Here is a 144,179-nt window from a genome sequence, read left to right as displayed (position 1 = left end):
TCACCTGACCACCTGGGGGATCAACTGAGAGGATGGGTGGGAGGAGAGGGGGGAGGAGGAGGAGGAGCTCTAGGAGAAGCTACACCTAGACAGAGAGAGGGAGAGGGAGAGAGAGAGATGTATGCTGCAGTAGTTTATGTGTTGGGGGGCTAGGGTCAGTCTGTTTTATCTGGAGTATTTCCCCTCTTATCCGGCGTCCTGTGTGAATTTAAGTTTTCTCTCTCTCTCCCTCTCCCTCTCTCTCTCTCTCTCTCTCTCTCTCTCTCTCTCTCTCTCTCTCTCTCTCTCTCTCTCTCTCTCTCTCTCACTCTCTCACTCTCACCCTCTCTCTCTCTCTCTCTCTCTCTCTCTCTCTCTCTCTCTCTCTCTCTCTCTCTCTCTCTCTCTCTCTCTCTCTCTCTCTCTCTCTCTCTCTCTCTCTCTCTCTCTCTCTCTCTCTCTCTCTCTCTCTCTCTCTCTCTCTCTCTCTCTCTCACCCTCTCCTCTCTCTCTCACTCTCTCCTCTCTCTCTCTCTCTCTCTCTCTCTCTCTCTCTCTCTCTCTCTCTCTCTCTCTCTCTCTCTCTCTCTCTCTCTCTCTCTCTCTCTCTCTCTCTCCCTCTCTCCTCTCTCTCTCTCACCCTCTCTCTCTCTCTCTCTCTCTCTCTCTCTCTCTCTCACCCTCTCCATCTCTCTCTCTCTCTCTCTCTCTCTCTCTCTCTCTCTCTCTCTCTCTCTCTCTCTCTCTCTCTCTCTCTCTCTCCCTCTCTCCTCTCTCTCTCTCTCTCTCTCTCTCTCTCTCTCTCTCTCTCTCTCTCTCTCTCTCTCTCTCTCTCTCTCTCTCTCTCTCTCTCTCTCTCTCTCTCTCTCTCTCTCTCTCTCTCTCTCTCTCTCTCTCTCTCTCTCTCTCTCTCTCTCTCCCCCTCTCTCTGTTGACCTGTTGCACCCTCTCACACACTGTGATTATTATTATTTGACACTTCTGGTCATCTATGATCATTTGAACATCTTGGCCATGTTCTGTTAAATTCTCCACCCGGCACAGCCAGAAGAGGACTGGCCACCCCTCATAGCCTGGTTCCTCTCTAGGTTTCTTCCTAGATTCCGACCTTTCTGGGGAGTTTTCCTAGCCACCGTGCTTCTACATCTGCATTGCTTGCTGTTTGGGTTTTAGGCTGGGTTTATGTACAGTACTTTGTGACATCCATGCAGGAAGGGATGCATTTGATTTGATTTGATATAAAGGGGTTGTAAAGAAGGGAGCTTTCTTTCAACTCCAAGGAGATGAATTCAGGAGCTTGTTACTTTCGTAATAAACTTTATCAAGCCAAATGCACAGTTGTCTATAGGCACTATGTACTGAAACTATACATTTAGACATTGGATATTTAGCAGAAATTGTATATCCGGTCTCAGAGGTAATGTGAGAACTGCCATTTAAGTTGACCCTCTGTTGTCATTCACACTTCCTGCCTTAACTGTCAGGCTTGATGTTTGTGGTTTCTATATAACCTACAGGGTGTAACAGTACGATACACACATTCATGCACACACACACATAACCACTGAGAACACCTATGGCAGTTTTGCCAGTGGTGGTGGTGGAGAAGCGGATGGGAGTGTTTATTGACTTCCATCACCAGTGGCTTTAAACCTAGCATAAACCTCAGAACCATTTCTCACTTTGAAATAGCATTTCCATGTACCGTTACAATAAATTGCAGAAAAAGATTTCTGTGACTTTGATTTTCATCATTATTTGTAGTGATCGTGGCACTTGCAGTAGTTTCTGTCCCAGATCCACAGGTCCAACTTTCTCAACTGCCTGATCCAAAATCATCAATCATGAAAGTATAAAACTCTAAATCTCACCTTGTTGTTTCAGAGTCAGATAGTGGCTGTATGGGCTGTACATCCCCTGGCTGTTCTGATACAGGCAGCAGTATAGAACCTCCCGGGCTGAATCCTCCCTCACTCTCACTGTGAACTGGGCCTCCTGTCTCTCACTGGGGAAAGTCATGGTGTCCACCAGCTTTTTAACCCGGTGGAGTCTGAACAGGGTCCCTCCAGGGCCCTCAGGGGCCCGACAGACCAGGACCACAGCCCCCAGGCTGGTGTTTTCTACAGAGGAGGCCTGGGTGAGGGAGGGTGTTGGGGGGGAGACTGGGAGGAGGTCTGAGGATACTGTAACTGGGGAGGAGCAGTCAAGTGTGAGGCCCAGTAATAGTAAACACTGCATTCCACTCAACAGATAGAGGACACAGGAGGCTGCTGAGGGAGAACGGATCATAATAATGTCCAGAACGGAGGAAATGGAATGGAACCAAACACCTGGAAACCATGTATTTGATACCATTCGACTAATTCCTCTGCGGTCACTACCACGAGCCCGTCCTCCCCAATTAAGGTGCCACCAACCTCCTGTGATCTAGGATCACATTACCCCATTTAAATAGACTACTTAAATGGTCAGGAAATAAAGATGACAGAACTGATGCCAAACATCAGTGAAATATCTCTGTAACTGAAATGGCTTAACTTCTTTACCTGACATCTACAACATAAGTGTCAGTTGATTCATATTCAAAGTACTTACCCCAAAGTTGTAGATAACAGATGAGCAGAAGAAATGTCCAAAGTGAGAGATGGTATCGACAGACAAGCATCTTTGAAGGAGCAAGCAGACTCTCTTCTGTGTGGATGTGGAAGCATCTGCTCTAGGTGGAGGCAAACAGGATCTGCTTTGTGTGTGTGTGTGTGTGTGTGTGTGTGTGTGTGTGTGTGTGTGTGTGTGCGTGCGTGCGTGCGTGCGTGCGTGCGTGCGTGCGTGCGTGCGTGCGTGCGTGCGTGCGTGCGTGCGTGCGTGCGTGCGTGCGTGCGTGCGTGCGTGTGTGTGTGTGAAAAGTATGACAATGTCTTAAAATAGGACTGAGGGGAAGTACAACATACAGGCACACTTCCTTTTAAGGGGTTTGTTAGTGGGATGTGAGATCATATAATAATAAACCAAGACCACAGAATGTCCCTGGTGTGGATCCATGCATATTGTACACAGAGCCTGAGACATACACTGAGTGTACAAAACATTAAGAACACTTGCTCTTTCCATGACATAAACTGACCAGGTGAATCAAGGTGAAAGCTATGATCCCTTATTGATGTCACTTGTTAAATACACTTCAATCAGTGTAGATAAAGGGGAGGAGACAGGTTAAAGGAAGATTTTTAAGCCTTGAGACAATTGAGACTTTGATTATGTATGTGTGTCATTCAGATTGTGAATGGACAAGACAAAAGATTTCTGCGCCTTTGAACAGCGTATGGTAGTAAATGCCAGGTGCACCAGTTTGTGTCAAGAACTGAAACGCTGCTGGGTTTTTCACACTCAATAGTTGTGTGTGTGTATCAAGAATGGTCCACCACCCAAAGGACATCCAGTCAACTTGACAAAACTGTGGGAAGCATTGGAGTCAACATGGGCCAGCATCCCTTTGGAACGCTTTCAACACCTTGTGGAGTCCATGCCCATGCTCTTTATGTAGTCGTCACAAGTTCATTAATCATATGGGTAAGTAGGCAACATGCACAGAGCAGACACAATGCAGTAGTGTAATGCATCTGGAGACGCCTTGCAGTACAACACTGACACCTAGTGGATGGGAAGCTGCACTGCCGTCCTGCCATAGATCATATGGAACTTTTATAGACAAGAACTGGGACAGTTCTGAAGCATAATAAAACCAAACTTGAACGCTATTTAAAGTCAAATCAATTGTGCTTTTAACATCATATTTCAATGGAAATCATTTATTTAGTCATATTTAATGTATTGCTTTGACATTTATTAAACAAAGGGATATATCTATTAGCTCTGGTCCATGGCAAGAGTGTGGGTTCCTCTACTAACCTCTACTAGTGAAGGACTGCGCCCTGGACCAGAGCTAGATATTGACTTCAAAGTGGTGATAGTGCATTTGCTGCATAAACACGCACAATAATAGAGGTGTCCATACAACCTAGCGGTCAAACAGGGAAATGATTCCAATCATTTTTCCACCCTTCATTTTGGCGAATCGCATCTCTGCATGTCTGGCAGACATTCAGTGTGGATGACGGATCACCACCTCAAGCTGAACCTCGGCAAGACGGAGCTGCTCTTCCTCCCGGGGAAGGACTGCCCGTTCCATGATCTCGCCATCACGGTTGACAACTCCACTGTGTCCTCCTCCCAGAGCGCTAAGAACCTTGGCGTGATCCTGGACAACACCCTGTGTTCTCAACTAACATCAAGGCGGTGGCCTGTTCCTGTAGGTTCATGCTCTACAAAAAGTACCCTGCCTCACACAGGATGTCCTAATCCAGGCACTTGTCATCTCCCGTCTGGATTACTGCAACTCGCTGTTGGCTGGGCTCCCTGCCTGTGCCATTAAACCCCTACAACTCATCCAGAACGCCGCAGCCCGTCTGGTGTTCAACCTTCCCAAATTCTCTCACGTCACCCCGCTCCTCCGCTCTCTCCACTGGCTTCCAGTTGAAGCTCGCATCCGCTACAAGACCATGGTGCTTGCCTACGGAGCTGTGAGGGGAACGGCACCTCAGTACCTCCAGGCTCTGATCAGGCCCTACACCCAAACAAGGGCACTGCGTTCATCCACCTCTGGCCTGCTCGCCTCCCTACCACTGAGGAAGTACAGTTCCCGCTCAGCCCAGTCAAAACCACCTTCCGGAGACACCTGAAACCCCACCTCTTTAAGGAATACCTAGGATAGGATAAAGTAATCCTTCTCACCCCCCTTAAAAGATTTAGATGCACTATTGTAAAGTGGCTGTTCCACTGGATGTCATAAGGTGAATGCACCAATTTGTAAGTCGCTCTGGATAAGAGCGTCTGCTAAATGACTTAAATGTAAATGTAAATGTAATCTCGATAGGGGATTTTAGAAACACTTAAAATAAGTGGAGAACTTAAAATATGCAGAAAACATTGAGGACTCCAAATATGATGAACACGTATTGATGCACTGCTCACTAATGTCCAGTCCCACGTTCACAAAGTCGACGAAATCAGGGCAAGAGTTGCTTTCCAAAGACATACCCGGGATTGTAACATACTCTGTTTCACGGAAACATGGCCAGCTGGGGACATGCTGTCGGAGTCAGTACAGCCAACGGGATTTTCAGCATCGCGGCGACAGGAATAAACATCTCTATGGTAAGAAGAAGGGATGGGTGCAAGTTTCATAACAACTCATGGTGTAATTGTAACAACATACAGGAACTCAAGTCCTTTTGTTCACCTGACCTAGAATTCCCCACAATCAAATGCCGACCGTATTATCTTCCAAGAGAACTCCCCTCGGTTATAGTCACAGCCGTGTATATCCCATCGCAATCAGATACCAAGACGGCCATTAAGGAACTTCATGGACTTTATGCAAACTGGAAACCATATATCCTGAGGCTGCATTTATTGTAGCTGGGGATTTTAACAAAGCTGATTTGAGAACAAGGCTACCTATATCAGCATATCGATTGCAGTACACGAGCGAGGAACATGCTCGACTATTGCTACTCTAACTTCTGCGATGCATACAAGGCCCTCCACCGCCCTCCTTTTGGTAAATCTGACCATGACTCCATGTTGTTGCTCCCCTCCTATAGGCAGAAACTAAAACAGGAAGCGTCGTGCGTAGGTCTATCCAATGCTGGTCTGACCAATCGGATTCCAAGCTTCAAGATTGCTTCAATCACGTGGACTGGGACATGTTCTGGGTAGCCCAGAGAACAACATTGACGTATACGCTGACTCGGTGAGCGAGACTGTATAGGAGATGTTGTACCCACTGGGACTATTAAAACCTTCCCTAACCAGAAACTGTGGATTGATGGCAGCATTCAAGCAAAACTGAAAGCATGTACCACCACATTTAACCATAGCAAGGTGGCTGGGAATATGGTTGTATATTCCCTCCATAAGTCAATCAGGCAAAACGTCTGTACAGAGACAAAGTGGAGTTGCAATTCAACGTCTCAGACATGTAGCGGGGTCTACTGACATTTACGGATTACAAAAAAAAAAACAGCCCCGTCGCGGACATTGACGTCTTGCTTCCAGACAAATGAAACCATTTCTTTGCACGCTTTGAGGACAATACAGTGCCACTGACGCGGCCCGCTACCAAAGACTGTGGCCTTTCCTTCTCCATGGCCGAAATGAGTAAACCATTTAAACATGTTAACACTCGCAAGGCTGCCGGACCAGACGGCATCCCTAACCACGTCCTCAGAGCATGCGCAGACCAGCTGGCTGGTGTGTTTACGGACATATTCAATCAATCCCTATCCCAGTCTGCTGTCCCCACATGCTTCAAGATGGCCACCGTAGTTCCTGTTCCCAAGAAAACCAAGGTAACTGAACTAAATGACTATCGCCCCGTAGCACTCACTTCTGTCGTCATGAAGTGCTTTGAGAGACTAGTCAAGGATCATATCACCTCCGCCCTACATGTCACCCTAGACCCACTTCAATTTGCTTACAGCCTCAATAGGTCCACAGACGATGCAATCGCCATCACACTGCACACTGCCCTATCCCATCTGGACAAGAGGAATGACTATGTAAGAATGCTGTTCATTGACTACAGCTCATCACTCAACACCATAGTACCCTCCAAACTCATCATTAAGCTTTAGTCCCTGGGTCTTGACCCCGCCCTGTGCAACTGGGTCCTGGACTTCCTGACGGGCCGCCCCCAGGTGGTGAAGGTAGGAAACAACATCTCCACTCCACTGATCCTCAACATTTGGGCCCCACAAGGGTGCGTTCTCAACCCCCTCCTGTACTCCCTGTTCACTCATGACTGCGTGGCCATGCACACCTTCAACTCAATCATCAAGTTTTCAGATGACACAACAGTGGTAGGCTTGATTAACAACATCGACGAGACAGCCTACAGGGAGGAGTTGAGGGCCCTTGGAGTGTGGTGTCAGGAAAATAACCTCTCACTCAATGTCAGCAAAACAAAATAGATGATCGTGGACTTCAGGAAGCAGCAGAGGGAGAACCCCCATCCACATCGACAGGACAGCAATGGAGAAGGTGGAAAGTTTTAAGTTCCTCGGTGTACATATTACCGACAAACTGAAATGATGTGGTGAAGAAGGTGCAACAACATCTCTTCAACCTCAGGAGGCTGGAACTTTTTTGCTTGTCACCGAAAACCCTTACTAACTTTTACAGGTGCACAATCGAGAGCATCCTGTTGGGCTGTATCACCGCCAACTGTAACTGCACCACCCACAACCACAAGGCTCTCCAGAGGGTGGTGCGGTCTGCACAACACATCAAGGGGCTAAACTACCTGACTTCCAGGACACCTACAACCCTCGATGTCACAGGAAGGCAAAAAAGATCATCAAGGACAATAACCACCTGAGCCACTGCCTGTTCACCCCACTTCCATCCAGAAGGTGAGGTCAGTATAGGTGCATCAAAGCTGGGTCAAAGAGATTGAAAAACAGCTTCCATCTCAAGGACATCGTATTGTTAAACAGCCATCACTAGCACAGAGAGGCGGCTGCCTACCTACAGACTTGAAATCATTGGCCATTTTAATAAAGGAACACTCACTTTACTCCTACCCCTACAGAACATTCTGTTAAAATTCGCGCAACATTTCAGCGCCCTGCTGCTCATGCCAGGAATATAGTATATGCATAGAGTATGTGGATAGAAAACACTCAGACATTTATAAAACTGGTTAAATCACGGCTGTGACTATAACAGAACGTGCGTTTCATCAAAAGCACAGAAAAATCTGATCACTGAAAATGGAATATATATCCATCCGACACTTCAACCCATTGATAAAGGCGAACCACAATAAATGGCAACACCTACAGCTTCCATACGATGTCAACAGTCTTTTCATTTGCCTAGGCTTTGTTTCTTGGTCAAACAAAGAAGAGACAAGCCATTTGTTCAAGTCTCCGACCGGATATTTTGGTTGAGATTTACCGGACATTATTTCCAGACGGACAGCTAAAGAATATACTTCGCCTCGTGATCAATTTGATCGCTTATGGTTTACATACCTAAAGTTGCATTACAAAAGTATTTCGAAGTGTTTTGTGAAAGTTTATGTCAACTTTTTAATTTAAAAAAATTACTACGTTATAAGAGCTATTTTTTCCGTTTATCACACAGTCTTCATAGATCGATATCTAGGCTAATATGGACCGATTTAATCGAAAAAAAAGACCCAATAGTGATTATGTGCCAACAAAGAAGATGGTCAAAGGTAATGAATCTTTATATTTTATTTGTGCGGTTTGTGTAGTGACTATGCTAATTATTTTGTTTACGTCCCCTGCAGGTCTTTTGGGGTGTTACATGCTATGCTTCTCATGCTTTCGCCAAAAAGCTTTTTAAAAATCTGACTCGTTTGGATTCCTAACAGTGTAGCTTTAATTCAAACCCTGCATGTGTATTTTAATGAGCGTTTGAGTTTTAACTAGTACTATTAGCAGCGAGCACATTTGCATTTCCAGATGTCTAGATGGGACGCCTGCGTGTCAGGTAGGAGCAAGAGGTTAAAGAATGTTTACATATCTCGCATTACTTATCTCATATGTCCGCTCTACAGTGAGCTCTGTCTCGTCGAGGGGGAGAGCGGGAAGTCGGCTGTTTTATGGCGGTCGTCAAATACGCTGCCTCTATGCTCTGTAGTGTTCGAGTTTGGAATGTAAACTATGGAACACAGAGAGACACTGGACATCAAAAGTTTGAATAATTAAACAATATTTGTATTTTGAGAATGTGGGAATGGTCCGTGGGTAATTAAAGAACAATCATGTCGAAGTTGTTTTATTTTGTGACATCAGAAAGCAGTAGGACAAGATAACAGTATCTCTGGAAGTGTACATTTCTCAGTTATTCGTTTTCTATCTGAATGTTGTATAAAATGAATGAGTAAATATGAAACTATTTGTGAAAAGATGTAATGTGATGCTAGTGTCATGTACTTCTAGAAGTAGTGGGTGGAGGGGTCAGGCGCAGAGAGCAGGGTAGTTGATATGTGGAATGTTTATTCCCAAAACCACAGTGTCGGTCAACGCCACACACACAGGCGCAATAAGGTTCAAGAACAAAATACTTCCACAGAAATCACACACATCAAATAACAGAAAACAAGCCCGCACAAAAGCCGGCGGGCCTACCTTGTTTAAATAGCCCAAAACCAAAACCTAAACAAGAAACAGGTGCAACTAATCAGACAAAACTAAATGAAACAGAAAAGGGGATCAGTGGCAGCTAGTAGGCCGGCGACGACAACCACCGAGCGCCGCCCGAACAGGAAGAGGCACCATCTTCGGCGGGATTCGTGACAGTTAGCCTTCTAAATGAGAAAATTGTTCTTCATATAAAGGTTTTAACCAAGTCAGTGGCCACTCCCACGTGACCAGACATCACATTAGGCATCCTGGAACCGCCCCTTCTTCCACAGAGTATAAAACCCACCTCCGAAAAAAGTTACATTAGATCAGTAAACATGAAGCGGTGGCTACATGTTGAAATGGTTGGCAACTGTGCCAAAGGACAAGACCAGAGAATGTGGAGATCATTCCCACGTTGAAATGGTGAAGAAATATACAAACGAAAGAACAATTATTCAGACAACCGCTGTTTTAACACTTCAGTCTGGTAAACGCATCTGATCTAAGAACATTTCCGAATGGTAGTCTGAATTATCCATTCTAACAACATACGTCTTTGATCTCCATGACTATCCAGCAGACGGACCGGCAACCGCAGAGAGGGACAACAAAGGCAGACACTTGTAAATATGTAAATTGCAATTTATTTTTGAATAAATTCATGTTTATAGTATTAGCAATTTCTATGAGTGTAGTAATCCTCCATAAGTTTCCCGCTCTTGAGCGGTCCCCACCCCTTTCCTTTGTCTACCAAGCTGTCATATCGGTTTCCTCAGCTAGGGACTTTTTCTTTGTATCATGTTGTAACCAATGTGTGTGTGTTTATGTAATTCTGTGATTTATTTTAAGTTAGTTAGTAAATAAATAATTAAGCCAATTTGTATGTCGTCGATTCGTGATTCTATGCTATGGTTCGTGCAGATATCCAAGGGTTTGCGACGTTCAGTAATGAGACTGATGAGGTAATATTCATTAATAAGCGACTGTTTTGATAAGATATGAAAATATCGGAAGAGTTATATTCAGGAAATTGAAACTCTATAAACAACATGTTCCCGTAGTGCCCCGACTTCCTAGTTAATTAAAGATACATGATTAGTTAAATCGTGTAATTAAATTACACATAGAGAATTGATTTGATATTATATAGTCTTCACATTTAATGATAGTCAACAACACGACACTGCTGATGCACAACCAAATTTTCTAAATTGCACCTTATGCACTATTATTCTAACTCTCAACAGTAAGTTGAGACCCCGAATGTATATAAATATACAGTACCAATCAAAGGTTTGGACACACCTACTCATTCAAGGGTTTTTCTTTACTTTTACTATTTTCTACATTGTAGAATTTGAGTGAAGACATCAAAACTATGAAATAACACATATGGAATCATGTAGTAACCAAAAAAGTGATTCTTCAAAGTAGCCAGCTGCCTTGATGACAGCTTTGCACACTCTTGGCATTCTCTCAACCAGCTTCATGAGGTAGTCACCTGGAATGCTGAAACTGGCTCTCATGAGGACCACCACAGCAAAGGAAGACCCAGAGTTACCTCTGCTGCAAAGGATAAATTCATTAGAGTTAACTGCACCTCTGATTGTAGCCCAAATAAATGCTTCACTGAGTTCCAGTAACATACACATCTCAACATCAACTGTTCATAGGAGACTGCGTGAATCAGGCCTTCATGGTCGATTTGCTGCAAAGAAACCACTACTAGAGGACACCCATAATTAGAAGAGACTTGCTTGGGCCAAGAAATACGAGCAATGGACATTAGACCGGTGGAAATCTGTCCTTTGGTCTGATGAGTTCAAATTTGAGATTTTTGGTTCCAACCGCCATGTATTCGTGAGATGCTGAGTAGGTGAATGGATGATCTACACATCTGTGGTTCCCACCGTGAAGCATGGAGGATGAGGTGTGATGGTGTGGGGGTGCTTTGCTGTTGACACTGTCAGTGATTTATTTAGAATTCAAGGCACACAACCAGCATGGATACCACAGCATTCTGCAGCAATACGCCATCCCATTGGGTTTACGCTTAGTGAGACTATCATTTGTTTTTCAACAGGACAATGACCCAACACACACCTCACAGGCTGTGTAAGGGCTATTTGACCAAGAAGGAGGAGAGCGATGAAGTGCTGCATCAGATGACCTGGCCTATATAAATATATAAAATAATAATGGTATTATGATTTGTTTAACACTTCTTTGGTTACTACATGATTCCCTACGTGTTATTTCATAGTTTTGATGTCTTCACTACTATTCTACAATGTAGAAAATAGTAAAAATAAAGAATAACTTTTGAATGTGTACTGTAGGTTTGTCCAAACTTTTGACGTGTACTGTAGATGTTTTTATTTTCTAACCCGTAAAACCTGATCAGAACCCAGACAAAGAGCTGTTCTCTGAGCCCCTGCCAGAGTCATTGACCACAGCCTATTGTCTGCAGTTCGGCCCCAGTGTAAAATTCATGAGGATCTACAAGAGGGCGTTTGGCCAAGACCACCGAGTGGCCAAGCACAAGCTCCATTGGAGGTCAACAAAGCTCTTTGTGGACTTTGATGCCACCTATAACATTGAAAACATGAATGCCCTCAACAGCTACATGGAGGTATATTTGAACCTCTACCCGGAGGTGAAGCCTTGGGAGGAGGAAGATCTTCAAGAGGTGGAGCCTCTGGGGAAGGAGTCTCTGTAGGTGAAGGCTCTGGAGTTGGAGAAGGAGGTGGTGGAGAAGGTAGTGGATAAGGACATGGAGGTGGAGAAGGAGGTGAAGAAGGATGTGAAGGAGGTTGAGAAGTAGGTGAAGGTGGAGAAGGATGTGCAGGAGTTTGAGAAGTAGGTGGAGAAGGAGGTGGAGATGGAAAAGGATGTGGAGGAGGTTGAGAAGTAGGTGGAGAAGTAGGTGGAGGTTGAGAAAGAGGTTGAGAAAGAGGTGGAGGGGAAAAGCACGTGGAGAAGGATGTGGAGGAGGTTGAGAAGCAGGTGGAGAAGGATGTGGAGGAGGTTGAGAAGCAGGTGGAGAAGGAGGTGGAGGTTGAGAAAGAGATAGAGGTGGAGAAGCAGGTGGAGAAGGATGTGGGGGAGGTTGAGAAGCAGGTGGAGAAGGATGTGGAGGTTGAGAAGCAGGTGGAGAAGGATGTGGAGGAGGTTGAGAAGCAGGTGGAGAAGGAGGTGGAGACTGAGAAAGAGATAGAGGTGGAGAAGCAGGTAGAGAAGGATGTGGAGGAGGTTGGGAAGTAGGTGGAGAAGGACGCAGAGGTTGAGAAGCAGGTGGAGAAAGAGATGGAGATTGAGAAAGAGAGAGAGGTGGAGAAGCAGGTAGAGAAGGATGTGGAGGAGGTTGGGAAGTAGGTGGAGAAGGATGTGGAGGAGGTTGAGAAGCAGGTGGAGAAGGAGGTGGAGGTTGAGAAAGAGATAGAGGTGGAGAAGCAGGTAGAGAAGGATGTGGAGGAGGTTGGGAAGTAGGTGGAGAAGGACGTGGAGGTTGAGAAGCAGGTGGAGAAGGAGGTGGAGGTTGAGAAAGAGATAGAGGTGGAGAAGCAGGTAGAGAAGGATGTGGAGGAGGTTGGGAAGTAGGTGAAGAAGGATGTGGAGGAGGTTGGGAAGCAGGTGGAGAAGGACGTGGAGGTTGAGAAGCAGGTGGTGAAGAAATAAGAATCACCGAGCTACAATTCTTAAAATATTAAATCCAAAAGTATCATTATCATCATTTACTATGGATGTCTGGTGTGTTCATGATAGATGTGTGTTGTTTAGTTATTTTTAACACAGATCTTTTCTTTCTGTCTGTCTGTCTGTCCACCCGAAGACAAAAAGAAAACAAAGTGCATCAGGTTTTTCAGGTCCAGGACCAGCTCTTCCAACCTCCCCAAGGATGACAGAGCCCCACCTGAGCTGCCTGCATCTCTCACACACACAGAGCAAAACATTAGATATATTTGCATGAAGCAATACTTGCAATGAAAAAAAATTGAATTGCTTGGAAAATATGAACATTGTGTCCTTGAGCTTTTTTACATGAATATAATCTGACTATTATTACAATTCATGTGTACCAATACAGTACATTGAACTTTATTGCACCGATGAATTCATTATAATGACGGTGCCATAATATAAACAGTATTTGTAAAAAGTGTCTATAGGGCATTCATAACAAGCTTACATAGGTCCTTTCTAACACAAGGTGTTTCCCAAGTAATACTCCTCTGTAGACAGAAAGTGAAAGATTGTTCAAAAAAGAGTGAGAGAGTCTTTATCTGTGTTATGGAGCAGTCAGCAGGGCCAGGCAGTAGTCAGCAGCACCATTATCTGTTGTCAAACAGGGGCCTCTCTGGGCCCCCATGCACACTGATAAACACAGCCTAGCACATAATCACCTACTAGACACACAGGTCTTCTCAGAACCACATGTCCCAGAGGTGTGTGTGTGCTGCTCAATGTGTGTGTAGCAGTTTTAGTAGTGGGGGAGGGGAGTTTGAGTTGTTTCATGAAGCTGAATGAAGAGGCCAATGTCAGTATGATATTCTGCTTGCACTGTACGCCATAACATGTCAGTATGATATTCTGCTTGCACTGTACGCCATAACATGTCAGTATGATATTCTGCTTGCACTGTACGCCATAACATGTCAGTATGATATTCTGCTTGCACTGTACGCCATAACATGTCAGTATGATATTCTGCTTGCACTGTACGCCATAACATGTCAGTATGATATTCTGCTTGCACTGTACGCCATAACATGTCAGTATGATATTCTGCTTGCACTGTACGCCATAACATGTCAGTATGATATTCTGCTTGCACTGTACGCCATAACATGTCAGTATGATATTCTGCTTGCACTGTACGCCATAACATGTCAGTATGATAACTGCAACTGTACGCCATAACATGTCAGTATGATATTCTGCCTGCACTGTACACCATAACATGTCAGTATGATATTCTGCTTGCACTGTACGCCATAACATGTCAGTATGATATTCTGCTTGCACTGTACGCCATAACATGTCAGTATGATATTCTGCTTGCACTGTACGCCATAACATGTCAGTATGATATTCTGCTTGCACTGTACGCCATAACATGTCAGTATGATATTCTGCTTGCACTGTACGCCATAACATGTCAGAGAAACAACAACTCCAATACACTTGAAATGACATTTTCAGTGGTTTTGTGCAAAACGAAGTCCATAACATTCATTAGCTAGAATTACATCTGTTTGTTGTTCTTTTTCAATTCTCTTTCTCTTTGGAGTTGTTTTGCTGGCCATAGATTTCTGCTCAGGATCAAAAAAACAGGGAGGTGGCAGGGGGAGATACAACTGTTCATTCACTCTTTCTCCTGATTAAGAAGAGAGGACTGGAGCAGGAAATGGAGTTGGCATAGAACACACACACACACGCACACGCACGCACACGAACACACGAACACACACACACACACACACACACACACACACACACACACACACACACACACACACACACACACACACACACACACACACACACACACACACACACACACACACACACACACACACACACACACACACACACACACACACACACACACACACACACACACACACACACACTTATGTCCCACCCCCCAACGGTCATCGGAAGATACATGAACGGAGAAGATTTGAAGTCACGTTCACAACCGAGAGAGAAAGAGGGGGGGATACGGTAGACGGGTAGAATGGAGAGACGACAACTGTAAAAGAAAGTAGGCTACTTGGCAGATCAAACTGGACAACAGACAGGTGTAACTGTTTTCAGGATGACTGGTTACTTACAGTTTGCAAGAGTCTAACCATTGTGAGATGGTCATGTAAAAGAAAAGACAAACCTCACATTACTGTCACCACTGTAACCTGTGTGAAGTTTAACTCGAACTGGTCAGATGGCTGGGACACAAGCTGCTGTGCTTCCATCCTTCAGCTCCTTCTCAAACTTTGTTCACTCTGAGGACAATATGAAGGTACGTATTCCACTTGTTACTTTTATTTGGTTTCTACATTTTGCTGAAACAATTAAAAGTGTTGTCACTTGTATATCTTTGTTTTAAGAGGGTGAGTCTTGGGGCTAACAGCAGAGTGTCTAAACGCCACCAACATTTCTTTGAACAAAATGTTTTGACTCGCAATGAAGAGGCCCTTTGAGCACAGCCTCATATCCCCAACACATTTAATACAATATGTGTATTTTGATTTAAGATCTGTCCAAATATCAAATGTATTTTATTTGGAAAGGTATTACAAAACTAGGATTTAATTATAAAATAGTTATTTTAATTTGTTAGTGGGTGTTGTTGCGTTATCTCCATATTTATGTGAAGTTAGTAAGTGAGGCTCGATATGAACTGATGTTTTTGTACTGTCGCACAAGGAGTGGAAATTTGAGGATGGCGCTCTCAGTCTGGACTCTCAAACCAAGAGGACGTCACCTGGCAACACCAGTGACCAGCAGCCAGTTCTTCCTCACCTGGACGATGAAAGTGAAACCTCATGGGACATGGAGTTCTTGTTGTCTGACTGGAGCAGCCCGTCACCTGACCTGAACCCCTCTCTGGACTACAACACTCAGCATCTTCTTCAACCGGACCAAACTGGACTCGACCATGATGGAGGAGGGGTGTTGACGGACCAAATAAGTCCAGACAGGCTTCATACAGGCAGCAGTAGCCTGATGGTTGAGCTGCTCACCCCCTTAGAGACCATTGGTTCAGGCATACCAGAACTTTACAACCAACAGGTTCGGTCATCATCATCATTATCATCATTCCCCATTCAACCAAACGTGGACCAGTATGGTTTCAACCCCGGAAGCAACCAGGAGGGACATGGCAGAGATAGAGCCACTGCTGTCCTCACTAAGTCCAAATCATGGGACTTTGGAATGGGACACTACTACCCCCAACAACACACTTCCATGGTGACGTTTCAAGATGGCAGATTCCTCCAAGCCCCTGTCTCCATGACAACCTCTATGACCTCTGAATTTCGAACCCACCACTACAGCTTCCTCCAAAACTACCCCCACCACCTGGGTCTATACCGCAGCCAGAGGGACTACAACCTCCATGGCCACCACCACCAACAAGCCTCCTCCAACCACTTCCCCTACTCCCAGCACCAGCAGCCCCACCTAGCTATCACCTCCTCAGGGGTTCCCCATGGTGGCTTGGAGGGGAAGAACGGCCGCAGGACTGTGGCGAAGAAGAGAGCTGCTCTACACAGCTGTGAATACTCAGGTTGTAGTAAGACCTATACCAAGAGCTCCCACCTCAAGGCTCACCTCCGCACACACACAGGTAAGAAAACATCAATTAAAATACATTACATGGGTAAGAATGCATCAATTATAATACATTACACAGATAAGAATACAGAGATTAGAATACATTACACAGATAAGAATACAGAGATTAGAATACATTACACAGATAAGAATACAGAGATTAGAATACATTACACAGATAAGAATACAGAGATTAGAATACATTACACAGATAAGAATACAGAGATTAGAATACATTACACAGATAAGAATACAGAGATTAGAATACATTACACAGATAAGAATACAGAGATTAGAATACATTACACAGATAAGAATACAGAGATTAGAATACATTACACAGATAAGAATACAGAGATTAGAATACATTACACAGATAAGAATACAGAGATTAGAATACATTACACAGATGAGATTAGAATACATTACACAGGTAAGAATAAAGAGATTAGAATACATTACACAGGTAAGAATAAAGAGATTAGAATACATTACACAGGTAAGAATACAGAAATTAGAATACATTACACAGGTAAGAATAAAGAGATTAGAATACATTACACAGGTAAGAATAAAGAGATTAGAATACATTACACAGGTGAGATTAGAATACATTACACAGGTAAGAATACAGAAATTAGAATACATTACACAGGTAAGAATAAAGAGATTAGAATACATTACACAGGTAAGAATACAGAGATTAGAATACATTACACAGATAAGAATACAGAGATTAGAATACATTACGCAGATAAGAATACAGAGATTAGAATACATTACACAGATAAAAATACAGAGATTAGAATACATTACACAGATAATACAGAGATTAGAATACATTACACAGATAAGAATACAGAGATTAGAATACATTACACAGATAAGAATACAGAGATTAGAATACATTACACAGGTGAGATTAGAATACATTACACAGGTAAGAATACAGAGATTAGAATACATTACACAGATAAGAATACAGAGATTAGAATACATTACACAGATAAGAATACAGAGATTAGAATACATTACGCAGATAAGAATACAGAGATTAGAATACATTACACAGATAAAAATACAGAGATTAGAATACATTACACAGGTGAGATTAGAATATATTACACAGATAAGAATACAGAGATTAGAATACATTACACAGGTGAGATTAGAATACATTACACAGATAAAAATACAGAGATTAGAATACATTACACAGGTGAGATTAGAATACATTACACAGATAAGAATACAGAGATTAGAATACATTACACAGGTGAGATTAGAATACATTACACAGGTAAGAATACAGAGATTAGAATACATTACACAGATAAGAATACAGAGATTAGAATACATTACGCAGATAAGAATACAGAGATTAGAATACATTACACAGATAAGAATACAGAGATTAGAATACATTACACAGGTAAAAAATAAAGAGATTAGAATACATTACACAGGTGAGATTAGAATACATTACACAGGTAAAAAATAAAGAGATTAGAATACATTACACAGGTGAGATTAGAACACATTACACAGGTAAGAATACAGAAATTAGAATACATTACACAGGTAAAAAATAAAGAGATTAGAATACATTACACAGGTGAGATTAGAATACATTACACAGGTAAGAATACAGAAATTAGAATACATTACACAGGTAAAAAATAAAGAGATTAGAATACATTACACAGGTGAGATTAGAATACATTACACAGGTGAGATTAGAATACATTACACAGGTGAGATTAGAATACATTACACAGGTAAGAATACAGAGATTAGAATACATTACACAGGTAAGAATAAAGAGATTAGAATACATTACACAGGTGAGATTAGAATACATTACACAGATAAAAAATAAAGAGATTAGAATACATTACACAGGTGAGATTAGAATACATTACACAGAAAAGAATAAAGAGATTAGAATACATTACACAGGTAATAATAAAGAGATTAGAATACATTACACAGGTAAAAAATAAAGAGATTAGAATACATTACACAGGTGAGATTAGAATACATTACACAGGTAAGAATACAGAGATTAGAATACATTACACAGGTGAGATTAGAATACATTACACAGAAAAGAATAAAGAGATTAGAATACATTACACAGGTAATAATAAAGAGATTAGAATACATTACACAGGTAAAAAATAAAGAGATTAGAATACATTACACAGGTGAGATTAGAATACATTACACAGAAAAGAATAAAGAGATTACATTACACAGGTAATAATAAAGAGATTACATTACACAGATAAGAATAAAGAGATTACATTACACAGGTGAGATTAGAATATATTACACAGGTAATAATAAAGAGATTACATTACACAGGTGAGATTAGAATATATTACACAGGTAATAATAAAGAGATTACATTACACAGGTAATAATAAAGAGATTACATTACACAGATAAGAATAAAGAGATTACATTACACAGGTGAGATTAGAATATATTACACAGGTAATAATAAAGAGATTACATTACACAGGTGAGATTAGAATATATTACACAGGTAATAATAAAGAGATTACATTACACAGGTAATAATAAAGAGATTACATTACACAGATAAGAATAAAGAGATTACATTACACAGGTGAGATTAGAATATATTACACAGGTAATAATAAAGAGATTACATTACACAGGTGAGATTAGAATATATTACACAGGTAATAATAAAGAGATTACATTACACAGGTAAGAATACAGAGATTAGAACACATTACACAGGTAAGAATACAGATATAAGAATACATTACTCAGATATTGAGGCATTAATGCATATTCTAGGGATTAGAATACATTATGGATAATAGGCAGAACTGCATGATGGACAATTTCATATGGATGAATAATGATTCATGGTTTTCAGTAGTAATGGCTATTGAATAGAAAAAGTTTAAACGATCCTTGGGAAGTCCCAACTCTGATGTCAACCCATTGAAGTTGAAATGTAAAACAGTTAAGGAAAGGGTTTAGGTAAGGGTTAAGGTTGGGTTAAGGTTGGGTTAGGGTTAGGTAATGGTTAAGGTTGGGTTAGGGTTAGGGTTAGGTAAGGGTTAAGGTTGGGTTAGGGTTAGGTAAGGGTTAAGGTTGGGTTAGGGTTAAGTAAGGGTTAAGGTTGGGTTAGGGTTAGGTAAGGGTTAAGGGTTAAGGTTGGGTTAGGGTTAGGTAAGGGTTAAGGTTGGGTTAGGGTTAGGTAAGGGTTAAGGTTGGGTTAGGGTTAGGTAAGGGTTAAGGTTGGGTTAGGGTTAGGTAATGGTTAGGTAAGGGTTAAGGTTGGGTTAGGGTTAGGTAATGGTTAGGTAAGGGTTAAGGTTGGGTTAGGGTTAGGTAATGGTTAGGTAAGGGTTAAGGTTGGGTTAGGGTTAGGTAAGGGTTAAGGTTGGGTTAGGGTTAGGTAAGGGTTAAGGTTGGGTTAGGGTTAGGTAAGGGTTAAGGTTGGGTTAGGGTTAGGTAATGGTTAAGGTTGGGTTAGGGTTAAGGTTGGGTTAGGGTTAGGTAAGGGTTAGGTAAGGGTTAAGGTTGGGTTAGGGTTAGGTAAGGGTTAAAGTTGGGTTAGGGTTAGGTAAGGGTTAAGGTTGGGTTAGGTAATGGTTAGGTAATGGTTAGGTAAGGGTTAAGGTTGGGTTAGGGTTAGGTAATGGTTAGGTAAGGGTTAAGGTTGGGTTAGGGTTAGGTAATGGTTAGGTAAGGGTTAAGGTTGGGTTAGGGTTAGGTAATGGTTAGGTAAGGGTTAAGGTTGGGTTAGGGTTAGGTAATGGTTAGGTAAGGGTTAAGGTTGGGTTAGGGTTAGGTAATGGTTAGGTAAGGGTTAAGGTTGGGTTAGGGTTAGGTAATGGTTAGGTAAGGGTTAAGGTTGGGTTAGGGTTAGGTTAAGGATAGGGGTTAGGTATGGACGTCCCAAGGATCTTTGATTGCATTAACCCTATTGAACAGAATACAATTTACACTATGAATGATCAACACATTGGATCAACAATGTGCTTTTGTGTGCTATTGATTCCATAGGGGAGAAACCATACCACTGTACGTGGGAGGGCTGTGGGTGGAAGTTTGCCCGTTCGGACGAGTTGACCCGTCACTACCGTAAACACACGGGTCAGAAACCCTACGTGTGTCTGCAGTGTCAGAGAGCCTTCTCCCGCTCAGACCACCTGGCCCTGCACATGAAGAGACACACATGATGAGAGGAGTGGAGGATGGGTATGACTGGGGCCGTGTGAGATCATACACACTAATATGTGTGTACCTGTCTACACACACTCTCATTCTGGTTCTCATTTTCTCTCTCTCTCTCTCTCTCTCTCTCTCTCTCTCTCTCTCTCTCTCTCTCTCTCTCTCTCTCTCTCTCTCTCTCTCTCTCTCGTCTCCTATCTCCATCTCTCTTTCTCTCACTCGCACACTAATCTAATCAACACACACGCGGTGCACACGCAACTACTAGGTAGAGTAGGGTTATCATGGATGAAGAGGAGGCGTCACTACTCAAAGATATACAGTGGACACACACACGTTGTCCACACACTATAAACAGCTAAAGTAACGAAGAGTCTTACAGTTACAGACTGACTTAACACTAAAAATAAACATTTACATTTCAGTCATTTAGGAGACGTTCTTATCCAGAGCAACTTACAATAAGAGTTAGGTGGAACAATCACATATCACAGTCATAGTAAGTTCTCTTTTTCTCAATAAAGTAGTTATCAGCAATGTCAGAGATAGAAAGGCGGGGGTGGAGTCAAGAGCAAGTGTTGGTTCAGGATTTTGGGATTTCTTTAATGTTTCTTTGAGGGGGGGGGACTCGAGGTGAGGAGGGGGATTATTTAAAATAGTCTTTGAAGTTTGAAGAGGTAGGGTTTCAGATGTTTTCTGAAGATGGTTCCACCATTGGGGTGTTAGGACAGAGAAGAGCTTTGACTGGGCTGAGAAGGAGCTGCCCTCCTGTAGGGGTGGGAGGGCCAAGAGACCAGAGGTGGCAGAACAGAGTACTCGGGTTGGGGTGTAGGGTTTGAGCATAGCCTGAAGGTAGGGAGGGGCAGTTCCTCTTGCTGGTCTTGTAGTGGAGACATCCAGTGGAATGCAGTCTGAAAACTAGGTTAGAACATTAGCATCCAAAATGTACACAAAGTTCAAAGGTCAATACAGGCTGTGTCACAGGGGACTGTCATTCTGGCTGAAACATTGTATAAGGAACTTCATACAAATATGGGTTGTTTGCAAAATCCAACACTATATTTATGGATCTTAATATTTCCTGTAAATTATCTAAAGATTTTTTTTTTTTATTAAGGCTAAGATGTTTCTTGAATTAAGGTTAAGATTTGGTTAAGAGATCAACTTTTCATGTGGTAAAAGTTACTAGTTTCTTAATTTCATGGAGACAGATCACGTCAACTGAACCACATTGAAAATACACCAAGCAGATCAATTTTGTATAATTTCCAATTGAATAAATGTATTTATTTGCAAGGCTTTTCATATTAATATAATTCATAACTTCATACTTTTTATATCACTTTGGTCATTGAGTGCTTTAAACTTTTCTCAGAAGTTTTATTTGTATCATTTGCTTATTTTAATCTCACTGGATGATTGAATTGTTTCTAATTTCTAAGTAAAATGTAAGTTAATTCAATAAATGTGTACACTTACGACTGAAGCGCCAATGTATAATTTAACCACTAGATGTCTCTGTTCTATAGGGATATTATGAAGTGATACATTTTTTGGCTTTTTAGTCATTTAACAGACACTTATCCAGAGCAACTTAGTTCATGCGTTCATCTTAAGGTAGGTAAGCCAACCACATATCACAGTCATAGTAAGTCAAACTGTTCCACAATATCAACAAAGTCAGTGATAGTAACAAAAGATAAATGCAAGTGTAAGCGCAAGAACGTATACACCGAGTGGACAAAACATTAGGAACACCTACCTAACGTTGAGTTGCACCCGCGTTTGCCCTCAGAACAGCCTCAATTCGTCGGGGCATGAATTCTACAAGGTGTTGAAAACGTTTCTCAGTGACGCTGGCCCAAGTTGACTCCGATGCTTCACACAGTTGTGTCCAGTTGGCTGGATGTCCTTTGTGTGTTGGACCATTCTTAACACACACACATCAAATCATTTTTAAATGTTTTATTATTTTGTATTTTTTTTAACGAAATAGAGTTAAGAAAATATTTACTAAATTAACTAAAGTAAAAAATGTGATAAAAGTAACACAATAAAATAACAGGTTAGTCATGGTAATTTGTACATGTAGGTAGGGGTAAGTGAGTATGTGAGGTAAGTGAGTATGCATAGATCAAATCAAATCAAATCAAATTGTATTTGTCACATACACATGGTTAGCAGATGTTAATGCGAGTGTAGCGAAATGCTTGTGCTTCTAGTTCCGACAATGCAGTGATAACCAACAAGTAATCTAACTAACAATTCCAAAACTACTGTCTTATACACAGTGTAAGGGGATAAAGAATATGTACATAAGGATATATGAATGAGTGATGGTACAGAGCAGCATACAATAGATGGTATCGAGTACAGTATATACATATGAGATGAGTATGTAGACAAAGTAAACAAAGTGGCATAGTTAAAGTGGCTAGTGATACATGTATTACATAAGGATGCAGTCGATGATGTAGAGTACAGTATATACGTATGCATATGAGATGAATAATGTAGGATAAGTAACATTATATAAGGTAGCATTGTTTAAAGTGGCTAGTGATATATTTACATCAGTCATTTCCCATCAATTCCCATTATTAAAGTGGCTGGAGTTGGGTCAGTGTCAATGACAGTGTGTTGGCAGCAGCCACTCAATGTTAGTGGTGGCTGTTTAACAGTCTGATGGCCTTGAGATAGAAGCTGTTTTTCAGTCTCTCGGTCCCAGATAATAAACAGCCAGTAGCATCAGTGTAAAAACAAAAGGGGGGTTGGGGGGTAATGTAAATAGTCCAGGTGGCCATTTGATCAAATGTTCAGCAAGTCTTATGACTTGGGGGTAAAGGATGTTGAGGAGCCTTTTGGACCTAGACTTGGCTCTCCGGTACCGCAGCGTGGACAGCAGAGAGAACAGTTCATGACTTTAGTGACTGGAGTCTTTGACAATTTTATGGACCTTCCCCTGACACCGCCTGGTATAGAGGTCCTGGATGGCAGAAAGCTTGGCCCCGGTGATGTACTGGGCCGTACGCACTACCCTCTGTAGCGCCTTACGGTCAGATGCCGAGCAGTTGCCATACCAGGCGGTGATGAAACCGGTCAAGATGCTCTCGATGTTGCAGCTGTAGAACTTTTTGAGGATCTGGGGACCATGCCAAATCTTTTCAGTCTCCTGCGGGGGAAAAGGTGTTGTTGTGCCTCTTCACGACTGTCTTGGTGTGTTTGGACTGTTGGTTTCTAAATATCAGAGTAAGAACTCGACGGACACTATGAAAGCTTAAACCAGGTTTATTCCCAGAGGATCAAACAGCTGGACAGACAGAAGACATATTCACACAAGCTCTGATATTTAACCCTTTCTCCTCTGCTGAGTCTCCTCCTACACATCTGAACAGCCAGTGCATCTCTGTTGCTAGTCAAAACCTTAGTGATATCTGTTCTTCCTCACTTCATCTGACCTGACCTCTGCCCCAAAGTGCTCACTCCTCCCCAACTCACAGCTGTCATATTGACTCGCACCATGACTGTGTCTCTTTTCCTCCCATAGGTGCCCTGGCTAACACTAACATATCCTGACATAATGTAAACGTTACACATTACCCCTCTCTCCCTCAGTGACATGAATAAGTATATTTCATATTCTCAGAACCCAACAGGACCATGATAGTTTGTTGGTGATGTGGACACCAAGGAACGTGAAACTCCAGACTCGCTCCACTACAGCCCCATCGATGTGAATGGGGGCGTGTTCGGCCCTCCTTTTCTTGTAGTCCACGATCAGCTCCTTTGTCTTTCTCACATTGAGGGAGAGGTTGTTGTCCTGGCACCACACTACAGGTCTCTGACCTCCTCCCTATAGGCTGTCTCATCGTTGTGGGTGATCAGGCCTACCACTGTTGTGTGGTCAGCAAACGTAATGATGGTGTTGGAATCGTGCTTGGCCACTCAGTCGTGAGTGAACTGGGAGTACAGGAGGGAACTAAGCACACACCCTGAGGCCCCCCGCGTTGAGGATCAGCGCGGAAGATATGCTGTTCCCTACCCTTACCACCTGGGGGCGGCCCGTCAGGAAGGCCAGGATCCAGTTGCAGAGGGAGGTGTTTAGTCCCAGGGTCCTTAGCTTAGTGATGAGCTTTGTGGGCACTATGGTGTTGAACACTGAGCTGTAGTCAATGAACAGCATTCTCAAATACAGTTGAAGTCAGAAGTTTACATACACCTTAGCCAAATACATTTAAATTCAGTTTCACAATTCCTGACATTTAATCCTAGTAAAAATTCCCTGTCTTGGTCAGTTAGGATCACCACTATATTTTAAGAATGTGAAATGTCAGAATAATAGTATAGAGGATGATTTATTTAAGCTTTTATTTCTTTCATCACATTCCCAGTGGGTCAGACACTCAATTTGTATTTGGTAGCATTGCCTTTTAATTGTTTAACTTGGGTCAAACATTTTGGGTAGCCTTCCACAAGCTTCCCACAATAAGTTGGGAGGAATTTTGGCCCATTCCCCCTGACAGAACTAGTGTAACTGAGTCAGGTTTGTAGGCCTCCTTGCTCACACACACTTTTTCAGTTCTATAGGCTAAGTCACCTCAGAATTCTCAGTGTTGAGTCAAGGAGACACGTTCCCTCAACATGGACGAGTTTGTGAAACATTTTGCCAGGTCTCACCAGAACCGCAGAATTATGCTGTTTTAAATCTACCTAGGATAGTTTGGCACATAGGTGGACCCTCTGGTCATGATTAAAACCTGCACTGTGTACTAGCTAGTACACTGACATTATAAAATGATCCATCCAAAGGGTATCATGTCACACAGATTTCATTTGGTCTTGATTAGGCGAATTGTCTTTGATATTAGTTAACATAATATATATGAGCATAAATATGATACTGTACGTTTGTAATATTGATGGACACCAAAATTATTTTTATTTTTCAACTCGTTTCTGCTTGATACCTGGTATGCCAAATTGCAGTGTGTTTTTTGTAAATGTACTATTTTAAATAAATAAACTATGTAATTTATGTAACACACAAATGCATCTTATCTCCTTGGTGCTTGAGCTTTGTTTTCTGAAACCATTTTGGATGTTCAACACTTATAGACTCAGATTATATATTAATGACAACAGAGTGACCTTAAGTCTCTCCAAAATATGAATACTGTGTGTGTGTGTGTGTGCGTGTGTGTGTGTGTGTGTGTGTGTGTGTGTGTGTGTGTGTGTGTGTGTGTGTGTGTGTGTGAGTGTGTGTGAGTGTGAGAGAGAGAGAGAGAGAGAGAGAGAGAGAGAGAGAGAGAGAGAGAGAGAGAGAGAGAGAGAGAGAGAGAGAGAGAGAGAGGGAGAGAGAGAGAGAGAGAGAGAGGAGAGAGATAGAGAGCGAGAGCGAGAGAGAGAGAGAGAGAGAGAGAGAGAGAAAGAAAGAAAGAAAGAAAGAAAGAAAGTAAGAAAGAAAAAAGAAATTGAGCTGCAGTTCCAAGGTAGAGGCACTGACTATTCATGTTAAAGAATTCTAGTGAAGTAACCCTTTAGGACCACTATCTGTCACATTGAAGAACTCCAGGTTAAGTCAATTATCACTTCTACCTCTAATCAGCAATCATAGGATTCATTCATGCTCCTTAGATGCCAGGTTAGGGTTACACACTCATTTTCTGTCATGGTCTATGGACCCCTGACGTAGCCTTGGCCACCCACTTGCCACCCAAACTCTAGTTCCACCACTGCATATCAAGTACATCACTTCTTAGTTGGTTCGATTGGTTGTAGTTCAAGTATCTAAGTGGTAAACCAGAGGTGTAATGGTATGAAGCACAAAGATATGGCAGTAACGAACGTGGTGTAGCCTCCACTTCCTCTAGTGGAGAAGTTGATGTTCTTGGCCGAGCCGCGCCAGCCCACCACGACGGTCACCAGCACTGCCAGGTTCCTCTCTAGCCGGCCCACCATCTCCTTGCCGTATACTCGGTGGTCATCACAGCCACCGTATCAGCCGTACCTTCATGGGCCATTAGGACGGTGGCCTCCTGGGAGCTGTTGTTGTGGACAAGCACAATGGGGGCATTGAATATCTTGTTCTTGAAGGTGCAGTTGCCACGCTGCAGCAGGGCCACCCAGTGTCCTGTCCGGGGGGAACCAGTAAGTGTGTGTAGGGGTCACAGCCCTGGCGTTCCACCACTCCATGATTCGGTGCAGGTGCCATCGCGATTCCTTTCCGCTCCAATTGTGGTGAATTGTAGCCATACAAGCCATTGTCCTTGGTTACAGTTTGAGTTAGATTGCCTTTGGAGTCAAGTACGGTGGCATTGACCACAGCCCTAACATAGTCTCCCTTGCTGATGGGCAGAACTAGCACCAACAAGAGAATGGGGAGATGGCTGCATTGCATTGCTGTGGTCCACATCTGGGCATCTGCTGAATGTGATGGTGCCCATGGACTTGACTGTGTTTGCTGTTGGTCAGATGGTGTTATTCACAGAGCGGTTGTGTTCTGTTCTACTGGCAGGCAGGCAGGCAGGAGGGATGAGAGAGAGAGAGAGAGAGAGACAGACAGAGAGAGAGAGAGAGAGAGAGAGAGAGAGAGAGAGAGAGAGAGAGAGAGAGAGAGAGAGAGAGAGAGAGAGAGAGAGAGAGAGGGATCTCTTTACATAACCCAGCCGCACTGTGGTGATTCACCCACATTATGTCAGATGGAGCTCATCTCTATGTTTGTTTATCTCTCTCTCACACTCAATCTCTTTTCTCTCTTTCCCTCCGTCCATCTTTCTTTCTCTCACACGCCCACTCTCATTCGTACAGACTGTGTTGTCTCTCACCATCATAACAGACCACATTGGATTCCAAATCCACATGATAATGTGATCTAAAACTCACATCGGTCTGTTTGTTCACATCTCATCATATTCGGATCACAGTTTGAACACAAACTTTTGAACACATATTTTTTTATAAATAGTGTTTTTATTTATTTAAAAGGGTCAGTGAACTGACATCTAAGCTTCATGATATTGATGATTACTGCTCATAATGGGTCAGTGTGATATTGACAGAACATCAAGGGATAAGAAGTCCGATGTCTGTATTTGTACCTGTTTGTTACTGTAGGAGAGATGCGGACCGGAGCATGTAGGCCTTAGTTAGAAGCAGGGTCAGGGGTGAAGCAGGGTCAAAGTTGATGCAGGGTCAGGTTATCTATTTCCATAGATTTATAGGTAGGCCTAAGTGGACTAATGTCAAAGCCAGATATCTACTCTTGTGCTACATTGGAAAAGCACACATACAGTAGGCAGTAGGCCTACATACAGTAGGCAGTAGGCCTACATACAGTAGGCAGTAGGCCTACATACAGTAGGCCTAATACAAACATTTGCCCACTCAAAAAAGTCCCCCACTCATGATCAATGATTACACTGGACGCACTGTCTCAAAGACATAAACTATTGGTATTTGCCAAATGGTGCAATGTTGACATAGCACCCAGGGATGAGAAGGCTGACCTCAGTATGTGTACCTGTTGGTTACTGTTGGTTACTGTAAGAGCCAGGGTTGGAGACAATTCAAATTGAAGTCATTTAATTCAGGAAATTGTTTGAATTTAAACTTCATAAATTAAACCATTTTTTTAAATAAATAGCTTATCCTTTTCAGTTGTTTGACAAATCATTCAAAATAAATGTACTTTTTCCATTATTGAATTTGAATTTCAGTTTACTTCCTGAATGTGCTCAATCCTGGTAGGGCCGATGCTAACCTAAAGAGAGTGAAGCTGGGCCAGGGGGTGAGGCAAGATAAGAGTTGAGTTAGGGTGAGGCACAGACACAGACACAGACACCCTGGCATGAGAGCTGATGAAAGAGTTCCAAGTGTTCTGTTGGAACCCAAACCTTCCAAATGTTCTGAGGGATCTGTTGGAACCCAACCCACTACAGATGTGTTGAGCTGGGCAGAGAATAAATAATTCATCATCGTATTATCTCATGTTACGGCCCTGTCATTGATAGTCATGTAGTGTAAGACTCTCTGAGGATAAAACCGAGGGAAGGAGGGATGGAAGGAGAGAGGAGGAATGGAGGGAGGCAGAGAGGGATATAGGAGGAAGTTTGAGAACAGAGACTGTGTCATGGCCCATAATGCCACCTTTTCCCTACACCCTCCCTTCTCTCTTTTTCTCTCGTTATCTCTTAAACAAACATAAAAATTAACCGAAAAAAGAGAAGAAAATCACAAATGCACACACACACACGTGCACACACACACACACACACACACACAGAAACCAACACGAGTCACGAGGGGTGATGTAAGGGAAGACTTGGAACTCAGTGTCCCAACAGACTCTATGCATACTGCCCCTCAAATGAATGAATACATGTATTCAACTCTCTTTAGCTGTCTTTCTCTCTCACTCTGCACAAAGAATCTGCAGAAAGGGGAAAACAAGTGACAATTCTCCCTGGTGTTCTTGGAGAATCATCCTACCCCTAACCCCAGCCATTTCCCTAACCCTAACCCTAACCCTAGCCTCAGCGCTAACCCTAACCCTAGTCTCAGCGCTAACCCTAACCCTAACCCCAGCCATTTCCCTAACCCTAACCCGAGCCTCAGCCCTAACCCTAACCCTCAACCCTTACCCTTCCTGTCAAACGTATTCCTTTTCCTGTTTTCCTTCCTCAAACAGAACACAGTACATTAACACGAGTTAGGTAACTAAATGAATGAAACATGTTTTCAAATCAAATGTTATTGGTCACATATACATATTAGGAGATGTTATTGGTCACATATACATATTAGGAGATGTTATTGGTCACATATACATATTAGGAGATGTTATTGGTCACATATACATATTAGGAGATGTTATTGGTCACATATACATATTAGGAGATGTTATTGGTCACATATACATATTAGGAGATGTTATTGGTCACATATACATATTAGGAGATGTTATTGGTCACATATACATATTAGGAGATGTTATTGGTCACATATACATAGGAGATATTATTGGAGAGATGTTATTGGTTATTAGGAGATGTTATTGGTCACATATACATATTAGGAGATGTTATTGGACACATATACATATTAGGAGATGTTATTGGTCACATATACATATTAGGAGATGTTATTGGACACATATACATATTAGGAGATGTTATTGGTCACATATACATATTAGGAGATGTTATTGGACACATATACATATTAGGAGATGTTATTGGTCACATATACATATTAGGAGATGTTATTGGTCACATATACATATTAGGAGATGTTATTGGTCACATATACATATTAGGAGATGACACATATACATATTAGGAGATGTTATTGGTCACATATACATATTAGGAGATGTTATTGGTCACATATACATATTAGGAGATGTTATTGGTCACATATACATATAGGAGATGTTATTGGTCACATATACATATTAGGAGATGTTATTGGTCACATATACATATTAGGAGATGTTATTGGTCACATATACATATTAGAGATGTTATTGGTCACATATACATATTAGGAGATGTTATTGGTCACATATACATATTAGGAGATGTTATTGGTATACATATTAGGAGATGTTATTGGTCACATATACATATTAGGAGATGTTATTGGTCACATATACATATTAGGAGATGTTATTGGTCACATATACATATTAGGAGATGTTACATATACATATTAGAGATGTTATTGGTCACATATACATATTAGGAGATGTTATTGGTCACATATACATATTAGGAGATGTTATTGGTCACATATACATATTAGGAGATGTTATTGGTCACATATACATATTAGGAGAGATGTTATTAGGAGGTCACATATACATATTAGGATGTTATGTTATTGGTCACATATACATATTAGGAGATGTTATTGGTCACATATACATATTAGGAGAGATGTTATTGGTCACATATACATATTAGGAGATGTTATTGGTCACATATACATATTAGGAGATGTTATTGGTCACATATACATATTAGGAGATGTTATTGGTCACATATACATATTAGGAGATGTTATTGGTCACATATACATATTAGGAGATGTTATTGGAGATATTAGGAGATGTTATTGGTCACATATACATATTAGAGATGTTATTGGTCACATATACATATTAGGAGATGTTATTGGTCACATATACATATTAGGAGATGTTATTGGTCACATATACATATTAGGAGATGTTATTGGTCACATATACATATTAGGAGATGTTATTGGTCACATATACATATTAGATGTTAGATTAGGAGATGTTATTGGTCACATATACATATTAGGAGATGTTATTGGTCACATATACATATTAGGAGATGTTATTTCACATATACATATTAGGAGATGGTCACATATACATATTCACATATTGGTCACATATTATTAGGAGATGTTATTGGTCACATATACATATTAGGTCACATATACATATTAGGAGATGTTATTGGTCATATACATATTAGAGATGTTATTGGTACATATTAGGAGATGTTATTGGTCACATATACATATTAGGAGATGTTATTGGTCACATATACATATTAGGAGATGTTATTGCAGGTGAAGTGAAATGTGCCACAGCAAAATGGTTACCCATTGGAACATGATGTACCTCATGTCACATACAGTACATCGTTGCTACACTTCCTGGTCTACACTTCCTCGCTGAGCACGTAGTTAGAGACACACTAAAACCTTCTTTTTTTTTAACGCAATATCAAATCATTTCTGGGTGACAATGAAGTCTTACTGTGAATGTTTTTAATAAAACATCAAAAAGAAAAACAAAATAGCTTCTTAGCAAAAGCAATTTCTCAAGCAAGAATTTAGCTTGGACTGTCTGAGAGTGGTCTGAGTGAGGGGCCTAATTGGAGGAGCCTGGTGGTAGAGGATATGCAACCTGACACCAGCTGTTATTGGCAGAGAGGAGGGCAAACTTTCTTTTAACTTACACCGCCTGGTGATGTAACCAAAACCCCATCCAGGCAAAACAAGCTGACTTTTCAAACGGCTAAATGGGCAATATCATTCATTTCACAATTTCACAGTATTATACCAACCTCATAGTGGGGAAATATTTATAAAACACAGGCAAATCAACATTTTCACTGAACTGGCCCTGTAATTGCATCCAAACAGCACCAACAATGGGAGACTGAGTTGACTAAAAGCTCACTTATCAAATATGTATCCTTTATATATTTTTACTCTGGGTTCTAAGTACTTCCATAGCCTGTAAGTATCAAGGGGCATTATAAGAGCATCTATGGTACTACTTTCTCGCAAGTGTTCCACTGTCCTGCCCTACAGAGGCTAGTTGCCAGGCAACCCCAGTCTGTAAGAGGATCAGTACTAGGAAGTGACGGGAAGTTGTTTACTAGTTGTCCTAGTGTGACCTGACCCAGATCATTGGAGAGTTGCTGGTCGGGTATGGCAGAGCTTAGAAACAATAACAACAACTGTTTGAATGCAGGATAAGGGACAGGCATAGCTTTCTCTTTGGGGTTTTAGGCTGAGTATCTGTATACTGCTGACGTAAAAACTGCTGACTTAAAAAGGGCTTTACAAAATACATTTCATTGATTTACTGAAAGGAAAATAGATTTTTGGGTAAAACATTTTTACACTAGATCCTATCATCAAATAGAGATATACTGTGTGTGCATCAAATCATATTTTGTTTTGTGAAATATCACTCTTTCAATACTAGTAGTTCCTGTACTGCACCAGTCAGTCTACTGTAGCAATGCAAAGTTACCATGTTATGTTACCCCTCCATATGTTATGTCACATCATGGTCATGTTATGAAGACAACAGACCTCTGATGTCATGTTATGAAGACAACAGACCTCTGATGTCATGTTATGAAGACAACAAGCCTCTGATGTCATGTTATGAAGACAACAGACCTCTGATGTCATGTTATGAAGACAACAGACCTCTGATGTCATGTTATGAGACAACGGACCTCTGATGTCATGTTATGAAGACAACAAGCCTCTGATGTCATGTTATGATGACGTCACAGACACTACAGAACCAGCAGCACAGCCCGAGGAAGGTTCTATGGACTCCTGAGAATGTGCTGAGTATGCACGCACGCACACACACACGCACGCACGCACGCACGCACGCACGCACACACACACACACACACACACACACACACACACACACACACACACACACACACACACACACACACACACACACACACACACACACACTCTCTCCATCCAGAGGAATGTTCTAGACTTCTGACAATGCCATAAGTATGCATAGTACCCTGCATTCACTCTCTGTGCCGCTCTCCCGTCCCTCCTAAAAGTAGGCCATCTATATCCATTGGACCGTTGACTTCTCTCTTCACAGACGTACACGCTTACATAAGTACTCAGACACGGTGGATTACGCAACATATACCCCCCACCCCTTCTACCCCCTTCCTCACACACAGACACATGTCATCCTTGCACATATATACACAAACCCTCCTTAATATTTCAACAACCCTTCGTCACTGAACATCTATAAAAAGATGTGTACACTGCATTATTAAATGGAGCCAATTCAGAAATGCAAACATGTTGTGTATTCAAGTTTTAAAAAGGCTTATAAAGTTTGAAACCCCACTTTAACATTTCAAACTAGATTTGCCCGAACAAAAAATGTATCAACCACGTAATAATTCACATTTCCTGTTGAGCATGACTACACTGAGTGTACAAAACATTAGGGACACCTTCTCTTTCCATGACACAGACTGACCAGGTGAAAGCTGTGATCCCTTATTGATGTCCCTTGTTAAATCCCCTTCAGTCAGTGTAGATGAAGGGGAGGAGACAAGTTAAAGAAGGATGTTTAAGCCATGAGACATTTTAATAAGACATGGATTGGTGCCATTCAGATGGTGAATGGGAGAAACAAAAGATTGAAGTGCCTTTGAACGGGGTTTGGTAGTAGGTGTCAGGTGCACTGGTGTGTGTCAAGAACTGCAACGCTGCTGTTTTTTTAATACTCAACCGTTTCCTGTGTATCAAGAATGGTCCACCACCCAAAGGACATCCAGCCAACTTGACACAACTGTGGGAAGCATTGGAGCCAACATGGGCCAGCATCCCTGTGGAACGCTTTCATCACCTTGTAGAGTCCATGCCCTGATGAATTGAGGCTGTTCTGAGGGCAAAAGGGGGTGTAATTCAATATTAGGAAGGTGTTCCTAATGTTTTGTATGCTCAGTGCAGGGGTGTCCAACTCATTCCATGGAGGGCCTAGTGTCTGCTGGTTTTTGTTTTTTCCTTTCAATTAAGACCTAGACAACCAGGTGAGGGGAGTTCCTTGCTAACCAGTGACCTTAAGTGATCAATTAAGTCTAAGGGAGGAGCGAAAAAACCTGCAGACACCCAGCCCTCCGTGGAATGAGTTTGACTCAGTGCATTTTCCTGCTGTAAGAAACTGGTCAAACTAAGATAGCAGATCTGTATAGCATGGATGGTTTCCTTGGCAATGCTAAAATAGCCATGGACTTGGATTCGGTCATTTTTTAAAAGATTATGTTGTTTGACAGATTGTTGTTTTTGCAGAAGGGAGACAATAGCGTGTATGTCAGGGATATTTGAGGATATAGAGGGTGTTCGTAGGAAACTATGAATGAGAGAGAGGGGGGGGGGGGGGGGTCGGAGAAGAGACGTTTTGTTGACCCCTATTGTTCAGGGCGTGTGCCACACAACTCATTTAGACAGAGTACAGCCTCAGTGTGATCCTGGCACAATGCTGATTACATCCATTGTAATCCAATCTGGCTACCGTCCAGAGAACATTAGATAAACATTCCAGAACAGTGCAGAGAACGTTTGATGAAAATTCCAGAATGGATGGGGGCGAGGAAGATAAGGGGGTACATAATCCACAATGAAAAGGCTTTACATTTTGATACTGTAGGACTATGGTATTTTACAATCACTTTTCTATGGTACACAACCCATAGATGGTGAATGGCGGTCAATAATAAGCCCATACTTCAGGCTCTTTAGACCAAGTTCTGCTCTAATCTGCATACGTCTTGTTGAATCCTCCTATTGTCTGTGTTCAATGGCCTTTTATAAACTGGCTGGTTCCAGCCCTGAATGCTGATTGGCCGATAGCCATGGTATATGAGACAGTATAATCTACTTCTATGGTGGGTATGATCTTTCTCAGAAGAGCTTTGGACAAAAGAGGTTCTAGACAGTTTGGGTTAGTTTGGACAATGTTAACTCTATACTTGGAGGACATCTCATGACAATTTTCCATCCCAGTTCCTGGTATAATTAGAATAGGATCTCTCTCTCTCTCTCTGTACTCAATATGTGGACAGTCACCTTAGTGTGAGGACAAAGGCAATATTGTTTCCTGAGCTTGTTATTCAGCAGAAAATCTGTTTATCCTGCAGTGATTTTTTTCACACAAACATAATTTCAATCAGACGTTGTTCCAGTTGTTACATGGTTCTTTGCTGGTAAGACCATCTGGCTGGTGGTTGTGACTCTGCTACAGGCCTGTTGGTGGGTGTGAAAGACAAGTTTATATGTTACCCTGCCTTTGCGGTTTCGTATCCTATCCTCCCATACAGAAAGTCAGTGTATCCACTTGATCAATAAACAAGTTATGCTTTTTCTCTCTCTCTCACACACACACACACAAACGCCCACTCACTCTCTCTCTCTCTCCTCCCCACAGTGGTTAGCCAGAGTAAATGTTAGTGTTGTTTTTTTTGGGTTGTTACTCAAACTCTCATAATGTGAACTTTGGCTCCCTGTCCAACTCCAGGATAAGGATTAGTATAAAGAGCTCTAGTGCAGGCGAGTAGAGTGTTGTAGAGAGGGAGAGCCAGGGTCAGGTTAGGAGAAACAGACAGAGGGAGAGAGAGAGAGATGCAGGGAGAGAAAGAGGGAGAGGGGGTGAGGGATGAGGGGGAAAACAGAGAGAGATAGTGGGATGCAGGGAGAGGGGAAGGGAGAGGGGTGATGAAAGAGGTGAGGGAAAGAGAGGGATGGAGGGAGAGTCAAGTTATATTTGTCACATGTGCCGAATACAACAGATGTAGACTTTAGCATGAAATGCTTACTTACAAGCCCTTTCCCAGTGAGCATTTTTACAGTGAGTATTAGGGTCAGGAGAAAGAGAGAGAGAGATGGAAGGAGAGAAATAGGGGTGAGGGGATGAAGGGAAATAGATGGTGTGATAGTTCAGGTTAGGAGAAACAGAGAGAGAGAGAGAGAGAGATGGAAGGAGAGAAATAGGGGGTGAGGGGATGAAGGGAAATAGATGGTGTGATAGTTCAGGTTAGGAGAAACAGAGAGAGAGAGAGAGGGATGGATCCGGAGAGAACGAGATAGGGATGAAGAGAGAGAGGGACGGATCCGGAGAGAACGAGAGAGGGATGAAGAGAGAGATAGGGATGGATCCGGAGAGAATGAGAGAGGGATGAAGAGAGAGAGAGGAATGGATCCGGAGAGAACGAGAGGATGCTAACCACGTACTGAGTCATACAAGATTTCCAACTTCCACCCCAAAGCTAATGTACACTTTGATTTGCTGTATGACTGTGTGTGTGTGTGTGTGTGTGTGTGTGTGTGTGTGTGTGTGTGTGTGTGTGTGTGTGTGTGTGTGTGTGTGTGTGTGTGTGTGTGTGTGTGTGTGTGTGTGTGTGTGTGTGTGTGTGTGTGTGTGTGTGTGTGTGTGTGTGTGTGTGTCTGAACCCATCTCCTTGGTTTGAGGTTAGTCAACGGGTGACCTTACTGTGCAAACATGCTTCAGTACACATCCCCCGACCCCAACACACACTCTGTAGTTGTATTGACCTGTGATTACACACCACTATCGCAACATTACCTAACTTAACCTAAGTGTTAATGTACACACGTGCTGTACTTTGAACGGATAGCTTTTTATGTAGGGTACCATAGTGAAACACATAGTACACACTGTGGACTATCCTTCATCTCAGTTCTTTCTATCATAGCATTAAGAATGTATCCACAATGAACGCTTATGTGTGTTTTAAATGGCACCCTATTCCTCTATAGTGTACAGGACTCTAGTCAAAAGCTGTGCACTATATAGGAATAGGGTGCAATTTCAGATGCAACCTTGGTCTATACACTTTAAATAGCATTGTGTGCTCTATTACTCCCAATCAGACCATTGAGACACAATTTTCTAATTGTATTAGGATCCCCATTAGCTGTTGCAAAAGCAGCAGCTACTCTTCCTGGTGTCTACACAAAACATGACATAATACAGGACATTAATGGACAAGAACATCACAAGGACAGAGCTACATACATTTTAAATACATGAATAGAGGATGCAGGATATACTGATTTCCTGTCCAGTGGGATCAACCGTGTGCTATTTTCACACCAAGCCGGTAATACCAGGAAGACCCTTATCAACACCCCATGTGGTTAGGAAACCACTGACAGGTAAGATGACAGGAAGACCCTTATCAACACATCAACACCCCATGTGGTTAGGAAACCACTGACAGGTAAAGATGACAGGAAGACCCTTATCAACACACCAACACTCCATGTGGTTAGGAAACCACTGACAGGTAAGATGACAGGAAGACCCTTATCAACACATCAACACTCCATGTGGTTAGGAAACCACTGACAGGTAAAGATGACAGGAAGACCCTTATCAACACATCAACACTCCATGTGGTTAGGAAACCACTGACAGGTAAGATGACAGGAAGACCCTTATCAACACATCAACACTCCATGTGGTTAGGAAACCACTGACAGGTAAGATGACAGGAAGACCCTTATCAACACATCAACACTCCATGTGGTTAGGAAACCACTGACAGGTAAAGATGACAGGAAGACCCTTATCAACACATCAACACTCCATGTGGTTAGGAAACCACTGACAGGTAAGATACCAGGAAGACCCTTATCAACACATCAGCACTCCATGTGGTTAGGAAACCACTGACAGGTAAAGATGACAGGAAGACCCTTATCAACACATCAACACTCCATGTGGTTAGGAAACCACTGACAGGTAAGATGACAGGAAGACCCTTATCAACACATCAACACTCCATGTGGTTAGGAAACCACTGACAGGTAAGATGACAGGAAGACCCTTATCAACACATCAGCACTCCATGTGGTTAGGAAACCACTGACAGGTAAGATGACAGGAATTACTCATTGAATTTGCTGTGTGTAGTATATCAGTTGTGGTTTGTTGTTGTTGTTGTTGCTGCTGCTGCTGCTGCTGTTGTTGTTGTTGTTGTTGCTGCTGCTGACTCACGTGGCCAAAGTAGTTGACCCTGAGGGATAAATAAGGTTTTTAAAATTCTCATTGGACTAAACAACAAAACGGAAGTTTTATTTCATTTTTTAGGGAGTAGATCAGCTTTAATATTGCAGATAGATTGTGGCTTCCATCAATGTAATTGTCTGCATCATTTGTGTGTGTGTGTCATGAAGCAGGTTGAGAGAATGCCAAGAGTGAGCAAAGCTGTCATCAAGGCAAAGGGTGGCTACTTTGAAGAATCTAAAATCTAAAATATATTTAGATTTGTTTTAAAAAAAACTAAAAAAAAAAAATGGCCTAAAAATGAACAACTCTCACAAATGAAGTACAAAGACAACTTTAGTCTTTAAGACATCCAACCCAAGCCGCCTGCACGCCAGACCCCCACCAGTCTAGTCAATAACTCAACTCTTTGCCCAACACAACTTCCTTCCCATCTTTTCTTTGTCTCAAGGGAAAGGTTTGGAAAACAAGAGTTGAATGAAAACACACATACACCTCCACATTAACACACAGAAACAGTACACCCTCCATATAATTCATATCACAGGCCTAATAGTACTGTAGAGCTCTTTTACTTGCACACAATATAGCTGGGTCACCCTGTCCCTAGGTGTCCTCGGCCCTGTAACGCCCCCAAACCAACACCCCCACTCAGCTTTCATGTGTTAGGCGAATGCCAGAGTGACAACAGTACAGCAGACCCCAGGGCCAGAACTGAGCAGCCCAGCAGCTAAGGATTGCCTAAATTGGTATCTCCCCTGACATGGGCATGTTTTCAATACAGACTCCTTTTGTCGTACAGTATTCCATATAAGGCATTCAGACCTTATGAAAGTTGCACAGTATACCCTTAGTCTTAAAACAATTCTAGTGATACTGTACATAACTTTACATTTCTTCCATACATTGTGGGAGGATAACCAACCTTCCAATTAATGGCAATGCATGTATTAGCCAGTATAAATGCTGGGTTACAAAGTTTCTTCTGATAACAGTATCAACATTTCGAATCAAACAAAAACAGGGGAAATGGAAAATCTGTAGACATACTGAGATAAAAGATAAAAGATCATTTATAAAAATCCAAATAACTTCACAGATCTTCATTGTAAAGGGTTTAAACACTGTTTCCCATGCTTGTTCAATGAACCATAAACAATTAATGAACATGCACCTGTGGAACGGTCATTAAGACACTAAAAGCTTACAGACAGTAGGCAATTACGGTCACAGTTATATAAACTTAGGACACTAAAGAGGCCTTTCTACTGACTCTGAAAACACAAAAAGAAAGATGCCCAGGGTCCCTGCTCATCTGCGTGAACGTGCCTTAGGCATGCTGCAAGGAGGCATGAGGACTGCAGATGTGGCCAGGGCAATAAATTGCAATGTCCGTACTGTGAGAAGCCTAAGACAGCGCTACAGGGAGACCTGTCCTCACAGTGGCAGACCACGTGTAACAACACCTGCACATGATCGGTACGTCCGAACATTACACCTGCGGGACAGGTAAAGGATGGCAACAACAACTGCCCGAGTTACACCAGGAACGCACAATCCCTCCATCAGTGCTCAGACTGTCCACAATAGGCTGAGAGGCTGGACTGAGGGCTTGTAGGCCGTTGTAAGGCAGGTCCTCACCAGACATCACCGGCAACAACGTCGCCTATGGGCACAAACCCACCGCCGCAGGACCAGACAGGACTGGCAAAAAGTGCTCTTCACTGACGAGTCACGGTTTTGGCTCACCAGGGGTGATGGTCAGATTCGCATTTATCATCGAAGGAATGAGCGTAACACTGAGGCCTGTACTCTGGAGCGGGATCGATTTGGTGGTGGAGGGTCCGTCATGGTCTGGGCGGTGTGTCACAGCATCATCGGACTGACCTTGATGTCATTGCTGCGCGTTACAGGGAAGACATCCTCCTCCCTCATGTGGTACCCTTCCTGCAGGCTCATCCTGACATGACCCTCCAGCATGACAATGCCACCAGCTATACTGCTCGTTTTGTGCGTGATTTCTTGCAAGAGAGGAATGTCAGTGTTCTGCCATGGCTAGCGAAGAGCCCGGATCTCAATCCCATTGAGCACATCTGGGACCTGTTGGATCGGGAGGGTGAGGGCTAGGGCCATTCCCTGCAGAAATGTCCGGGAACTTGCAGGTGCCGTGGTGGAAGAGTGGGGTAACAACTCACAGCAAGAACTGGCACATCTGGTGCAGTCCATGAGAAGGAGATGCACCACAGTACTTAATGCAGCTGGTGGCCACACCAGATACTGAATGTTCCTTTTGATTTTGACCCCCCTTTGTTCAGGGACACAGTATTCCATTTCTGTTAGTCACATGTGTGTGGAACTTGTTCAGTTTATGTCTCAGTTGTTGAATACAAATATTTACACGTTAAGCTTGCTGAAAATAAACGCAGTTGACAGTGAGAGGATGTTTTTTTTTAGCTGAGTTTAGAATGTTCTATGGATGGTCTTAAACTGCAATAATTTACGTCTGAGATTATATGAACATGACTAACATATCTGTGTCCATTCACCATCAATAGCATTTCCCAGGTCTTCCTCACATTTTTGCTTTACATGTTTTGTGTCATCGGGAAAAGCCTCTATTAGCCATTGATACAATTTGGAAATCAACTTTGGAGGTTTTTCAGACTGTCTTAAAATACCATCTGGCTTGTCCCGTGTTTGCTGGACAGAGACAATAAAGTGTTGTATCTGCAAAAATTCACCTCAGGTCTGTCACAGACTGGTCTTCCCTGGCTGCCTGACTCTGCTGAGACCCCTGTCACCATCTGATCCTCCTAAAATGAGGCATGACAAAGAATGACCTTGGTGTACATTTATACAGTTGAAGTCGGATGTTTACATACACCGTAGCCAAATCCATTTAAACTCAGTTTTTCACAATTCCTGACATTTAAGCCTAGTAAGAATGCCCTGTCTTAGGTCAGTTAGGATCACCACTTTATTTTAAGAATGTGAAATGTCAGAATAATAGTAGAGAGAATGATTTATTTCAGCTTTTATTTATTTCCTCACATTCCCAGTGGGTCAGAAGTTGACATACACTCAATTAGTATTTGGTGGCATTGCCTTAAAATTATTTAACTTGGGTCAAACGTTTTGGGTAGCCTGTCACATTCCTCCTGACAGAGCTGGTGTAACTGAGTCAGGTTTGTAGGCCTCCTTGTTCGAACCCGCTTTTTCAGTTCTGCCCACAAATGTTCTATAGGATTGAGGTCAGGGCTTTGTGATGGCCACTCCAATACCTGGACTTTGTTGTCCTTAAGCCATTTTGCCACAACTTTGGAAGTATGCTTGGGGTCATTGTCCATTTGCAAGACCCATTTGCGACTAAGCTGTAACTTCCTGACTGATGTCTTGAGATGTTGCTTGAATATATCCACAGAATTTTCGTTCCTCATGCTGCCATCTATTTTGTGAAGTGCACCAGTACCTCCTGCAGCAAAGCACCCCCACAACATGATGCTGCCACCCCCCATGCTTCACGGTTGGGATGGTGTTCTTTGGCTTGCAAGCCTCCCCTTTGTCCTCCAAACATAACGATGGTCATTATGGAAAAACAGTTCTATTTTTGTTTCATCAGACCAGAGGACATTTGTGGAGTGGTTGAAAAACGAGTTTTAATGACACCAACCTAAGTGAATGTAAACTTCCAACTTCAACTGTACATTATATTATCCAAGAATATAATCAATGGTTCAATATTTGAAATGACCATTGTTCCCAGATCCCAGACTGTAGCTTTAATTTTTAGCTGCTGTCCTATAGCTACTGTAGGTCTACCCAGCGATACAAAATGGAACTTTGTATCATTCACTGAATATACTGCAAAATACACCTGAGCTCCATAGACTGGTCTTCCCTGGCTGTTTGACCCTGCTGGGACCCCTGTCACCATCTAATCCTGCTAAGACATGATGAGCATAGTGTTGTGTACTGACTGCACTAGAGGGCTGCATTCCCGCTGGATGCCTGCAGATCCCGACAGAGATCATTGCGTTTGCGGTCTGCATTTTTCATGCTGCGGGCGGCATCGGAGGCAGACAACTTTGGGACTCAAATATTTTGTTGTCCCATAGATTATTTTGAAACGGTCCTCTTTCTGCTTTGTATGCATTAGCCTACCTATTGTATTAAAGCATGTGTTCTTCTCATTATTCACACACTCAGAATTCACTGCTTCAACTTCAGTGGCCTACCTCCTAGTTGGGCTTGTCGTCTCATTGAAATAAAGTAGGCTGCCTACTTAGCAGAGAATCACATTTCAGTTAACTTGAATATGAAATTAACTTAAATATGATTAGACTGTGGTTTACTGCAGTGTCTGTAAATAAATATTGATAATGAAAAGAAGTGAAGGGAGCTCTACCAAAGTGAGTCGAAGTGCAATTAAAAATGTAATCATCATTGAAAAGGTCAGGCTACTGTGGTGAGCAGGTATTGAGCCTTTTCATTTTCAGTAGATATGGATTACACATTTATTTGTCTCTGCCTGCAAATCATCCTCCTAAAAGGTAGGTTGTGTCCTATAGGACTATGCAAAACGTCACTGTCATCATTATTGCTGCTTCCTGTTTGGATTTTTCTATTTTTTATTTCACCTTTATTTAACCAGGTAGGCCAGCTGAGAACAAGTTCTCATTTACAACTGCGAACTGGCCAAGATAAAGTTGTTCAGGAGCCATACCTGCAAGATCATGTGCACGTGGGTGCAGGCGGGTGCGGGTGCAGGCGGGAGCGGGTGCAGGCGGGAGCGGGTGCAGGCAGGAGTGGGTGCAGGCAGGAGTGGGTGCAGCCGGGAGTGGGTGCAGGCAGGAGTGGGTGCAGGCGGGAGCGGGAGTGGGTGCAGGCAGTGCAGGCAGGAGTGGGTGCGAGGCAGGCGGTGCAGGCGGAGTGGGTGCAGGCAGGAGCGGGTGCAGGCAGGAGCGGGTGCAGGCAGGAGGTGCAGGCAGAGCAGCCGGGAGTGGGTGCAGGCAGGAGCGGGTGCAGGAGCAGGCAGGAGCGGTGCAGGCGGGAGTGGGTGCAGGCAGGAGCGGGTGCAGCCGGGAGGGTGCAGGCAGGAGCGGGTGCAGGCGGGAGTGGGTGCAGGCAGGAGCGGGTGCAGGGGAGTGGGGCAGGCAGGAGCGGGTGCAGGCGGGGTGGGTGCAGGCAGGAGCGGGTGCAGCGGGTGGGTGCAGGGGAGTGGGTGCAGGCGGGAGCGGGTGCAGGCGGGCGTGGGTGCAGGCAGGAGTGGGTGCAGGCGGGAGTGGGTGCAGGCAGGAGCGGGTGCAGGCGGTGGGTGCAGGCGGGAGTCGGTGCAGGCGGGAGTGGGTGCAGGCAGGAGCGGGTGCAGGCTGGAGTGGGTGCAGGCGGGAGTGGGTGCAGGAGGCAGGCGGGAGTGGGTGCAGGCAGGAGCGGGGCAGTGGGTGCAGGCAGGGAGTGGGTGCGGGGGGCGGGGTGGGGCAGGCAGGAGTGGGGCAGGCAGGGAGTGGGGGAGTGGGTGCAGTGCAGGCAGAGTGGGTGCAGGCAGGAGTGGGTGCAGAGGCGGGAGGGGCAGGCGGGAGCGGGTGCAGGCAGGAGCGCAGGCAGGCGAGTGCAGGGAGTGGGTGCAGGCAGGAGCGGGTGCAGGCGGGAGCGGGAAAAATTGTTCTGCGCAGACCTCTACTGTGCACCATGACAGTGAAAACTGTAATGTTAGAGCTGTTTAGTACTGTGTCAGTGTGAAAAGTAAGGAATTAGCAGGGAAACTTAATAACGTTACATTGACATACTGACTAATAAAACTCACATTGCACTGAAAACGTCATAATATCAATCTTCAATCATTTGGCCGGATGGTTTCATTGTTTGATTCAAGTCTAGTTTGATTGAGGCAAAAAATAATAGCTAACGTATATCAACTGGTAGAAAGCTTGCCAAGTTCATTTACTTCTGAGATGTGGTTAGACAAAGGCTACAAAACATTCCCAAACAAACAACTGCTGTTAGATAGCAATAATAGCCACCTCATATCACTATCTGACAGATGTGTGTGGTAGTTAATCACTATGTAGCTTATTCATTCACCTCAGTCTAGAGGGGATGAAACATTAGCTAACGTTACATGTCAGTTACAATACTAGCTCAGCACTGGGTGTCTCCCACGCTGGTCCAGCCAGCCTTCCAGAAGCTTTGCCTTCACACAGCCTGCCAGTGGTGTCCCGTGGTCCTAAATCCAGTTGGACAAACTCTGCAAACAGCCTGCCCGACCGCTCAGAGGCGTCCACATGGTCCTAAAGTACACCGTTGCCATGTTTTGTATCACATTCCAATGATCAAACTGGGACAAAAATGTTCTTTTAGAATGTGGCAGGGACATATCCCCCCTGTCCCCATTGAAAGTTGCACCCCTGCTGTAGAGTAGCATTCATCATGTTATGTTTGCTGTTCTTACCTTGGCAAAACCTCAGAAACATGTCTGACATGACTGATTGCCCATAAAGTTAATCTATTTGCTTATGAGGGATTCCTAACATGCTCTGAAAGGTACTAGGGAAGATCGGGAAATAGACCTTGACTGTGTTGGTGAAAAGATGCTATTCCTTCCATCCGATAAACACACACACGCGCACAGACACACACATACACAGACTGAAGGAATGACTAACAGTATAGGACCAGCCATACACACTGAGGATAGCTAGGTATAATCTCCTTATTCTGAGTAACTAACCTCAATCTCCATTTCTCTCTCCCTTCCCTTTCTCTCGCCCTCTCCCTTCCCTCTCTTCCCTCACTCTCCTACTCTCTCTCTCTCTCTCCCTTCCCCCTCTTTCTCTTCTCTCTCTCCCTTCCCCTCCCTCGCTCTCTCTCTCACTCCCCATTCCTCCTTATTTCCTGAGTAGCTAACCTCAGCCGACCAGAACCTCTCTCTTTCCCTGCCTCTCTCCCCTCGCTCCCCATTTCTCCTTATTCTAATTAGCTAACCTGAGTTGACCTGAACCTTCAGTTTACACACTCGTCCTCATATGGTCTGTAGAGGCCTTACATATAGCACCAGCCCCCTCCCATTGCTTTCCCAATTTTCCCTTTTTTTCTCCTTCGCTCCTTAATCTGACTGCCTCTTTTCTCTCTGCACGTTGCTTCATGTATATATTGACATGGCCCAGCATGAACCTTTGAGTGAATTAGTCACTGCGTGCGTGCGTGCGTGCGTGCGTGCGTGCGTGCACGTGTGTGTGTTTACCTCATATTGCCTCTTGTTTGATGCCTTATCCACGTAATGATACATTTTTTCATGCCGTTTCTCAGACGTGTACATAGAAGTCCATTGTTTTGTTCCCAGTCTGGTATAACCTCTAGTTAGGTGTGGTTGCTGAATGGAAAGCTTTTAGCTTTAGAACCTGATCATAAATCAATTCAAATCAAGTTTATTTGTCACGTGCGCCAAATACAACAGTGAAATGCTTACTTACAGGCTCTAACCAATAGTGCAAAAAGGTATTAGGTGAACAGTAGGTAAGTAAAGAAGTAAAAACAACAGTAAAAGACAAGCTATATACAGTATGCAAGGGCTATAAAAGTATGTTTTCGCCCACAGGACTGCCACTGATTGGATGGTTTTTTGTTTTGTCACGCCATTCTCAGTAAACCCTAGACGTGTGTGAAAAGCCCAGGAGGCCGGTCGACTCTGAGATACTGGAACCGTTGTGCCTGGCACAGACGGTGGCTACCACGCTCAAAGTCGCTTAGGTCACTAGTTTTGCCCATTGTGAGCGTTCAGTTGAACTTTAACTTAATGCCTGCTTTATATGTCCAAGTCGGCCCACGTGACTCACTGTCTAAGAACCAGGTGTGGTGTGTACCTATAGCCTACTATACTACTATACAAACTACACCCCAAAATAGGTCCTTATAACTAACACATAACCTCCTGAAGCCTATTACTACCATTTTACTACTACTACTACTACTACTACTACTACTACTGCCACTATCACCACTACCACTACTACTACTACCATTTAGCTGACGCACCTTACAGTCACTACTACGTATGGGTGGTCGGGAACTACCACTGCCACCATACTGTTACCACCACTACTACTACCATTACTATTTCACAAACCATAAATACTTCAAGACTAGCAAGCACACCACATTTACTTCAGTAAATGTCATTTTCTAGTTGGAATAACATGATACTGATGTGGTTATAGGAATTATAGTATAAAAATAACAGCTACATAACGTGTTGACTGATACAGTAACAATGTTAAGGCCATCATGTGCACAATCAAGGAGAATTCAAAGGTAGGTCTGTCTAGCAGGCACATGTTTTTCAAGGTAACCGGGACCCCTCTCTCGCCCTTTGCCTGTGTTTGGATACCTGTAGTTTGAGGTCATCTCCAAACAGTGTGTATAAGGACAGAGACCCAGGATCACTATCACTGCAGTCCGACACAGGTAGGCTAAACATAGTTAACCAGGGGACATATTCACGCCCATTCTGTTGTGAAACGTTTCTTAAGAACTGCAGACCCCATGGTGAACCACAGTGGGGAATGAGAAAGCAGGATACAGGATTATGCATTATATCTAATCTAGTTATCCTTAGATGCCTGCATTCAATTATGGTTATGAAATCACTTTCTGAGAAGACTCTGTTGAGTTCCATGGAAGACTAAAATAAGCACATAATACTCAAACATCACATTATTATGTTGTCTGTCTACATCAAGATTAGGGACAAATCATTTTCTTGGAAATTCAATTACTGACTATGAACAGATTGGAAAAGTAACCTATTCTTGAGTGGTGATTCAATGCAATGCATTATTGAATTGAATGAGATGAGGTGTATAGATCCCTGACTCTGTTCTCCACCATAGTTTAGCAACTGGGATTGTATCAATATTATTCCTATCCACATCTGAGTGTAATCGTATGCTTCCACCAGACGTTTATCTTGGCTACGAGAAATCATCTCATCTGAGAACAGTGCAGGAAGGAAATGTAAAAAAGACAACACACATGTACTGTACTCTAAATGGTCTAGAAGAGTGTAGCCTACACTGGATAAACAAGATAGGATCAGAGCAAATGTAATGTCCCCAAGGATGGAAATTGTCAAGGACACATCATTTAATTATTCTGTATGTAAATATGCTGTCCATAGACATAACACCATATACAGATCATACAATATATAGTGTACATTTGCCCATTGATAATTCATCTACTGACACACACTATACAATACACATAGATAGCCGTGATGATAATAACATAATGTTGGCTTTCTTTTTTGTGCCCTTCCAGCTCCAATATATCCTGTCACTAAACATTCAGGAGCATTAGTGTATTTCCTCGAGGAGGGCAGACATGGGACAGAGAGAGAGAGAGTGAGGGGGGGGTGAGAGAAGGGTGTGTGAGAGAGAGAGAACGAGAGGCACAGAGAGAGAGAGAGTGAGGGGGGTGAGAGAGAAGGGTGTGTGAGAGAGAACGGAGAGGCACAGAGGGGTGACTGGCTGTATGGTGTGTTTTTCGTGCTTCTGACCACGTAGGACTACCAAAACCTTGTTTGTTCCCATTTTCTCCATCTGTGCATTCCTTCATACCATTACATGTTTTCTGTAACATACATAACATATATGTAATAAAGTGTATTCCTTCATACCATTACATGTTTTCATGTAACATACATAAAATATATGTAATAAAGTGTATTCCTTCATACCATTACATGTTTTCATGTAACATACATAAAATATATGTAATAAAGTGTATTCCTTCATACCATTACATGTTTTCATGTAACATACATAACATATATGTAATAAAGTGTATTCCTTCATACCATTACATGTTTTCATGTAACATACATAACATATATGTAATAAAGTGTATTCCTTCATACCATTACATGTTTCATGTAACATTAACATATATGTAATAAAGTGTATTCCTTCATACCATTACATGTTTTCATGTAACATACATAACATATATATGTAATAAAGTGCATTCCTTCATACCATTACATGTTTTCATGTAACATACATAACATATATGTAATAAAGTGCATTCCTTCATACCATTACATGTTTTCATGTAACATACATAACATATATGTAATAAAGTGCATTCCTTCATAACATTACATGTTTTACATGTAAATATACTGTACATAAAGTATAGTAAATTAATAACAAATAGCAGTTCTGCTTTCTGTAAATGTATTATATATATGTAACTATTATACATGCTTGTGTACTTTTTATGAAAGTGAATTCCATGAAAGTGAATTCATGGAAGGAAGGATTATAGGCTGCTTAACAACACAAAGTAGCTTAGTTGTGAAAGTTCAGCTAAGTTCAGTAATTTCTTTGGGAAATATTTTCAGATTTTATTGTACAGATAGAGGATGACAGTGAGGAAAGATGGAAAGAGGTTGTGTCAAAGAGCTGTAAGCTGGATTCAAACCTATAGCGACACCATAGACATAGTAAATGTTCCCCTCCAATTAATATGTACTACACATGTACTAAATTCTTATGTACTATACATGTCAGCCTGGCCTATCAGAAAAGACGTGACATAGTGAATGTACATTTGTGTCACGCTGGTGTAAAGGATCTGGAGACAGACGCAGGAATACATAATCTGGGTTTTTAATACACCCAAAATAAACACGTATACAAAACACTGGGATGTACCCAAACAAAGAGCAGGGTCAACCTTTAAGAACGACACGGGGCCAGGACCCATAATACACAAAACAGGCTGAGACAATGCATAGGTACTCACACCACCAACGGACATGGAAACAATAATCGACAGACCAATGGGAAACAAAAGGCACATTTATGCAAACACAATCAGTGAGGAAATTGGAACCAGGTGTGCGTAATGTCACAGTTCTGTGCAGCCTAGAAGGCCGGTGGGGTCGACCTCTGTAACTGGTGAACAGAATGAGCAGCAGTACTGGGAGGATTCTTGACTATTTGTTCCCTTCCAATTAGTATGATATGTTATGTTGGGCATGGTTACATAACAAAAGAAGTTTATTTAAAGGGATAGTTTACCCAAATTACAAAATGACATGTTGGTTTCCTTATCCTGTAAGGAGTCTAGACAGGGAATGACAGAAATACATGCTTTGGTTTTATTTCCCTGCCACCATTTTCCAAATGCTAATGTTTTAGCATTGGTGGCACTTTTCATTCTGCATTTTTCGTGCATCATGTCTAAGTCATCTGAATCTATTTCAAATGTATTCGCTCAACAAAGTCACTTATTTGAACATGATGGGGAAAAAAGTGCTAATATCGGTACCATGACTTGTATGGGATTAGGTGCCACAAATGCTAATCAAATGTATGCTTACTATGGTACGTCAACCCCTGAGTCCGTTGTGTAAATGTAGCCTATACATACTATGAAAGTGATTTCCCTGGAGGTTTGATAAACTGGATAACAACCTGAGTAGGCTGTATTGAATATTAATCTGAGGACCATTCAATGGCTCCATCTGTGCAATCCTTCAGTATACATACTGTACACATTTTAATTGAATGACAATCGCAAAGTGTACATGCCATAATTACATGTTTACATGGAACATATAAGACCACAATACAGTATAGTAAATTAATAACAAATAGCAATTGCACTTTTGTTTTCTGTAAATGTATTATATATATACAGTACCAGTCAAAGGTTTGGACACCTACTCATTCAATGGTTTTTCTTTATTTTTACTATTTTCTACGTTGAAGAATAATAGTGAAGACATCAAAACTATGAAGTAACACATATGGAATCATGTACTAACCCAAAAAGTGTATTTTAGATTTTAGATTCTTCAAAGTCTCATGGTTCCACCTGTCACAAGAGGGCGGCAGAGACCGTCCTAGAGACATTAACGACACTCAGGTGTGTCCTATTTACTCATTATGATTTCCCTGTTAAAGATGTGTGTTTTAGGTTGTCCTGTGCTGAAGTTTGAATTGTGTGCCGTGTGCGTTTGTCTCCTGAGTGAGTTTTTGAGAGTGCTTGTGGTTTTCCAAGTGTTACTGTAATCCTTCCGTTACCATTTCTCAGTAAAGTATTATGTTTATCATGAACCACTGATTCCTTGTCTGGTCTATTCTCTGCACTTGAGTCCAACCTTACCATGTCACAGCAAGCTTCAGCCTACAACATGGACCCAGCAGAGAGCACCCAAATCAAGAATGTTGTAACCCACCAAAGAGCACTGCTGGGGTTGCAGCAAGAACAACTCTTCCAGATATATAAACTCCCCGGGCACTTTGTAACGACTCCCTCCAACCACAGTCCAACCCCAACCCAGGAGGAGCCAATGCTCAAATCTCATCACCCAGTGCTACAGGCGTCGCCGTGTTTCCTCAGGAACTTGCACTGAGAACCAAGATCCCAGCCCCGAGCGGTATGGCGGCCACCTGCGAGGATGCAAGGGGTTCTTCACCCAGTGCTCTCTGGTGTTCGAGCAACAGCCCTCTTCGTTCCACACTGATCAGGCCATGATCGCCAACATAATCTCTCTACTATTGGGCAAGACCCTGACGTGGGCAACGGTGGTGTGGGAACAGCAGCCACCATCCTGCAGCTCCATATTAGCCTTCACTGTCGAGCTGCGATGAGTCTTCGACCCCCAGTTGGCGGATGAGCGTCCAGCCGACTGTTTAACATCCGTCAAGTGGCCAGACCAGTGACTGACTTCGCCATTGAGTTACGCACTCTCGCCACCGAGAGTGGGTGGAGCTCAGAGAAATAGTCATCGCTTTCCACCAGGGGTTGTCTAACTCGATCAAGGATTAATTGGCCTCTCGGGAACTGGGACCTTGAGTCCTGAAGTAGCATGGCAATCAGAATCAACAACCAACTCCGAGAACGAGTGAGACACCCCAGTATCCCGGTTTCCTGAGCACCCCAAGCCCCCAAACCCAGCATTGAGGAGCCTATGCAGCTGGGACGCACACGTCTCAGCCCACAGGAGCGTGACAGGATCATGCGCAAAGACTGTAGAGGTCTCGGCCATCTCCATGCTACCTGCCCAGAGCTGACGGGAAATGCCAATGCTCGCCAGGACAGGGGAGACCGTGACAGCTTTCAGTTACCTCCCGGTTACCAAGTCACCGTCTGTTACTACCCGCAACCCTCCACTAGGACAACCATCAGCACCAGATTCAAGCCTTTGTGGACACCGAGGCTGCCAAAACGTTTATTGTTCAAGACTTCACCAGAGAGTTACAGATCCCCTGCGTGAAATGTCCCATTCCTCTGCAGATTCAAGCCCTCGATGGACTTCCTTGGTTCCAGTCAGGTGGAATATCAGACCAAGCCCATTCTACTGCAGGTTGGGGTGACCCACTCTGAGACTCTTAGTTTTCTGTTGATCGCTGCTTCCGAGAACCCCTTATCCTATGGTAGCCCTGGCTAGCACTACATAACACACTAGTTTCTGGTCCACGGGACACCTGCTAGACTGGGGTAAAGACTGCAAGACGAAATGTTTAAGACCCCCATCAAGAGCCTCGCTGTGTCCTCCTGCATCCCTTGAAGACCAAGACTTTTCCGCTCTCCCTCCAGAATACTTCCACCTCTGTCCGCCACCCTTTCCCCTCATTGTCCTTACGGCTGTGCCATAAAAACTCCTACCCATCGTCACACCTCCCCGGGGTTGTTTGTACTCCCCCTCGACCGCTGAAGATGCAGTAATGACATCCCCTGCTGGTGCAGGTTTCTTCTTCTTTGCTGGGAAAGAAGAATGGAGGCCTGCATCCCTGCATCGATTACAGAGGGCTGAACCAGATTACGATCAAGAATTGTTACCCACAGCCCCTGATGTCCTCTGCATTGGGGTTGGTCTAAGGGGCCCAATTCTTCACCAAACTGGACCCCTGCCATTCTTACAATATGGTGAGAATCAGGGATATGATTGGAATACTTCCTTAAACACCCTAGTGGCCACTGAGTATTTAGTCACGCCCTTTGGATTATCGAACTCACTGGCAGTCTTTCAAGCATTGGTCAATGACACCCTGAGGATATGTTGAATTGATTTGTCTTTGTTTACCTCAATGGCATCTTGATCTCCTCCAAGACCCTTCCGGAACACACATACTGCAGTCCCTGAGATGCTTCCTGCAGAATCAACTTTATGTCAAGATAGAGAAGTGTGAGTTCCACGTATCCCCGGTTTCCTTCCTGAGTCAGATTATGTTTATCGCAGGCATCCAAAATGACCCCGTAAATATTGAGGTGGTTGCCAACTGACCCTGTTTTTGCTGGACCCCAGAGGCTGACAAGGCATTCATGGAGCTCAAGGGATGTTTCACCTCTAGATCCATCCTCGTTCATCCTGATCTGACTCCTCCCTTTGTGGTGGAGGTGGACACCTCGTACCCCGGAGCAGGGGCGGTCCTTTCACAGGGGCACGAGGAGGACAAGAAACTGCACGCATGCGCCTTTCTCTTCAAGCGGTTCTCGCAGGCAGAATGCAACTACAATGTAGGCAACAGGAGCTCTTGGCAGTTAAGTGGGCTTTTGAGGGGTGGAGAAACCAGTTGGAGGGGGCACCTCATCCTTGTGTGATCTAGATGGACCACAAGATCTTCGTCTCCATTCAAGAAGCCAAGAGGTTGAACGCTCGCAAGGCTAGATGGGCTCTGTTTTTAACAGGTTCAATTTCAAACTAGCCTATCGCCCGGTATCCAAGAATCAGAAGGCAGATGTCCTGTCCCGCCAACACAATGTCTCTAATGAGGAGAGGGTCCTCAAGCCCATCATACCCAACTCACGCATTCTGGCCCCTGTGATATGGAGTATTGAGACCACTGTCCGACAAGCCCAGACCCGAGAACCTGACCCGGCAGGGGGACCCACTAACAGACTTTATATTCCACGATCAGCCCAGGTCCCGATTACTACAATGGTGATACTCAAAATTAACTGGACATCCAGGGGTTAATTGGACACTGGAGATACTGAGGTGGAAATTCTGGTGGCCCAACATGATGGAGGATGTGAGATCCTTTGTTGAGGCCTGTTCCATCTGGGCCCAAAGCACGTCTTCACCTCAGCGACCGGCTGGGTTTCTTCAACCTCTGCCCGTCCCCAGCCGGCCCTGGTCTATGTGTGTGGAGACTTTATCACGGGTTACCTCCATCTCAGGGCTTACCACTATCCTGGTGGTCGTTCATCGGTTCTCCAAAGCAGCCCATTTCATCGCCTTACCCAAGTTGCACTCAGCAAAAAGACTGCTGATATCATGGTTATCCATACACTGACTTCCCCAGGACATTGTCTCAGATCGTGGGCCCTAGTTTGTCATACGTGAATCAGGCCTTCATGGTCAAATTTCTGCAAATAAACCAATACTAAAGGACACCAATAATAATAAGAGACTTGCTTAGGCCAAGAAACACGAGCAATGGACATTAGACTGGTGGAAATCTGTCCTTTCGTCTGATGAGTCCAAATTTGAGATTTTTAGTTCCAACCGCCATGTCTTTGTGAGAGACGCAGAGTAGGTAAACAGATGATATCTGCAGGTGTGATGGTGTGGGAGTGCTTTGCTGGCGACACTGTGATTCATTTAGAATTCAAGGCACAATTAACCATGTATGTGTTAATATGTGTTATTTATGTGTTAATATGTGTTATTTCATAGTAGTTTGTAGAAACAATATAGAAAGTAGTAAAAATAAATAAAAACCCTTGAGTGAGTAGTTGTGTCCAAACTTTTGATGTGTACTGTATGTATTATACATGCTTGTGTACTTTTATGAAAGTGAATTCCATGAAAGTGAATTCATGGAAGGAAGGATTATAGGCTGCTTAACAACACAAAGTAGCTTAGTTGTGAAAGTTCAGCTAAGTTCAGTAATTTCTTTGGGAAATATTTTCAGATGTTATTGTACAGATAGAGGATGACAGTGAGGAAAGATGGAAAGAGGTTGTGTCAAAAGGGCTGTAAGCTGGATTCAAACCTATAGCGACACCATAGACATAGTAAATGTATATTTGTACCCCTCCAATTAATATGTACTACACATGTACTAAATTCTTATGGACTATACATGTCAGCCTGGCCTATCAGAAAAGACGTGACATAGTAAATGTATATTTGTGTCACGCTGGTGTAAAGGATTTGGAGACAGACGCAGGAATACATAATCTGGGTTTTTAATACACCCAAAATAAACACGTATACAAAACACTGGGATGTACCCAAACAAAAGAGCAAGGGTCAACCTTTAAGAATGACACGGGGACGAGACCCATAATACACAACGCACAAAACACGCAGCACAGAGACAATGCATAGGTACTCACACGACCAACGGACATGGGTACAATAATCGACAGACCAATGGGGAAACAAAGGGCACATTTATTCAAACACAATCAGTGAGGAATTGGAACCAGGTGTGCGTAATGACAGTTCTGTGCAGCCTAGAAGGCCGGTGGGTCGACCTCTGTAACTGGTGAACATAATGAGCAGCAGTACCGGGAGGATTCTTGACTATTTGTTCCCTTCCAATTAGTATGATATGTTATGTTGGGCATGGTTACATAACAAAGAAGGTTATTTAAAGGGATAGTTTACCCAAATTACAAAATGGCATGTTGGTTTCCTTATCCTGTAAAGAGTCTAGACAGGGAATGACAGAAATCCATGCTTTGGTTTTATTTCCCTGGCACCATTTTCCAAATGCTAATGTTTTAGCATTAGTGGCACAAATTCCATTCATGTCATGGTACCGATATGATTTTTGTGCATCATGTCTAAATCATCTGAATGTATTTCAAAGTCACTTTTAGATTATTTGAACATGATGGGCAAAAAATGATAATATCGGTACTATATACTAAATGCTTATGTACTATACATGTCAGCCTGACCTCCAGAATAGAGGTAATTAGTATGATATGTTGTGTTTGGTATGGCTGCCTATGTCAGTTGGCTTCCTAAGTGGGTAGGCTTGCTTCTTTGGGATCGGTGTTCCTTCCACAGGACGGTTGAGGTAATGTAGGCTAATACGATTAGCATGAGGTTGTAAGTAACAAGAACATTTCCCAGGACATAGACATATCTCATATTGGCAGAAAGTTCTTGTTAATATAACTGCGCTGAACAGTAGCTATTACAGTGAAAGAATACCATGCTATTGTTTGAGGAGAGTGCACAATTTTGAACATGAATAGTTATTAATAAACAAATTAGGCACATTTGGGCAGTCTTGATACAAAATTCTGAACTGAAATGCAATGGTTCATTTGATCAGTCTAAAACGTTGTCCATGCACTGCAAAATATAAATTGCACCTGGGCTAGAATAATACATTATGGCCCAGGTGCAATTTTTTCTCTTGCATTTCAAAAATGATGGTACAAAAAAATACTAAACGGTTGTCTTTTTTCTTTGTATTATCTTTTACCAGATCAATATTGTGTTATATTCTCCTACATTCCTTTCATATTTCCACAACATTCAAAATGTTCCCTTTCAAATGGTACCTAGAATATGCATGTCCTTGCTTCAGGGCCTGAGCTACAGGCAGTTAGATTTGGGTATGTCATTTTAGGCGAAAATTTAGAAAAAGGGGCCTATGTTGCCTTTGGTCCAATTCAATAATCACCTTTCAGACTAGCCAGCCTAATGGGATTGGTGATCCCAAGACATGAAGATTATAGACAGCATTGGAAATCTGTTATAACCCGAATTGAACCCATTTTACATACTCTGTTATTATTATTATTATTATTATTAATATTATGTGTTGTTCGGTGTTTACTGTTTACTGTATCTGTATTGTGTGTGTACTGTATATAGACTATGTGTATATTCCTCTGTCTACATTCTGTCTGTATATTCTGTCTGTATATTCTGTCTGTATATATTCTATTCTGTCTGTATATTCTGTCTGTATATTTGTCTCCCTAATATTTAAATGTCTGTATATTCTGTATGTAATATTTAAATGCCTTCTTAATTCCATTCCTTTACTTTTAGATTTGTGCGTATTGTTGTGAATTGTTAGATATTACTGCACTGTTGGAACTAGGAACACAAACATTTCGCTACACCCGCAATAACAGCTGCTAAATATGTATGTGACCAATAACATTTGAACAGGTCAAATTCCTGGTATGTGTAAAAGTAAACTCCATTCATAATTTAAACTGTACAAATAAATAACAAATAGTAATTGAACTTTTGCTTTAAACATATCTGTACATATTTTGTATATTTTGGTCATTTATCCAGATAGACTCACAGTCAGTGCATTAACTAAGGTAGGCAAGACAACTACATTCACAGTCAGGGAATTCAACTAAAGTAGCCAAGACAACTACATTCACAGTCAGTGAATTCAACTAAGGTAGCCAGGACAACTACATTCACAGTCAGTGAATTCAACTAAGGTAGCCAAGACAACTACATTCACAGTCAGGGAATTCAACTAAAGTAGCCAAGACAACTACATTCACAGTCAGTGAATTCAACTAAGGTAGCCAGGACAACTACATTCACAGTCAGTGAATTCAACTAAGGTAGCCAAGACAACTACATTCACAGTCAGTGCATTCAACTAATGTAGCCAATACAACTACATTCACAGTCATTGCATTCAACTAAGGTAGCCAAGACAACTACATTCACAGTCAGTGAATTCAACTAAGGTAGCCAAGACAACTACATTCACAGTCAGTGCATTCAACTAAGGTAGCCAAGACAACTACATTCACAGTCAGTGAATTCAACTAAGGTAGCCAAGACAACTACATTCACAGTCAGTGCATTCAACTAAGGTAGCCAAGACAACTACATTCACAGTCAGTGAATTCAACGAAGGTAGCCAAGACAATCACATTTACAGTCAGTGCATTCAACTAAAGTAGCCAGGACAACTACATTCACAGTCAGTGAATTCAACTAAGGTAGCCAAGACAACTACATTCACAGTCAGTGAATTCAACTAAGGTAGCCAAGACAACTACATTCACAGTCAGTGAATTCAACTAAGGTAGCCAAGACAACTACATTCACAGTCAGTGCATTCAAGTGAGGTAGCCAAGACAACTACATTCACAGTCAGTGAATTCAACTAAGGTAGCCAAGACAACTACATTCAAAGTCAGTGCATTTAACTAAAGTAGAATTCAACCAGCAAAGACAACTACATTCACAGTCAGTGCATTCAACTAAGGTAGCCAAGACAACTACATTCACAGTCAGTGAATTCAACTAAGGTAGCCAAGACAACTACATTCACAGTCAGTGAATTCAACTAAGGTAGCCAAGACAACTACATTCACAGTCAGTGAGTTCAACTAAGGTAGCCAAGACAACTACATTCACAGTCAGTGCATTCAACTAAGGTAGCCAAGACAACTACATTCACAGTCAGTGAATTCAACTAAGGTAGCAAAGACAACTACATTACATTGCATTCAAAGTACATTTCATTTACATTTAAGTCATTTAGCATTTGGGTGCATACACCTTATGACATCCAGTGGAATTCTAAATCCAGGGGGGTGAGACAACTACATTCACAGTATTCAGTGGTTTCAGGTGTCTCGGAAGGTGGTGATTGACGTAGGGGAGTTTGTTCCACCATTGGGGGGCCAAGACAACTACATTCACACTTCCTCAGTGGTAGGGAGGCGAGCAGGCCAGAGGTGGATGAACGCAGTGCCCTTGTTTGGGTGTAGGGCCTGATCAGAGCCTGGAGGTACTGAACTCACAAGGATGCGAGCTTCAACTGGAAGCCAGTGGAAGACAACTACATTCACAGTCAGTGAATTCAAGTTGTAAGGTAAGCCAGGACAATCACATTCACAGTCAGTAATTCAACTGAGACAAGGTAGCCAAGACAACTACATTCACAGTCAGTGAATTCAACTAAGGTAGCCAAAGACAACTACATTCACAGTCAGTGAGTTCAACTAAGGTAGCCAAGACAACTACATTCACAGTCAGTGAATTCAACTAAGGTAGCCAAGACAACTACATTCACAGTCAGTGAATTCAACTAAGGTGCCAAGACAACTACATTCACAGTCAGTGAATTCAACTAAGGTAGCCAAGACAACTACATTCACAGTCAGTGCATTTAACTAAGGTAGCCAAGACAACTACATTCACAGTCAGTGAATTCAACTAAGGTTGCCAAGACAACTACATTCACAGTCAGTGCATTCAACTAAGGTAGCCAAGAAACTACATTCACAGTCAGTGAATTCAACTAAGGTTGCCAAGACAACTACATTCACAGTCAGTGCATTCAACTAAGGTAGCCAAGACAACTACATTCACAGTCAGTGAGTTCAACTAAGGTTGCCAAGACAACTACATTCACAGTCAGTGCATTCAACTAAGGTAGCCAAGACAACTACATTCACACTCAGTGAGTTCAACTAAGGTGCCAAGACAACTACATTCACAGTCAGTGAGTTCAACTAAAGCCAAGACAACTACATTCACACTCAGTGAGTTCAACTAAGGTAGCAAAGACAACTACATTCACAGTCAGTGAATTCAACTAAGGTAGCCAAGACAACTACATTCACACTCAGTGAGTTCAACTAAGGTAGCAAAGACAACTACATTCACAGTCAGTGAATTCAACTAAGGTAGCAAAGACAACTACATTCACAGTCAGTGAGTTCAACTAAGGTAGCAAAGACAACTACATTCACAGTCAGTGAATTCAACTAAGGTAGCCAAGACAACTACATTCACAGTCAGTGAGTCCAACTAAGGTAGCAAAGACAACTACATTCACAGTCAGTGAATTCAACTAAGGTAGCCAAGACAACTACATTCACAGTCAGTGAATTCAACTAAGGTAGCAAAGACAACTACATTCACAGTCAGTGAATTCAACTAAGGTAGCCAAGACAACTGAGAGAGCTCTCAGGTCAATCAACATGGGGGATTGGAGGTGTATGAACAGACAGCATGAGACATCTGTATCTGTAAAACCAGAATCCAACCCATTCTGTCATACATGTAGGTATTTAATCAAATTATTTCGCATATTATCAGTCAAAGTCTTGCAAATTGATATTTGGAGAGATGGTGGACTGGATTTGCAACTTATTTGGAGACATTAACATACAGTAATTTGATCAAAGATGTTGAAAACATGGTCGAAAATCAGGGAGAGAGAGAGAGAGAGCAAGGGAGAGGTGGATTGGGGTGAGAAAAATAGTATGTGACGCGTAGCAGCTGAAAGCGGATAGGCTCGCCCTGCTGTGACTAAATGGGCCATTGGCTCGAGGCCGAATGGGAGGCTGCTTTGCGTTCCATTGGTGGTGGTTCTATTCTATAGGCCGAGGACGCGGGTTCAGGCGAGGTGAGGAGACAAACCAAGTTGAACCTATGAGTAGCGGCAGTGTTCGCTGAGCAGAAACAAGCGCGAAGCGAACTGGGAGAGACGCGCCCTATCATCCAATCTATTGAGCATATACCGTCTTTCTAATAACACTTTGGAGGAGATTCACATGAAGAAGAGGAACTTAATCGGGCTATTTCACTGAGAGGTAACCTCATCTCAAATGGAAAAGAAAATGTTGATTTATTATGTTATATAGAAATGTGACTAAAATGTGTTTTTTAAGAACATTGTATTGTGTGTGGTGCTGAACTAGTTATTTAAGATGGATACGGAAAATATACAAAGTGGTTGATAAAGAAGTGTTGTCTAAAGTTAGGAGTAGGCACTATGCAGCATATCAAAACCAGATCACGTTTATCGACTCCCTTGTTCGATTCTGAGTTATCCTGCGCATGCTACCGCGGTTCTCATCCGCCAGTGCTGTTTCTCGGGGACGTCGGGTAAAATCGTGCATAAATAAGTGCATGTACTGTAATGTTCCTCTCTGTAACGTTGCGTAACGCGAGGAAATGATGACACGCCTTGGGGCTTCCTTCTCAGTGGGTGCACTTAATTCAACATGTTCAGACTGTGTGTGGGAGCAAATAGTTGTTAAACGACTGTTGCTGTGAAAACTACAGTATTCAGGTACTGTTGAATTGACAGAAAGTTCACTGGATTCCATTACACAACCTCTGTTATAGCCTATAGAAGCTTTATTATAGGCTTCAATTATAGACGAGTGAAAATGTGAAAATTCTCTCATCCCAATAAAACATTCAGGAATGTATTGCATATAACTGTATAGTCAACATAGAAATAATATAATATTATAGGATAGAATATTCTGCACAAATTAGCAACTTACTTTCATCCTCAATTTGCTGATATCCTTCTACCATGTCGCAAAATGGAATTGTCCCGGGATGTTTTTCATAATGAGAAATATGTGCGTGTTAATCATCTATGTGCATCTGTTCAGGACACTGTACACTACAGGAATGTTTGGAGCTGTGACAGAATGATATAACATTGTGTTGAACTTACATAAGGTTTACTCAAATCTCACTAACCTCCTCGTTGCCTTTTCTCTCTCTGTCCACTAGATGGTGGCATTGCAACGTGAATCACAGTCACTCGGAGCCAGCAGTCATTATCAAAACAACCAGAGAGTGTATTTCTTAAGTGAGCTATTAAACGAAACTCAAGCACACAATCTATGAGTTTGGCAATTACCCGATCACACCAGGGCTATCCAAGCATGAAATACCATACTAGACCCACCAGTAGCGTCCTCCAGGATTTGTCTAGTGGTCCCTCCCATCTGTTGGGACTGGAAGGCCTGGACCCGAGGCCTCTGAGCGAGGCAATGTCCTTCACTGACGAGGCGGTCTCCATCCTGACCTCCAGCAGCCAGCTAGCCCGTTCCCTCCTGGGCTGCACCAATGCCCTGAAGCGGAAAGAAAGCCTAGCCGCCACCGCTAACCATACCAACGCTAATGCTATCTCTAACAATGACGGTGAGGATGACTTTGACGATAGCAACAGTGCTCTGCGCCGCAAACGCGAGTTCACTCCCGATGAGAAGAAGGACGACGGCTACTGGGATAAGAGGAAGAAGAACAACGAGGCGGCGAAACGGTCGCGTGAGAAACGACGTGCCAATGACATGGTCCTGGAGACGAGGGTTCTGGGGTTGTTGGAGGAGAACGCCCGACTAAGGGCCGAACTCCTGGCCTTCAAGTTCCGCTTTGGCCTAGTCAAGGACAACTCCGACATAGCCATAATGCCGCTGTCCGTGCCTCCACCCAAACATCTTGAACCGAGGTACTACCTACCCCACGATGATGGTTCCTACCCCCATAACACCCCCGCCACCACCTCCCACCACCATCCCCACCACTCATCCTCATACGAGGTGAGGGGAACTGGGCTGCCAGCAGGGCGTGACGTGGGCAGTAGTATATCCGAGGACTCTGGTTTCTCTCCTGGAAGCTCCAACGTGGGCAGCCCTGTGTTCTTTGACGACGGACTAGGGGACCACAGCCGAACATCCCCCAGAACGGTAGAGGAACAGGGGCGTTATGAGCCTCGCGCCTCCCTGGAGGCAGAAGGACAGTACCACGGCAGGCAGGACTCTAGCCTACCACACAAACTCCGCTTCAAAACCCCGGTGGAGGTAGCGAAGGTGTGGAGATACCAGCAAGGTCCCCTAATAGTAAACGCCCTTTCCCGTAGCTACAGTCGGACCAAACACCCAGAGGAGCCAGGCTGGATGGTACAGTCATAGGGGGAGAGGGCCAGGCTGCATGGCCCAGTGAGGAGGCCCGTGCTGGGCATGATCAGCAGCACCACTACTCCCCCTCTGGAGGGTCTGCACACAGCCCCACCACTACCACAGACTCCCAGTATGTGGCGGAGAATGGCACCCTCAAATCCCAGCTCAGCTCTCTATCGCAGGAGGTGGCCCAGCTCAAGAAGCTGTTCTCTCAGCAGCTGCTCTCCAAACTGGTCTGAGGTCAGGTTGAACACACTCACAACCTCACCTTAACACACATTTTTACATTTACATACAGAGAAGAGCAACAGAGAGATAAAGGGGTATAGACTCAAAGAAAGTTACTTCACTTCAACCTGAACAATGACTTTCACAGTGTCTAAGCTGGACTTGTCTACTTTCACAGTGTCTAAGCTGAACTTGACTTTCACAGTGTCTAAGCTGAACTTGACTTTCACAGTGTCTAAACTGAACTTGACTTTCACAGTGTCTAAGCTGAACATTGACCTTCACACAGCTGAACATTGACTTTCACAGTGTCTTTTGATTTGAACTCACAGGCAGCACTGCCCATTTGTTGAAAAAGTCAGTTAAAAACTCATTCTTATTTACAATGACGGCCTAGGAACGGTGGGTTAACTGCCTTATTCAGGGGCAGAACAACATTTTTTTTTACCTTGTCAGCTCAGGGATTTGATCTAGCAACCTTTTGGTGACTGGCCCAACGCTCAAACCACTAAGCTACCTGCCGCTCCATTGATCTCCAGCAAACAGCTACATCAAGTGTGAAGAAGCTGAGCGAACCACATGACAACCTGAAAACTACTTCAATAACACATTCTCCAGATACGACGATACAGTGGCCTTCACCACTATAAAAGCACACCAGCACAGGAAGTACCAGTTACAATAGCAATCAGCAGTCAAAAGCAATACTTCAGGATACTCTGTTTGATTCACAGTACTATAAAACAGCATTTATGGGTAACTTATATGATACACATTTTTTGTATTTATATTTTGAGTCATTTAGAAGACACTCTTATCCAGGGCGACTTACAGTATGCGAGTGCATACATTTTCATACTTGTTCGTATGATATCTGAAATACATTTTTGTTGTTGTACACTGATCTGGCCTGTGTCTTTGATACAGTTTCACATTCTTTCTTTAGAGACTTTAATTGAACAGGTCTTAACACACTGGAGTACACTGGTAAACCTGAGTACATGCAGCGGTGCACACACTGGAGTACACTGGTAAACCTGAGTACATGCAGCGGTTCACACACTGGAGTACACTGGTAAACCTGAGTACATGCAGCGGTGCACACACTGGAGTACACTGGTAAACCTGAGTACATGCAGCGGTGCACACACTGGAGTACACTGGTAAACCTGAGTACATGCAGCGGTACACACGCTGGAGTACACTGGTAAACCTGAGTACATGCAGCGGTACACACACTGGAGTACACTGGTAAACCTGAGTACATGCAGCGGTGCACACGCTGGAGTACACTGGTAAACCTGAGTACATGCAGCGGTACACACGCTGGAGTACACTGGTAAACCTGAGTACATGCAGCGGTACACACGCTGGAGTACACTGGTAAACCTGAGTACATGCAGCGGTGACACACACTGGAGTACACTGGTAAACCTGAGTACATGCAGCGGTTCACACACTGGAGTACACTGGTAAACCTGAGTACATGCAGCGGTTCACACACTGGAGTACACTGGTAAACCTGAGTACATGCAGCGGATTACACTGGTACACCACTGGTTCACACACTGGAGTACACTGGTAAACCTGAGTACATGCAGCGGTTCACACACTGGAGTACACTGGTAAACCTGAGTACATGCAGCGGTTCACACACTGGAGTACACTGGTAAACCTGAGTACATGCAGCGGTCACACACTGGAGTACACTGGTAAACCTGAGTACATGCAGCGGTGCACACACTGGAGTACACTGGTAAACCTGAGTACATGCAGCGGTTCACACACTGGAGTACACTGGTAAACCTGAGTACATGCAGCTTCACACACTGTACACTGGTAAACCTGAGTACATGCAGCGGTACACATGCTGGATTACACTGGTAAACCTGAGTACATGCAGCGGTTCACACACTGGAGTACACTGGTAAACCTGAGTACATGCAGCGGTTCACACACTGGAGTACACTGGTAAACCTGAGTACATGCAGCGGTTCACACACTGGAGTACACTGGTAAACCTGAGTACATGCAGCGGTTCACACACTGGAGTACACTGGTAAACCTGAGTACATGCAGCGGTTCACACACTGATGTCAGAGATGGATCATTTGTGAACCCATTCTGTTTGTATTATTGCGTTACATGTCTGATGACCCTGCTGCTGTAGGACATGGTATCCCTCGCCTCTGTTTGTTTCTACACAGTTTGTCTTAAACGGTTTGGCTAAAAAAATATCATAATAACAGATTCTATGTACATATTTTTTCATTTCAACTGTAAGTAATGTGATATACTGTACATGTACGTCAATAAATAAACAGTTTTTCCTAATCAGTGTTTTGTGTCTATGAGTTTCTATTACGTGACTAATACACATTTATGATACTTTATTACGTGTGTCTTCCACCGGTCGTCTCACATCCACTATTCTCTTATTAATGCAACGGGTCTGAAGTTACTAGTAGCCTCGTACACGTGGTTACGACCCCACACACTCCTATGAAGGGTTCTCGCAGCACATGACGAGTCGTCTCCAGTGAGTCATATGAGGGATGGAGATAGAGAGTAAAAAAGAAAACAGGATGTGTTCCCGAACAAACCACTGTGTTTCTACTGTGCTAAAATCATAAATTATAAAGGTTCACCAACACAAAATACATCACTAAACAGCTGATCTAAATGGATTCACAGTATACACAGACCACCTTTCCAACTGAAGTGTTTAAGTGCTTTACATTGTAATGGAGGGAAATATCCTCATCCACTATAAATATATGTAGTAGTATACCCACCCAGCTCGTGTTTTCTGCATCAGTGATAGACTTTAATGGTGCTCTTTTCCAACCCTCTATATATACACTACTGTTTGCGTGCTTGAACCTAATGAGACAGGCAGGGTCCCCAGTGGTCTACAGAGGCCTTGCATCTCTCTCTGTCTCTCTCTCTCTCTCTCTCTCTCTCTCTCTCTCTCTCTCTCTCTCTCTCTCTGTCTCTCTCTCTCTCTCTCTCTCTCTCTCTCTCTCTCTCTCTCTCTCTCTCTCTCTCTCTCTCTCTCTCTCTCTCTCTCTCTCTCTCTCTCCTCTCTCTCTCTCTCTCGCTCTCTCTCACCAATGATGAACGGGTGATTTCTTTCTCCCTCTACCTCTCTTTACCTCCCTCCTCTCTATCTCCCCCTCTCTCTCTTCTTACTCCCTCTCCTCCCTCCATTCCCATCCCTCTCTCTCCCCTCCCTCACTCTCTGCAGCTCTGTGATGCACTAAGGGTCACTAGCACGACACGGCAGTGCACACAGCTGAACAGAGCAAGGCGTTAAAGGGGGAAAAGGAGGGGTTCTGTAGATACAATGCATCTCTACAATATTTACATGAAGGTAAATTACGGGCAGTGCAAATGTGTTACAATAAAATGGATAAAAATTGAGATTGGGGCATAATCTAGGCCTCCCTCTCTGTTCAGTGATGGGGATGGGATGGGGGGAGAGAGTGGGTCTCTGAGTGACTCATATGTACCACGTCAGCAGTAGCCACACACACACACACACACACACACACACACACACACACACACACACACACACACACACACACACACACACACACACACACACACACACACACACACACACACACACACACACACACACACACACACACAGGAGACAGACGTCAGCAGCATTTTAAGCTTCAAGGAGAGGACAGGATATTGATTGGCCCATGTCAGGAAGCACTTCTGGACCTGAATATGAATGGGACAGAGAGAAAGAAAGACTTAGAGAAGAAAGAAGGAGAGGAAAGGAGGGGTATAGAGAGAAGAAGAGTAGATAGAAATAGGGAAGTCAAAGGAGGGAGGGGAGAGACGCTAATACAGGAGATATGATGATAGTGTAGAAGACTAGATCAAGAGATGCTAACTGTTCACTACTGGCTCGGTGATATTCAGAGATACATACAGAACAGGTCTGGAAGCTGTTGTTCTTCAATGATCAAAACCCAACACCAGGTGGCATCCGGCACTCTCTGTAGCTGAACGCTTCACCCACAGCAGAAATATCCGTTTCCACACCAGTCCTTATCGTTCCAGTAGTAGACTCTCTACAGCCTCATGCCACACCAGTCCTTATCGTTCCAGTAGTAGACTCTCTACAGCCTCATGCCACACCAGTCCTTATCGTTCCAGTAGTAGACTCTCTACAGCCTCATGCCACACCAGTCCTTATCGTTCCAGTAGTAGACTCTCTACAGCCTCATGCCACACCAGTCCTTATCGTTCCAGTAGTAGACTCACTACAGCCTCATGCCACACCAGTCCTTATCGTTCCAGTAGTAGACTCTCTACAGCCTCATGCCACACCAGTCCTTATCGTTCCAGTAGTAGACTCTCTACAGCCTCATGCCACACCAGTCCTTATCGTTCCAGTAGTAGACTCACTACAGCCTCATGCCACACCAGTCCTTATCGTTCCAGTAGTAGACTCTCTACAGCCTCATGCCACACCAGTCCTTATCGTTCCAGTAGTAGACTCACTACAGCCTCATGCCACACCAGTCCTTATCGTTCCAGTAGTAGACTCACTACAGCCTCATGCCACACCAGTCCTTATCGTTCCAGTAGTAGACTCTCTACAGCCTCATGCCACACCAGTCCTTATAGTTCCAGTAGTAGACTCACTACAGCCTTATGCCACACCAGTCCTTATCGTTCCAGTAGTAGACTCTCTACAGCCTCATGCCACACCAGTCCTTATAGTTCCAGTAGTAGACTCTCTACAGCCTCATGCCACACCAGTCCTTATAGTTCCAGTAGTAGACTCTCTACAGCCTCATGCCACACCAGTCCTTATCGTTCCAGTAGTAGACTCTCTACAGCCTCATGCCACACCAGTCCTTATCGTTCCAGTAGTAGACTCTCTACAGCCTCATGCCACACCAGTCCTTATCGTTCCAGTAGTAGACTCTCTACAGCCTCATGCCACACCAGTCCTTATCGTTCCAGTAGTAGACTCTCTACAGCCTCATGCCACACCAGCCCTTATCGTTCCAGTAGTAGACTCTCTACAGCCTCATGCCACACCAGTCCTTATCGTTCCAGTAGTAGACTCTCTACAGCCTCATGCCACACCAGTCCTTATCGTTCCAGTAGTAGACTCTCTACAGCCTCATGCCACACCAGTCCTTATCGTTCCAGTAGTAGACTCTCTACAGCCTCATGCCACACCAGTCCTTATCGTTCCAGTAGTAGACTCTCTACAGCCTCATGCCACACCAGTCCTTATCGTTCCAGTAGTGAGCCTGGTTACTTAGACGTATTTAAAGTATTTCCTACATATTTAACATATTTCCTGGCGTAGGTTTATTATGTTAATATTCTGGTTCCTTTTCTCTCATCTTTCCTTTTTCACTCTTTAAAAAAATGTGTGAGATAACTGCCGATAACATGGAGAGTGTGAGTGAGACACCTCAGATATTGTTTTTGACAGGTATGGACTCCATACATGGTAACCCCCAGTTCACTGAGTCTACCTCGGTCTGTTTCCTCCCCGCCTGCCTAACAATAACACTGAATAGCCCAATAGATACACATCAGTTGTTTTGTCTACTCTACCCCAGTCCCCAACACCCCTCCCTCTAGTCTAGTCTACAACCAACCCCCATTCCGATAATCCATAGACCATACAGACAGTCTGGTTGCTGGTTGCTAGGCAGACGCTGGCTATGACGGTTGCCAAGGGAACACTGTGCAGCAGACGCAGCTCTGGGGGAGTGCGTTGGGGTTGGGTGGTTGTTGTCGGAGTAGAGGGGGTAGGAGCTACAAGTTTAAGGTCAACGTCTCCCCAAGATTGTCTGACTGACGGTGGTGTGGTAACAAAGAGAGGGGAGGGAAGGAGAGGAGAGAGAAGGAGAGGGGATGAGAAGAAGGAGAGGGGGATGGAAGAAAAGGGGGTGGAAGAAGGGATGTATATGAATCTGTTCCTTCTTAATCCTTTCCAATTGATTCCTTTATTCCATGTTTCCAAAGGGGCTTCTCCGTGGCATATGTAAAAGAAATTATGTAACACTGTGAAAACATTTGACTCCAGGTTTGACACTGTTTTAATGAACATACGCACACTAAAAAAGTGGCAAGAAAAAGCATTTGAATTGGCATTGAATTGGATGGATTCCAACAGAATATTGGACTATAGAATCAGATCTACTGTAAGATACCCGTCTCTCTTCTCTCTGTGTGTGTAGGGTTAATAAGAAAGATGACTAACCAGCACAGAGGGCGTTGGAGTAAACCATGAGCTGACCAATGCTACAGTCCATAAAGTTCAACGGATTAAACACTCTACTGACACTAGTAATGATACTATTCCCACTTTATGGCCTTTCCTCTTTTGTCTTACAGAGATAGAAACTCACTCTCCTCAACACTACTTGTCGGAGGTTTATTGGAGGCAATGAAGAGCTTACCATTAGATTGAAGAATGACATTGTGTGTGTGTGTGTGTGTGTGTGTGTGTGTGTGTGTGTGTGTGTGTGTGTGTGTGTGTGTGTGTGTGTGTGTGTGTGTGTGTGTGTGTGTGTGTGTGTGTGTGTGTGTGTGTGTGTGTGTGTGTGTGTGTGTGTGTGTGTGTGTGTGTGTGTGTGTGTGTGTGTGTGATGTGTGTGTGTGTGATAGGCATCAAGTAATAAGCATAAATAAGTGAAGACAACAGCCTAGGGTCCTCAAAACCATTTGATGCTTGACGTCTATGGAGAACAGGATTTCTTTATGTTCATGTGTCTTTCACCCTTGTAGTGCAACAGGTCAGTTCTCAATATAGTTCCATATATCCAAAAATGCTCAAAAGCAATATGATAAGAAGTGATTCCATTTCCCCCCATTTTTATATCTCTGAAATGGGAGATCAAAGGGACAGCAGTATTGTATTAGAGAAAATGTGAGAGAATAACCACTTCTATTAAATGTGTGATAACCTTCTTCCATTGAAAACAACATCATTGCTTTCTCCATTGGCTGTTATGTTCTTATCTCCAAGGTCATTCTGAATGGCAGGCCTGCTCTATGATACAATAGAGAAAACACTACGGACCGAGAATAAAAACCCATTCAGGGTGCCAATAGAATAACTGAAGCTGTCCTTGACTATAGTTATCTATCACCATGGACATCCAGAGAGGTTCTTGATGTTGTTACAAAAATCGCCTTGGAAACAGATTGTCTTATGGCATAAAACTGAGTTTCAGGGCTCAATCGTTATGATATAAAACGGAGCATCAGGGCTCAATCGTTATGACATAAAACGGAGCTTCAGGGCTCAATCGTTATGACATAAAACGGAGCTTCAGGGCTCAATCGTTATGACATAAAACAGAGCTTCAGGGCTCAATCGTTATGACATAAATGCATCAGGGCTCAATCGTTATGACAAAACGGAGCTTCAGGGCTCAATCGTTATGACATAAAACGCATCAGGGCTCAATCGTTATGACATAAAACAGCTTCAGGGCTCAATCGTTATGACATAAAACGGAGCTTCAGGGCTCAATCGTTATGACATAAAACAGAGCTTCAGGGACGTTATGACATAAAACGGAGCATCAGGGCTCAATCGTTATGTTGCCTATGTAATCCAAATGAGAGTCCTTGCGAGCCAAATCTACATTGAGTGTACAAAATATTAGGAACACCTTCCTTGATACACAAGAGAAACTGTTGAGTGTGAAAACCCAGCAGCGTTGCAGTTCTTGACACTTTCGAACAGGTACGCCTGGCACCTCCTACCATACCCCGTTTAAAAAGCACTTAAATATTTTGTCTTGCCAATTCACCCTCTGAATGGCATTCATACACAATCCATGTCTCAATTGTCTCAATGCTTAAAAATCCGTCTTTAACCTGTCTCCTCCCATTTATCTTCACTGATTGAATTGGATTTAACAAGTGACATCAATAAGGGAGCATAGCTTTCACCTGGTCAGTCTATGTCATGGAAAGAGCAGGTGTTCTTAATGTCTTGGTTTTGGAGCAGTGGCTTCTTCCTTTCTGAGCGGCCTTTCAGGTTATATCGATATAGGACTCGTTTTACTGTGGATATAGATACTTGTGTACCTGTTTCCTCCAGCATCTTCACAAGGTCTTTTGCTGTTGTTCTGTGATTGATTTGCACTTTTCGCACCAAAGTACGTTCATCTCTAGGAGACAGAACGCGTCTCCTTCTTGAGTTGTATGACGGCTGCGTGGTCCCAAGGTGTTTATACTTGCATACTATTGTTTGTACAGATGAACTACCTTCGGGCGTTTTGAAATTGCTCCCAAGGACCCATGTCCCATGTCTTCTGATGTCTCGGCTGATTTCTTTTGATTTTCCCATGATCAAGCAAAGAGGCACTGAGTTTGAAGGTAGGCTTTGAAATACATCCACAGGTACACCTTCAATTGACTCAAATTATGTCAATTAGCCTATCAAGAAGCTTCTAAAGCCATGACATAATTTTTTCCAAGCTGTTTAAAGGCACGGTCAACTTTGTGTATGTAAACTCTGAACCACTGGAATTGTGATACAATGAATTATAATTGAAATAATCTGTCTGTAAACAATTGTTGGAAAAATGACTTGTGCCATGGACAAAGTAGATGTCCTAACTGACTTGCCAAAACTATAGTTTGTAAACAAGAAATTTGGGGAGTGGATGAAAACGATCTTTAATCAGTCCAGCCTAAGTTTATGTAAACTTATGACTTCAACTGTATATATCCAAGAAGGTAGAAGTTTGTGATGCTATATATAACCTTCAATAGGGGGAAGCATATACATAAAAACAGATTTTAATGACATGGCTATAAGCATCATTTTGAGTAAATGATTATACATGTTTAAGATGTAACACATCACCTAATAGGACGAAGTTAGGATTTTTGATTTATTATTTTATCTAGAGTGATTTATTTGAACACTCATGCCCATTGTGATTGATGAGTTTAGTTTGAATGTATATTGAAGCGAGCTGAATTGGGATAAACACTTTGTTTTTCTTATACAATATATCTCTCTCTCGCCCTGAGTGCTTTTGCTATGAAAAATGACTTGGGCTGCATCCCAATGCACCCACCCTGTTCCCTATGTAGTGCACCTTTTTTGACCAGAGCCCTATGGGTTAAAATGTTTTGCACTATATAGGGAATGAATAGGGTGCCATTTGGAACGCAACCTTGAATTTAATAGCAGGTTGTAACTGTGATGTCATTTTAGTTGTGCAATAAATTGTGTGATGAGGCTGATTAAAAAAATATATATATATATTTCACCTTTATTTAACCAGGTAGGCTAGCTGAGAACAAGTTCTCATTTACAACTGCGACCTGGCCAAGATAAAGCAAAGCAGTGTGACACAGACAACACAGAGTTACACATGGAGTAAACAATAAACAAGCCAATAACACAATAAACAAGTCAATGACACAGTAGAAAAAAGAAAGTCTATATACAGTGTGTGCAAAAGGCATGAGGAGGTAGGCAATAAACAGGCCATAGGATAATAATTACAATTTAGCAGATTAACACTGGAGTGATAAATGAGCAGATGATGATGTGCAAGTAGAGATACTGGTGTGCAAAAGAGCTGAAAAGTAAATAAAATAAAAACAGTATGGGGATGAGGTAGGTAGATTGGATGGACTATGTACAGCTGCAGCGATCGGTTAGCTGCTCAGATAGCTGATGTTTAAAGTTGGTGAAGGAAATATAAGTCTCCAGCTTCAGCGATTTCTGCAATTCGTTCCAGTCACTGGCAGCAGAGAACTGGAAGGAAAGGAGGCCAAATTAAGTGTTGGCATTGGGGATGACCAGTGAGATATACCTGCTGGAACGTGTACTACGGGTGGGTGTTGTTATCGTGACCAGTGAACTGAGATAAGGCGGAGCTTTACCTAGCATAGACTTATAGATGACCTGGAGCCAGTGGGTCTGGCGATGAATATGTAGCGAGGGCCAGCCGACTAAAGCATTCAAGTCGCAGTGGTGGGTGGTATAAGATGATTTGGTAACAAAACGGATGGCACTGTGATAGACTGCATTCAGTTTCCTGAGTAGAGTATTGGAAGCTATTTCGTAGATGACATCGCTGAAGTCGAGGATTGGTAAGCATCGGTAGGGTAAGTTTGGCAGCGTGAGTGAAGGAGGCTTTGTTGCGAAATAGAAAGCCGATTCTAGATTTGATTTTGGATTGGAGATGTTTAATATGAGTCTGGAAGGAGAGTTTACAGTCTAACCAGACACCTAGGTATTTATAGTTGTCCACATATTCTAGGTCGGAACCGTCCAGGGTGGTGATGCTCGTCGGGCGGGCAGGTGCGGGCAGCGAACAGTTGAAAAGCATGCATTTGGTTTTACTTGCGTTTAAGAGCAGTTGGAGGCCACAGAAGGAGTGTTGTATGGCATTGAAGCTCGTTTGGAGGTTAGATAGAACAGTGTCCAAGGAAGGGCTAGAAGTATACAGAATGGTGTCGTCTCCGTAGAGGTGGATCAGGGAATCGCCTGCAGCAAGAGCTAAGTCATTGATATATACAAGAGAAAAGAGTCGGCCCGAGAATTGAACCCTGTGGTACCCCCATAGAGACGGCCAGAGGTTTAGGCAACATGCCTTCTGATTTGACACACTGAACTCTGTCTGCAAAGTAGTTGGTGAATCAGGCGAGGCAGTCATTAGAAAAACCAAGGCTATTGAGTCTGCCGATAAGAATGCGGTGATTGACAGAGTCGAAAGCCTTGGCCAGGTCGATGAAGACGGCTGCACAGTACTGTCTTTTATCGATGGCGGTTATGATATCATTTAGTACCTTGAGTGTGGCTGAGGTGCATCCGTGACCGGCTCGGAAACCGGACTGCACAGGGGAGAAGGTAGGGTGGTATTCAAAATGGTCAGTGATCTCTTTATTAACTTGGCTTTCGAAGACTTTAGATAGGCAGGGCAGGATGGATATAGGTCTGTAACAGTTTGGGTCTAGGGTGTCACCCCCTTTGAAGAGGGGATGACTGCGGCAGCTTTCCAATCTTTAGGGATCTCGGACGTTACGAAAGAGAGGTTGAACAGGCTGGTAATAGGGGTTGCAACAATGGCGGTTACTTTTAGAAAGAGAGGGTCCAGGTTGTCTAGCCTAGCTGATTTGTACGGGTCCAGGATTTGCAGCTCTTTCAGAACATCTGCTATCTGGATTTGGGTGAAGGAGAAGCTGGGGAGGCTTGGGCGAGTAGGGGGGCTGTTGACCGGGGTTAGAGTAGCCAGGAGGAAGGCATGGCCAGCCGTTGAGAAATGCTTATTGAAATGTTCGATTATCATGGATTTATCGGTGGTGACGTGTCACCTAGCCTCAGTGCAGCGGGCAGCTGGGAGGAGGTGCTCTTGTTCTCCATGGACTTTACAGTGTCCCAAAACTTTTTGGAGTTAGAGCTGCAGGATGCAAATTTCTGCTTGAAAAAGCCAGCCTTTGCCCAACCCTAATTCTAACTTTAAACCCTAAACCTAAAATCATTTTTGCAAGTAAAGCAAAATGGCCTCACTTCTCTGAATTTTTGTTGGTTTACTATTCTTATAAGGACTTCTGGTACTTACAAGTATAATAAAACGTGTACATACACATGCACAGGTAGGCTAAACAAGCTTTAGGCTATTTGCCTTCACCTCGCCCTTTGGGCAACCTAACCAAATCTTTGCCCGAAATCTCATTCTGATTCTGTCTGGCGCTAGTCAATTCAGATACTACTAGTCCGGTGGCCCGGTCCTGCCAAATTGTGTTGCATCAGGTCGAAGCAATAGGGATCAGTACCATGGGTGCAAACAGGGAGCGCGCGCGCCAACAAAAAAGACGTGACGAGGCAGCCTATGAGCTGTTACGCAACCACTGACCCACTAACACACATTCTAGAGGGGAGAGGGAGAGAAACTGGAGCAAGCGCCCAACATAACAGTCGGGACTCAATGCAAAAGGGGGAGACACTGCTTCTAGTAAGCTACAACCAGACAGACTGACCTCAGAGCAAGTAAGAGGAGCTAGAGCTGCTCCCGAGCGCTTGTTTTATTCTCTCAGACAAATGAAACATCTAGCTATTTGACCATTTCTGTTGAAAGAAATAGAGGATACGAGCCAACTTCAACTGCGGAAAGCGATTGCTTTGTGTCCGGCATTGTGCATTTTTTTGCCGGAGACACGTCACTTGTTCGTAAAGGTGCGTTGGAGTCCTATTGATGTGCTTAATTCTGTGCGGAAATGTTCGATTGGTTTGAATGCTGGATAACAAATAATTTAGAATTTGATATTTGTTTAAAAGTGCACCACTGTTGCGGATTCAGATTCTCATTATGCTTTTAGGTATGGGTATTGTTCACATGCGGGCGACTCGCCCCTACCGGTAGACAGCCACTGTATGTGTGACTTTGACTTATTTGTAGTCATTGTGGTTTATTTTAAACCAGTTCCCTTTCCCAATTATTCATTCATACTGTATATTTCTCAAGCTTGGAACATTCTCAGTTTTAATCAAGGCACTGTATTGTAAAGTGGTGGATGTTGTTGTAAAGAGAAGCCGATTCACATTGCTCAATGCGCTCAATGTCAGGTCGGGCGTTTTTTCCCTCATGGTATTTGTTCAATGGATGGGTAGTAAATCCACTGTGCAATAGATTGGAAAATCAAACCGTTTTGGGGGGTGGCCTCTTGCTGTGAAGAACATTGTCTGTAGTTATTGTAGTTTAAAACACCTTTTTTATTTCTTTACTTAAAAATATTTGTTTTATTGATATGTTGCTAAATCTAAATAGCAGGTGTGTGACCTATATTTTATTTACGAAGTTGTCATTATTAGCCTTGATAAGTCTAATAATATACAGGTAGGTTAATTATAGGCAAAGTATACTGAAAACGAATAGAACATTCTTTTTTATTTCAGTGCAATAAATTGTCTATTGGTGCAGGCAAGTTCGTCATTATTGATTTCGTTCCTATCGGTGACCTCCTTTTTGTCGTGTTGTAAGTCAGACCCTCAGACATTCCATGTGCCTGTCGAGGATGTTCGGCCGTAACGTGTAGCTTTTCTCTGGAACTTGGAAGAAGAGCGATTACTAGGTATAAGTCTTGCGTTTGCATCCATTCTATGCCATTAGTCATTTTATGTGATAAATATTTGGTCAAAACTAGATGTCATGGAATTTTGGCACAAAGGATAGTTATAATCATGTTATTACACATCTATAAGCAGTCCATAGAGTTATTTTGAGGGGGGCTGAGGGGTGGTATGGCATATGACATAATAGCTATGCACTAGCAAGCTACGCAGTAGAATGAGAGGAGGAGAATGAATAGAATCATGGTCTTTCATGAGGGCTGGGGGAAAGTTTGCAGAATTAATTCATAGACAAAGATCTGCAAGCATGTGCCTTGATATTTAACAATTAGGAATATCACATGTATTTCTTTTTTCATTTTTTTCTCCATTTTTTTTTTAATCTAGAGGTATTTGTATTTAATTGACCTGTTGCAAAGTAAAAGCAGGTGTTGCCAATCTCGACTTGTGCCCTGAGGTTTTCACCGGCCATATGTTTAATGTTTAACACTAGCCTGTACATGATTTCCCATAGCCTAAGCAGAATGCGTTACAGTCATCTCCCAGTCAGTACAACTATATTTGACTTTTATATATTTCTTGCGAAATCTGTACTCAAACAAAACACTCAAATCCTATTTAGGTGTAATTACACCAATTATACCAGGTGGTATAATTCCGGTATTTTCTGCCAGTATATAAAGTTGCTTGTTCCCATGGGATCTTAATGGGACGAGCTCTATTGCATAATTAAGATAATAACCCAAAACAGGGCTTGTGTGTGTTGAGTTGTCCAACTCCAGGACATGATGCAATAGAGGGAAACCCCTCCGTCGGCAGAGCTGCAGTCACCAAGCCTTTTAGGCTGCTGCCAGTTGGTCTGTTTACAGAACAGCCTTTCTTTCCCAATGTGAATATTGGTCAAACCAGTCTAACTCAGACTGGAGGAAAGCAGGATGTGTGGAAAGACTCAGAGCTACATTTTGGTCTGCAACTCGGTTCACTGTGACATGAAACATAATCAGGAGGGTGTTTCTTTGGCTTTGCCACACAGCCTCTTTGAGCGAATTCTGATTAAGTGTGTCCCTACCTGGTACAAGCTGGCCATATATAAAAAAAAGACTAGAAGGCAAACGTGTTGGGGCTCGTAGTACTTAGCTGACTCCTGCCACTCTTAGATTTAGCCTCTGTGGAATCTGAAGCAGCTGAACACTTTGGCTGCCCGATAGTGAAGTCACTTTTAGGGTACTTTAATCTAGGCTATAACCTTGAAGGATGCTTGGACTTACACCTAGCAAACAACACCCCTCATTTTATTGCAAGTGAATAGAGAGCAGAAGTCCATGTTGCAGTATTACAGCTCTTTATGGGTAGGAAGTGGTAGAGGGATTAGAGATGTTTGATAAGAACATTGATTAGAAAAATGGAACATAAATAACGTGCATTTCCCTAGTTGCAGATGGAAAACAAGGGGGTAGCCTAGTCCCCAAGCCCATGTGACAGAGAGGACGACATGCTTATATAGAACTCAGAGTTGACCTGGAATGTCTCCCTAGATTCTAGGTGCCTTTTCTTAGAAGACAAAGCCAGAACCTAAAATGGAGGCGCCCTGACCGGCCTCTCCACCACATGTCCATTTATGTGGGTGGCTCATCATGTCTTGGAGATGGAGGGGAAAAGGGATGCTTTGCATTACTCAGTCTTGCCTTTGGGGGTCAAGGTGATGGTGAAACGCCTGAGAGCGGCTTTGGCTGTGCTAACATTTCCCATCCGTCTTTAACATCTCCCTCCAGCTAAACTCGCTGGTGGTGAAATCCTAGCTGTGAGTGAGTCATTCCTACAGCTTGATAATTGTGTGGGAAGCAAGGAGATTCTGGCTTTTGAAAATCTTCAATGCTTTTTTCTTTGTATTATCCCTTTGGAATGATAATTTAGCTTTATCATCCAGTATTTACCTCAATATTACAGAGAGAATTCAACCTCTAAAATATACTCACTCTGACCTCCAGTGTGTGACCTGTAGGTGTGGCTAATATTTCAGCATTAGGCAAGCTCTGCTTTGTAAACTTGTCACAATGACATTCAGAACACTAGCACATCAGCCCGGTCCTCACAGCTCTATGAAATATGTCGGATTTTGACATGGAACATGGGTGTGTGCCTTCTGACGTCAATGCTTATTTTTTAAAGTATCTAATGCATGCTATTTATCGTCTGCATAGAGATAGAGTAGCATAGAGACCCCCCTCGGTGTCAAATAGAGTATCCAGGAATTCGTGTTGCGTATCAATCACCAGGGGTTTTATAATCCGATTTTGCGCTGCTGACGTAGGCTCTTCAATTAAAAAAAAAAAAATGTTTTTTTACAACGTACCGCAGTGTCTGTAAAATTCCTTTAATGTCGTGTCCACCAATTGAATTCATCTAAGCCCTTCTCGTCAGCCTTCCTCCCCAATACCCCTTCTCTATCACTCTATTTTTAGAGCGCTCTGTAATCCCTCCCCCTATCCATTTTCCTCCCTCTCCAGCTCTATTTACCTATTTTATGGCACGCAGTCAAAGGCAGAGAGCAAGCTCTGTTTAAATCAAATCACATTTATTTGTCACGTGCACCGGATAGAACTTTACCATGAAATGCTTACTTATGAGCCCTTTCCCAACGATGCAGAGTAATAAAAAAACACAAGGAATAAAATACACAAGAATGAAGCTTTAATATACAGGGAGTACCAGTACCATATCAATGAGGTAGAGGAAAATGCGCAGCGCTCCGTTTTTAGGTCAGTGGGACACGCAATGGCGCGCTCTCTCTCTCCCTTCTTTTGATCGATGAGTGGAAACATTGTGACATTCCTGACATTCTAGTTTTCTGTTTTCCCTCGCTACTTTGTTTCTAAAACATACTACACCCTCTAGTATTGTGTCTGGGCGAAAACCAAAACCGAGACAGAGAAAGAGATGGCTCATGTGGTGGCTGTGGTGATTCTTTGGGGGAAAGAAAGACAGCAGAGCAAAATAGGAGGGAATTCCTATTTGGCTGTCTCTCACTGTGAAAAAAAGACAGAGAAATGTGTCCTGGAAGGTGTAACCACTAAAACTATTATGCAAATGAGGGAAAGGAGGAAGGGAGCTGCCACTGTGAGAACGATATACTGTAAACTAGTATTATTATGTCATAAAATGGTCATACTCTAGATTGTTATGATGAGGTTGAAGCTAGGTCAAGTTGTTATGATGAGGTTGAGACTAGATCTATATTGTTATGAAGTTGAGACTAGGTCAGGTTGTTATGACGAGGTTGAGACTAGGTCAGGTTGTTATGATGAGGTTGAGACTAGGTCAGGTTGTTATGATGAGGTTGAGACTAGGTCAGGTTGTTATGATGAGGTTGAGACTAGGTCAGGTTGTTATGATGAGGTTGAGACTAGGTCAGGTTGTTATGATGAGGTTGAGACTAGGTCAGGTTGTTATGATGAGGTTGAGACTAGGTCAGGTTGTTATGATGAGGTTGATACTAGGTCAGGTTGTTATGATGAGGTTGAGACTAGGTCAGGTTGTTATGATGAGGTTGAGACTAGGTCAGGTTGTTATGATGAGGTTGAGACTAGGTCAGGTTGTTATGATGAGGTTGATACTAGGTCAGGTTGTTATGATGAGGTTGAGACTAGGTCAGGTTGTTATGATGAGGTTGAGACTAGGTCAGGTTGTTATGATGAGGTTGATACTAGGTCAGGTTATTATGACGAGGTTGAGACTAGGTCAGGTTGTTATGATGAGGTTGATACTAGGTCAGGTTGTTATGACGAGGTTGAGACTAGGTCAGGTTGTTATGATGAGGTTGAGACTAGGTCAGGTTGTTATGACGAGGTTGAGACTAGGTCAGGTTGTTATGATGAGGTTGATACTAGGTCAGGTTGTGTAACCCAGACAAGCTCTATAGCCAAATGAAGTGGCTAGAAAGTACTCTACTTGGGCTGAGTTCAGTTAGTGTGTCAGTGACAGACAGAGTAGAGACAGCTTTAGATCAGATCCCAAAAATAAATCCAGACCTTATTTAGTCTTACTTGAGCTGATAGTGGTAGCAAAGACCAGAAATTAACAGATTAAATATCTAACATTAGAAACAATTTTGAATCTATAGAAAAAGAGATAAGATAAGATAACAATATCTGACCAAAAGCTTCTGTTACTGATCTACAGGTTTTCCTGTTTGACTAAAATTTGAATCAATAAGACAGCAACCAATCAGAACAGGCCATCATGATTACCTCAGCGCTCTGTTTGATCTGTTATCAGAATCACAAACGGCAACGGACTCTGTCAATGTTTTGACTGATGCAGTCTTGTTGGCTCAGGGAGTTGCTTCAGAAAAAAATAATTAACTAGTAATTGTAACACAGTAATGACCTAGATAGATTATTACGTTGATTCCTCGCAGATGTGTTTTTCTAGTGGAGAAATAGAACATCTAGATAGGACACACTGCCCTGTTAAGTGATGCATAATTAATGTCTCTGAATCATCAGCGCAACAGATCTAGAATTAGCGCATTTACGTTATGTAACATCTCGATGAGTCAACTGAACTGCTTATGCAGCAACACCACCGACCGATGTTGGTGACTTGTGAGAAAAGGGGATGTTGAGCAATGTTTCCCGTCGGTAGGGGCACAGAATGCACTCGATACATACTAACTAACTGTGGTTGTGTAATACCTGGCAGGCTCTCTAGCTGGCATTTTATAAAGGAAAAGAGACCTTGGCTCTCTCCTCTGGTGCCGTTGGGGAATCACAGCCAGTTGAATAACAAGTCATATGTCAGCTTCAGGACATCAGCCCACTGTTATGACACAACAATACGTCACAAGTTAGTGATTCTTTGAGTTGACCTCTTTGATGGATTATTGTAGACAATTGTGCCATAAGAGACCAATGTGACCTCATAGCTACATTTAAAAAATATCCCACCTGGCAACTGATAAAGGTTATAGAGGGACATTATTGGAGGTCGATACATAGATGGTTTGCGCTCCTTCCCTTTCTCCCTCCCTGAATGCCCGTCGCTCAGTAACCACAGCCCTGGCACTAGGTCAGACTGGCCCTCTTATGTGACTGTCTGGTGCAGCGCTGTTACACAACACTGTACAGAGAGCGCTTTAGACACTGCAGCTCAGAACCTCCCTTACCTGCACAACCCGCTTATTTGTTTTATTGTATTTAACCTTTATTTAACTTGGCAAGTGAGTTAAGAACAAATTCTTACTTGTAATGACAGTCTACCGGGGAACAGTGGGTTAACTGCCTTATTCAGGTGCAGATAGACAGATTTTTTTACCTTGTCAGCTCGGGGATTCAATCCAGCAACCTTTCGGTTACTGGCCCAACGCTCGAACCACTAGGCTACCTGCCGCCTAGCAGCCTTCTGAGCAGAGTTGACCTATATTCCTGTGAGTGGAGTGGGAAGGGTACCGGTCGTGCTGCTGCCTTACTCACCCTCCCTCTCTGTATACCCCCAGGCTGGCCCACCTCAATACCCCGCCTTCTCCCCCACAGAACTCCAATAAGGGTTACGTCTAGCAAAGGAAAGTCCTTTTGAGTATGAGGGATTGTGTAAGGTGATCAAAAGGAATGTTCAGATTCAAATCCAAGATGAAACATTTTCTTACATAATGTTATGATTATGTCATAGTAGCTCGTAGACTTTCTGGGCACAAGCAAATGGTGACATGCCAGTGTATGAGTGATGGCAGCTCCATTGCAGTTTGGATCAAGTGTCAGAATCGCAGTTATGAAGTCATGTGAACTCCAGAATACCCTGAACTAATCACATCATGAGTTTCTAGGACTGTAGGTTCTGTCTCGATCATCACCACTGTACAGTAACATTGAAATACATTGAATGCCTAATGTATGTCACAGTGGGAAGGCATAGTATTTATGGTAACTAATGAATGTTCTCTCTCTTATTCTCTCTCTTTCTATAGTGTGTTTCCTCGTGAGCGATCCCAGCCTACAAGAAAAAGTCTTCCAGGAGACCAACTGACCTACTTCACTTCTGCATCCTAGAGACTTCAAAGAACACAGAAGAACCAACTTTGAATCTCACATTTCACAAAACTTTGTCATGTAATTTAACCAATGAGGTTCAGCCTTAGAGAAGCACAAATACATCACCCCAAGTTTTTTGCAGATCCTGCGACTTAAAGAGAAAGCTAATAAAAATAAGTTCTCTCTCCAGCTAACTTTCGTCCTCTCCCTTACCCCCATTTGGCCTTAATGCCAGATCACCAATCTGGTCAAAAGGACTCAACAATGGAAAGCCTGAATCTTCACTTTGCATCTCCCCAACAACAACAACGACCTGGACATAGACTCATACTCTAACTACAGCGAGAGCCTCCCGCCACTGTCTCCCAGACCCGGTGACGATGACGTCCCACGCCGCCAGACCAAAGGCGGCTCAAAGAACAGCATGTCCAGCCGTCGCAAGCGGGAGTTCATCTCCGACGAAAAGAAGGACGCCTCCTACTGGGAGAAGCGGCGCAAGAACAACGAGGCGGCCAAGCGTTCCAGAGAGAAGAGGAGGATGAATGACATGGTGCTGGAGAACCGTGTGATGGCGCTGAATGATGAGAACAGCCGTCTGAAGACGGAACTCCTGCAGCTGAAGCTTCGCTTCGGCCTCATCAGCACTGCTTCCTACATGGAGAAGAGCCAGCAGCTCTCCAACAGCGGAAACGGACAGTCCAGTGCTGGTCACCCCTACTTCTCCAGTAGCGGGTACTCCAGTGCCTGTGGTAACACTCTGCTGAACTCCGACTCGTCCGAAGCAGAACAGTCCACCAGAGGGGAACGCCACACCCCACTCCCAAAATACTCCCCAAGAGGATCCCTCTCCGACGGGTGCATGTCTGACGACTCTTCCAGCCCTGAGCCCATGGGCTATGAGATCAAGATGGAGTCCAACGACACTGACATGGATGCTGGTCTCCCCACTGGGATCTCCTTCAACGGTGGCCACCAACACAGGTCCCAAGAGGCCGACTGTGCCATGGACTTCCACCACAACCACCAGAACAACTCCCGCCAGGAGTCTGCCAGCCCAGCACCCCAGCAGGTAGCGGCCCCAGCCCAGAGGAGTGTGATACAGATGTACCGCTCCCCCAGCTCCTCCTATATGGAGAGCCAGAACCAGAGGCAAGCAGAGGACATGGAACAACAACAGTCCCAGGTCCAACAAAGCAGACAGTCTGAGAACACAGAGACCATCACAGAGGAGGTCCAAAGGTACCGAGCCCGCGAGGAGCAGCAAAGACATCAGGAGACACAGAGAAGCCAGTACAGCCCTTATCAGACCCAAGATGGCGGCCACAAGGAAGGATTCGCCCCAGAGCTCCTCCACCACAGTAGAGAAGCAGGCAACAAGTCAAGCCACTCCTCCAACCAGCACCACATCAACAACGCCTATCTCAGTACCCTGGATGAGGAGGAGCCCCCAGTGCTCACTTACGAGGGGCGGCCCCAGGGCCGGGAGAGGGCTTTACACTGAGTCCCACTCTGGGAAAGACACTTCGTCCAGTGATGGTGATCAAAGGAGCTCAGACAAAGAAGGTGGTTCCACTAGCGATGACGAGTCACCATCATCTTCCTCTTCCGAGGTCGGAAGCTACAACCAGAGGGCGACATCACAGATGTCGGTGCCACAGAGTCAGAGTGGAGACGATCAGGCCACCTACCTGCCCCACAAGCTCCGCCTGAAATACAGAGCGCTGTCCAATCAGGGGGAGGTGCCAAACAGAAGCCCCGCCTCCTCCACATCCCCCCCGCCCTCTCATCCCCAGCATCCCTACCTGGCCCTGCCTAGCAACCACCAACATGGCGGCCATAGCAATGGGGAAAACAAAGAGGCAGGGAACGAGTCAGAATTCTGCTAGCAGAGGGAAGCAAGAGAAAGAGAGGAGGTGTGGAAGGAATGCAAAAAGGGATCCAGCGCAGGGAGGAAGAATAAGAGGTGTGAAAAAGGGCAGCATCAAAGACTCTTTGAGATACTGCGAACAACAACCAACCTCAGTTTTGCTTCATCATCAGGTGTCTCGCTCCTTTTCACCTACCACTATGCCAACAGACACTCTTCTTCGATGATGATGATAATAATAACAAGGACAGTCAAAGTGATGTTCACAATCACCACAGACAGATTCAAAAGATTTGGTTCACTGTGTCGCCATGTTTTTATATGGACCCTTCCCTCACTCCATCCATTTATCCAATCCATGAACAATGATAATAATAGATCACTTATTGGTTCAGCAAATGTGGTGGAGTGAAAAGAATGAGGGGAATGGATGGAACTCACATTTTCTTTCCTTCGGGAAAAGACAAACATCACAATGGAAGGTTAGAATGAACGTTAAAATGGAAGGCTGTTTTCAGGCTCTGGTTTGAACTCTCAAGTGGCCAATTGCTTTGTGGGTGGTAAGGCATTCTGGGAACATTCCCATGACCAAAGAAACACGTCCAACCCCCCTGACAATGAGTTCCATTCTTCCTCCCCACCAACAAAACAGCTGTACCAGTTTCCATTACTCCCTAAACACCTATCCCTGCTTTATGCAGAATAGGACACCTAATCATTTTTCAAGCACTTGGATTGTAAATAACTGTGATATATAAAATGTACATATATTTAAATATATTTTCCAAAGAAAAAAATGAAAAACAACAAAAAATAAAAAGGAGAAATGGAAGTGGAAAAAGAGAAGCTATCAGCTTGTCCTTGTGAGAAAGTTTTTGTACAGTCCGTTCTCAATGTCAATGAAATGCCTCAAGTTGTTTTCTTAAAAAATGTCTGCATGAACCACCGCTGAAAGAAACTCTTTCTTTTAGATTCCATGTCACTAGCAAATGCCTGGAGCAACCTACCATCAATTGACCTTTTACTGACCTCTCACACACACACACACACACACACACACACACACACACACACACACACACACACACACACACACACACACACAAAGCCCCTGTTAAGGCCAGTTACGAACATATCACAAGACGACACACTACACGTTTTGAATGGTAAAACCATGAATACAAAAGCACATTGCAATCCAGAGCGCAACAAATTCTCAATTCATTAGACTTACTGATCATAGGAATCAAGTAGTAATTGCACTTGAGACGCAATGGGGGAAACGACTCTCTTCTCACTCAAAGGTGCCTCTACTTTTCATAGGTCAAAAGAACCAATCCCCAATCTTGGCCTTTACATTGAGTTGCTTTATCAGCTGTGGATCATACAGGCTGTACTAGTTAAATGTCTCACATCCACGTGCCTGCCTACTGGCCGTTCTGTATAAATGTATAGTTCTCTATCTCTCTTGGATACTGTTATTATTATTATTTGATTATTATTTTCTATTTGATTCAGTTCTTTTGGGGGTTATTGTGTGTTTTTCTCCGTCCCCTTGTATCTTCCTGATTGTGATACTGTAATGTATGTATTTTACCCATGTCCCGATCCCTTGACATTTGTACTCTGTGATATTGTTCAACGTTTGTGGTTTGCCGGATGGTTCAGGAAATGGATTTTCCAGAAATGGGTAATGCAATGGTTATAATGACAACAACTCATTCTGATTGTTGAAAGATTGAAAACATTGAAAAATAAAAGGATGTTGAAAAAACATAAATTAAAAGTATTGTTTCGTGTGATTTTCTTTAACTTTTGTTGTGCTCTTTCTGGTCTAATGGTGAAACATAATTCACACACATGATAAAATGGTCATAAATGGAACACCGGTGAAATTGAGGGGGAAAAAATATTTAAATCAAGTTGGCAGCTGACTTATGCAGTTTAATAGTAGACATATATTATATGACATATAAAACATAAACATGTAGAAAACTCCCCAAAATATGATTTATTACAGGACACATCTTAGCACAGAACACACTGATCATTACAACTCTGTCCTGTACTCCTGTAAACACAGCTACAACTCTGAAACATAAATATCTTCAGTATTTTAGTGTTCCTCCCCTCTTCTCCTCTGTCCCTTCCTCCCTTCATCCAGTACTGTACCGAACGAAACTTTTAAAACGAGGCCGTCAAACTCTACACAGATACAAACACAAATAGCTTCAGTATTCTAGTGTTCCCCATCTCCTCTCCTTCTTTCCTCTCCTTCCTCCCTCCCATCTTTCCTGGCAAAGAGGATTAATAGTAATGTGAGGAGCATCAGTGTGACACACAAGCACACTGTGTCCCAATGGCCAGAAATACACACACACGCACACACACACACACACACACACACACACACACACACACACACACACACACACACACACACACACACACACACACACACACACACACGGGCACACACACACACAACAAATAAACACACACACAGTGTACCACACTCTCACATGCCAGTTAGGGCACAGAAAACTTTTGGGGAATCTAACATCCATGACGTAACCGTGGTGACCTACTTACTCATGTCATAAACTCTAAACTCCACCAGTTATAATGTAGTGCCAACTATAGGCCCAGACACACAAGGCTTCCTGTTACAACAAATATCCATATAAACTAATACACCTCAACACAGTTATAATGGGTAGCTTTTACACTCAACATTTTGCAGAAAACTTTTGGCTTTATGTAATATGGCTACAATATCCTTATAAACTAATATGCCTAACACAGTTATAATGTAGTACACTATAGGCCCAGGCTTCCTGTTATGGAAATATCCATATAAACTAATATGCCCAACACAGTTATAATGTAGTACACTATAGGCCCAGGCTTCCTGTTATGGAAATATCCATATAAACTAATATGCCTAACACAGTTATAATGTAGTACACTATAGGCCCAGGCTTCCTGTTATGGAAATATCCATATAAACTAATATAACACAGTTATAATGGGTACACTATAGGCCCAGGCTTCCTGTTATGGAAATATCCATATAAACTAATATGCCTAACACAGTTATAATGTAGTACACTATAGGCCCAGGCTTCCTGTTATGGAAATATCCATATAAACTAATATGCCTAACACAGTTATAATGTAGTACACTATGCCCAGGCTTCCTGTTATGGAAATATCCATATAAACTAATATGCCTAACACAGTTATAATGTAGTACACTATAGGCCCAGGCTTCCTGTTATGGAAATATCCATATAAACTAATATGCCTAACACAGTTATAATGTGTACACTATAGGCCCAGGCTTCCTGTTATGGAAATATCCATATAAACTAATATGCCTAACACAGTTATAATGTAGTACACTATAGGCCCAGGCTTCCTGTTATGGAAATATCCATATAAACTAATATGCCTAACACAGTTATAATGTAGTACACTATAGGCCCAGGCTTCCTGTTATGGAAATATCCATATAAACTAATATGCCTAACACAGTTATAATGTAGTACACTATAGGCCCAGGCTTCCTGTTATGGAAATATCCATATAAACTAATATCACAGTTATAATGTAACACTAGGCCCAGGCTTCCTGTTATGGAAATATCCATATAAACTAATATGCCTAACACAGTTATAATGTAGTACACTATAGGCCCAGGCTTCCTGTTATGGAAATATCCATATAAACTAATATGCCTAACACAGTTATAATGTAGTACACTATAGGCCCAGGCTTCCTGTTATGGAAATATCCATATAAACTAATATGCCTACAGTTATAATGTAGTACACTATAGGCCCAGGCTTCCTGTTATGGAAATATCCATATAAATCCTAAACTAATATGCCTAACACAGTTATAATGTAGTACACTATAGGCCCAGGCTTCCTGTTATGGAAATATCCATATAAACTAATATGCCTAACACAGTTATAATGTTAGTACACTATAGGCCCTGTTAGGCTTCCTGTTATGGAAATATCCTGTTATGGAAATATATAAACTAATATGCCTAACACAGTTATAATGTAGTACACTATAGGCCCAGGCTTCCTGTTATGGAAATATCCATATAAACTAATATGCCTAACACAGTTATAATGTTGTACACTATAGGCCCAGGCTTCCTGTTATGGAAATATCCATATAAACTAATATGCCTAACACAGTTATAATGTAGTACACTATAGGCCCAGGCTTTCTGTTATGGAAATATCCATGTAAACTCATTTGGAAATAGTATAAAGCTTCCTGTTATGGAAATATCCTCTAAATAGATGAACCTTTTACTGCAGTGGTACAGGCTTTCTGTTATGGAAATATCCATGTAAACTCATTTGGAAATAGTATAAAGCTCTTCCTGTTATGGAAATCAGTTAAATCAGGGTCACACATGGTGTTTCTTCTCTTGAAACAAAAGTACACACCTTGCACACATGGTTATGGGCTCAAAAACAAGAAGACATCTGTACCATGTCAGACACACAGTTGAAATGTATTACATTTGGCGTTTGCATCCCAATATTACACATCACAGAAGACTGAAACATGACAAAACCGTTTGACGTAGAAACACCGGATTTTCGGCTGCGTTTAAAAAAAATAATGTTTATGAATTATGAAAAATATGAATAACTTTCCACCCATGAGGCCACTAAGGTCATTTGACTGCAGGAAAGGGCTGCTACATGTAATTCACACATCTTACAAAGTTACATAATATATATTTTTACAGTAGGTTTAGGAAATATCCACACAATTCATCTCATGAGAGAATAAACTAATTTGTCACAGTTTATATTTATAATCACTGAATCAGCTATAATATAAAGCTGTGTCTCTTTGTAAAGAAATACATCTACAGAATGAGACTGTCCACAGAGCCCTGTAATCAGGAGTTATTACTGTAAACTCATTGGTCTCAGGTCAGGTTATGTAACAGCATAGATGCTATACTGTACAAGGTATGTCTCTTGATAAAAACTAATATGTCTAGTAAAGTCATATATATCTACACCTACTTATACACATACACCCTATATACTGTACAGTATATACACCACATACATACATATGTGGCGTATGTGGTGTATGAGGTATATGTGGTGTATATACTGTACAGTATATAAGGTAGGTGTAGATTTTTTACCCCCTGTTACATCATGATTAGATTTGTTGTATACGATCGTCAAGGGTCACTAGCTCTGAAACAGTAACGACTTTTACGTGACCGACTGGGATCCGTCCCAGAATGCACCCCACCACGGCGCGGATAACAAATTATATAACAGCTTGGAAGAAAAAAAAATGCCTCTAGAGGAATTTGAGTCGGTTGGCACCTCAGTTGGAACATGCTGTCGATGTAAGAAATAGCACAAGCCTTCCTTTCACTGGGATGTCAGGAACAAGATGATATTTCACAGTATGGTTACATGATACACGTTATAAATAGACTGTTAGCAATTATGAGTCAGTTATCAGTAAATGATGTACAATAATATCAATCAAACATTGTCAAAAGCCACAAGTCACTTTGTTGCCGTGGTAATATTTCAAAATATTCTAACATGATGAGAATAACAGTGACTAGCTAGTATTTATAGGTTCTGTTATTCATCATTCATTACTTGAAATAATATAAATGAAACACTCCAAGTGCCATTCACAAGTCAATTTATAATCAATCTATTGGGAGTATGGTAATATATATCCTAAAAGGTGTTTTACATATTACATTCTATAACAAGCCTCAAACATAATTACAATCATCAAATCACTAAGTAATAAGCAAACATGTAAATGCAAGTCACTGACTAACCACCACAACCTAACCACCACAACCTAACCACCACAACCTAACCACCACAACCTAACCACCACAACCTAACTACCACAACCTAACCACCACAACCTAACCACCACAACCTAACCACCACAACCTAACCACACAACCTAACACCACAACCTAACCACCACAACCTAACACAACCTAACCACCACAACCTAACCACCACAACCTAACCAACAACCCCACCAACCTAACCACCACAACCACCACAACCTAACCACCACAACCTAACTACCACAACCTAACCACCACAACCTAACCACCACAACCCTAACCACCACAACCTAACCACCACAACCTAACCACCACAACCTAACCACCACAACCTAACCACCACAACCACCACAACCTAACCACCACCAACCTAACCACCACAACCTAACCACCACAACCAACCACCACAACCTAACCACCACAACCTAACCACCACAACCTAACCACACAACCTAACCACCACAACCTAACCACCACAACCTAACCACCACAACCTAACCACCACAACCTAACCACCACAACCAACCTAACCACCACAACCTAACCACCACAACCTAACCACCACAACCTAACCACCACAACTAACCACCACAACCTAACCACCACAACCTAACCACCACAACCTAACCACCACAACCTAACCACCACAACCTAACCACCACAATCATTAACCATTCATTTCCTGTAATAAAAGAATAACATCCCTCCGTCTTCCTCCATCTTCTATCAGTGAATCTATAGATATAGTAGAGAGATTAAGACTTAATGGTGTTCTGTGCATCAGTTCAGGAACACAGACACCCTGTTGCTGGTGATTAGTTACCAGACAGCTATGGGCTCTATCCTAGCTTGTACATTTCCCCTCTGGCTGGGCTTATAGACGTTGCCACGGCTGCCAGTCAGTCATAGCAAGGCTATGTCCCAAATGGTATCCTATTCCCTATATAGTCCATATATTTCTGGTCAAAAGTAGTGCACTATATAGGAAATAGAGTGCCGTTTGGGATGTAGTCATGGTGACATTCCGTAGAAAACCGCAGTGCTTTGTGTATGTAAGTATAGATAGACTCTACCGGTTCACTTCCCTTCTCTCTCCCTCTTTCCCCCCCATCGCTCCCCCTCTTTTTTTCAACCCTTTTTTTTCTAAAGCTGTAGTATGCAGAAGCTTGCGAAAGCAGCTCAATGGAAAAGTAGGTCATTAGGGAGGGGCAGAGAGGAGGATGAGGGTTGAGGGAAGAGAAGGGGAATTCAGAGTGAGGAGTGGAGAGGGAGGGAGGTTACGTCACATGCCTCTGCAGTGTCAACTCGGACAAACTCATCAAAGCAGCACACGCACACGCACACGCACACATGCACGCACACGCACACGCACACATGCACGCACACGCACACGCACACGCATCAGTGACTGAACCCCTATTAAACACTGTACACAGACAAATCACTATGGGTGAAACTACCTAATGCTGGAGGCCACAGACCTTGTTGACTTCCTGCTATTGTTACTGACGTAACTTCAGCTGAAGTAAAAGCAAAACAAGACGTGGGAGTCTTTGATGTTCACACTGATACCATCTGATAAGCTTGTGCACGTTTTGATTAGGCTTGAAGGAAAGACATTTGAGCGGTTTGAGGCTAAGGGGCAAAAGGTAGTAAGGAGTGCCACCATTTTGGTGCAAAGACATGTCATCATTGTAGAACAGGCAGGTTGACGTTTATTGTCATGAGTCTTGTCCTGGAGTAAGAACTGAGCAATTTCCCATTAGAAAGACAATTTTGACTTTGCAACTGATTATTTTTTGCTTTTTGGTCTTAATTTAAAGTTAGAGTTAAGCATTAGGGTTAACAGTGTGGTTACGGTTAGATTTAAAATCAGATTTTGTGGCTGTGCCAGCTTGTGACCACTCTGCAGAGCTGCCTCCAGAACAAGATTCATGACAAAAAAACAGTAATCTGTGTAGAACAGCCACAGGTGGGATTTGAAATGTTTGCCATGACCAGTAGCAGGAAATAAGGTAATAGGCCTACCAGTGTCCCGCCCTGTTACCCTGGGATACGCAGCACTAGAACACTGTTTTCTTTCATCAAGGAAGATTCTATTCTGCTATTCTCTCTCTCTCACACACACACACAGGTGTACAGTAGCCTATAATATAGCATTAGTGGCCCTGGTGTGGTTTCTGGGCTCCCGGTCTACCCAACTTCCTGTCTGGAAATACAGTTTAATACCGTAGAACACAGTGCAGCTGACTGTAGAGTGTGTGTGTGTGTGTGTGTGTGTGTGTGTGTGTGTGTGTGTGTGTGTGTGTGTGTGTGTGTGTGTGTGTGTGTGTGTGTGTGTGTGTGTGTGTGTGTGTGTGTGTGTGTGTGTGTGTGTGTGTGTGTGTGTGTGTGTGTGACTGCAGAGTGTATAGAGATCCACCCTCGTGAAGTGAAGCCAATGCAATGGGTCTGGGTCTGGTGTCTGAGTGTGTGGTCGTGAATAACACAACCCAGAGTTACATAACCACCACTCTGATGCTGGATGTAGGTCAGAGGGGACTGGGCGGGATGGAATGAGGAGGGAGAGATGTAGGGAGGCAGGGAGGAGGGAAAAACACAGTGTTAACACTGTATGTTGGTGAGTGAGTGAGTATGGAGGGGGTGAGGGAGTTTGTGAGTGCATATGCATTTTGGGTTTCTACATGTTGTCTGGGTGTGACTCGATGCAGGAAAGTAAATCAACCACAAGTCAATTCTGTACTCTGTTCTATCTCTCATATTCCCTCCTTCTAATCTAAACCAAAGCATGTTCTCTCAAATCAACAATCTTTGCCACTGCCTCATCTTACATGTGACAGGGTTGTATGTTACGCAATAGTTACTTCTTTCCACAAACAACAGTTTCCACTCTCATCTGGCTGTCAGGTCATCAGGCTGTCAGGTCATCAGGCTGTCAGGCCATCAGGCTGTCAGGTCAGCTGTCAGGTCTGGCTGTCAGGTCATCAGGCTGTCAGGTCATCAGGCTGTCAGGTCATCAGGCTGTCAGGTCATCAGGCTGTCATCAGGTCAGGCTGTCAGGTCATCAGGCTGTCAGGTCATCAGGCTGTCAGGTCATCAGGCTGTCAGGTCATCTGGCTGTCAGGTCATCAGGCTGTCAGGTCATCAGGCTGTCAGGTCATCAGGCTGTCAGGTCATCTGGCTGTCAGGTCATCAGGCTGTCAGGTCATCAGGCTGTCAGGTCATCAGGCTGTCAGGTCATCTGGCTGTCAGGTCATCAGGCTGTCAGGTCATCAGGCTGTCAGGTCATCAGGCTGTCAGGTCATCTGGCTGTCAGGTCATCAGGCTGTCAGGTCATCAGGCTGTCAGGTCATCAGGCTGTCAGGTCATCAGGCTGTCAGGTCATCTGGCTGTCAGGTCATCAGGCTGTCAGGTCATCAGGCTGTCAGGTCATCAGGCTGTCAGGTCATCAGGCTGTCAGGTCATCTGGCTGTCAGGTCATCAGGCTCAGGTCATCTGGCTGTCAGGTCATTGGGCTGTCAGGTCATCAGGCTGTCAGGTCATCAGGCTGTCAGGTCATCAGGCTGTCAGATCAGGCTCAATCAATCAATCAATCAATCAATCAAATGTATTTATAAAGTCCTTTTTGCATCAGCAGATGTCGCAAAGTGCTTATACAGAAACCCAACCTAAAACCCCAAAGAGCAAGCAATGCAGATGTAGAAAACTCCCTAGAAATGCAGGAACCTAGGAAGAAACTTAGAGAGGAACCAGGCTCTGAGCGGTGACCAGTCCTCTTCTGACTGTGCCGGGTGGAGATTATAAGAGTACAACCAGTAATAATCATAGTGGTTATAGAGGGTGCAACGGGTCAGCACCTCAGGAGGAAATGTCAGGTGTATTTTCATAGCCGAGCATTCAGAGGTCGAGACAGCAGGTGCGGTAGGGAGGGAGGGGTTCCAGTTCCATAGCTGCAGGCAGAACAGCAGAAACTGGGTTAGTAGCACGACTACTAACTGGGGACGGGGACAGCCAAGAGGACTGGGGACGGGGACAGCCAAGAGGACTGGGGACGGGGACAGCCAAGAGGACTGGGGACGGGGACAGCCAAGAGGACTGGGGATGGGGACAGTCAAGAGGACTGGGGATGGGGACAGCCAAGAGGACTGGGGACGGGGACAGCCAAGAGGACTGGGGACGGGGACAGCCAAGAGGACTGGGGACGGGGACAGCCAAGAGGACTGGGGACGGGGACAGTCAAGAGGACTGGATGGGGACAGCCAAGAGGACTGGGGACGGGGACAGTCAAGAGGACTGGGGACGGGGACAGCCAAGAGGACTGGGGACGGGGACAGCCAAGAGGACTGGGGACGGGGACAGCCAAGAGGACTGGGGACGGGGACAGCCAAGAGGACTGGGGACGGGGCCAGTCAAGAGGACTGGGGACGGGGCCAGTCAAGAGGACTGGGGACGGGGACAGCCAAGAGGACTGGGGACGGGGACAGCCAAGAGGACTGGGGACGGGGACAGCCAAGAGGACTGGGGACGGGGACAGCCAAGAGGACTGGGGACGGGGACAGCCAAGAGGACTGGGGACGGGGACAGTCAAAAGGACTGGGGACGGGGACAGCCAAGAGGACTGGGGATGGGGAAAGCCAAGAGGACTGGGGACGGGGACAGTCAAGAGGACTGGGGACGGGGACAGCCAAGAGGACTGGGGACGGGGACAGCCAAGAGGACTGGGGACGGGGACAGCCAAGAGGACTGGGGACGGGGACAGCCAAGAGGACTGGGGACGGGGACAGCCAAGAGGACTGGGGACGGGGACAGCCAAGAGGACTGGGGACGGGGACAGCCAAGAGGACTGGGGACGGGGACAGTCAAGAGGACTGGGGACGGGGACAGCCAAGAGGACTGGGGACGGGGACAGCCAAGAGGACTGGGGACGCGGACAGCCAAGAGGACTGGGATGGGGACAGTCAAGGGGACTGGGGATGGGGACAGCCAAGAGGACTGGGGACGCGGACAGCCAAGAGGACTGGGGACGGGGACAGCCAAGAGGACTGGGGACGGGGACAGTCAAGAGGACTGGGGACGGGGACAGCCAAGAGGACTGGGGACGGGGACAGCCAAGAGGACTGGGGGACGCGGACAGCCAAGAGGACTGGGGACGGGGACAGTCAAGGGGACTGGGGATGGGGACAGCCAAGAGGACTGGGGACGGGACAGCCAAGAGGACTGGGGGGGACAGCCAAGAGGACTGGGGACGGGGACAGCCAAGAGGACTGGGGACGGGGACAGCCAAGAGGACTGGGGGACGGGGACAGCCAAGAGGACTGGGGACGGGGACAGCCAAGAGGACTGGGGACGCGGGACAGCCAAGAGACTGGGGAGGGGAGGAGAGGGGGAGAGAGAGAGAGAGAGAGAGAGAGAGAGAGAGAGAGAGAGAGAGAGAGAGAGAGAGAGAGAGAGAGTGAGAGAGAAGTAGCGGGAGTATAATTCAATTCACGCAGGACACCAGATGAGTCAGGAGAATTACATCTGATAGGACAGACTGACCTTAGCCCCCCAGCACATAGACTATTGCAGCAGAGGCTGAGGCGGGGGACATTGTGGCCCCGTCCGACGACGGTCATGATGCTAGTCATTTACTCCTGGGTCCTAATGGTCCTATTGGTTAGAGAGAGGGACATTTCAACATGACTCAATTATTCAGTCAAACGGATAGGAAACAAAGTTTACAGTGATAGAAAAGGAACACTGTGGAACTGTTTTGTACACTGAGCCAGAATGAGTGAATTCATTTGTAGAACCATTCCTTGCTAGCAAACGTTCAACTTTTATAAATTGTATGAATTACAACAAGTTAATACATCCCGATACCCTTAGTTGCTTAGTTTCACATTCTGCTAATTTCCAATCTACTAACTTTTGTAAAAGCTTTATTTTCTAATTGTAGCACATAAGCTTCAGTATTAAAACATCCGGTCCTGGTCAAAAGTAGTGTATTGTAAAGGGAATCGGGGGGCATTTGGGACAAACTCTTGGTGTAGTGTAGATGTGGGTCAGGGAGGGTTGGGGTTGTTGTTGTGTAGAAATAGAGACATGCCTCTCTAACATGCTTGGCTACATGCCTGACTGCTGAGCAGTTCAGCTTACCCCTGTCTGCTACCTAGCACCACCCATCCCCCCAAACAGTTCTCTGTAACAATTAGGTTAGATGGCTACACCCTTAGAAAGAAGGTGCTACCAGAACCTAAAAATGGTTCTTAGGCTGTAGGATAACCCTTTGAAGAACCCTTTTTGGTTCCATTTAGAAGCCTTTACACAGAGGTTTGGAACCAAAGCGGGTTCTAACTGGAAACAAAAAGGGTTCTCCTATTAGCTGACAAACCCTTTTGTAACCCATTTTTCTAAGAGTGTAGGTGTGTGTCTGGGGGTGTTTGTGTAAGTAGACGTATGAAAACAGCCAGTCTAAGCCTCACCACAACCAATACTGATAGAAAGGAGGAGAGAGAGAATAGGAGAAACAGAAAGAGAGAATGAAGGAAACTAAGGGAGAGAGGGAGAGGGAGAGAGAGGGAGAGAGAGGGGTAGAGAGGTACAGTAGAGGTAGAGAGAGAGAAATTGAGGTAGCGGTAACTCGAGGGAGAGAGAGAGATAGGGAAAGAGAGAGGTAGCGGGAGAGAGAGATAGCGTCTCATAAAAGCATTAAGGAGGGTAAGGCCTTGGGGGAGGGAGGGGCAAGGGGATAGGAAGGGAGAGGGAGGAGGGGGGGGGTCGAAGTGCTCAGTGAAATGTAGGTCAATCTTGGCCCTTCACACACAAACACCCCTTCAGATCCTAAATTGACCTTACAGTCGACAGATCTCCACGGATGTCTATTACATTAAGGGAAAGAAAGGGGAAGAGGGGGAGAAAAGAGGGAGGAGTAGGGAGGGAAGAAAGACCTTAACCAGGCAACCCTCATCAGGCCTTACATTCTATCGGAGATGGAGAGGAAATAACTTGCTGTGACACTATGGACATCATCTGGAAACACTAAAAGCAGCACGCCAGACTAAAAGCATTTTGACTCTAACACTTTCAACTTAATGTGGGAGTGGGATCAAAAGGACAGCAGGTGGCAGAGCCAGAGCCTGCAGAAATAGAACTAGGGAATAGGAAGTAGGCCACTGGGCTAACTGCTGGGCTGTGTGTGTGTGTGTGTGTGTGTGTGTGTGTGTGTGTGTGTGTGTGTGTGTGTGTGTGTGTGTGTGTGTGTGTGTGTGTGTGTGTGTGTGTGTGTGTGTGTGTGTGTGTGTGTGTGTGTGTGTGTGTGTGTGTGTGTGTGCGTGCGTGCGTGCGTGCGTGCGTGCGTGCGTGCGTGCGTGCGTGTGTGTATAGTATGTCATGGAGAGGCACTAACACCATCCTAGGTATGTTGGCATTTACAGATCCAACACATCATACTCACACTATGGCCATTCCATGCCTACTGCCTCTAGGACTGCCAATCAACTGTATGTTCTACTCTGTCACTACAGCAGGAAATTGTATAGAGAATGACCCAGCTATCTCATTCCAAACATTGATCTGTGTTTTTATGTTTTTAGAACATATTACTATTATATGTTTGTACCATATCCATTGGCCTATACCAGGTTCTCCAACCCTGTTCTGGAGAGTTAACCTCCTGTAGGTTCTCTTCAACCCCAGTTGTAACTAACCTGATACAGCTTTTCAACCAGCTAATTATTATAATCATGTGTGCTAGATTAGGGTTGGAGTGAAAACCTACAGGATGGTAGGTCTCCAGGAACAGGGTTGGAGAGCCCTGGCATATACACTGAGTGTACAAAACATTAAGAACACCAGTCTCAACGTCAACAGTGAAGAGGCGACTCCGGGATGCTGGCCTTCTAGGCAGAGTTCCTCTGTCCAGTGTCTGTGTTCTTTTGCCCATCTAAGTCTTTTCTTTTTATTGGCCAGTCAGAGATATGGCTTTTTCTTTGCATCTGCCTAGAAGGCCAGCATCCCGGAGTTTCCTCTTCACTGTTGACGTTGAGACTGGTGTTCTGCGGGTACTATTTAATGAAGCTGCCAATTGAGGACTTGTGAAGCGTCTGTTTCTCAAACTAGACATTCTATTGTACTTGTCCTCTTGCTCAGTTGTGCACCGGGGCCTCCCACTCCCCTTTCTATTCTGGTTAGAGCCTGTTTGTGCAGTTCTGTGAAGGGAGTAGTACACAGTGTTGTACGAGATCTTCAGTTTCTTGGCAAATTCTCGCATGGAATAGCCTTAATTTCAAAGAACAAGAATAGAATAGAAAGTTCTTTGTTTCTGGCCATTTTGAGCCTGTAATTGAACCCACAAATGCTAATGCTAACAAGTGACATCAATGAGCTTTCTCCTGGATTCACCTGGTCAGTCTATGTCATGCTCTTAATGTTTTGTACAGTCACTATATATGCCTATATGACTCAATCTGCTGTATATTGTCAATAATAACCCACATATCTGCTGTAGTTATGCATTACACAATAGTAATGTGTAGATATTAATATGTATTTAGGTCTCTAATGTATTGGATTTCCATTGGCCTATATACAGTATATTTGTATGTACAGTAACAGTATGACCCCATTCCAATATCTACACTAGCATATTCATTTGAATGAAGCAATGTATTGGGCATGCTGCTGCATGCATTTTAAGTGGCATGCTAGTGTGAGGACAGGAACATACTGTAACTTATGAAGTTGAAGCGTGTTAACCCTCACAACGTCGCCGGCCCAGATGGCGTCCCAAGCAGCATCCTCAGAGCATGTGCAGCCCAGCTCGCTGGAGTGTTGCGGACATATTCAATCTCTCCCTATCCCAATCAGTTGTCCCCACCTGCTTCAAGATGTCCACCATTGTTCCTGTATCCAAGAAAGCAAAGGTAACTGAACTAAATGACTATCGTCCCGTAGTACTCACTTCATCATCGGTCATCATGAAGTGCTTTAAGAGGCTAGTTAAGGATCATATCACCTCCACATTACCCTACACCCTAGACCTACTACAATTTTCATGCCGCCCAAACAGATCCCAAGGATGATGCAATCGCACTGCCCTATTCAATCTGGACAAGAAGAATACCTACAGTATGCAAGAATGCTGTTCAATGACTACAGCTCAGCGTTCAACACCATAGTCCCCTTCAAGCTCATCCCTAAGCTCAGGGCCCTGGGTCTGAACCCCGTCCTGTCTCACTGGGACCTGGACTTCGAGGTGGTGAAGGTTGGCAACAACACCTCCGCTACGCTGATCCTCAACACGAGGGCCCCACAAGGGTGTGTGCTCAGCCCCCTCCTGTACTCCCTGTTCACCCATGACTGCGTGGCCATGCACGTCTCCAACTCAATCATCAAGTTTGCAGATGACATTACAGTGGTACGTCTGATTACCACAATGACAAGAACGCCTACAGGGAGGAGGTGAGGGCCAGGAAAATAACCTTTCCCTAAACGTAAACAAAACTAAAAGAGCTGAACATGGATTACAGGAGACAGCAGAGAAAGTACACCCTATCCACATTGACAGGGCCGCAGTGGAGGGTGAAAAGCTTCAATTCCTCAGTGTGCACATCACTGACAACCTGAAATTGTCCATCCACACAGACAGTGTGGTAAGAGGAGCTGTTGCGCCTTCTTAACCACACTGTCTAGGACCCCCTAGGAAACTCACAAACTTCTACAGATGCACCATTGAGAGCAGTCCGCAACCGCAGGGCTCTCCAGAGGGTGGTGCGGTCAGCCCAACGTATAACCAGGGAAACACAAGCTTCAGGATATCTACAGCAGTGGTTCCCAAACTGTCAGCCATTGCATACCATAGAGAGCTATTTATAACTTGTCAGAAATGTCCAGATCAACTAGCCCAAGTGAGCTATCATGTTTTAGCTATATTTTTTATCCCAAAAAATTTGGTGTAATGTTTGAGTCACACAAACATGGATAAATGTATAGAATTGCAAAAAAAATTGCTTTTAAAATGGCAAAATAATTCTGCGCCCCACAACAAAATGTGTAGAATTGCAGGAAATAAGCTATAAACCTGCAGAATGTTATTTCTACCAATAAGAAGGTTGTGAACAGTTTGTGTCATGAACAGTGCTTGTGCCGATAGAAATGCACGTGCGCAGAGGCGGGATGTTCCCCAATGCTGGAAGGGGGACCTGAGTGAAACAGTTTGGGGGAATCTACAATCTACTACTGTTGTCACAAGGAGGCCAAGAAGATCATCAAGGACCTCAGCCACCCAAACCACTGCCTGTTCACCCTGCACAACCTAGAAGGCGGAGACAGTACAGGTGCATCAAAGCTGCGAGAGAGAGACTGAAAAACAGCTTCTATCTCCAGGCCTGTTAAATAGTCACCACTAGCCGGCCTCTGCCCAGTAACCTGCCCTGAACTTACTCAGCAACCACCCAGTACTACACTCTGCACCTTAGAGACTGCTGCCTCATGCTTGGCATTGAGCATTGCGATCTTAGGTTTGTGTGCGACTACTCGGCCATGGAAACCCATTTCATGAAGCTCCCGATGAACAGGTATTATGCCGATGTTGCTTCCAGGGCTGTTTGGAACTCGGTAGTTAGTGTTGCAAGCGAGGACAATTTCTAGACGCTACATGCTTCAGCACTCAGCGGGACCATTCTGCGAGCTTGTGTGGCCTACCACGTCGCGGCTGAGCTGTTGTTGCTCCTAGACATTTCCACTTCACATTAACAGCACTTACAGTTGGCGGGGCAGCTCTAGCAGGGCATAAATGTGATGAACGGACTTGTTGGAAAAGGTGGCATCCTATGGCAGTACCACATTGAAATTCGCTGAACTCTTCAGTACGGATTCTACTACCAATGTTTGTCTTTGGCGATTGCATGGCTGTGTGATTGATTTTATACACCTGTCAGCAATGGGAGTGGCTGAAATAGCCAAATCCACTAATTTGACGAGGCGTCCACATAATTTTGGTGATTTACTGTAGTTTCAAGCATAGTGTTGGCTGCATCATGTTATGAGTATGCTTGTAATCGTTAAGGACTGAGGAGTTTTTAACCGAATGTAGGTAAGCACAGGCATTAACCTGGATCAGTCTGCTTTCCATCAGACACTGGGAGAATAATTCACCTTACAGCAGAACAATAGCCTAAAACACAAGACCAAATCTTGACTGGATTTGGTTACCAAGAAGACAGTGAATGTTCCTGAGTGGCCGAGATACAGTTTTGACTTAAATCTGCAATGAAAATCTATGGCAAGACCTGAAAATGGTTGTCTAGCAATGACCAACCACCACTTTGAGAGAGTTTGAAGAATTTTGAAAAGAATAAAAAGGCAAATGTGGCACAATCCAAGTGTGTAAAGATCTTAGAGACTCACTGGGAAAGACTCACAGCTGTAATCACTGCCAAAGGTGATTTTAACATGTATTGACACAGGGGGTTGAATACTTGTCTAACCAAGACACAGTATATCAGTTTTATTTTTCACCTTTTATTTGACAAATGTTAGAATTTTACTTCAACTTTGACAGAGTATTTTGTGTAAATCGTTGACGAAAAATGTAAATTAAATCCATTTTAATCCCACTTTGTAACACAACAAAATGTGGAAAAAGAGTGTGAATACTTTCTGAAGGCACTGCAGTCATTAACACTGGTCACTTTAATAAGGTTTACCCACTGGTTTACACACTGATTTATATACTGTATTATAGTGAAGGCTCATCCTATGTAACTAATGCTGGACACACATTTTATATTCATATACTGTCCATACAGTATATACACACCATCATATATTCTGGACTCTGATATTGCTCATTCTGATATTTCTTCATTTTGATTTTGGGAATTTGTGTGTATGGTATTGTTTGGTATTTACTTCACTGTTGGAGCTAGAAACATAAGCGTTTTGCTGCACTGGGGATAACATCTGCAAAAAAAAAAAAATGTTTAAGCGGCAAATCAAATTTGATTTGGCTCCATCTATTAGCCAACAGTAACCTACAGTGAGACCAGTAAGTGTAAGTGGGTGCTAATAGTCATGTATCTAAGTAGTGTCAGCCTGTTGACAGTGATGGACTCCATGAGGTTATGCAATGTTATCTCCAAAAGCCTAAGTACATGTAGGCCTTCAGTATAAGTCAGCCTATTAGCCAGCAGAAGCTTATGTCTTATGTGTTGAAGTACTAGTAGTAACCAGGGCTGGACTAATGCATTTGGGGCCCGGGGCATCTACCGCCAGAGGGCCCCCCAACTCCCAAAACTTCCTGCATTTCAACACATTTTGCCATTGGGCAGAGTGAGAAATTTGCAGTTATAAAATGCTATTCTACACATTTTTCCATGAAGCTGAGAGAAAATGGTGCTGTTTTGCAGCCAATTTCCTGCAAATCTACACATTTTGTCAGGAGGAGGAGAGAAAAGTTGCCGTTTTAAGCTAATTTCCTACAATTCTACACATTTTGCCATTGCTTATGACGTGTTCATATGCTAGCTGGGTGGCCCCCAACCATCAACTAAAAACCCTGCTTGGCCTTTCGGTAATCCGGCGCTGGTAGTAACCAGCGGGTTGACAGTCAGTGATGGAATCCATGATGTTCGCTGAATTCTCTATAAGCCTAAGTAGGCCTACAGTACATTTGTATGTACAGTATATGTCTCAACCTATTTGCCAGCAGTACACAGTATATTCCATGGTTAAGTAGTATCCAGCCTGAACACAGTCAGTAATGGACTATATTTGTATGCACAGTACAAGTCAACTTAATAGCCAGCGGTAGCTTATGTGTTATGTGTTGAAGTAGTAACCAGCGTGTTGACAGTCAGTGATGGACACCATGGTGGGTCTATAACCAGATTAGCTGTTTAGATTAGTCTCAGACTTCTACTCCATCTGGCTGTTACACACATCATGAAAAGACACATCCACAGCCCCCAACCACCCGCTGTTACGGGACATAACAGGCGTTTTGCTCTCGCCCCATATCTGCATCACACAACTAAACAAGCACACACACACACACCATCAGCAGCAGCAGACACATGTATCCAGCCACACATGCACCCAGGCATACACAGATGTACATGAAAGGGACACACACACACGTAAACACACCACCCACCCACCCACACACACACACACACACACAGGCCTACAAACACGCATGGATATAGACTGGTCCTGAGTTTTCAATCATGGTTGAATAAATGAGAGACATTCTAAATACAGGTCTACTCTAAATAAAGGTCAGCGTCCCAAACACCACTCTATTCCCCATACACTGAGTATACAAAACATTTAGGACACCTGCTCTTTCCATGACATACAGTGCATTCAGAACCCTTCCCTCTTTCCACATTTGGTTACGTTACAGCCTTGCTTGTAGTGTCATACCCAAGAGGCTGTAATCGCTGCCAAAGCTGCTTCAACAAAATAAGTAAAAGGTCTGACAACTTTGTTACTTGTAATGAACGTGCAAACATTTCTAAAAACCTTTCCTTTGTCATTATGAGGTACTGTGTGTAGATTGATGAGGGGGGAAAAAAACATGTTATACATTTTAAAATAAGGCCGGTAACGTAACAAAATGTAGAGAAATTCAATTGGTCTGCATACTTTACGAATGCACCGTAGACTGACCAGGTGAAAGCTATGATCCCTTATTGACATCACTTGTTAAATCCAATTCAATCAGTGTAGATGAAAGGGAGGAGACAAGTTAGAGAAGGATTTTTTAACCCTTGAGACATGCATTGTGTCTGTGTGCCATTCAGAGGGTGAATGGGCAAGACAAGAGATTTAAGTGCTCTTGAATAGGGTACTGTATGGTAGTAGGTGCCAGGCACACCGGTTTGTTTCAACAACTGCAACACTGCTGGGTTTTTCCACACTCAACAGTTTCCTGTGTGTATCAAGAATGATCCTCCAGCCAAAGGACATCCAGCCAACTTGACACAACTGTGCGATGGACTGGAGTCAAAATGGGCCAGCATCCCTGTGGAACGCTTTCGACACCTTGTAGAGTCCACGCCCCGACGAATTGAGGCTGTTTTGAGGGCAAAGGGGGTGCAACTCAATATTAGGAAAGTGTTCCTCCTGTTTGGTATACTTTTGACATTGGCCCTGGTAAAAAAAAAAGTAGTGCACTATTGGGAATAGGGTGCCATTTGGGACACAAGCCTGATCAGTGTGTTAGGGTCCAACTGGCTGGAATAGGTGACGCACGAGTCTGTCTCTATGGACGGAAATAGAGCACTGGGGCACAAAGGCAGGCGCGTGTGTGTGTGTGATGGACACACACACACTCTCTCTCCCTGTAATGGAAGCAGCCTAACTGGGTTAGATCAGACATGTTCGCGTGGAACGAGGAGGAGGCCGGTCAGTCATTATGTCAGTGGGGCAGCCTGACACGGATCCACATACAGGTAATAAGGTAAAGTTACACAGTGGGAAGGATAACGGAGGTTACATACACAGATTACACACACCAGTGGTGAAGTGGAGGGTAAATGCACGTATATGCCTCTTACGCACCTTTTTGTATTGAGCATCAATGCTATGAAAACAGAAGGACGGTTACTTTATTCACCATAAAAACCGCAAAAGGCCATAAGCGTTTACCCACCTATTTTTTTTTTTACTGATATACACACACACTCACGACCACACACACACACACACACACACACACACACACACACACACACACACACACACACACACACACACACACACACACACACACACACACACACACACACACACACACACACACACACTAAAAGTCAGTCAGTGGGGCAGCCTGATACTGATCTGTAAAATGACACACTGGGAGCTCTAGAATAGGCTACATAAACACACATAGACTCCCACACAATCAGACGGAACAGAACTACTCCTTCAAAGACCCAGGTAGTCAGTCAGTCAGTGGCTCAGTAGGGCAGCTTCACACCGATCCACAGGTAGTCAGTCAGTCAGTGGCTCAGTGTCAGTAGGGCAGCTTCACACTGATCCACAGGTAGTCATATAAAGTTACACTCTCCATAGAGGCTACATATGACCCACAAACTCTCTCTAACACACTCGTTCAAACCTCACAGAAATACACAATACAAAAGCACAACACAAATACAGAATATTATCCTATCAATTATCTTCCAGTGTCATTTTCCCTTTTTTCCTAATCTTACCCAAACAAGCTTGAACACCTGCCTACTACTCAGACTGTTCATAAGCCCACACACCTAGTTTAAATAGAAAGATGAAGGTAGAAGGGGAGTGGGGATAGGGGAAAGGTTAGAGGGAGACAGAGAGCGGGCTGGGTTAGAGGGGGGTAGAGAGAGGGATAGGGGAAAGGTTATAGAGGGTTAGAGAGAGGGAAAGGGGACAGGTTAGAGGGAGACAGAGAGCGGGCTGGGTTAGAGGGGGGTAGAGAGAGGTATAGGGGAAAGGTTAGAGGGAGACAGAGAGCGGGCTGGGTTAGAGGGGGGTAGAGAGAGGTATAGGGGAAAGGTTAGAGGGAGACAGAGAGCGGACTGGGTTAGAGGGGATAGAGAGAGGGATAGGGAAAGGTTAGAGGGAGACAGAGAGCGGGCTGGGTTAGAGGGGGATAGAGAGAGGGATAGGGAAAGGTTAGAGGGAGACAGAGAGCGGGCTGGGTTAGAGGGGGTAGAGAGAGGGATAGGGGAAAGGTTAGAGGGAGACAGAGAGCGGGCTGGGTTAGAGGGGGTAGAGAGAGGGATAGGGGAAAGGTTAGAGGGAGACAGAGAGCGGGCTGGGTTAGAGGGGGTAGAGAGAGGGATAGGGGAAAGGTTAGAGGGAGACAGAGAGCAGGCTGGGTTAGAGGGGGTAGAGAGAGGGATAGGGGAAAGGTTAGAGGGAGACAGAGAGCGGGCTGGGTTAGAGGGGGATAGAGAGAGGGATAGGGGAAAGATTAGAGGGAGACAGAGAGCGGGCTGGGTTAGAGGGGGTAGAGAGAGGGATAGGGGAAAGGTTAGAGGGAGACAGAGAGCGGGCTGGGTTAGAGGGGGTAGAGAGAGGGATAGGGGAAAGGTTAGAGGGAGACAGAGAGCGGGCTGGGTTAGAGGGGGTAGAGAGAGGGATAGGGGAAAGGTTAGAGGGAGACAGAGAGCGGGCTGGGTTAGAGGGGGATAGAGAGAGGGATAGGGGAAAGGTTAGAGGGAGACAGAGAGCGGGCTGGGTTAGAGGGGGTAGAGAGAGGGATAGGGGAAAGGTTAGAGGGAGACAGAGAGCGGGCTGGGTTAGAGGGGGTAGAGAGAGGGATAGGGGAAAGGTTAGAGGGAGACAGAGAGAGGGATAGGGGGCTGGGTTAGAGGGGGGTAGAGGGGGATAGAGAGAGGGATAGGGGAAAGGTTAGAGGGAGACAGAGAGCGGGCTGGGTTAGAGGGGGTAGAGAGAGGTATAGGGGAAAGGTTAGAGGGAGACAGAGAGCGGGCTGGGTTAGAGGGGGATAGAGAGAGGAATAGGGGAAAGGTTAGAGGGAGACAGAGAGCGGGCTGGGTTAGAGGGGGCTAGAGAGAGGGATAGGGGAAAGGTTAGAGGGAGACAGAGAGCGGGCTGGGTTAGAGGGGGATAGAGAGAGGGAAAGGTTAGAGGGGGATAGAGAGAGGGATAGGGGAAAGGTTGGAGAGGAATAGAGAGAGGGAAAGGTTTGAGGGGGATAGAGAGAGGGATAGGGGAAAGGTTGGAGAGGAATAGAGAGAGGGAAAGGTTTGAGGGGGATAGAGAGAGGGATAGGGGAAAGGTTAAAGGGGGAGAAAACACGAGGTCAAAGTCTGTTTTAAGTGGGCGCCAATGTGCCGAGGGTGAGTGTGAGGCAAGTCTTTACAGTAAAGAGGGAAGTACTTTGCATCAGGGTTGCGTAAACCCTCACACTCACCCTCACAAACGGCAAACATACTGCCTCCCTCCATTCAACACTCCAAAAAGTGAATTCAATTCAATTTTTCTTTTTACAACTTCAAAACCAAACAGCATTCTTCACACTCATCTGCAACCCTAACCCGAAACCTGACCTAAACCCATGTTTTACATTCATACACAACCCAACCCTAACCCTGACCTAAACCCATGTTTACATCCATACACAACCCTAACCCTAAACCTGACCTAAACCCATGTTTTACATTCATACACAACCCAACCCTAACCCTGACCTAAACCCATGTTTACATCCATACACAACCCTAACCCTAAACCTGACCTAAACCCATGTTTACATTCATACACAACCCTAACCCTAAACCTGACCTAAACCCATGTTTTACATTCATACACAACCCTAACCCTAACCCTGACCTAAACCCATGTTTTACATCCACACACACACGATGAGCATTCAGAGGTTAAAATGGAGGCCTGGTTCATGGTAATGAGGACCTGTGAAGACCACAACATCGACCACCACCGAGAAGGACCACCACCCCCCTCCACAAAAGGAATGTGCTAGACAGGGTCATGACCTTTGGAATGCTGCGGTCACCAGACAGCAGTCACAGGGGGGAAGGGAGGCCCTTATTTCCTTATTTGGGGTGGATACTTAGAAGAGGCGTGTGATGTCTCGGCCCTGACGGACGGTCATTTGGTTTGTTTCTATCTATAAAGGGCTCACATGAGCATCTGTCACTTTGACCTCTGACCTCTGTTTGGTATCCATGATGAGAAGGTCAGAGTGGAGGAGGAGGGAGAGTGGCTGAGACGGGTGTCGTTCTTTCTCCTTCCCCCATGGCCTTCAGCTTATCGTTGAGGATGTGTTATGATGTTATTTCAATTATGGAACATTGACGTCAACTGACTGACTAGGCTTTTGGCTTCTTTGTGAATATGGTATGAAAGAGACGTATTGTTTTTTTCAGAGTTAGTAGCCTTGTCGTTTTTGAACTTTTCTATGCTTTTGAATTGTATTCAATGTGCAAAAATGTTGCGCAATAGACTTCGGTGGCAAAACTTCATAAAAGGCATCTGGCAGATGTAAATTCATCCAGACACAAATATGTTTTTGATTAAATTACAGATTTTTCCTGAATTTGATATAATCATCAAACCCATTCAAAAGATTAGGGGACAGCAACCGGAAGGATGATGTGGTAGGAAAATATCACTTTCACATTGTGTAATGGTCATTTTAATGCTAAGGCTGTGCTTGCCGTAGGCAATTTTAGAAAACATTAGTTAAATCCAGACTCGCCCTGTTTCAGTCTGTCCTCTGTCCTACAATTAAAAAGAACAGCCAGTGCTGAACAACGTGGTTAGATCACAGTGCACTTCACATTCCCTCATGGGGTTGTGGTGTGCCTGTCTGTTGATGTTTGTTTAGGCACCACAATAAGGCTGTGAATGGTGCACATTTCAAGATTTATAGTTTCATGTGTACAAAACATTAAAAACACCTGTTCTTTCCATGACAGACTGACCAGGTGAAAGCTAAGATCCCATATTGATGTCACTGGTTAGATCCACTTCAAATCAGTGTAGGTGAAGGGGAGGATACAGGTTAAAGAAGGATTTTTAAGCCTCGAGACAGTTGAGAAATTGATTGTGTGTGTGTGTGCCATTCAGAAAGAGAAAGAGCAAGACAAAAGATTGACGTGCCTTTGAACGGGGTATGGTAGCAGGTGCCTTTGAACGGGGTATGGTAGCAGGTGCCTTTGAACGGGGTATGGTAGCAGGTGCCTTTGAACGGGGTATGGTAGCAGGTGCCTTTGAACGGGGTATGGTAGCAGGTGCCTTTGAACGGGGTATGGTAGCAGGTGCCTTTGAACGGGGTATGGTAGCAGGTGCCTTTGAACGGGGTATGGTAGCAGGTGCCTTTGAACGGGGTATGGTAGCAGGTGCCTTTGAACGGGGTATGGTAGCAGGTGCCTTTGAACGGGGTATGGTAGCAGGTGCCTTTGAACGGGGTATGGTAGCAGGCGCACTGGTTTGTGTCAAGAACTGCAACGCTGATGGATTTCACACTCAACAGTTTCCCGTGTGTATTAAGAATGGTCCACCACACAAAGGACATCCAGCCAACTTGACAATGTGTTCAACACCTTGTAGAGTCCATGCCCCAATGAACTGCGGCTGTTCTAAGAGCAGGTCCTTCATGTTTTGTGAATTCAGTGTATGTACATTCCAGAGGTGTTGAAATGGATTTGGAACAGTCTTACATTCTCTTCATTGTTCTTTGTCTCCAATAGACTTCATAAAGCGCTTCTGCCCACTAGTGGTTGAAATACAGACTGGAGTCAGCAGATCGTCAGAACAGTCTCCTATCACCCCTCCCTACTCAACAACCGGACCAGGAACGGGGGAAATACTGGCCGCGATTCAAGACTAAAAATACAAAAAATGTGGGCGATCTCAGTCGGGCTTCGACCCCTAGTATCATATGAACATACATAAGACATGGACAACTGTGTGGAATTGCCAACAAAAGGTGTGTAAACATTTTTGGATAGCATGGTTTGCAAGGGGTGGGTGTTTTACTACACCGATACTTTTCTATATCCATTTGGATCTTTGTCAAATACTTCACCCCGGCCGGCTATATCGGTTTCAGAGTTCCACTCAGACTGTAGTGCCACCATGTGGCGAGAAAGAGCATAGCCCATATTAAAATGTCATACATTATTTATTCAATGCTCAAAGTCAGCCACCACATTTCAATGGAGGACAGGTTCAAAATCACATCTCTATAAAACAGAATAAACTTCAAACAAAGATACTACTGCAGTGACAGTAAGGTATTTTCATTGATAAAGCAATAAATAATGCAATAGTCTGTCAAACTCAAAACAAAAACACTAACAATCAAAGTAAACAGTGGAATTACCTTTCCACACCCAAGACATTTCTTCAAACAGCATGGTTCTCCAAATGGTTCAGACACAGCATAGCAACGACACCACACAGTCTCTATAAACTTCAGGTACAAAAATGCTCACCTGCATAGGTCGAAGGGACGCTTTTGTTTACTTTTTAACCAGTCCCTCCCTATTTATAGTCCCAGAGCGGGGGCAATACGGACCTCGATCATGAAAAATAAAGCTATATTTTTTGCATGGACTAGGTGACAAATAGCATGGACTAGGTGACTAGTGCGTAAGATATAATGCAAAGTCAACATGAGTTGAGTATATTAAATGTTTATTAATTAATATCCCATAGTTTAAAACAAAGTGACATTGAAAGAAAAGTGCTTGAATTAAAACACCCAACTATGTCTTACTAAACTCGTGAGGACGTTTTGGGGACCAACAATGATTCCCATTCAAAATCTCATTTTCCCTAACCCTATTTTCCCTAACTCTATTTTCCCTAACTCTATTTACCCTAACCCCAACCACAACCCTAAAATAGCCTTTTTATAAGTGAGGACCGGCCAAACGTCCTCACTTCTCTGAAGTTGTTGGTTTACTATTCTAGTAAGGACTTCTGGTCCTCACAAGTTTAGTAAAATGTGCACAAACGACAAATGATTCTCCGAATAAAACACTGATAGGGGTTTCAGCTAAATCTTAAGCAGCACAAAAGGTCAATTCATGCTTGTTCTCTCTCTGCTGTCTCCCCATCTGACTTGTAAACAGTTCTACACCTCACAACACTATCAGCAATACCCACATTCACCAACCACCCACTGCCCTCACACCGGCTAATGAATTCACCATAAATAACACCATCACATTCTGTGTCTTTCAACATCCACATTCAATAGTCATTCTCATCCCCACTGAAATCAAATGGGCCTTTTTTTTAACCACGGGGGTGGGTGGGGGGTTAGGGTGGGTTAGGGGTTTGTTATCAGACATTGTTTGGGGGAAACACTCTCCCTCCTCCGCTCTCTTTTTCTGCATTTCTTCAGATAGCCTGTAGTCACGTATAGAAAAACACAGTGTACAAAACAGTAAGAACACCCTCCTAATATTGAGTTGCACCACCTCCTTTCCCCTCAAAACAGCCTAAATTTATTGGGGCATGGACTCTACAAGGTGCCAATAGCGTTCCACAGGGATGCTGGCCCATGTTGACTCCAATGCTTCCCACAGTTATGTCAAGTTGGTTGATGGACAATTCATGATACACACAAGAAACTGTTGAGCGTGAAAAACCCAGCAGTGTTGCAGTTCTTGACACACACAAACCGGTGTGCCTGCAATCTACTACCATATCCTGTTGAAAGGCATTTAAATCTTGTCTTGCCATTCACCCTGTGACACAGAAAATCCAAGGCTTAAAAATCCATGAACCTTCATCTACATTGATTGAAGTGGATTTAACAGGTGACATCAGGGATTATATCTTTCACCTGGTCAGTGTGAGTCATTAATGTTCTGTACACTGTTTATATCCTTCATTTGACATTCAAAACAAACGGTCTGATAAGAGACTTAAAGTGCCATCATCCCATTATAGTTAAGACATTAAACATACTGTACATTTACCAGGCACTGCCCCTCCCTCCATTGAACAATTCAAATTACAAACAAATATCACTTTATAATTTGTAAAAAAAAAAAAATCCCCTCGCTCAAAGCTGAAACACTGAAATGCAACATAGCATTGAGAATAATTTCTGAAACGATCTGGTCTATATTCATATTGCTAATAACACTATCATATCTACCGCTGTTAATTATTTCTGTCTCGGTCTGTGTGTATGTGTATGTTATATCTAAAGCCTATGGAACACATCCTGCTTCAACACTTAAATGTACCTTTCCTTCCTCACTTTCTGAAATGTTAGAACCGCGTACCCAGGTGTGTGGACCATGTGAATGGTCATCCCCTCAGCCCATAAGGACTGCATCATTATGTGAGACCTACACACCCCACTCAATCATGTTGGACACTTCCATCGACCCAGAGTCAATGACCTGCATGCCCTTTATGTTGGAAGATAACACCTATTTAGAGTAGAAAGGGAGATTTCCTGCCTCCAGGTTCCTTTTCTCCACAAATAAGTAGATGCATAGTCACTTGTGTTGATAATAGTCTTTGCTGTTCGGAGCTAAATTAATGACATGCAGTGCTGGTTCAATACACTGGTCAACATTCTAAAAGTGCCATAGCATATTTGTTGACATTAGCTGGTGTTAGTCTTGTGTAGAAAATAAAAATGGTTGTGGTTGATTCCTCATTTCTTCCATTGACATCCAGATGGCTTCAATCCACCGAAGTGGATATGAGGCCACAAAATGTCTGCTTGCGTCACTTCAATTCGCCTGTTCAGTTTCAATCTCTGAGTACTCCATCTTCCACATACCTATCCCCTCAAAACAGCACCTCTTGGCATATTTATCTCTTGGTTTTCCATCCTTCAATATGGAACCTCCTGGAATGCATCTATTCCCATCCTTGAATCCAGGAGTATCAAAATAATCTCCTTTCCAATGATGAGTCAACCACGTCCTGGTGCAGAAACTTCATAATGGTGTTCACAATGCAAGTTCTCAGGCTGTGGCCAATGAAAGGCTTAAATGCGCATTTCTACCAAGCATCAGCAGCTAGCTCAGTTACAGTGACTACGCCATGGTTCCAGTGGGGCACAATTCCACTTCCACCCTTTTCTATTGCTGTAGTTCTCCCTCCAGACTAGGAGGTGGAGCTGTGGTGCCGTCTACTTGGCATGGCATCCCTGGCCTGGGCCCCGGGGCTAGAAGAAGTGCCTAGGCGTCTGCTGTGGCTCCTCCAGCGCTGGCGGAGGACAAAGTCATAGTTGGCCGAGGTGGCCATGGCGTAGAACACGTTGGCCTTGTCAGGGATCTGGAGTTCTGGTGGGAGAGGAAGGGAATATATAGATCAGTATGGGGATTATATTGAGTGCCATACACATTTGGGGTGTATCTCCATTGTCTATGGTGGCTTCTTTTCCTTGTCTCCTCTCCTTTATCTGTACTGATCAACAACAGAGGTGAACACAATACAAAATGTAGTTTAAAAGTGCAGAGGAAGAAAGGAGACAAGGGAGAGTAAGCTTCTTTCCTACTCTGACTGCGCTCACCTTTGTCCTGGGACAGCAGCTGTGTGAGGCTGAAGTCTGTACAGCTCATGTTCTCCAGGTTGTGTTTGTCCAGGGCCCTCTGGATCACCTGAGGAGTGTGGTCCTGACTGGTCAGCTGGACAAGAGGAACAGAGAGACAAGGTTAGCAGAACACACTGGACATATAAGCTGCTTCAAGTGTACACTCTTATAGGAGGTGGAAATCCCAATTATTATTATTACTACAATCTAGAAAATCAACTACCATCCCTAACCAGTGAAGAGAGAGATCTACATTGGGGCACATTGGGGAATATTTGTTAGAGTTCACTCACCAGAATGCTCTTATAGACATTGCCGTTGTTGCCGCACTCCACGCTCACCCTCACGATGCAGGAGTCGGCTACCTGCTTGTTATAGACGGGCTTAGAGCACGGAGGAGAGGAGGAGGAGCAACAGGAGGAGGAGGAGGAGCAGTCAGGGCTCATGGCCATAGAGGAGTAGGAGAGGTCGGGCTGGGAGGAGCTGCAGGAGGCGTTGGAGGGAGTGGGGGAGGTGGTGTTGGAGGAGAGGCCTTCAGACACGTTGTGGAGGGAGCCTGACAGAGACTGGGAGAGAGGAGGCATAATAAATGCTCCATGCTAACTGGCTAATAGCTGTTATACATAAACAAGGTCAACATAGAACTTCAGACCTGGATTCAAAGAGTACTTTAGCTGTGCTTTATTGAACTTTCCTGGCACATTGGAACCACATTGGAATACTCCCCAAAGTGCAAACCCCACCCAAAAAGCTCAATCAAAACGCAAAAAAATATTTGAAAGAAATCAAATATTTGAACCCAGATCTGATTGAATCCTGGACATGGTTATCTACCTTGAGTTTGACTCTGAGGGGTGAGGGCTGTGGTGAGGACAGATCCTCCATCTCAGAACCACTGGAGCCTGATGACGACACACTGAGCTGGTCTGAATGGGTCTTTCTGCTGGAGACATCAGTGCCCGACAGCAACCGACACACACACAAAAAAGGAAAGGGTTAATTAAAGTGCTCTCAAAAACACTCACATGTTCAATAGAGTTGAGGTATAGACAGACACCCTGAAGGCATTAGCCAAGACACGCTGGTGTGTTTTAATAATGCTGTTGCCCACACAAATGCTTTTTAACTTTCAAACCCACACGAGTGCCTGGACTTTGATTTTTTTTACCAACACTTAACCATTTGTGGATATAATTTTTCCTTTAGCTTTTGAAATGACTATTCCCCTCCAAGAGCACCTGCTGTTGTTTGGGAATACCTGCAGGACTCTTGCTACTTCTTTTCCCTCAATAGATAAAGTATATTCCTAACATAGTCTTTGGCCAATGACAGGAGTGTATTCTGTATTTATTAGGATCCCCATTAAATCACTAAATATACTCCTGTCATTGGCTGAAGACAAAGAGATGACAGGAGTGGAATGTTAGCTAGAAAAGACTGGTACCCAGCCTAGCTACAACACAGTAGAGTATTGTATTTGGGTAGAGAGTGGCACAGGGTAAATAATAAATTGTGTCAGAAAGGATTCTTGACATTTTGGGCATAGGAAGGCCAGACTTACGAGGGGAACTTCTTGTTGAGCAGGCGCTGGCTCCAGGAAGAGGGCGAGTTTGGACAAGGGTCGACCGGATGCTCCAGAGCACGGGACAGCTCATAACTCTCCTGGTCATTGAGCATGGTGTGGTTCTGCAGCCAGGCTGATATGGTCTGGTCTACCGGGAGGCTGTAGCAGGAGCAGAACGCCTGCAGCTGGCCAATCTGAGACAGGATCTCAAACTCCTGATAGAGGGAGAGAATGTCATGATACAGCCCACACACACAGTACTGTATGGTTACTGAGATTGGTTGCGTTTCTTTTAAAAACCACTAGGGGGTGACACTTACCCGTCTACGTTTCTCAAAGTTAATGAGGCTACCCTGTGAATTAAAATACAAATAGGATTGAAATGAGCTCACATACCAGACCATTGTAAATGCAGACAAATAATAGATAAGGAAAGTGGGTCATAAATAGGAGTGAGAAGTTAAGAATGTTCTGACCACCAAAAGGTCTAGGAAGGCCACATCACAAAGCCACACTCGTATTGAATACATTGGGTTAGATATTAGAATTGTGATTTCACCTCTACTGTGTCTGTGAGTGCAGTATCCAGCATGGTGAGGACTGTCAGGTAGGTGCCCAGGTAAGGGACTACACCACTGGTAGGGCTCTGTTTGAGGGACGATAAGACACTACGTCATACAGCAGCCTATCCTGTATTATACATTCGTCCCAAATGGCACCCTATTCCTGCCTAGTGCACTCATTTTTCACCAGAGCCTTGGTCAAAAGAAGTGCACTAAATAAGGAGCCATTGGGGCACGTTCTAAACAATGTCAACAGTTTATATTGTGTGAAGGACAATGGGATGGTACGTCATAAAACAGTTCACAGCGATTGTGTTTATACAGAAAGCATCACCTAACCTTTATATAACATTGACCTGATGATCCACAATGACTAAAAATGGTCTAAGTTAAGTTAACTTTGTACAACGTAAATTCAAGTGTCATTAAAGTGTGCAAAAGGCAAGTGTTGTGATTTGAGCTGACTAAGAGTTTCCACTGGACGAGAGGATGGAAATTAAAAGGAGGAAGGTTGGAACGGAGAGAGATCTATATTAGGGAATTACTGTGTAACCCAAATGGCACCCTATTCCCTAAATAGTGCACTACTTTTGACCAGAAAGTATTGCACTATATAGAAAATAGGGTGCCATTCAGGAAGCATCCAGTATCACAGACAGAGGCTGCATGTAACTTGTTTCAGAGAAGTCGAAACTAGGACGGGTCAGGACCATTAAGGGGTATTCCTACCTCACTTCCTCTTTTCGCTCTAAAGCATTAGGAAGAGACTTGTTTGCTGAGCTAACAGTATTATTTTAGTCTTCTCCACGTATCTCGTGCTCTGTGGTCCAAAGTCAAAGAATAAGGAAGCTACATAATGTCGGCAGATTTGAATGGATTCACACGATTGTTGTGGACAGTAACTGAATATTATCAGCATGCTAGCTGTTCATACAATATACTGTAGGTGCTTTGTAGGTGCTCAGACAAAAGTTCTATCATTTTAGTACAAATCATGTTAGAACACCTAAAGCACGGGCAGGAAGTAGTCTTACCATCTGTTTAGACATGGGGCACAGCTGGGGTGACTTGGGGGTGGCGTTGTCATCCGGTTGGCTGCCATCCTAAAGAACAGCAAAAACAACAGTCACATTAGCCTTGGCATAAAATGGGCACGGAAAATCATTCATTCAATTGCCAACCATTAGCCAAGAATCAATAAAGTCCTCTAAAAGGTTCCTACACATGAGAGTGCTTGAAATAGTGTGCATTATTCACGGTCACACTACCTGCATCTACTTGTTTTGGGCTTAAACAAGTACATAGAGTTTGAGATGGGTGGGGAAATCATAGCAAGCCAAATAGCTGTTCTATCATACTTCCTTGTACAGTACATAGTTAAGTTAATTAATTAAATTAGAACTACTTAGTTCTTGTTATTATTGGGTGTGGTGTCTGATTGGTTGTCCCCGTCATGATAAGGCTGAGATTGATTCTTTAGACAAGCAGCCAGTGGTGGCTGGTGGTACTTTAAATGAGAGGACGGGCTCATAGTAATGGCTCGAACAGAATTAATGGAATTGTATCAAACACCTGGTTTTCCATGTGTTAATACCATTCCATTAACTCCATTCCATCCATTATGAGCCATCCTCCCCTCACCAGCTTCCTCTGGAATCAACACATACCAAGTCACCTCCGCCTGGTAATAGGTGTTGCTAGCTTTACCCGGAGGCGTGTGTGGGTTCAGTCAAAGCAGTGTGACTCAATGTGCCCAGCCCGAAACTGGCAGTCATATTGAATATGCCACCTTAGATGTGGGCCATTTACAAAGCCAAGTAAAAGTGAATATAATATGATAGACAGTGCTATCGGATATGACGGACCCTATTTGATTGTGTGGCCAAAGTACAATGGCTCTTTTGTGCTGAAGTGTACACTTCCGATATGATAACAGCCCTATCATTATACTGTATTAACACCCATATCAGTCTTTCAGTTGGTGGCAGGTAGCCTAGAAGTTAAGAGGGTTGGGCCAATAACTGGAAGGTCGCTGGTTCGGATCCCTGAGCTGACTAGGTGAAAAATCTGTCAATATGCCCTTGAGGATGGCACTTAACCCTAATTGCTCCGGATAAGTGCATCTGCTAAATTACTAAAATGTAAATGAAAAAAATGCTTATGGAACAGAACAGTAAATGTTGCTACTCAGGTGGAAAATGTATTTTTAAGTGGTGTTCTTACTGTTGAACTCTATGGTTGTGGTGCCATTCTGTGTTTTTTTATTTTAAATTGAACCTTTATTTAACTAGGCAAGTCAGTTAACAACAAATTCTTATTTACAATGACGGCCTACCCGGGAACAGTGGATTAACTGCCATGTTCAGTACGATAGATTTTTTTTTTACCTTGTCAGCTCGGGGATTCGATCCAGTGACCTTTCGGTAACTGGCTCAACGCTCTAACCACTACCATTCTTTGGTTCTATTCTGTGGTTCTTACCTCCACCAGGATCTCTCTGCTGGTCAGAAAACAGTTCTCATCTGGGAACGTCTCACACAGCTGGTCAAAACAGGCCATACAATCCCTAAAATAAAATGTATTGTCAGTTTTCAGAAATGCATCTCAGCCACCATATTCAGGGTTGCTTTCCGCTCAAAGAAGAATATCCGAGTGGTTTCAGTTCAGAAGTAGAGTAAATCTGGGTCTGAGAACTTACCCTCAGAATCACTGGCTGACAAAATGTAAACCTGCTACCGTGCCTCTGCATATCTTACCTGTTGACGGCAGCCCAGGTCTTCTTGAGGCGGTACACAGCGTTGGACTGCAGGGCTGACAGGATGGCTCTCAGAGAGGAGAAGTTCTTCAGCGTTCTGCACTCCTACAGAGGACAGGAACGAACACAATGCCTACATTTAGCCACTTAAGAAACAGTTTTCCTGTTGCTTTCCTAAATATCTAAAAAAAAATTAAAGCTAAACATGTCTCTAAAGATCTTAAAAATATGTTCTATGTATACCATCTGGGCTTGCTGACCTGTGCTATGGCGATCCACCGCTCTAGCACCCTGGCCCTGAGGGTGGGGCTGGTGTCGGGGAGGAGAGGGGAGCTAGGGGCCGTAGATGGACTCAGGGTTGAGGAGGAGACAGAGATCGGAGACGTTGATGAGGAGCACAGCAGGGAGGTGATGACCCGGTTGGTGACAGCGTTGAACTGGGCGATGGTGGCACGGACGGTGGGCACCACGTTGCGGCTCTCCTTCTTGTCCCGCTGAGACCAGACACAGCCCAGGCACTGGAACGGGACCACCTTGATGAAGAGGTCCTATAGAAAGGAGGGAAATACACTTTAAGATTTGTCATTCATGCAGAGTGATTGAACAGAAAGGGTTGGGTGATAAAGATGATTAACACTTACAGCGTCCAATCGTGTTAGCTGCTCTGCCACTTCTATGACAGGGAAGTCCATAAAGTCTCCAGTCGCCTCCTTCGGTAGTTCCTCTCCTGACCCCTCCTCTTTCTGCTGACAATCACTATTATCTATTGGTGCAGACTGATGCAGACTAATGCAATCTAGGAAGAAAATAAGCAAAAAAATAAGCATAATCACAACTTGTAAGACTTCTGCTGGTGAGGTAGGATGCAGTTTTTGCTTGTGAGAGAAAGGGGCAAGGATAAAAACTTGAAACAGCGAGGTACTACCTACATTTGTCCAATAAAAACCAAGAATTTGATTTCTGTTGAAAAACATTTTTCTACGGTTTGCCTTACTGAATGCTACCAACCTTCTTCCTGGAGCTTCTTGAGCAGCGTCTCAGCTGCTTGTGCGAGGCGACGGAAGGCGAGGCGGTGGCGGAGGTGGAAACAGAGCAGCCTCAGGGAGGGGTGCCGAGGGGTTCCTAAAGTCCTCCCTGTGTTCCTCTAGCCAGGTTCTGATCAGGGGCACCAGGGTGCTGGAGGAGGAGGGGGGGGTGATTAATATCAAGGGTGTTTTATGGTAAAAAGACATTGTAGAAGTAGTTGAGAGAGTGAAGTTCCTCATACCTCCTTGGGCAGACTGTGTTGTCCAGGTTGGCAATCATATCATCCCTATGGAAAGAGAGACATGCAGTACTTAGAAAAAAACTGAATGTTTGCTCAATGGTTACTGCTCCTACAAGGGATTTAGGGGTACAAAGCAATGTTTTGACCAACATGGTCTTTGTCAAAGAAATAGTTGGCCCTCTGCTACTCTCCTGCCACACCATGAATCTGACAAGCAAGAGTAGCCCTTTACTAACATATAAACTACAGAGACCTGACCTTCGGCGGAAAGCCCATTATTGTCGATTACAATCCATGTGCCCTGGGGATAGCATATGGTGACATCAGTTTCATAAGGTAGCCTGTTGCTACCAGCGCTGCAGAAATTATGATGACAGCTTAACAACCAATTAATCATTATTTCTAGGGTTCTAAATGTCAAAGCAGATAGCTTTTTACTGGAGTTTAATGCTAACTACTGTACTGGTAAAGGGTCTTACTAGTGGATAGCTCAGAAAAGTTAAATACAATGTTATCACAGAATAAGGTTCCCAGATTTTCCAGAAATTCCAGTTAGAGAATTACTGGATATTGCGAGGGAATAAGCAGGAGATCCAGGAATCCTCAAACTATGATATCTGGAAAACCTCAGTTTTATTTTATTTTTATTTTGCATAAAATATTATTAATAACCTATGAGGCAGCATTTTTAAAAAGGAGTCTTTAGACATTCTTGTTGGACCTGTCATGTGGTAGGTAATTAGGAACCGGTTAGGCAAACTCATAACTGAGTGACTGTCGCCTCCCCACGACGTCACACAAATATGTATGGGGTGAAACTGAATTATTCAAACTAGGAAAGACTTACAACATTTGACTGGTAGTCCTACATCATGCCAGATGCCTTCCAAATATTGTTGAAAGAGGTGCAACCAAAGTGCAGCCTCAGAGATTAGTCAAAGGTTATTAGTCTGATAAGAATTCAGGTCATTTTGTATGGGTCCTATCTAGGCCAAGGACTCCAGGCAAGACTCAAGGGTTTACTTCACAAGATGTCTTTAGTCAACTGTTTTCAATTACTTTTCCCATTTACAAAAAACACATGCATTTAAAAGTTAACAATAAGTGTCTGCTAAATACATTATCATATCACAAAACATTCAGAAGTAACATAGCATCATATAATCTCTGTAACCATCTCACCTCTGGAAGAGCAACAGCACAGTGCCACATACATTTAACACAAATGTAATTCAGTATGTTGCTCTGAATAACAAAAAACAACAACCACCATGAAATCCTATTCTGTGTCTCACCTCTGGAAGAGCAGTTCTATGAGTGTGTTGGAGGTGGTGAAGGTTCTGTAGGTAGACAGAAACACTCTGACATAGTCAGATTCCTGGTGTTCTGAGTCCAGCAGGTGGGTTACCAGGCGCTCCAGGGTCCCCGCTTTCAACCGACGCACCTTCAATCAAATACAAATCCACTTTATTCATAGTGAACTTTTTACATTAGCAGTTGTCACAAAGTGCCCGTCTCCCTCTCCCTACATCTTTCCCTTTCTCCACCTCTTGTCCTTTGTCTATCCCCAGTCTTTCCTTCTCCACATCTCTCTCTGATCATTCATTCTCTCAAAGTGCTTTTACCTTCACTGTGTGGTACTGGATGAAGTTGAAAGCCGATGGAGTCGACAGGGACATAGTGAGAGGCTCTGAGGGGACCTGGGTGGAGGGGCTGGGGAGCACAGGCTCCCTACATAGGGTTATGCCGAACACGGCCCCCTCTTCCACCTCCTCCCCCCACTCCTGCACTGGGTCCTGGTGGGAGACAAAGGAAGTGGAGGTGAGACTTCAATAGACTAGAATAGTAATTGCACATTAAGGGTTGTTGGCATTAGCCAAAAGTGCCATAACACACAGAATTAATCAAAATGGGTTTGCCGGTTCTACTAAATTCACATAGACGTTCAACTTCAACTGCAGTGAAGCGGCCTACATTTTCCTCATGCTTTGTGACACAAACACCACTAGCCACATTCAAAGCATTCAGGAAATGAGCAGTTTAAGTGAGAAGGTTAAGTACAGCTACGTCAATAGCAACGTTCCACAGACGCTGCTTTCAAACAACATAGAATTCTCAGTTCAATCTACGCAGGCACTGCAGAGGCATCAATTAGTCTGTCTAGCAGCTGGTATGAGAGCTTTTTAAACATTGATTGCACATCTCACAATGTTAAGGGACCAAATGTAAAACGTGTGGCACATTTGTAGCTAGACATCCATCTATGCAAATGTAAATGCTGCAGAGGTACCTGCTTTTAGACTGAATGCCTGTACAGCAACAGGTATGTGACATCATTAAATAGATATTATACATTCACAATGTATAGGGACCTAAATGTCAACGTGTGGCATGTTTTCAGCTAGAAATGTTTTTACTATACTGTATGATTATATCCCATCTGACTGGTATGAGAGCACATTATACATTTTGAAATGTATAATTGCTAGTTATAGACCTGCATGTCTAAAATGTGGAACGTTTTAAGCAAGACATATGCAACATCGTTGCTCCCTCCACTCAAGCTATACTACATCAACTCCCATTCCATCACCCAGAGCAAAGTAAAGATAATATTCAATCTCCATCAAAGAGAACCACAATGGAAATACGTTTAAGTTCTCAACGTTTTTTAAATGCATTGCATCCATGTGTTGTTCAATTGTGCTATTAAAATTGTTTAAAAAAAATACAATTGCAAAAAAAACACTATGGCATTTCCATCTCTTTTGAAGAAGCCGCCAACGTATGGTGTTAAAACCAACCAAACACCATTTCACACAGAGGGTACATCCCAAATGGCAGCCTATTCCCCATGGGCCTTGGTCAAAAGTAGTGTACTACATAGTGAACAGGGTGCCATTTGACACACAGCCAGACACTTCCTGACATACAGAAGGAGACCCACATAGCCCATATTAGCCCAACATCCCATAGACTTGACAGAGGTTATACCCTCACAATGTAACCAGAGGATGAAGTTTCAGTTTCACTGATAGGGCAGAGTGTAGAGCGGGTAGGGTGTGGCGCTACCAGCTCTGTAGCCCCTAGACTTTGACCCGACTGGGTGGGTAGACAGAAGACCCTACCTAGACCTGTAGCTTTTAGGCAAAGCAGAACTCACTGTATCCATGGGGCCTGCCTACCCATGCACTAGAGAGCACTACAGTACCTCTCAGTATCGCTGTGTTCTGTTCACGTCGGTAACCAAATCGGAGTAACACATTTCAGTAACATCTAGCAGTTCTCAGTCCCTGGAGATCCCATTAATTCCATATAATATCTTCCAGGGTGAAGATTCTAGCTAGTAGCCCACTGGCACACAATGGAGAATCAAGCCATAAATAGAGGATGAGGAAACATGGAACTTTCCACACGGTCAGACATATTGGATCCGAGTCATATAGACGGCAACGTCCAAACTCTCCCTATATCGGTCTCTGGTTGATGCTTTTCACAGCCACTAAAAGCCTGTCGATATCCATAGTCTGTCGTAAAGAACATTGACAGGTTCCAAATGACTGTTTGTTGTCATTATACAACACCTAATGGAGTCTGGCTGGCTGCAGAGGGAATGAGAACAAGAGCCACTATTTACTGTGCCCTCCAGATCTGTGTCCTCCATATGCCAGACATGCAAGTTTTGTTGATAACTCTCCATGGTACACTGGTCTGGACCAATAGGCACCCTCAATGTTCTGTCCCTGTCTGGTGTGTGAACAAATACACACAAATTCACCTTCAAAAGAATCAAAAAATGACATAATATTGTCTCCAAAATCTTAAATCATGAAGACAATATTGAGTTAAAGTTGTGATTACACTATATGGAAAACAAAATAATATTAGCAGGAAAAATCACAATCTGGTCCTATAATAATACTTTTTACTCTCTGCTTTGTCAGTAAATGTATTCATTATTTGAAATATTATGATTTAATTATTTTAGGCTATTTTTTTTTTTAAATATTAAAATCTCACAGGATAAAAAGCTGTGTAATTAATTGATTGCATGTGACAAAAGTAGACCAACTAGTAGACCAACTAGTAGACCAACTAGTAGACCAAAAGAACAGAGACATATCAAAAGTACAGTAAGCAATGAATAAAGGTAAAACTAATACCATTGACAAACGCCATTTCCCCATATTCCCAGTCGTTTTAGTTGATGAAAGAAGTTAAAGTTTCCAGTAGTTTAGGGAGCCATTTCTTCTGTTTTGCTGCTGGTATTTACTGATATTCCAATGAAGTAATCCGTGAGTAACCGAAATAAGTATTGGATGGCCAGTAGCCCAGTTCCGCAAATTACCTGGGATGTCGCTGATCCGACCAAAAGAACAATTCTGAATTTCGTATAATAATAGAGTATATTTTATATACTGTATCAACTCAAACGACATTAATAGATGAATATACTTCTAAGCAAGCTTCAAACTCGATAGCCTAATCGCTACACAGCCTGTCTGTGTGAGCTTCGCTGTGAGCTGTGCGGACAGCCGGTTTCTGTTCAAAGTCGCAGTGACTAACTGCACCTGAGCGCGTGAGCAGAGGCTGTACTAGCAGGTGAGGGCAGGGCGGGAATCTCGATACCACGCGCTTTTACGTGAACATATTTGGTGATAGCAGTGTCACAAACTGACGGTAACAGGCAACTTTCACACTTGTAATGTTTTTTTCTGATTATTTAGGTCAATAAAAATAATTGAAAACAATGTAGTAAACAAACATTTGCACCATCTTAGTAGGTATAGATGATGTCTGATTACTGTAGGCCTACTATCGCGATAAAGGGAACATTTGCATGTTTTCCTTAAAAGCATTAATCCACTTTCTATTCTCTAGGTACAGTATGAGCTTTTTGCTATTAGTGTTTTGGGAATTCTTAAACCATCACAAGTCTGACAAAATTATTCAGGCAAGAACCATGGGCCTGTAATGTGCTTCTCAGGTGACTGCTCCTGGTATCTCCTTCCTACCTTACTGCCACTATTCTAAAATCCAGTCGGGACAGTTAGACAGGACTGCTCTCAACCCATGGTGTCTGTAAGAGGTTGGAATGGTTGGAAATTCCACAGGAAAACGAGTCTGTTTTGTTCCTATTGAGTGTTCCAAGCCAGTGTCACCTGTTGCTGTCCTTTTCTACTGGCTGGCTGAAAGTTCCAAAATGACTTACAAGCAGACCATATTTATCACTTGAAGAGTGAAGAGAAACATGTAGGACAGGACACTAGTCTATTGCAGGGCCTTACCCTCAACATAACTCCTTAATTCTGAGTACCACTCGAGACGCATCGGGTCCCGTTTTTACAGTCTTTGGTATGACTCGGCCAGGGATCGACTTCCCAACCTTTCACTACTCACATTTGATTATAAAATTGTAGTCTAATCTACTTTTATCCCTAAATTGTCCCAATGAGAAAGCACCTTGACCTCCCAATGATAAAGTGTCTATCTCAGCAGATGGCGTTTGATCAATGGCTGTTTCTATTATAAACCCCCCTCATTAGCAAACATTGGGTTTCAAAAGGGGAGAATGGGTAACTGTTGCTTAATGAGTTTCCCCCCCTCCTCTGAATATCTGAACCATGGCCACCCAATGCCACACTCTGCCAGTCCAGAGGCACAAAGAGAATGAGAGGGGGTAGCAGAGGGGGCAGGGTGAATAATTAACGTTAATGAGACACAGTGAATTCACAACAACGCACAACAATTGTCGATTAGATGACTTCAAAACAAATTCATCTCGATTTTGTATAATCGACGACATGAGTAAAGTGTCTTTTTGGAACAATATTTTTGTTGGTATGAAATACGGTTTACAAATGTGGGACATGTCCAAATGATAGCCCTTATCAGAAGAGGCGTGTTAAAACCAACACGCTTCAGAAGTGACAGACACACTTCCTGGTGGACTTCCTTCCTCCTCAGTGTCAAAATAGCTATTGTGTTCAACAACACAAACTACTGAAGAAAAAGGAAACTGAAGCAGCAGCCTACATGAAAACCACATATGCTCTGACGTAAAACCAATTCACACCGAGGTACAACATGACAGCTGTTATACAGCACAGTGATGACCCCTCCCTCATACCATTTACGCAGTACCCGAACATAGACAGTAAAGCTGGCACCTATAAATCTCAACCCTAGCTCTGCAACTGACGTCACTGGAGATGTCAGGCTCTTATAAATCAATCCTAGTAAGCGGAAGCTTCCAAAAGTAAGGCAACTGGATATTCTGACACAAGAAAAGTGTTTTCATGTCATATTCAGGAGGCTCCCACTCACTGGTTTCACTTGCCAATTCCCTGTAGGTCTAATACCTGACATTGATATGGTTTTAATGGAGCTACCAAGCTAACTGACTGCTCAAATGTGTACGCACAATAACTATATAGGGTATCAGTCAGACAAAACCCTTCAGCCTCTACACATTCAGACTCAAGCAACTCTTTACCTAACTGGAAAGGGGAAAACACCATGCCACCAAATCTAACCTCCTAAATTAATACATTACCATTTGATAGGTACTTTACACAATACTGAGTCAGACAGACCTTTAATCCTCTACGCATTGACACGCAATGCAACCCACTCCACTCTCTTTGGCCCTTAGCTATAACAAAAGGGCAAACATCGCCTTTCCACCAACTCACCTCAGTGACGTCTGTGTCCAGCAGCTGGAAGCGCCTCAGCCAGAGCCCTGGCTCCATGTCCGACAGGACATCCACACGGTGGGTGTGTCGAAGGCACAGCAGTCTCTTCATCCTGCCTACCCGGGCTCTCAGGCCCCTGCCCTCCCCTTCTCCTCCACAGAGAGATAGTGTAGACCGCATCCTCATCCACAGGTAGTAGAGTCATCAAGGTTCTCACCTGACAAGGGGAGAGTAGAGAGAGCCCTTAGCCACCACACTATAGTACAACTATGTAGGACAAGTGACAACGAATGAATGATAGGTCTACAGGACAGAATGAAAGTCCTCCTTTGTTATATGTTACATGCCGATACTTTATTGCCAATTGTCTAGGAAATTCAGTAATATTATGTTGCAAGGAAGAGGTTCAATAAAGAAGACAAAAGAGTCATTCAACATGGGAATTTCTTAGTGGTATTTAGAGGGCTGGATAGCAATTCCTGTACATTACCCTAACATATTCATTGGTTCATAGAAGCACAATGACATCCAGGGAATGTTGTCTACTTTTAAGCACAGGAAAAATACCCAAAATAAATTTGAGAAAACTCCTCCAGTCAATCTATGAAACCATGACCAAGTCAGTCAAGAAGTCGCCGTCTGTCTACGTAATCGCTGCTCTTTCCAGGACCGACAGGCTTTGTTCATTCTAAACCCATATAATCCTTTGTTGACTCCACACCTTTGAGGCATTAACATAAGTGACAAAATATTATGGTTACAGTTTTGTCGTCACTTAAGTTGATCTAAATAACAGTCTACAATAGTGTACTGTGTGAACATGAGTGAGGCTGGTCATACATACCAATCTGATTCACTATAGTCTTTCACATGCATCTCAACCCGTCCCTTCACCCAAACGTGTAGACAACACATAGCCTGGTGCTAGACTATGTTCTGTAGCCAACAACATGGCAATGAACACACAGAGGAGTTGACTGAAGAACAAACAGACTATATTACCAGGCTAGGAAAGACAAATAGAAAGTACAGTAACTTAATGCATTTGACTGGTGAGCTTTTCCTTAACCCCAGTTTAACATATCAGCCCAGATTCATCTTTGGAGCCATAATGGCTGTACAGTTTCTCTCTGAGTCATGAACATAACATTCCATACAGGGAAACTGTGTTGAGATGCCATATGACTTGGCAAGACTACAAACAGATCTGAGAACCACCCAACCTTTTCTTGCTAAGACAGATGAAGTAAATACAAACAGTACAGAAGATATATGTTGTGCCAACAAGAAGATGCCAGACAACGTGTTGTCACAACATGCCCTTTTATAAATGGGGCTTCTTTTACCAGCTTTACGGAGAAATAGGGACAGGAGGCATAGCATGACTTAGGCTACCTATAACAATAATAATAATAATATCACAGCCATTTTTACCCACATAATCCTTTGACGCCTCCATCTTTGAGTCATTAACATAAGTGGTGCCAAAAATAAACACAATCAAATATTTAGAAGACAAAATGGAATGGTCACTCAGTGATTGTACTGATTGGTGCTTGAACATGGGTTGAATTAAATAATGCTTCACAATAATGTATGAACATGAATGACACTATTGGTCATACCAATCTGATTGTCTATAATATTTCACATGCATCTCAACCTGTCCCTTCCCCAAAAGGTCTAGAGAACACATCGCCTGGACCTAGGACTTTAAGAGTTCCTTAGCCAACTCTTCATGGCAATGAATGAACACAGAGAAGAGTTGGCTAAAGCAAAAACAGACTAGCTTCCCAGGCTAGGAAACACAAATAGAAAGTACAGTAACTTACTGCGTTCGATTGGCGAGTGTCTCCTAAACCGCAGTTTGACAGATCAGCCCAGATTCATCTCTGGAGCCATGATGGTTGTACAGTTTCTCTCTGAGTGATGACAAGAGCATTCCATACAGGGAAACTGTGTTGATGGGAAGCTTGGAGCAGGAGAGAGTGGCATTGAATGGTCACTCTGTGATTGTTGCTTGTACTGGTTGGCGCTTTAACAGCTGAACTATGGAGAGAGAGAGAGGGAAAGAAGGGCGGGTGGTCCCCTTTTTTCCTCTTTCCCTGCTCCCCTCTTCTCCGTTGTGTAATTACGGTCCTGTATAAGTAATCTGTTGATTACAGATCTGTCAGGTCCAATATCTTTCCGCTTAACAGATCTCTTCATTAAAAGTGAGCGAGCCCCCAACTCCCTTTTGTTTTCTTGTTGGCAAACCATCAACACTGGAGAGATGAGCCATGCTACTGGCTCTCTGTGTGCATCGTGCCTGTATTGCTTGACAATTAATATATAAGGAAATACTAGGCCTAAGGCCTACAACTATTAAGATTAAACCGTTTTTTGACCATCAACTATATAGACAATAGTTTGTTTCTTACCTGAGAATTCCCCCACATTACACATTTGCATTGATTTCTAACCAGGGCTGATAGCATGTTTCATTATCATTTCACATGATGGTCATTTCATAAACATTGTTTTGATTAGAAGTCCATCCATACACACTGGCCTAATTGACAGAGTGTGTGGAGTGGAAGGGTAGTTCAATTTAGGAAAACACAGGTGTACAATGACTAATTGATTGCATAGCTAATTATCTTAAAGAGGGAGGGTACCTGTTGGTCTCCCTCTCGCTCTCTCTCAAGTCATCAGGTTGAATAAGGGCATGTGGTAGTGTGCCTTGAATGATGTTCAGACAGGTTGTTAGAACGTACTCTTCAAGAGAATAAAGACATTTGGGAGGTGTGTCTCATTGGCTACGTTCACACAGGCAGCCTAATTCACAAAAGATCTGAATTAGGCTGCCTGTGTGAACCTATGAGTTTTATATCCAAAACTAAGATTCAAAGCACACAAATCATGAATATTTTAAAGCTTAGATTAACGGTATAGGCCTATACATGAAAAGTGAAAATGCTTCCAAATCTTATTCTTTATGATGTATTTGTTTACAGGTATTTTCTTTTTGCCATTTATGAATGTCATTCAATGAGTTTATATTGGCTATACCAGTAAAGGCCAAATTCAATATTTTTTTTATACAGTTACACTTTTAAGAATGAAAAGCCTGTTGTATTAGATGAAGTGCCCTTTAATATAGACCACATGGAGAATTCAATAAAACTGCAAAAATGTATGTCACATTCAATCTATACATTTCATGTGTAGGCTAATGGGTGTGTCTGTGTGTATGGTGTGAGAGCAACCAATGGAAATCTAGCCCGAGCTCTTTATTAGGCCCTTTGAAATGAAGTCAATATTGTTTCCTGTTAGGAGAAAAAATATAGAAGAATAACAAATATACACACCCATTACGCCCTGGCCTTTGTTCTGCCTCCCTGCTTGACATTCACCTCTTACCCTCTGTAACTGCGTCATAACTTCAGAAACGTCAAACGCCCAATCTAAAGCTAGCACATCCTTCTTTCTTGTTGCGTCTGTGGAAAAAATGTACCGCTTAAACATTGGTTGCTAAGGCCTGTTACAGCCCTTTGAGTATCAATAATGAAATATCAGATAGATTTGCAGGTGCTACAAAACTACTAATTGAAGCCTGTTCTCATTAACCAAGCAGAACTAAAGCGATTTCCAAGTACATTTCTCCTCTGTACTCTTACAGTACACTGTCTGAAACATATTGTGCACCATGCATGCCAGGCACTCATACTGTCAAACTCACACAAACACACACAACAAAGAATGCTTAATCCCAATGACTCATTGTGCTGGTTTGAAAAAACTTCTGTCCCTCTGCATGTCCCTCACCCCCAGCTGTCTGTCTGTCTGTCTCGTTACATAAGTCACACAGCCAGCATCATGTGAGCGAGCATGGAGAGAAGAAGGAAGAGAGAGAGGGACGGAGGGGAAGAGAGAGAGGGAAGGAGGGGAAGAGATAGGGAAGGAGGGGAAGAGAGAGAGAGAGGGAAGGAGGGGAAGAGAGATAGAGACAGAGAGATGGAGGGAGGGGAGAGAGATGGAGGGGAGAGAGAGACAGAGAGAGGGACGGAGGGGAAGAGAGAGAGGGAAGGAGGGGAAGAGATAGGGAAGGAGGGGAAGAGAGAGAGAGAGGGAAGGAGGGGAAGAGAGATAGAGACAGAGAGATGGAGGGAGGGAGGGGAGAGAGATGGAGGGGAGAGAGAGACAGAGAGAGGAAAGGAGGGGAAGAGAGAGCGAGAAGGAGGGGAAGAGAGAGAGGGAAGGAGGGGAAGAGATAGGGAAGGAGGGGAAGAGAGAGAGAGAGGGAAGGAGGGGAAGAGAGATAGAGACAGAGAGATGGAGGGAGGGGAGAGAGATGGAGGGGAGAGAGAGACAGAGAGAGGGACAGAGGGGAATAGAGAGAGGGAAGGAGGGGAAGAGATAGGGAAGGAGGGGAAGAGAGAGAGAGGGAAGGAGGGGAAGAGAGATAGAGACAGAGAGATGGAGGGAAGGAGGGGAAGAGAGATAGAGACAGAGAGATGGAGGGAGGGAGGGGAGAGAGATGGAGGGGAGAGAGAGACAGAGAGAGGAAAGGAGGGGAAGAGAGAGCGAGAAGGAGGGGAAGAGAGAGACAGAGAGAGGGGGGAAGAGTGAGACGGAGAAGGAGGAAGGGAGGGAGGGAGAGGACAGAGAGAGAGTGAACGTTCTTGGACTTGCATCTCTGATTCTACGATATGAGGAAAGGTTGTCCCATCAACAACGTGTTGGGAGGAGATGACAGTGTCATTAGTCATAGTTCAACTCAAGCACAAACAACTGGGTTGTTACACCAAATGAGTGCCTTTGCATCCCTTTGATATTTTAAGTAGACATTGTGCATCAATATTGAATTTTAAAAGCCTGTTATATTAAATGAAGTGCCCTTTAGTATAGACCACATGGAGAATTCAATAAATCTGACTAACTAGTGCCAAAATGTCTCTCTGTGCATCCTCTGTGACATCTAGGAATATTTTAACTCCAACATTTCTACAAGTTTCTTTAAATAAAAATATATATAAATAAATTCTCAAAAGAAACATTGAACATCTAATAGTCAAATCATAGTGTAAAAGTGGAGGCCTCCCGAGTGGAGCACTCTAGTGCCACTAGAGATCCTGGTTTGAGTCCAGGCTCTGTCACAGCCATCCGCAACCGGGAGACCCATGGGCTGTCCACAATTGGCCCAGCGTCATCTGGGTTAGGGGATGGTCTGTCCTGCAGGGATGCTCTTGTCCCATTGTGCACTAGAGACTCCTGTGGCGGGCTGGGTGCAATGCACGCTGACATGGTTGCCAGGTGTACAGTGTTTCCTCTGACACATTGGTGCGGCTGGCTTCCGGGTTAAGCGGGTATTGTGTCAAGAAGCAATGTGGCTTGGCTGGGTTGTGTTTCTGATGACACACACCTCTCCCAAGTCTGTACGGGAGTTGCAGCGATGGGACGAGACTGTAACTACCAATTGGATACCACGAAAAAGGGGTAAAAATAAACAAAAGTAGAAGAGGTTTGTAGTAACCTGGTATATTTATGTGCATTAGGGAATGTTATTCTAAGTTACAATTAAATACTAAAATGTACTTTTGTGTTCGGTGTCATCAATCTAAGATGCATTTTAAGCTACTACATATTTGGCGATGAGGATGAATATGGAGGACTGCTTTGGATTTGTTTGTCACGAATTCAACGGAGTGTTTGGTGTTGGATGTGAGACTCAGGTGAGCGGTGGAAGATTCGGAAGGATTGATTCCCTGGATACGGATAGGACAAATTATTGACTATGTGAGGGGAGAGAGAATCGGAAAAGATGGCAGGAATGTGAAATAATGGACCATAAAGCATCTGATCTCTCTGTTCCATGAACAAAAGCCAGTACCACAAATGGTCTCTCCAAGAGTTCAACGTTGGGCTGTGTGGCTCAGGGCCTACGAGTACAGAATAATTTACAAACCAGGTAGATACCATGGGAATGCCGATGCTCTGAGTAGGCTGCCCCGTTCCACAAATCATCGCTCAGGAAGGAGAAAATGACCAAGTCTTGATGATCGATGTGTTGGATGACACACCGGTGAACACAGCACAAATCAGCCAATGGACTTCAAAGGATGTGACGTTATCACAAGTGCATGAATTTATCCTGAAAGGATGGCCTACAGTGACAGAGCCTCAGATCATGCCTTACTACGCTTGTCGCTTGGCCTTGAGTGTTGGAGATGGTTGTGTTCTGTGGGTTCAAGAGTAGTTATCCCACCACAAGGGTGGGGTATGCTACTGAAGTTCTTGCACCAATCACATCCAGGTATGTCGGGAATGAAAGGCCTAGCAAGGTCATAGGTCTGGTGGCCAAAGATGGACCAGGATGTAGAAAATGAGGTTAGCCGGTGTACAGATTGTCAGAGTAACAGGAAGTCACCCCCCACCGCACCATTACATCCATGGGAATGGCCAGAAAAACCATGGACAGGGCTACATGTGGACTATTCTGAAACCTTCCTCGGGAAAATGTTCCTTGTGCTGATTGATTCTCATTCAAAGTGGATGGATGTTAACCCCGTGAACATGTCCACGTCGTACACTACGATTGAGAAGTTCAGTGTCATGAGATTGCCTCAGATGTTGGTTAGCGACAATGCTACTTGTTTTACAAGCACTGAATTCACAAGTTTCATGAAACAAAATGGAATTCCGCATATAATGTTGGCCCCTTTTCACCCATCTTCAAACAGATTAGCAGAACATTCAGTTCAGGCCACAAAGGATGAGGAAGATACAAGGGGGCAGCATTGAAACAAAGGTGTCCAGATTATTGTTTAGCTACAGGATCACTCCTAAAGCTACAACTGGGTTTTCACCTGAAGAAATGCTGACGTCAAGGAGGTTAAGGTCAACCTTGGATCTCATCAGACCAGACCTGAAAGTGAAAATACAAACAAAAGCAATGGAATCAAAAACAGAATCATGACAACAGAGCCACACTCAGAGGTTTCTCACCTGGAGATGTCTACACAAGAACTATGGGTTTGGTCCTAAATGGATTCCAGCTACAATTGAGGATTGCTCAGGACCAGTATCCTATACTGTGATCATCAGAAGTGGACAAAGACTAAGGAGACGTGGATCAGATCCGAGCTCGAATTCCAGTTCCATCCGTGGACATGGATCAATGCTTAAACGAGCAGGACAGGACATTGGAACGTTCCCCAGAGTTGTAGTTGGACAAACAACCTGAGATCAACAAGTCTCAACTTCCTGAGACCACCATTCCAGGATGACCCCTTCCTGTGAAGTCTCCACAAAAGGACTTTGTTTCACCATTAGGGGTGAAGTACTCTGAGACGTTCTATTAGAGATACGTCCGCCAGACTATTTTAGATCCTAAGGAGATCATGGTCGAAAAAAAATGTCATATAAAAATAGCATGTGGTTGTTATTAGAAAATCATCAAATGTTTAAGTTGGGTTATTAGCTTTAAATGGGGGAATGTAGTAACCTGGTATATTTATGTTTACCAAAAGATAGTTTTTCTATGTCTGCCATGTATAATCGTTCTTGAGAAAGCCGCAAGTAGCTTACGCCAGGTGCATTAGGGAATGTTATTCTAAGTTACAATTAAATACTAAAACGAACTTATGTGTCAGGTGCCATCAATCTAAGAAGCTTTTTAAGATACTGTTATACTCTTTTTTGGCCAATTTTGGGGTGTTTAGTGGTGGAAAACTGAGTGGCTCAAGCAATAACACATCAACCCTCTTACCCAACTTGCATTCAATTGCACCTCCCTGTGGTTCACAACAAACTTCCATTCCCCCTGCCACAAGGGAATTTATGGCTGATTTAAGATGAAATTGTCAACCCTGTCACGGTCAACCCTGTTACTTTATTTGGCACTTAATAGGCATTTAGTATAGTATTCTTATGTATTTAACCTCTTCAGATGGGAAAATGTGTTTTTATGAAGTTGAAAATGATTACAATAGATGGGTTTCGACCATAAAGAGAGAAAAAGTCAAGAACAGAAACAGGGGACCTGTTCTTATGAAACCAAGTGATGCTTTCATACTATTCACAATACCTTAAGTATATAGTGGACGTGTCAATATACTTGGTACCGGTAGTTTCATTCAAATACACTATATTGTCAGGGTAAACACTTATTCAATTATTTTCAGTTTCAGAGTGTGTACAGTACACTAATTAAAGTTGGTGTTTTGTTTCATATTGTAAAGACATACAGTACAGAATGGCGTGATTGATGTGTAAAGACAGTGGGTCCAAAATTCTAATGAAGCCAGAATATTATTTATATAACCAGGGAAGTCAGTTAAGAACAAATTATTATTTACAATGACAGCCTACCCCGCCCAAAATCGGACGCCACCCTATGGGACTCCCTATCAGGGCCGGATGTGATGCAGCCTGCATTTGAACGAGGGATTTGCTGTGACGCCTCTTGCACTGAGATGCAGTCTCTTAGACCGCTGGGCCACTCCAGAGACCCAGGTGTGAGTAATAGTGAAGGAAATGTTTTCGTGGGTAGGCAACCATGTTTGGCATGACAATGACCATATGATTTGGCAAGACAGTACAAACAGATCTGAGAACAGCCCAGTTTTTCTTGGTAAAACAGAGGAAGTAAATACAAGCAGTACAAAATAGAAATAATATCTGTTGTGCCAACAAGAAGATGCCGTATAACATTTCTGTTGTAACAACATGGCCTGTTATAAATGGAGTTTCTTTTACCAGCTTTACGGAGAAATAGGGAAATGATGCATGGCATGACTAATTCAACCGTTTTTATATTGTATATTCTACTAAATCAGGGATCATCAACTAGATTCAGCCGCAGGATGATTTTTTCTCGAGTGGATGGTCAGGGGATCGGAACATATTTACAAATAAATTGAGGACCCGCGGGCCGGCAGTTGGGAAACCCTGTACAAAATTAGAGCAGGAGTGCCGCATTCAGTCTTCCCCGAGGTCAATAGGGCCTCACTTTAGATTGATTATGTTTCCTAGCTGTCAAAATTAGCAAAAATCTCTATCCATTGCTTTTGGAATTTCCCCATGCTCCCTGACTGTCTAGCTTTCGTTCCGATGACGGTTATGAATCTGGGCAGAGTGAAGAGACTGTAGATGTAGGGCCATTATCATTTCCAAGGCTCAACCTTAAGGTTTGTCCACTTGCCTGGTGCAAGTTTTTAAAATCGGACAACCAGAATATATAGATTTCAGTTTTTTTAAATCACAATATCAAACAATTACTCTGATCAGAATTGGATCAGACAGCAGGGTAGTAAATTGCCTATATTCCTATTTGCTATAGCCTATTTCAATAAATGTTATATTTACAAAAAGCAAGAGGACAATGTAGACAGCTAAGAGTCACCAAAGCAGCGCAAAACATACAGTAGTAATCAAAGAGGAGTAATCATACAGCAGTAATCATACAGGAGTAATCAAAGAGGAGTAATCATACAGCAGTAATCATACAATAGTAATCAAAGAGGAGTAATCATACAGCAGTAATCATACAGGAGTAATCATACAGGAGTAATCATACAGTAGTAATCATACAGCAGTAATCATACAGCAGTAATCATACAGTAGTAATCAAAGAGGAGTAATCATACAGCAGTAATCATACAGGAGTAATAAAGGCCTAGTACACTAATTGAATCACTCATTTATGAATAAAGTGATTTATTAGGGGGTGATGCTGCACCCTCAACACCCCTAATTCCCACGGATATGTGTACTTCACTCATTTTCACTCACCCTTTTGACTTGTGATACAGACCTTTTTTGGGGCGGACAAGTGACTTTGGTAAACAAGTAAAAAATCTGTCCTACTTGTCCAAAGGCTAAAAAGGTTCATGTCAAGCCCTGATTCCTACACAGTTTCAATATTTAAGTAATTTCAATGCAGATTCAAAAATATATATATTATACAACAACAAAAAACATCCCACGGGCTGTGTGTTTGACACCCCTGCATTAGAGCAATCTTACCTTGAGTAATTGAGTAATTCTTCAAATCAAGCTTTTTATTGATTTTCATTCCTATTTTGATTACAATTTTATAATCTACAAATCAGTGGTGCAAGTGGGAAATTATTTTGTGTTGAACTGCTTTGTGATAAAATCAAGTCTTGCATTCATAAAGTAGCTAATGTGATGACTGCAAGGTACTATATGATCTGCCACCACAACGTTCCCCTAGCTATAGTATCATCCCAAATATACAATATACATTTACTGTGCATTCCATTAGTTAATAAGGAATATAATTATTTAGCTAACTGAATAATTATATGTGAGGAGTAAGATTTCACTCAAGTCCCCTATGCCATCTAAGCAAAAGTATTTTCACTCAATCCAGGGCACAAATATGACCTATGACCTATCACTAAACACAAACTCCCCATTCTAGCAATTATATTTCTATGGCTCTTGTGACCTCTAGCCAGCCTAACTGATCTAGGATCAGAGCTTGCCCTTTTTCTTCTTGGTCCTGGTCTTCCTCTTAGTCTTGGAGTCGATGATGAGCTGAGACTGGTGCTTCAGTATCGCCCTGGTGATAATGTCACCCTCATCGTCCCCGCTCTCCTCCTCTTCTGAAAGAGAGGGAAAAGGGAGAGGGATCGCGAGATAGAGTGTGTCTGTGTGTCTGTGGGTGTGTATGCAATTATGCGTCTGATCCCATCTCACCATCATATGGGTCCTGTCTCTGAGCCTCAGGCAGCTTGATGCGGGTGTTGCAATGGGGCAGCTTCCCCTCGATGCTGGCATGGAACTGACAGACACAAAACCACAGACACAGAGAGACAGTTGTTCTCATCATAATAAGATGTCAAAGGGAACATGTTAGTCAAGAAGATCTGTTTATTCAACCATAGGAGTTGGCTATAAAGCACAAAGATCTGCCTTAAAAATGTAAAGGCATACAACTTGAGACCAGTCAAAGCCAACGTCATTAGAGAATCCCAGACAGGCATTGCTACATCACAAGAGCTAACGGTGTACCACTACCCGTACCCTCTGACTCCTGAACAACCCGTACCCTCTGACTCCTGAACAACCCGTACCCTCTGACTCCTGAACAACCCGTACCCTCTGACTCCTGAACAAGCCGTACCCTCTGACTCCTGAACAACCCGTACCCTCTGACTCCTGAACAACCCGTACCCTCTGACTCCTGAACAACCCGTACCCTCTGACTCCTGAACAACCCGTACCCTCTGACTCCTGAACAACCCGTACCCTCTGACTCCTGAACAACCCGTACCCTCTGACTCCTGAACAACCCGTACCCTCTGACTCCTGAACAACCCGCACCCTCTGACTCCTGAACAACTCATACCCTCTGACTCCTGAACAACCCGTACCCACTGACTCCTGAACAACCCGTAACCTCTGACTCCTGAACAACACGTACCCTCTGACTCCTGAACAACCCGTACCCTCTGACTCCTGAACAACCTAGAACCTCTTGACTCCCGAACAACCCGTACCCTCTGACTCCTGAACAACCCGTACCCTCTGAATCCTGAACAACCCGTACCCTCTGACTCCTGAACAACCCGTACCCTCTGACTCCTGAACAACCCGTACCCTCTGACTCCTGAACAACCCGTACCCTCTGACTCCTGAACAACCCGCACCCTCTGACTCCTGAACAACCCGTACCCTCTGACTCCTGAACAACCCGTACCCTCTTGACTCCTGAACAGCCCCTACCCTCTGACTCCTGAACAACCCGTACCCTCTGACTCCTGAACAACCCGCACCCTCTGACTCCTGAACAACCCGTACCCTCTGACTCCTGAACAACCCGCACCCTCTGACTCCTGAACAACCCGTACCCTCTGACTCCTGAACACAGTGTTCTCAAACACACACCAGGGGGTGACTTCAAGGTGGCCGGCTGGCTGTGACTCGTTAATAATCAAGATCAAACACCTAATGGCCGTATTTCCATCCAGGAACAGATAAGCTATTCAAGCACCAGTGCACAGATTAAAGAACATGGTCTGTATGTAGCAACTAGTCTGCCTGGAGTGGCTGGCAAAAACCTTAGCGAATGGACGGAAAATAAGAAGATGGTTTCAGGTCACAAAGCTTTACAGGACCTATTTGAGTAGATGCTCCATGTACTGTCTGAAACACCTGTCTGTCTCTACAATACCACATTCACTGTTGGGAGCAGCAACCACCGAAAAAATAATGAGTTTACACATGTGTACTGTCAAATTGCCCTGGTCTAAGGGGCTTTTCCATTCATTCAATTTCTATGGCAACAACAGTCAATGTTTAACGAATAAGGAAGAGTCGTATCTCTGATCCTCTCCTCTATCCCCTTCATGATGGCAGCCATGTCCTTCCCCTCTCCCTCCCCTTACCCCCACCTCTCCTCCTCCCCCTCCTCCTCACCTCCTCTTCCTCCATCTCCTTCATGACGGCGGCCAGGTCCTTCCCCTGGAGCTCCTCCTGCAATAACAGCAGCTTCTGCTCTGACTGGGACAGCAGTTCCACCACGTACTCCTCTGAGCCGGGGGGCAGCTGGGGCTCCAGTCGGTCACCCTGGAGGAGGGGAGGTGTTTGAGGACACAATTGACGTAATGTTTCTGAGCACCTTCACATTTATTTACGAGGTTTCAACTTGATCTAAAGAATCTGACGGGTCTCAGGTCAGTGTACATTATATTGTTAATGGGGTCTTCTCTGTACCAGCTTGATGTGCTGCAGTTTGTCAGATAGGTGTTCCACCCCGGCCCGGACCGTGTTCAGGGTACGGGTCAGCCAGTCCAGACGCTCCTTGGCGGCGTCACGGCTCCCCTGCTCCGCCTGCAGGTGGCGCTTACAGTCCTCCAGCATCTGCTGACCACTGTAGAAGACAGTAAGAAATATCCATCAGAATGACTTTACAGACACACTCAACTCAACACTAGGAAGGGAACCTTTCAGACCAACTTCTGTTCCACCACAAGTCTTCTCCCACAAGTTCTCCCACAATTTACAATCTTCAAGGATCTGTTCTGAGGGTCACTGTTTTAATAAATAATACCTTCCATTGAAGGTGTCAGCATCCGCTTACAACTTCTCTGGTCTGCTACATTTGCTGTGTAATCCCTTACCCTTGACCTCTAACCCCTGCCCACTGACCTGGAGAGCTTGGTCTCCCCGGAGTACTTGATGTCCTGGAAGTGTTCCTGCAGACGGTCCCTGTCCTCCTTCAGCTGTACCAGGGTTCTCTGGTTCTCCTTCTTCAGATCCTCCAGGTGCTGCTGGGTGTCTCCCTGGGAGATGAACCTCTCCACCACCTCCTGCATAGGGACATGGAGATGGATCACACACACACACACACACACACACACACACACACACACACACACACACACACACACACACACACACACAGATATAGATTAATACACACACACACATACAGATATAGATTAATACACACACACACATACAGATATAGATTAATACACACACACACAAATATAGATTAATACACACACACATACAGATATAGATCAATACACACACAGATATAGATTAATACACACACACACACAAGTAGCTGAAAAACAAACAACACTTGCATACACACACATGGATACAGTAGGTGCATAGACAAACTAACACACATGTACCACGCACACACTTGCATACAAAGACACACAAAATGAAAGAATCATATAAAATGACCTCCTCTCCGTACCCGTGTGTCAGTGACCCCCGTGGCCTCCTTGATGCGTCTGAAGGCCTCTTCGAAGGTGGAGATGGCCCTCTCCTCCTCCCCCAGCCCGGTGGCACTGCGCTGGGCGTCGCTACTCAGCTCGTCAGGCTGCATGGCTGCCCGCTGGGCCTGGAGGGAAGGGGGCAGACGTCAGGACATTTACTCTGTAGACTAAGTGATATGTAAGAAGTGTAGATATATAGCTAAATAGAATGGACACAGCACCTCATGTTATATTCCTTGATATGGGTACACCCAGTGCCGCGTCTCTAGGCATAACACAACATTTATTTAGATTTGTTTTAGGAAGTCAGTCGGGGTCTTAACTTACTGTTAGTTACAATAGTAGAACACACAAGGTGCAATTTTGAAATGTGGTTGTGTATCAGCAGTTTTTCTCTTGTTATGTCAGTCACTGACAGTCACTCAATTATCCATGTCAGCTGACATGTTAAAGATTGTTAGGTCAGTTGCTATCTAAACATTGTAGTATTCCTGGCTGAATTACTGACCGGGCACGCAAGGCACCTGCCCAGGACGCCAAAATTAGTAGAATCACATATGTTTTAAAACTGCTAAATGTTCTCTCTGCCCCATGGAAAAACATGTAGAATTGCAGGTCATTAACTTGACAATTTTCCAAGAGGGTGGCCACTGAAATGTTTTGCCCACTAGGTGGTGGAAGCCCCCAACCAAATCTCGCATAGGGCCCCCGAAATACTAGAAACGGCCCTGGGTACACCCAATATGGCAGCCGGTCCAGCCATCATGGAACGTTGACTTGAATAGGAAAATCCCTTCTTGTCATTGTTATTCTATGGATGTAAGTGTAGAGTGGTGGGGACCAACCCTTCTCTCCACTCTCTCAGCCTGAGCCTTACGGTCCTCTGCCTCTTTCTTGTAACGGGTGAGGATACACTCTCTGTCCTTCCTCTCCCTATACACCTGTTCTTCTTGACGCTGCAGCTCTGCCTGAGAGAGAGAGAGAAAGAGAGAGACCAAGAGAGTCAATTAACTACCGTTTTTCGTACAAACAGCAAAGAAAAGCATTCAACTCACAACAAATAGCCGTAAACTCAGACAGCTGGACTTTACACGATGGACACATCGATGACTGTAAGGTGATGCATGAGGGGAGAGATACGGGACAGTCCTCAGTTACAATAATAATACCCATGCTGGTCACCTTGGCAGTGTCTTTGGAGAGGCGTGTGTATGTGTGCTGGTCACCTTGGCAGTGTCTTTGGAGAGGAGTGTGTATGTGTGCTGGTCACCTTGGCAGTGTCTTTGGAGAGGAGTGTGTATGTGTGCTGGTCACCTTGGCAGTGTCTTTGGAGAGGAGTGTGTATGTGTGCTGGTCACCTTGGCAGTGTCTTTGGAGAGGAGTGTGTATGTGTGCTGGTCACCTTGGCAGTGTCTTTGGAGAGGAGTGTGTATGTGTGCTGGTCACCTTGGCAGTGTCTTTGGAGAGGAGTGTGTATGTGTGCTGGTCACCTTGGCAGTGTCTTTGGAGAGGAGTGTGTATGTGTGCTGGTCACCTTGGCAGTGTCTTTGGAGAGGAGTGTGTATGTGTGCTGGTCACCTTGGCAGTGTCTTTGGAGAGGAGTGTGTATGTGTGCTGGTCACCTTGGCAGTGTCTTTGGAGAGGAGTGTGTATGTGTGCTGGTCACCTTGGCAGTGTCTTTGGAGAGGAGTGTGTATGTGTGCTGGTCACCTTGGCAGTGTCTTTGGAGAGGAGTGTGTATGTGTGCTGGTCACCTTGGCAGTGTCTTTGGAGAGGAGTGTGTATGTGTGCTGGTCACCTTGGCAGTGTCTTTGGAGAGGTCTTTGGAGAGGTGTGGTATGTATGTGTGCTGGTCACCTTGGCAGTGTCTTTGGAGAGGAGTGCGTCACTGTTCAGGACCTGCAGGTCCTTCAGCTCCTGTCTCTGTCTCAGGATCTCAGCCTCTAGTTTATCCAGCTGGGACTGGAAGGTCAGGCTCTCCTCCTAATTATAATATATGCCAATTAGCACACGCCTTTCTCCAAAGCTACTTACGTCAGTGAGTGCATACGTTTCCGTATGGGTAGCCCCAGCGGGAATTGAACCCACGACTTAGCCACTGAGCCACACAGGACAAAAATGAGACATTAGAGTAGGTCGTGGAAAAGGATTCAACTACCCAAAGAGCACATTGGAGAGGGTATGTAGGCATGGCTTGGTTGCATAAAGTTAAATGTGGGGCGAGCTGGCGAAACAGCACAAAGAGATCTGGAACCAGGCTAGGACTAACCTGTAGGTGGGCCTTTAGTTTCAGATAGCCTCTCATGATGTGTTCAGCCTCCTGGCACTTCAGCTGGGCTTTCTTCCAGACGATTCTCCAGCACCTGCAAGTTCTGGAAGACGACACACACACACACACACTTATAGACGGTTGATTGATCCTGAGCTGGGCATGCTAAGTGTTTGAAAGGTTTCTGATTGTAGATAAGACTGGCTAGAATCAGAGGGGTGAGGCAGCGTGGAAGGAAAGAGCGTAACCTTTTGGGGATGCTCCTCAGCTGCCTTTCCTTCACTCTGTGGACCAAGGGCAACACATCAGTCACCTCCACTATATTCATACCACCATATTCACTATTTTTGTGTGTGTGTGTGTCTGTCAGTCAGTCTGTCAGTCAATCAATCTGTCAGTCAATCAATCAGTCAGTCAGTCGGTCCTGCACTACATAGAGAATAGGGTTCCATTCCAGTGGCATCCTCTGCTGCACTGTTTGTCTCTATATAGTACCTTGGCCTCCTCGCTGCGTCTCTCCGTGTCTCTCTCTGGTCCCCTGTTCTCTGGCTTCATACTCTGGTACAGTGTCTGTAGGTCCTCCAGGCGACGACGGTACGTCTGGGTGGTGTGCTTTAGAGCGTTCAGCTTCTTCATCTTGTCACACACCTTCTGGTCCAGCACCTTGAGAGCAGCCTGCTCACCAGAATGCAAAATAGATCATCTTGATTATCCCCAATGGGCAATTTGCATTACAGATAATAATACATCACAATAATACATCAAAATACACATACATCAAACTAACATAGCTATGTGTTTGCGATGTCCCCACCTTCCCTGACATGTTTCTGAAGGCAGCTTTCTCCATGCCTCGGCTTTGGAAGGCCTCCTTTATCACCTGCTCGTCCCCCTGGAAGAGAGAAAGAAAACGGTCTGTAACCGGGAAGGACTACCTCAACTTCCAAAATGTTTTGTTACGATGTGCACTAATGAATATGACCCTGCACTCCAACATTCTAACAGGGAAAAACAACCTGGGAAGTACAAGCTGAGCATTTAAACCAAAACGTCTTTGATAGAATAACCGGTTTTACTTACAGCAAGAGCGTTAGCCAACTTCTTGTGTAGTCTCTTGTTCTCCTGCCTCAGCTGAAGGATAGAATTCCTGTTTTTCTTGATGCTTGACTGAGACATTTCATAGTATGCACTTCTGTCGCCCTCTGTTGGGCGAATTCACAAATTCGTTATTTCAGCATCCTCTGACTGACTTTTGGCCTTCTCTTAGTCTTATTCAAAGAAACAGGGAACTAGCTGTTACATAAAAAGTTGAATGCCATTTATATTTTTGTGTCCCAAACTGTTCCCCATTACTCAGGGGGTGTTAATGGCTGGAAAGGTAGGCTAAATATCTCAACAGACATTTTACTATTTCTAGCTAAGCCCATTTTGCTGGCAACATAGCCTACACATCACCTGGCCTTGCAAAATGATTGCAACAAAGTAGCTAGTAGTTAACGTTCTATCTTTCATCATAGCTTCATGTGGCCATACATTTCTCAGCGAGAGTAAATTAACCTGTAAGTAACCTCACAGATGGAGGTAACGTTGAATCTTTAGTATAATGTTAGCAAGATAGCGCTAATGCAAAGTCTGAATTTGCTATTCAACATGGCGTTTACACACACAACTAGGCCTAGCTAGTTAACAAGCATAAGTTACCGGTTCTAGCTAGCCTGCTGCAAGTCTTAACCTACCAAGAAGTTGAATTTTCCTCTGCAGTTCTGTTATTTGGTCATGAAGGGGCGGCTTAATGGCCTCGGCGCTGAACGGCATTGTCAGTGTGCACTAATCACAAACTAATAGTCGACTTTAGAAGTAGCTAGCTAGCATTAGATGCAAACTGACGCACTTTTAGGTAGTTTTGTCCTTGTATGAGCAGAATTCGCGTGAAAACACCGTCGTTCAGATGGCCTCTCGTTGCCTAGCAACATGTACACTGACTTCCCTATCAGGTCGAGGCTGGAGACCGAACGAACCTGGAGAGCAAACCACAAAGCAGCACCGACTTGACTTCAGCTCACTTTAATTATGTATTTTTCTAGACACAATAACTTTAAATAATAATTTAGTATGTAGCAGTAAAAAAAAACTTTATTATTTACAACACATCCTGTTACAAAAACACACGTTTACACAATCCTTCTCTTGAAAATGAAATATACAAAAGCTTGCATTTGAGGTTAAGGAGATAGTCCATGGGCCAGCAGGCCAAATTTCACATATTTGTCTACTTTGGGGTGGCAAAGTCTAATGAGGATTTTCATTTAGGTTACATGTTGGTATGCTATCCATGATTCTGAGGTAGGTAAATGTGTGCATTTTATGTTTTGACCTCTATGTGGTTAGTTGGTGCCACAGGATTGATGGTATGAAATAATGTTGTATTATCTGGGATCTTTTCAAACAAATTGAATTTTCTTTGTTATTCACTTCATAATACAACATATTAAGGTATGAAAAAACAGGAATGGTAATGACATCTCTATGGTCCAATCTTTCAGGGGTCAAAGGTCATAAATGTATGCATTTTGGGGAATATCAAGACAGAATGGGAAGTATAGAAATATCTAGTTCCGCCATTCAGAACAGTGTTGTTTCAACGATGAGTCAGTCTAGGTCAATCATTTCGAAGAGATGGCAAAAATGTACCAAGTACCATGTTTTTACGATGGGATCCACCCAATGGAATGTTCTATTGTTGTTTGACACAGTCATTTTCAATGAGCATGTGAACATTCCAACTTGCCTTAAAATGTATTTATCAGCCTGCAAACATTCTATTGCATAGATTCCCAAACAACAAGACATATAAAGGTGTGAAAAGCTTGGAAAGCTACTATTTTGGAGTGGGCATCATATCTATTTGTTCATAGGAATGGGGGGAATAAGATGAGACTATTAAACCTTTACCACCCCAAAGTGGACTACATTTTTCACTGGCCTATGGACTACTTAACAAATCTTCAGTCCCAAAACTAATACTGCATTAGAACATGTTTTCTTTACTTTGGTAAGTTACAGTAAATCTACACTGCAATATGCAGCCATTATACAAGATCAACAGCAGCAATAGTGAAAAATAATATTATTAACAAACCTGATGCAAAAATTATTTAGCATTTAAAGCAAAACATTTTTGTAAATGAAATGTGAGAAAATCTATGTAATTCATTATACATTTGAGAAAACTGACAAAAACTTGGAGAATTCTCATGTAAAACATGTGTTCAAATTGAACACATTATACAGAGTCAGCCACAAAACCCCCAAAAAGGTCAAGAGGACAGAAAGTAAAAGTAGCCAAAATGTGCCTATGTTC

General features: G+C 43.6%; 5 protein-coding genes, 2 long non-coding RNA genes and 1 pseudogene across 40 annotated transcripts; 4 read left to right on the top strand and 4 right to left on the bottom strand.

Moving 5' to 3' along the window:
* The first annotated feature begins 9,586 nt into the window (after nt 1-9,586).
* Nucleotides 9,587-13,136, top strand: LOC127932697 (uncharacterized). Its single transcript, XR_008146364.1, has 3 exons — nt 9,587-9,825; nt 11,817-11,952; nt 13,027-13,136. It is a non-coding gene; the product is annotated as an uncharacterized LOC127932697 (long non-coding RNA).
* A 1,669-nt stretch (nt 13,137-14,805) lies between these two features.
* On the top strand, nt 14,806-19,525 carry LOC118379144 (Kruppel-like factor 1). Of its 15 annotated transcripts, none has more exons than XR_008144876.1 (8): nt 14,806-15,216; nt 15,624-17,067; nt 17,419-17,475; nt 17,542-17,640; nt 17,869-17,967; nt 18,151-18,265; nt 18,528-18,618; nt 18,709-18,767. XR_008144876.1 is itself a non-coding variant. In XM_052527894.1 (6 exons), the coding sequence occupies exons 1-6, from the start codon at nt 15,139-15,141 to the stop codon at nt 19,224-19,226; spliced, it is 1,866 nt and encodes a 621-aa protein (XP_052383854.1). In that variant the 5' UTR covers nt 14,806-15,138; the 3' UTR covers nt 19,227-19,525. The 15 variants fall into 15 exon arrangements, 11 of the variants coding, with proteins under 11 accessions (XP_052383854.1, XP_052383852.1, XP_052383851.1 ...); XR_008144875.1 differs by having other exon boundaries at nt 17,509-17,640; XR_008144877.1 differs by lacking the exon at nt 17,542-17,640 and having other exon boundaries at nt 14,807-15,216.
* A 39,933-nt stretch (nt 19,526-59,458) lies between these two features.
* On the top strand, nt 59,459-62,045 carry LOC127931928 (uncharacterized). Its single transcript, XM_052526082.1, has 3 exons — nt 59,459-59,694; nt 60,635-61,716; nt 61,767-62,045. Exons 2-3 carry the CDS (start codon nt 60,748-60,750, stop codon nt 62,043-62,045), a joined length of 1,248 nt encoding a protein of 415 aa, XP_052382042.1. The 5' UTR covers nt 59,459-59,694; nt 60,635-60,747.
* Nucleotides 62,046-62,478: 433 nt separating this feature from the next.
* On the bottom strand, nt 62,479-64,366 carry LOC127932333 (uncharacterized). Of its 20 annotated transcripts, XR_008144874.1 has the most exons (7): nt 63,924-64,072; nt 63,753-63,840; nt 63,622-63,709; nt 63,469-63,556; nt 63,204-63,423; nt 63,072-63,159; nt 62,479-63,027 (listed from the first exon to the last, which is right to left on the bottom strand). It is a non-coding gene; the product is annotated as an uncharacterized LOC127932333 (long non-coding RNA). The 20 variants fall into 20 exon arrangements; XR_008144863.1 differs by adding an exon at nt 64,100-64,366 and having other exon boundaries at nt 62,479-63,423; nt 63,880-63,967; XR_008144862.1 differs by having other exon boundaries at nt 63,072-63,423.
* Nucleotides 64,367-73,918: 9,552 nt separating this feature from the next.
* LOC118375364 (filaggrin-2-like) lies at nt 73,919-84,818 on the top strand (annotated as a pseudogene).
* Nucleotides 84,819-108,548: 23,730 nt separating this feature from the next.
* LOC127932332 (ral guanine nucleotide dissociation stimulator-like 1) lies at nt 108,549-117,952 on the bottom strand. The gene is made up of 13 exons (XM_052527889.1): nt 117,848-117,952; nt 117,481-117,635; nt 117,100-117,387; nt 116,841-116,944; nt 116,566-116,650; nt 115,119-115,187; nt 114,081-114,167; nt 113,842-113,874; nt 113,519-113,736; nt 112,792-112,897; nt 112,251-112,523; nt 111,937-112,051; nt 108,549-111,706 (listed from the first exon to the last, which is right to left on the bottom strand). Exons 2-13 carry the CDS (start codon nt 117,529-117,531, stop codon nt 111,528-111,530), a joined length of 1,608 nt encoding a protein of 535 aa, XP_052383849.1. The 5' UTR covers nt 117,532-117,635; nt 117,848-117,952; the 3' UTR covers nt 108,549-111,527.
* Nucleotides 117,953-117,954: 2 nt separating this feature from the next.
* On the bottom strand, nt 117,955-127,404 carry LOC127931927 (ral guanine nucleotide dissociation stimulator-like 1; the record flags this gene model as incomplete). Its single annotated transcript, XM_052526081.1, has 7 exons — nt 127,222-127,404; nt 126,634-126,773; nt 124,802-125,018; nt 119,732-119,902; nt 119,402-119,550; nt 118,107-118,151; nt 117,955-118,015 (listed from the first exon to the last, which is right to left on the bottom strand). Coding segments are annotated over exons 3-7 (612 nt in total), but the record flags the coding sequence as incomplete, so codon positions are not given.
* A 5,676-nt stretch (nt 127,405-133,080) lies between these two features.
* Nucleotides 133,081-142,825, bottom strand: LOC127932331 (outer dynein arm-docking complex subunit 3-like). The gene is given in 14 exon segments (XM_052527888.1): nt 133,081-135,414; nt 135,509-135,593; nt 137,231-137,380; nt 137,528-137,684; nt 137,963-138,123; nt 138,528-138,674; nt 139,395-139,517; nt 140,407-140,532; nt 140,819-140,890; nt 140,892-140,921; nt 141,314-141,493; nt 141,633-141,710; nt 141,899-142,020; nt 142,555-142,825. Coding segments are annotated over 14 exon segments (1,641 nt in total). The 5' UTR covers nt 142,634-142,825; the 3' UTR covers nt 133,081-135,283.
* Nucleotides 142,826-144,179: the final 1,354 nt, after the last annotated feature.

The sequence above is a fragment of the Oncorhynchus keta genome, chromosome 10, assembly GCF_023373465.1.
Source record: "Oncorhynchus keta strain PuntledgeMale-10-30-2019 chromosome 10, Oket_V2, whole genome shotgun sequence".
Classification (NCBI taxonomy): domain Eukaryota; kingdom Metazoa; phylum Chordata; class Actinopteri; order Salmoniformes; family Salmonidae; genus Oncorhynchus; species Oncorhynchus keta.
The sequence above is the reverse complement of the archived record's forward strand: the minus strand, read 5'-3'. Positions and strand labels throughout refer to the sequence as shown.

What these genes read in the sequence shown, in the direction of transcription:
- LOC118379144 (XM_052527891.1), top strand. Translation starts at nt 15,139, where the DNA reads ATGGCTGGGACACAAGCTGCTGTGCTTCCATCCTTCAGCTCCTTCTCA. An exon ending in ACTCTGAGGACAATATGAAG is followed by an intron (nt 15,217 to 15,623) that starts GTACGTATTCCA and finishes CTGTCGCACAAG; the next exon opens with GAGTGGAAATTTGAGGATGG. An exon ending in GATTAGAATACATTACACAG is followed by an intron (nt 17,476 to 17,778) that starts GTAAGAATACAG and finishes TACATTACACAG; the next exon opens with ATAAGAATACAGAGATTAGA.
- LOC127931928 (XM_052526082.1), top strand. Translation starts at nt 60,748, where the DNA reads ATGAGTTTGGCAATTACCCGATCACACCAGGGCTATCCAAGCATGAAA. An exon ending in CCCCGGTGGAGGTAGCGAAG is followed by an intron (nt 61,717 to 61,766) that starts GTGTGGAGATAC and finishes CCTTTCCCGTAG; the next exon opens with CTACAGTCGGACCAAACACC.
- LOC127932332 (XM_052527889.1), bottom strand. Translation starts at nt 117,531, where the DNA reads ATGGACTTCCCTGTCATAGAAGTGGCAGAGCAGCTAACACGATTGGAC. An exon ending in ATGTCTATAAGAGCATTCTG is followed by an intron (nt 112,052 to 112,250) that starts GTGAGTGAACTC and finishes CCTCTTGTCCAG; the next exon opens with CTGACCAGTCAGGACCACAC. An exon ending in GCTGCTGTCCCAGGACAAAG is followed by an intron (nt 111,707 to 111,936) that starts GTGAGCGCAGTC and finishes CTCTCCCACCAG; the next exon opens with AACTCCAGATCCCTGACAAG.